The sequence below is a fragment of the Meriones unguiculatus genome, chromosome 11 (genome assembly GCF_030254825.1).
Source record: "Meriones unguiculatus strain TT.TT164.6M chromosome 11, Bangor_MerUng_6.1, whole genome shotgun sequence".
Classification (NCBI taxonomy): domain Eukaryota; kingdom Metazoa; phylum Chordata; class Mammalia; order Rodentia; family Muridae; genus Meriones; species Meriones unguiculatus.
Genome location: NC_083359.1, coordinates 37,518,887 through 37,663,065, shown reverse-complemented (window position 1 = coordinate 37,663,065; position 144,179 = coordinate 37,518,887). Strand labels below are relative to the sequence as shown.

The window sequence follows — 144,179 nt, the reverse complement described above, 5'->3', positions numbered from 1 at the left end:
CAGCTCTTTCCTGGGAAGCTGAGCCCCAACCCGGGTTGGCTTCCTCACTGAAGGGTCAATTCCTCAGTGAATGGTCCTCCCTGGAGAGAGCCGCCACCACTCAGTCCGCAGCAGGTGGCCACTCCCACCTCACAATTAGCCACTTCACCTTTCCCGGCTCAGCTCAGAGCGGCTGGGGGCTTGCCTGGAACCCTGGGGTGAAATTGGTCCCGTAGGTTAAATCAAATGCCCCCCACACACCCCGCCTCTCCAGCCAAAATCCTAAATTGGTTTGTTATCATCCCAGAACAACGGTCTCCTTTGTGCTTCTCTCCGTCAGACTCCAGTAATCGATATTTTAGTGATGGTCGATGCTTGTAATAACTCCCCTCCCCAGGCTCCCCACCCCATCCTTACTAGCCCGTTCAGAGATGGGTGCGGAAGAATAGTGATTCAAATCCCAGACCCTCCCCAACCCTGCCCCTGGACCCACCACAACAGACCCCGGATATCTGAGCGCCTCTAGCTACGATATTTTTTTTTTTTTTTTTTTTTTTTTTTTTTTTTTTTTTTTTTTTTGGCCAACGAGGAGCAATCTCCTGCAGGGGCAGGAGACTATTCCAAATGTGCCGCGGCCCCTTTAAAAAAGAGCCGAGCAGGATTTTTCCCCCCTATCCCGATGTCTATATTAGGTGGCGCAGAACTGCCCGTCGCTCCTGTCATCGAGGCCCCTGGCCCAATGGCAGGCTGAATCCCCCCTCCTGCTCCGGCCTGCTCCGCCTCTTCTGCCCCTGGCGCCCCGCGCTACCTGCCGCCGCGCCACATCCCGGGCAGAGAGGCGGGTGCGCGGGGCGAGCGGCGGGCACCATGCGGGGAGGCCGTCCCCGGGGGTGGGCAGCGCCACTCTCTGCCGCCCACCTGGCGCTGTGAGCCCGGCGCCGCCACCATGTTCCCCAGCCCCGCGCTCACGCCCACGCCCTTCTCGGTCAAAGACATCCTGAACCTGGAGCAGCAGCGCAGCCTGGCCGCGGGGGACCTGTCGGCGCGCCTCGAGGCCACCCTGGCGCCCGCCTCCTGCATGCTGGCCGCCTTCAAGCCCGAGGCCTACTCCGGGCCCGAGGCGGCAGCGCCCGGCCTGGCAGAGCTGCGCGCGGAGCTGGGCCCCGCGCCTTCGCCCCCCAAGTGCGCCCCTGCCTTCCCAGCCGCCCCCGCCTTTTACCCGCGCGCCTATGGCGACCCCGACCCGGCCAAGGACCCTCGAGCGGATAAGAAAGGTAAGGAGAACCCCAAGCCCTTCCCCTCCGGAGTCGCTGCTCTCAGACCCAAACCCGTGGGCCCGGGAAACCCAGGCCTGGCACGAGTCCTCTGGGCTGAAGGCTGGGCTCGGGCAGTTTGGAGTGGAAGACTCCAGGTTGTCCGGTATCTTCCCGCTCCGCAGCCAATCGGAAGGGTAGAGGAAACGCCGTATTTAGAGGATCAGAAGAAAAGACAGAGAAACTTTTTTTTAAGAAGAGTTGTTTTCGGCCTACAGAGCCCCGATGGTTTGGGGCCTTGCTCTTGGATCTGTTGCTAAGCGAATCTAGCAATCCTCCGTGGAACAAATCTTGCTGTCGGAGAGTTAAAAACCTCTTTTGGGTTTAGGGATATTTTGAGACACTGAACATTGCTAAACAGAAACTTAGCCGGCGGGTCCAGGGCCCCCGCAGCCCACTCCGACTCTCTGGGCCTTGCCTCCTTTGTGTCAGATAGAGGCATCTGAGGATACGGCTGTGTTTTTGAAGTAATGCTGTGGACCCCATTGCTGGGACTGGCTTCGCTGTTGTTTTTTTTATTTCCAGGACATATTCCAGGCAGGGCCAGGCAGAAATTCTCTTGTGGGGAAAGTTGGAAAAAAAGCTGAGCGAATGAAGCGGCTGGGGAGTGAAGGGAAGGATTGCGAAGGTGGCCCTTAACCAGACATCTGGGGAAGGGAAGGGCTCCCGGCCTGCTCGGCAGAGGGGGACGCCCTGGGAAGACCCAGGCCCAGCTCCGGACCCCGGCAGAGCCGGAGGGGTCCCATGGCTCCCGCGAGCCGGGAAAGCGTTCCTGAATTTCTCTGGGAGTAGAGGGGGGTCCGGGAGCATCGGAGAAGGGCTAGAATCGATTGCTACCGACTGGAATCATGCAGGGCCGGGGTAGAGGCCTCCGGCTTCCCAGCGAGATTGGGAAGCCGAGGGGTCGTACAGACACCAGCGCTGCCTGGGGACCTCCAAACCCGCGCCTTTGGGCCTCCCAGCGCTTCAATTGCGCCACTGAAGACCAGCGGAGCACCCGAGGGTCAGACCAGAGTATCCCGGACGGGATTCACCCGTCGTCCCCCGCCGCCAGCATCCTTATGATTGGATTTTCTTTGCCAACAGAAAAGGCTAGTTCACAGGCCGCTAGGAGAACCCGAACTACCCGGGGAAGGGGGTGGGGGCGAGATTCCTCTCGTTCTGTCCCTGGACACAGATGTCCGCTGCACCTAGGCTTTCCCCAGGTGTGCCACCGAGCCCCTGTCGGGCCTTGCGACCTCAGCAACGAGCCCAAGCCAAGCTGGGCATCCCAGCCCGGGACGGGACAGGCTGGCTCCCTCCCCAGCCTCCCACGAGGACCCACCTCCCGAGCCGCTCTAACCATCTCTCTGCCTCTCCCCCAACCCAGAGCTGTGCGCGCTGCAGAAGGCAGCGGAGCCGGAGCAGGCCGAGGCGGCGGGCGGCGGCGGCGCGGAGCGGGCCCGGGCCCGGCGGCGGCGGAAGCCCCGGGTGCTGTTCTCGCAGGCCCAGGTGTACGAGCTGGAGCGGCGCTTCAAGCAGCAGCGCTACCTGTCGGCGCCCGAGCGCGACCAGCTGGCCAGCGCGCTCAAGCTCACGTCCACGCAGGTCAAGATCTGGTTCCAGAACCGGCGCTACAAGTGCAAGCGGCAACGGCAGGACCAGAGCCTGGAGCTGCTGGGGCCCCCGCCGCCCCCGCCGCCGCCGCCCGCCGCGCGCAGGATCGCCGTGCCCGTGCTGGTGCGCGACGGCAAGCCCTGCCTCGGGGACTCGGCGGCGGCCTACGCGCCCGCGGCCTACGGCGTGGGCCTGGGCGCCTACGGGTACAACGCCTACCCCTACCCCGGCTACGGCGGCCCCGCCTACGGCTGCGCCGCCGCCTACCCCGCCGCCGCCCCCCACGGCGCGCAGCCCGCGGCCCCCCCCCGCCGGCGGCGGCGGCTTCGTGAACTTCGGCGGCGGGGGCGGGGGCGGCGGCGTCGGGGGGGACTTGAACCCCGCCGCCGCCGCCGCAGCCGCCGCCGCCGCCGCCGCCGTGCAGAGCCCCGGGATGCCTCAGGGCAGTCCGGGCGTGTCCGCGCTGCACGGCATCCGGGCCTGGTAGGGAGACGGGGGCTCCCCCACCCCCCCACCCCATCCGGGGCGCCCCGGACTGACCCCCCTTTCAAGGAGCGGGGCGATGGCTCCGGGGACGGGAGGACCCCGCTGGGACCCCCCACCCCCACCCCATCCGGGGCGCCCCGGACCGACTCCCCCCTTTCAAGGAGCGGGGCGATGGCTCCGGGGACCGGGAGGACTCCCGCCGGGGCCTGTCCCCTCGGGTGTCGCACGCGCATGCCCGCGGGGACCTCCTCCCCTCCGTCCCGGCCCAGACAGTGCCCCCCGGTGGCACGGGCACCCCCGAGGACTCCACGCTGGGTCCCCCGAGGCCGGACACGCGGACCTGAGACCCCGGAGCCTGGGCCGGGTGCCCGGGCCCCGGCCGCCTCGCCGCCTCCCCGCCCCCACCCCACCCCCGTATTTATGTTTTTACCTGTCGCTGTAAGAGCCGAGGAGCAGCTTCCCATTAAAGTGAGTGCGCCGCCGCCGCCCGCGTGCTTCTTTCCGGACAGAGCGCGGAGGCGCCCAACCTCGGCCCAACCTGCCCCACGGTCGGTCCCTGGGCGTCAAGGGGAGAGCAGCATCCGGAATCGCCCTAACGCCGTAGCCCGTTTTAGGGATGACGAAGCTAGGGAGCTCTGTCCAGCTCCCCGTGGAAGCCCCAGGGGTCCTTGGCCAGCCTCCAGGGCTGCCCGTCGAGGCTGGGCCCAGAGGCCGAACCTAAGCCCTCAGGCCGGTGGGAGATGGCTCTCCCGTCTGTCGCTTGCGGGGAGCTGTGTGAGTCCGGAGGAGTCTGCACTCCTTCCGCTGAGCCCTGCTGGTTTGTTAGGGACGAGAGAACGGGTTTGGTGAAATGGAGTTAAAACTGACAGCTGTAGGGCGTGCCCACCGTGTGCCTCGGCTTTTTGTACCCAGGCCTCAGACTCCAGCTCCTCTACCCAGTACTCAGGGCCCGATAAACAAGGTCAGCTTCAAGATCTCAAGGGCTTTGTCCACTTGCTGCTCTGGAGCAGCGGCTCGGTGGATGCCAGGCACCTGGATTCGCGGCCACTCTCTTGCTTGTGGAGTTCAGGACCCGAGCCCGCCCTGCGCTGAGCCCATAGTGAGGCTGCATTAGGAGCCGCCGCTTTGCCGCAGTGGAAACCAAGCAGTTCGCCGAGGTCACCTCCTAACCCCCTAGTGGAGGGGGTGACTGTGGGTGCTGCCTCTTAGGGTCCTAGAGGGTGTGGAAAGGGTACAGATGCAGTGGCATGCGAACAGTTGCCCACGCCAGGGTTCTGGGCTGGGCTGTGTGAAGAAAGAGAAAGGTTCTTAGAGTGTGGCCGCTCCCCCCCTCCCCCATGCAGGCCAGCACTGCCCAGGGAAGCTAGGTGGATGTATTCAGCTCAGCCGCTGGCATTCCTTCTCCTGGGTCTAAACTAATCCAACCTGCAGCCCCACCACCACCACCACCACTTCGTGAATTTGTGAATTCAGCCAACACAAAACTGTAAACTTGCTTAACCCATGATTGTTTTTCTGTGTTTCCCGTAACTCCTCAGTGAGGTAATCAGGTGTGAGCTTTGCAGATGACCAGGTCTGGTCACGATGTCAAAAGGCTGGAAACCCATGCCAGTGCCCAAACACCGCGCGGTTTATTTTTCAGGTTCTTTGGTGCTGGGTGCAAGGCCGTGTCGTTCCTTCTCTCAGAGGGATGCTCTGAGCTTCGCACCGGCTCGGTAGGGAAGAACTCTGCCACTTATCAGCCCAAGTGCCCAACACACAGACTAAGTTCACAGCCCGGGAGATCACCCACGTTCTCATTTTTGCAAAGATTAAGTGTTGCCTCTCGGGCTGGCCGCTGCTTTGGTCTCTTGTGTGCAGAACAAGTTTTCGCTTTTGTTTTTCCCAATTCGAATTATACATCACCCCTGCTTTCCTCACTCCCCTCAGTGCCAGGGATGGTACCCAGAGCCTTGCACATACTAGGCAAGCCCTGTGCTGATGACCTGCTCCCCCCACCCCCGGCCTCAGTGGGATTTTCCGTGATGTTTTCTTCTTTGCAGCTCCTCTCTCTTAGGGATGCCTTGTTTGTGTTTGTTTGCTTCCTTATTTGTTGAGACAGGCTTTCTTTGTGTGATCCTGGCTGTCCTGGAACTTGCTCTGTGAATCCGGCTGACCTCCAACTCAGAAAGAGATCCACCTGCTTCTGCCTCCCTAGTGCTGGGATTGAAGGCATGTACCATCAGCCACCATGGCCAGGCCTTTTCTTTTCCATCAGGAAGCTCGAGAGAGCTGTAGCTGTCTAAAACGAATAAATAAAAGAGAAACTGCAATTGGCCCAAGGCCCTGAGGGGGTTAGTACAGTGGGTTGGTTCCCTAGGCTCACAAGCCCAGTGAATCCCAGACCCCGGGAGCAGGCTTGTTACTGTCAGGGGCCAGCCAATCACAGCTTTCGGAGCCCCGTGGAGCAGCCTGCCAGGATTTCCAGCCCTAGAGTCAAGGCGCTCCTGGGTAGCCCTCGCTTGATGTTAGTTGGTGTTAGTTGTTTTGTTTTCAATTGTTCTGTAAAGTACGTGTGCAGGATAAGAAAATTTAACCAGGATGGAAAACTTGGGAAGCAGAAAAGCCCGCCAAGAGGCAGAGCTGGGGAGGTGGGGGTCTGACATTGGTCCTGTGCCAGCTGTGACTCGCTGGAGAACACAGGGAGTTAGTTTCATTTATTTCAAACAAACAAACAAACAAACAAAACCACTACAACAGGCCATGCAGCTTACAAATATTCCGAGAAAAATAGTGGGAGGAGTTGGTTGTGAAGCCAGGCCACTGCTTCTGGCCCTGCTGCACCAGTCCCAAGGTTTTATCAGACTGGAACACGTCATTTCTTAAGTAGAATAATCCAGCTTCTCTATTCTCGTTATGGCTGCTTCCTGTGTCGTTCCCCTGTGATGTTGTTTGAGTGCAGCCATGCAAATGTCTTCACACACCTTAAGTTCCCGGGCTGCAGCTCAGGTCCTGGGCCTCGAGAGACTGACCGTTCTAAAGCCAACCCCGGGTTGTGTGTCTAAATACCCGTATTTAGTCATAGGGGTCTTCCGGACCCAGACCTGAGAACAGCCCACGTGAACACGCCCTGCCCTGGTTTCCAAAACACTTCCTTCCCAAACTTGCTCCACCTCCAGCCGGGTCTCCGCCGGAGACAGTAGGCCCCACCGTCCTGTAGGTTCCTGGGAGAAAGGAGCCTGTGACCTGGTGTCACTTCAGAGAGGTGAGCAGTGAACTGACTGTTCCGTGTGACAAACTCATCTTGTCCCCTGCCCCCCAAGAAGCAGGAGCTTGCCCAAGGTCACACAGCCAGAGCTTGGTTCCAAATCCAGGCAACTCGGCTCCAGGCTCTCCCTCCCCACCGCACCCCAGGCCCTGGCACCATTCCGCGTGCTGCTCAGGGCCGGCAAAGAGCAGACACCCCAGAAGGTCTTTCAGTCAGTTAAGCAGCACAGTGATGAGATTAGCTCCCGTCGTGGGAGATTTCCTCGTAGACACAAGTCGCATCTCAGCGGGTAGGCGTGGCACTCAGGCTCCTGGATTGCCGGATTGGCAGTCCAACCTTCTTGCCCCGTTCTGCTGCTTTTCAGGGGAGAGTTTGCCCCCAGAATATTGTGAGCAGTGAAGAGGCCTCACAAGGTGGTAACCCAGACCAGCACAGTGCCCCCCCCCCCCCCATCAGAGGGCTCCCTGTCTCACATCTTCTGGCACAGGCTGGGGACCGGGTGCAGTGATGGTGCTAATTGCTGGCCTGAATATCACTTTCAAGGAGGAAATTGACACCCAGCCAAGCTAAAGGTTCTCACACTGCCCAGGAGTCCCTGCCTGCTCAGCGTCACAGTTGACCCCAAAGCCCAAGCTGAGACTTTAGCAGTCAGTGACCAGGTGCCCTGACAGTGGGCTCCAGCTCTTGACATTGGAGAAATTTGGAATCAGATTTCTAGATCCTGCTCCTCGGTGGCTCTGTATTCATTGAGACCCAGTGCAGAGACACAGCCTAGCAGCCCTTGAGACCCTAGGGAGTAGGGAGGGAGAGAGAGGAAGAGAGAGAGAAAGGGAGGGAGAGAGAGGAAGAGAGGGAGGGAGGGAGGGAGGGAGGGAGGGAGAGGCAGTGGGAGGGAGAGGGAGAGAGAGGAAGAGGGAAGGAAGGAGGAAGAGAGGTAGGGAGGAGGGAGAGGGAAGGAGGGAGGGAGGGAGAGAGAGAGGAAAAAGAGAGAGAAGACAGAGGAAGGGAGAGGAAGTGGAAGGGAGGGAGGAAGAGAAAGGGAGGGAGGGAGAGAGAGAGAGAGGAAGAGGGAGGGAAGAGAGGAGAGAGAGGGAGGAGAGGGAGGGAGGGAAGGAGGGAGGGAGAAGAAAAGAGAGGGAGAGAGAGAGAGAGAGAGAGAGAGAGAGAGAGAGAGAGAAGAAGGGACTTACTTGACCCAGAAGACAAAGCCATCCCTGTGGTGGCTGCGCTGCCCTGCCCACCTCCGGCTAGAGCTGCATCAGAGACATTTTCTTTGCTCAGATTCCAAACTGCACCTTGGCAGCCTGCAGGAAGCCAAGGAGGGAGACCCAGCCTGTGGGGACTCGCCAGCTCAGGGTGATAAGGTATCATTGTACAGCAGAAAAGTAAGTCTTTAAAACGTCTTGTGTCTTGACCTGTTCCTACATTCAGGAAGTAGCTGGCACCAGCCCTCTGCTTTCTGGCCCCTTCATCCAGCCTCCAGCTAGTCCCCGCTGAACCCCAGGTTGGTGAGAGCCAGATCTGGTGCAGGTTGGCTCTGCCGCTTTCTATACCGAGAGTGTGGCTAAGGGCGCTCTCATCGCCAGGAAGCCCTGCACAACCTCACTTAGGAGACATGGCTCCCTGGTGACTTTAGTGTAGACCCTCCCTTGCATTTAAAAGAAGAAGTTTGGGGCTGGAGGGATGGTTCAGTGGTTAGGGTCCCAGCACCGGCGTGGTGGTCACAGCCATCTGTAACTTGAGCTCCAGTGGATGGTGCCCTCTTCTGGCCTCCTCAGGCACTACATGCGCTGCGTGCAGGCGGTGCGCACACCTATGTATGTAAAATAAAAATAAAATCGGAATTCACCAGACATGACAAGTGTCACCTTATTTGTCTTACTGGTGACTACGTGACCCCTTCCCACCGTCCAGGTTCCTAGCTGACTAGTACAGACACCTACACGACTTGAGGTTTGTCATATATGAATGCTTGCTGCTCTGTGATGCCCCGAGTGGCTCATGAGTCCCCTGTAATCCCGAAGTGCTCATGATGCCAGCATGCTGTCTGAAACCAGAGAGGGGCCTACACTGGTGGGTCAGCAGAGTGCTGGCTGCTCTTGAAGAAGACCTGGGTTTGGTTCCCCCACCCACACGGAGGCTCACAACCACCTGTCACTCCAGTTCCAGTGGATCTGATGCCTCCTCCAAAAGCAAAGCATTCCTGAGGTACACAGACACACATGCAGGAAAAATACCTGGGCAAATAAAATAAAAGCAGAGGCCGGGTGGTGGTGGTGCATGCCTTTAATCCCAGCAGGTGGCTCTTCATGAGTTCGAGGGCCAGCCTGGTCTACAGAGCTAGTTCCAGGGCAGCCAGGGCTACATGAGAAACCCTGTCTCAAAAATTTAAAGATGAGGGCAGACGTGGTGGTGCACACCTTTAATTCCAACACCAGGGAGGACTCATGGATCTCTGTGAGTTCGAGGCTAGCCTGGTCTACAAAGAGTCCAGGATAGCCAAGGCTACACACAGAGAAACCCCGACTTGAAAAAAAAAAATCAAGCAGTCAGTCGATAGATGCAAAGAATATATTTTAAAATTTTACGGAAATTCAGAGGAAGCATAAAGGCCTAAGAATAGCCAAGATATTCATAATAAGCGAGGTGGAGAGATCTTTCCCTGTCAGACAAGGAAGCACTTAACACCACAGGGTGATGCCAGGCAGACATGCCAGTGAAATGGAAGAGGGCCCAGACCAGAGCCACGTAGGACCTGAGGCAGGTGTTTTCTGAAGGTCAGCGGGGAAAGCATGGACTTCCTATAAATGATCCTCACATCCACGAACCAACCAGGCCAGCTCCACCAACCCCCTGAGGACAGGCCCTTCAGGATCATGTGGCCATAAGTCTCCATAAGTCACAAACCAAATGGCATCAAGTCCCTCCCTCACACCACTTACAAACCACGCCAGTTGGTTAAATAAACCTGTGCAAAATAAGCCTCCCCAGGATTTAGGGACAGTGTTGGAAAATGTTCATAGGCCCTAGAGAAGGAAGAGAGAACAAGACTGGGAGGGAAAGGCTGATGACAGCCTTTAAACCTGCACTCCCTGAAACACCCCCACAGAGTGGGAGACAAGACCATCTGGAGGGGAAGAAGAGCTTGGCCATTTATATACGTACACACACACACACACACACACACACATATGTATATTTCAGAATACACAGTAAAATCCTATAACTCTTTGTTGCCATTGCATTGTAGTCATTGGCTTCCTTGATGTTAGCCCCCATGACCTTAGCACATTTCTGCCTCAGGGTTTTTGTACTAGCTGTTTCTTTACCAGAAACGCCCTTCCCTAGGTAGCTACCTGATGATGTCTCCTATTTTCAAATCTCTGCTCCAATGTTACCTTATCAGAAAGTCCATCCTTTTATTTATTTTGTGATGCAGCTGGGGGAAGCCTCCCCAGAACCTGTGCCTTGCGGCTTGGGCTTTCAGTCTCTAAAAGCATTAGCCAAATAAACCTATATTCTTTATAAATTGACCGACTATGGATTTTTTTGTTTGTTAGTTTTGAGACAAGCTCTCACTATGTAGCCATGACAAGCCTGGAACTTTTTATGTAGATCAGGTTGGCCTTGAACTCTCCTATCTGCCTGCCTCTGCCTCTTGAGGGCTAGGATTAAAGACTTGTGCTATTACACCTGGCCCAACCTGTGGTATTTCTTCACACTAACAAACAATGGACAAACATAAGGCACAGTGCTAAGGCTGAGAATTTGACATATTTCATGAGGAAAGTAAGACTGGACAGTCACAGCGGCAGCTTCCGTGAAAGCGAAATGCTCAGTAAGGCTCCGAGGATAAGGACATCAAAATATGCAGGACCACCTGTGGCCCAATGCCCGCCCTGTGCCACAATGTCGTCATTAAGATTGAAGCCGGAGGAGTCTCATCTTGCTGATCTGAAACCACGTCCCTGAGTGGCGGTGTTCAGAGACAGGGCAGGGCCACCTGGGGAATGAGGGCTTTCAGCCTGACAGTCACCCTCCAGGAAATCAGCACACTGGCCACGCAGGAATCATCTTCAAAGCCAGGGAATCGAGTTTAAGCACACGTGGAGAAGGGCTGACGGAGCCCCCAGCCAGATGGCTGGACTGCCCATTCTCTTGTGGGACAAGGGGCCCCATCCCACGCAGCTGTCCAAGCTGTGGGCTGAAACAAGACCTGGAATTTATCTTCTGCCCTTTCATCCACAGCCTCTGGGACCTGCGGTCTGGAGTCAAGTGCAGGTTGAGCCGCTGGGACTGTGGCAGGTGAGGCCTTGCGAGCAATTACCCTCTGTGCCCTGCTGCTGGCTCCTCTAGGCTCCTAATTGTTTTAGCAGAGGCACTGCTGTCTTCCCCAAGCTGTGCTAGTCTGGAGCATCGGTCTCTCCAAAGGACTAAAGTGAAGCATTTTCAAAGGCAAGGCCCCAGCTGACTGTGGCCCGAACTCTATATTAACAAGTCCCTGACACATCACTAGGGAGCCAAGAAAATGGACACAAGCAGGGCAACAACGAGGACCCGTAAAGAAAGAATCGGTACGACACCACCACAGCACACACGCAAATAGACTGGCTGCACCACAAATAAAGGCTTTGCATGTCAAAGGGCACCACGAACAGAACAGAAGTCTGCCCGGGATGGGAAGAAGTGTCTGCAGGCGGCAAGCCTGTTGTAGTCCTTAATCCAGAACGTAGGGCAGCCAGCCTGCTGCGATCAGTGGCAACAAGAAACAAACGCCATGATTTTTAAAATGGGTAAGTGGGTGGAATAGACACCTTCCCGAAAGAAGGCCCTCAGATGCTGACCTGTGCGTGGGACGCCGTTCAGCATCGTCAGTCAGGGGATACAGGGAGAGCCAGAACTAGGTGCCCCCTCCCTCCTGCAGGTTGCAGGGAAATGGGGCATTCCTGATGGAGGGACCATAGCACGGCGCAGCTTCTAGGCCAGACAGCAAGCTTCAGACAAATCCACTCGCGGGTAAAAGACCCCACACACACACAAAAAAGGAAGAAGGAACCAGAGCAGATGTTACAGATGTGGGGAGATCTGCGCTCACAGCAGCAATATTCACACCAAACACCGGAAAGCTGCGAAAGTCCGCCAGAACTCACGACGGACACCTGGGCACCCATGGAGCAGACACACCACATGCCACACACATCCTGGAACTCACTGCACGAACCCTGTGCACCGTCGATGCTCGCCCCGTGCTCCACGCACACAGTGGACACTCACCAGGTACTCTGCACGCCACGGACTGTTGTCCTGGGTAAATAAAAAAGGAAGTTGACGCAGGCTAAACCATGGGCAAATCTTTTTTTTAATTATTTATTTTTATCTTATGCGCATTGGTAGTTCCCCTGCATGTGTCTGTGTGAAGGAGTGGGCAGTTGTGAACTGCCATGTGGGTGCTGGGGATTGAACCTGGCTCCTCTGGAAGAACAGCCAGCACTCTTAACCCCTGAGCCATCCCTTCAGCCACCAAGGGCAAATCCTGAAGGTCTTTTGCTTGTTGAAATAAGGCTGATGACCTAGTGTGCTTGTAGCTCGTGCCTGACCCCAGTACTTGGTAGGTAGATGCAGGAGGAGCCAGTTTTCAGTGCCAACCTTGGGACAGAGGGCCATCTCAAGGCCGTGTGTATCACTGCATTCCAGGGAATCATCGAAGGAGGAGGCAGGAGGGCACCAACCAGCCCCTATTTCCTGCTGGTGGAGGGTTTGAGGCGGGGGCCGATATGTGAGGGGCCAAAGTGGATCCTGTGGCCGTAGGGAAGGGATGCAGTCTGTTTGGTGTGTCACATGAATTTGCACGAAACTTGCAGAGGGCGTGACCACAGGAGTGAGAGGGTGGCCTGAGAACAGGCCAGGCACAGATGTGTTAATCGCCTACCCGAATGTCGCCCATTTCTGGGTCTGTATCACCCAGTAATGGCTCTAACACCTGGCCTTAAACTAGGCAGCTGGGGCAGCCTCCTGGGTATGAAAGAGTTGTGGTTTTTTTTGTTTGTTTTTTGTTTTTTGTTGTTGTTGTTGTTGTTGTTGTTTTTAAGTAGGGAGGTGTAGGTCAGCTGGGGACCCTGCTTGTGCACTCCCTGGCTGGAGAGGAGTGACTGTCTCCGGGAGGCAGGGCCCCTCCATCCTCCTCCACAAGCCTGTTGAAGAAGCAACCTCAGCAACTTGCAAAAACATAAGCAAATGCAATCCAACAAGAGCTGGACCCAACTCCACGTGGCTGCCATCTGCACCCCGGCCTGTACCCTGGTTCACTGTAGCCTTGTTGTCACCTCTGTCACAGTCCATTCCTGGAATCCCATCAGCTGGGACACCAGCCCCACCTCTCCCCTCTAATCCATTCTCCACACTATTTCGAAAGGAGTCTCCTGTGATGGTCTCATTCAAAGTGTCATGGCTTCAGGTCTCTCCAGCCGAGGCTGTGCCTGGGCATGCGGCTCACCTGGGTTTTCATGTAACACTGTGCGCGGTCTGATGGAAATACAGGAAGCAGGCTCATTGCTGACACCCCGATGCTTAGCTCAGGAAGGCGGGCTCTGCCAGCCAAACTGGCCCCTCTTCTCCGTCTTGTTTCTCATGGTCTAGTGTGCCAGGGACACACTGAGAACTTAGGACACCTGGCCGAGGAGAGTGATCTTGTTCCCACGTGACGTGAACTAGAGAAGCTGAGCAGCAGTCTGACTGGGAGCATCGGCACTCTAGTTTGTCACCATTGACACCAGCCCCTATCGCTTCCTTCCTCAGGTAGCATGGATCCTAAATATTCTGAAGCACAGCATGGTGGGACCTTCAAGAGGTGACCCCTAGTAGGAAGCTTCCTGCCACCAGGGTCTCTCTTCCTCTTAATCATTTCCCAGCAGATTGGCTGCCATGGGCCGCTGACAGGACTTGACACCCTGCCTTACCCATGGCAACAAGGTTGAAAACCACAGCCTGAAGCTACACACTGTGGGCTAAAATGATCTCTGGGTCACCTCAGGTGTTAGGTACAGTCACAGAAAACTGACTGACACAGTTTCTAAGAACCAGCTGCTGCTTCTGTGGTCCAGCTGAGAACAAAAGGTTTCTTATGGCCGAATCTGGGGAAATAAAAGGCAAGGCATGGGGTCCGTGGAAAGAATCCATTTTCTGGTGAGAGCAAAACACCAAATAGGCCTTCTTTATCCACATGGGTGTCTTTGAGCCCAGGCCTTGGAACGTGCAGCCTTCCATCAGGGTAAGGCACAGTCCTCGGCTATATGACACAGAGCAGAATCTTGAGGTTTCCGCAGCAAGTTTGTTCCTTCCTGTTACTGTTTTATTTCGTGGTGCTGGGAATCAAACCCAAGGCCACTCACCCAGAAAGAGCTCTACCTCCAAGCTACATCCTCAGCCCCGATGTTTGCCCCAACTCTTGGCCTGATGGGAATCAAGCTCTTCAGCTCTTATTCTGAGATTCATCGTCAATGTGCAGCAGTGGATTTCACGGTCTGAGATGGCTCCCCCACCACCACACTCCAGGCAGTGAGATGGGGAAAAGCAGGATGGGGTGCTCTTGTTCCTTTAAGAACAGGACCCAGAATTCTCATGTGTGTGCTGCTATCTTGAAAGTTCCCACTACACTGTAACTAGATAGCTACCAAAAAGACACCTGCCTCCAAATATCAAGTTCAGCCAGGTTCTTGGCCTATACTCTTCCCTTGGTTGGTTACTTTTAAAAGCTTTATTTGCTCAGGGTTTTTGGAGGCTGAAAGTCTAAAGAGCATCGGTGAGCTAGCTCTGGTGAGGGGACCTCCATCCTGGGTATGTCACGTCAGGTGGGAGTTGCAAGGGGTGCTGTGACCCGCTGTCCTGTAGCTGTGACGTGGCTCCTGCACAGAAGAACTCACAGCAACTGTGCCCCTCTGCACAGCATCGACATCTCCAGCCGCTGGGCCATCTTGCCACCCTCCCCGGCTTCCAGGGACATACAACACTTCCCCCATCATGGGAACAGGGATGTCAATGGAGGGTTAGCCAGCCTGCGGCAGCAGAGGCACAAGCAGCGGGTGCACGCCCAGGCAGCCACCTCTTTGTGCTGGAGGCATGCCGATCTCCGTGTTCCAGTCTTAGGGTGTGTGCTGCTGAACTGAGCCCTCAAACTTGCACTTCCACCTTTCCTGTGAAAGGGGCGGGGGAACTGTCAGTTCCGGGAGACAGTGTCCCTGGATTGGCCAACCCATCCAGTCCCCAGAGGGCTTATGAAAATCACAGAACTCATTTCCCTCTTGCTGCTGTGTGCCGCTGAGATTTCATAGGATACTTTGTTACATGGCATTGTCTGTTGCAAACCAATGACAAAAAGAATTATTAATAAGCAAGCATGACATGACAGGGCCAATACCACAATAGCAATTAGAGGTGTGAGATTATGAACCAGGCTGTGTCCCCTTAGAATCCAGGTTTCTAGACTCTACCATCCTCTTCTCCTCTCCCCTCCTGGTCTCCGTGCTGCATGAATGAGAAGGTCCCAGACAACAGTCTTCCCATTGGTGCTCAAGCACACACTAAGGACACCCGTCCTCATGCCTTGTCCACCTCCACTGGTTAGAGAATAGTCCCACTCTCAAATCCCAGGCAGCCCATAAGAGGCGTCAGTTCTCAAAGGCTGTTTTCAACCCTGATCAACCCTGAACACCATGATCATCTCCAGTTCCATCCTTTCCATGACATAATTTAATTCCTTGTTGCTTGAAACTCTGTTGTTTTTAGTGTTTGTTTTTGGGTGAGAAGGGATTGAACCTAGGGCTTCAGGGATGTCGCCCAAAGAGGAAGTCCTGGGGCAGGAGGCCCAGGCTAATCGTCATTAGAGCAAGAACTCTTGGTGTGACAGATGGGAACCTGATTTCTTGGGGGAAGCTGAGTGTGGGATGCAAGAGGTAGTCTTTCAAAAGAGAGCCATGGTGTGCTGGAAAATCACTGGCTTTGCCATCCGCTGATGGGTTCTGAGCCTGATGCTTCACAAGAACCCTTCAGCAACTTCTTCCACGTCTGAGCCTTTGTTTCCTGGAATATGAGCTAAAGCTAGCAAACCCCACCAGGCCCTGTTGCGAGAGAAGGTTAGCCACGAATATAGATTCCCTTCCCTGGCATCCCACGAGCTCAGCTAATGAAGGAAACTGGACCCCGGGCAAGTCCCACCCAAGCCATCCAAGCCAGGATTCCTTGGAGACATCCCTGGCAGGTGGAACCCAGTGCAGGAAGCTAGAGTGATCGCTGCCCAAGCCAGGCAGCCCTCAGCCCTGCTTCCCAGATGTGTGATCTTGCTCAAGGCCCTTTACCAGTGAGCATCCCTCTTCCGAAGGGCTGCTAGGAGACACTGAGGCCCAGAAGCATGTCCACGGTGGCTGTTCTAGGACTAGAAAACCACCAAATGGGTCGGAATTGCCGAGTCTGACGAGAATGATGAGGTCATAGGCTCCGCTGCTGCTTGCCAGCAGTTGGCCAGCGTGTGTCATTTCTTACAGTGAGATCTGCCCAGCATGCTGCCCACTCCCCTGTCGCTGGCTCGAGATACCTCGGGTTTATTTAACACACCAGAAGTGAAAGGTGTAATGGGCAAGGGGTGGGCTGGAAAAGTGGGTGGCGGCCCCAGGCCTGTCATATGTGAGCGCCACATGCTAGAAGGAGGCTGGGGCCGCATGTGGCTTTCATGTTCTATATTTACCACTACTGGTCCATCTGATCCCTGTCCAGCGCCTGCCTGGCTCCCGGGGCACTGTTATCGTTGGGCTGGGCGCCTTATCTCCAAGCAAGGCTCAGGCGGCACTCTGCTTTCAGGTTGGAACCTCCACAAATCAGACTTCAAATGCCTTCTACGTGACAGCCTATGCCCTGGTCCCTCTCACGCTGGTCTCTGCCCCTCCACAGTGGCTCAGAGGGGCCTTCCCGAGAAAGCTCCCCCACTCAAGCCACTCCCAAGCCATTCTTTGGCCCTCTGAACTTTCCTCTGAAAGTGGCCAAATACTGTCAAAAGGGGGCTACCGCTGTCCGTGATGAGCTGTCCTAGGACTATTCTGGAAGCTCAGACCTCTTCTAGAGGCCCTTGCAGACCCCTCCAAAGCTAACAGGTATTCTCTGGGTCCTCTGCCCAGCACCTCACTGTCTGTCTCCCTCCCTGAACTCTGCTCAGATGGAAGCTGAGTCCTGCCCAAGGCTAACTCCTCAGAGACCCCAGAACTGAAGCACAAGGTTCACTTTGAAGCCTGTAGAACTTTGAAGACTTCAGGAGCAGGGGACAGAGGAGATCTTGGAAGAATCCATTAAAAGGATCCAAGCTCACTCACCCCTAGGGAGAAGACAGAAGCAATAAGAAAGCCACGCTTCTGCTAGCAAGGATCTTGGCTCCCCACACATGGCTGTGGGTCCAGAAGAATGGGCCAGAGAACAAAGGTCCAGGAACAAAATGGGCTGTGACCCTTTCCTCAGCCACTCATTTTTAGTCAAAATGGATTCATGGGGGGGCGGGGGGAGGAGGCTGTGGATGAGGCCCAGTTGGTCGTGTGCCTGCCTGATATGCATGAAGCCCTGGGTTCAATCCCAACTACCCAGCAAAATTGGGTGTGATTGTACACATCTATAATAGCAGCACCCAGGAATAGAGGCAGGAGGATCAGAAAGTCAACTACACAGAGAAATTCGAAGCTAGCCTGGGCTATATGAATCCCTATCTTATCTATCTATCTATCTATCTATCTATCTATCTATCTATCTATCTATGAGTGATCTTTCTGCATGTACACCTGCATGCCAGGAGAGGGCATCAGATCCCATTATAGATGGTTGTGAGCCACCATGTGGATGCTGGGAATTAAACTCAGGACCTCTGGAAAAGTAGGCAGTGCTCTTAACCTCTGAGCCATCTCTCCAGCCCATGAGTCCCTATCTTAAAAAAAAAAGAAAAAAGAAAAAAAAAGCTATGAGTGGAGGGCCCACACTGGCTCTGCTGGGCTCATATCTGGGGTTCTAGGAGTTCCAATACATAACTCCACCATCCCTCTTCCCTCCACAGCCTGAGTTCACATCTTGCCTTAGCCAAGCCTAATGTTGGGGGGGGAATGAATTATCCATGTCAAATTCCTAGAGCCAGTGAATGTGGGCTTCTCTTGAAAATGGTCTTTGTACAGGTGGTTAAGAACACCGAGACGAAGTCTCCTGCCCTCCCCTGGGGACTTTAAAGCCATTGTCGAGTATCCTTGTGAAAGAGGGAGCTGTGAGGCAGGAGATACTCAAGAGAGACTGTGTGAAGATAGAGATTGTAAGGTAGCCACATGCAACTAGAAGGGGAAAGCAGGACCCTCCCTCACAGCCTTTGGTGGTCGCACGGCCCTGTACACGTCCTTCTGGCTTCTGCCTCCAGAGCTGGGAGAATACGCACTTGGCCACCTTGTCCCCATTTGTCACTGGAACCTAGTAAACTAACCCACTGGGCAAGCCAGCCCACCTTCTACAGAGTGAACTTGGGACACCCCATTCACGGTGCCACCATAAGTTTGAGCCAGCATAAGAGAGTTCATGCCCCGCCCAGCCTTGCACAGGACAGGGGCTCGGGAAAGCCTGGCCCTTTCTGTTGGAAGCAAGGCCTCTTCTGTAATGGATTTCTAAATGGGGTCCTGAAACATGAAGATATAACCCTTAAGGGTACCTGTGGGGTACTATTGAAGGCCTTTGAGATCTGGACAAGAACGATTTTGGAGGCAAATGACACTTATCTGAATGTGGCCTGTGCCCTGAGCAGCCAGGGAGGAAGCAAACAGCAGCATCCAGCTGAGAAATTTATTTATAGTCACCTGAAGTTATCCTGAAAGACTCCTAATGACACGCTGCTCTGCCCATCGATCCGTGTCTGGCTCAGCCAGCATCAGAAAACCTTGCAGAAGATGGGAATTGATACAGAGACCCATAAGCGGTCAGAGGGTGAGACTTCGGGCACTCTGTCCTAAATAGGATGTCTCCATCAAACTCCTCCCCTCCCGGCCTCAGAGATCCAGGAAGAAGAGGAGGAAGAAAGAGGTAACAGCCAGAGGCGATGACAGTACCAAGGAAACAGTGCTCTCCAGACACGGCAGGGTGGATTCACATATGAACGCACAGAGACCGTGGCAGCAGCAGGCACAAAGCCCACAGAGACTCCAGCCAGATGGGATCCCAGAACTTAGAGGAGGAAGGGGACGGTTTCCTATCCCCAATCAAGAAGCTTTATGCAAGCTTTATTGATATCTGCTGGCAGAAAAAAAAAATCAGTTTTTCCAATGGCGTCTCACTGGGTATATTAACCACATCTCAGGGCAGGCCCTGTGCCCACTAAATGAACCCATTGGGATTTTGCAGACCATTTTGCTTTGTTTGGGCTTTTTTTTTTTTTTTTTTTTTTTTTTTTTGGTCTTACGGGTCTTTTGTTTGTTTACTCATATTTTCATTTTTGTGGTTTTGTGTGTGTTTGCTATTTGTTTTAAAGAGAGAGAAAACAAAGTTGGGTAGGTAGAGAGACGGGAAGGATCTGGGAGAACTGGGGGAGGGGAAAATATACAGTATATAGTATATATACAAAGTATATAGTAGAAAAACTTTGAATAAAAGGTTTTTTTTAAAGATTTTAAAATTGTAATTGTGTATATAGGAGGGGGAGCAGGTGTGTGCACATGAGTGCAGACGCCCCCAGAGGACAGAGATACCGGATCCCCTTGGAGCTGGGGTTATAGTGGTTGTGACAGATGCGGGTGCTGGGAATTAAAGTCAGGTCCTCTACAAGCGCTCTAGTTTGTTTTCTGATAAACACTACGGGCAAGAACAACTTAGTGAACGAAAGAGTTTATCATCCCCGAGGCAGGGGCTCATGGCAGGGACATCGAGGCAGAAACCGGAGCAGAGACCGGGAGGAAGGGGCTTACCGGCTTGCTCTTGGTAGCTCACTCAGCTGCCTTTCTTCTATAATGCAGGACCACCCGTCAACAGTGAGCGGAGCCCTCCAGTCCTTAGTCAAGAAAATGTCTCTTGACGTGTCCGCAGGCCAATCTAGTGGGAACAACCCCTCAGCTGAGGTTTTCTCTTATGTGGCTCTAGCTTGTGTTGAGTTGACAAAAAACTAAAGCTGTATAAGCAGTAAGCGCTCTTAACCCCTGGGCAATACACACACACACACACACACACACACACACACACACACACACAGCCTTTAACTGGCCCTCCCACTGCCAAGTAGTGTGGGCTAGCAGAAGACACCCAGAGACCTGCCCACCCAGTGGCCTGCCCTCCACAGGCAACACCACTACGGGCAAGTATGCGGTAGAGAGGTGGGGGAGAGAGAGAGAGAGAGAGAGAGAGAGAGAGAGAGAGAGAGAGAGAGAGAGAAGCAAAATGGTTTGTGCACTATGAGGAGAGGCAGAACTGGAGACTCGAGGGTGGTAAGGAACAGTCTGATGTGAGTGGTTGGCACTGCCACCTGTGGCCAAGGTGATGTCCGGGGCCAGGCTGCCTCTGAGGGCCATGTCTGGGTCCCACGGCCTTTGCAGCAACAGGGAGCTGTTTCGATGTTCATGGCCCGTGTTCCCACCGAAGGCCACGTGGACATCCCTGCTCTAGGATGCTGGAGCCATATGGACGTCCAAGGGCTGCCTAGAGCCGGCCCTGTCCCTCACCGGCTGTGGTACTAGGGAGAGCTGGCCCTGGTGGCACAGGCACAGGAGAACTGGTGGGCTGTTCTCAGCTTCCACCCAGGCCCAGAGCCAGGGTTTTGCGTTGGCCCACCCCAACCTGTACCCCATCTACAAACTGCTGGAGCTTGTTAAGGGGCCAGACCTGCAGGTCCAAAGCGGCAGGATCCCCACGACACCGGGCAACAGGATATCCTAGAGGAGACCTGTGAGCATCCAGCATTGACAGAGCAGCGGAAGCCGGGGGCCTCAGAACAGACCAACGACTCAGTGCAGTGAACATTTGCAAGTAAAGGGCAAAAGGCTGTACTATGTGTGTGACATACCGTGACACACCACAGCTTCCATGGTGACTTGGGTTTTGTTTTTGTTTTGTTTTTTTTTTTTTTTGGGGGGGGTTGTTTTTTAAAATGAAAAAAGTTTTAAATTTCTTATTTTTTTAATTTTAATTTTTTTGTTTTATTGGGGGTTTCTTGCAGTTTCAGAGGGTTCATTCATAATCGTCATGGCAGGAATTAGACAGGCATGGTGCTGGAGCTGAGAGCTTTACCTCTACAGGCAGCAGGGAGAGAGAGACAGACAGAGACAGACAGATAACAAGGCCACAACAACTAATCCTTCCGAAATATTTCCACACCCTGGTGGCTAAGCATTCAACTATATGAGCCTGTTGGGGCCATTCTCAGTCAGAGTACCACAGTTCCCCACAACCTTTGGGTCAGACCACATACAGCAGGGTGCTTACGTGGGGTTGTATCACCTCGTGCATCTCAGCCGTCTTCCTTTGTGTAAGTACACTCTGTGACATTTGCAAAAGGATGAATGTCAGACTGTACCTTGCAAAGTGACACATGACTCCAGGTGTAATTCAGCACCAAAAGGCAATTGAGGGCTGGGTGGTGGTGGAGGAGCACACAACCTTTGATCCCAGCACTCAGGCGGCAGAGGCAGGAGGATCTCTGAGTTTGAGGCCAGCCTGGTCTACAGATGGAGTTCTAGGACATACAGAGCCACAAGGTGAAACCCTGTCTCAAAAAAAAAAAAAAAAAAAAAAAAAAGCAAATGAGGCCAGGTGTGGCCGCACACACCTGCCATCCCAGCTAATGGGAGGCTGAGGCTTACCTGAGCAACAGAGGGAGCTCACGGTCACTCTGGGCACCTTAGTGAGACCCTTTCTCACAAATAAAAAGTCAAAGGAGGGCTGGGGTAGTGCAGTAGCATAGTGCTTTCTTAACAAGCGCAAGTCTGCGGGTTCAATCCTCAGCACCAGAACTAACCAACCAACAAACAGAAACCAACAAAAGGATGTTATCCCGTGCCAGCATCACACAGGCGATCCGCCATGCTGCTCCTCTGCAGTCAGGTCCTCGCTGCTGTCTCCTGCCAGGTACCAGTCTGCTCTCCACGTCAGGGGCTATGTCTGGGGAGAAGTGTCATGGCTGATGCTTTTCAGGTGTTGAGCATCTTTCTGATGCTCTCCGGATCCTCTTTACTCTGCTGAGCTGTACTCTGCGCGTACCCCAGAGCGTGTTTGGTCACCAGCTCACTGGGGCAGGCTGTCACGACTTCTATAAACATTCATGCAGAGGAGTTGGTGTGGAAATACCTTTTCAATTTGGGAGGGCAAATACCCAAGGGGAAGTTGAATCTTGAGCATCTCAGTTACCCAGCATTCACTCAGCTCTTTAAATTGGGCCACATCCCCACATGAGGTCACTGAAAATGGGATCATGAAAAACTTGACAACAATAAAAAGGTTTCTGAATGCTAAATGAACAAAAGTCGATTCAAAGTCAAATGCGTCACCAAATCTGGGCTGTTTCTGGCAGCCCACACCCCTAAAGCACCTCGGGACTCTGCCCTCTTTCTGAGCACACAACATATGTGCTCTGCATTGTACCGTGTGGGCATCCCGTGAAATGCCAACAAACGCTGCTTGAACCACCCCAGCTCAGACTCAGAACCACTGTATGCTGCAAGCCACAATGTATTTACTGTACAAACAAAGTTTTCTGCCGTTGCAGAACCAGTAAGGTGTAACTGGGGGGAAACGAAGACTTTCGGGGTCTTTCCGCACCACTCCTCAACACACCAGCCCCGAACTAGCCTGTCTTTGGTTGGCTTGTTTGCTTGATCTTAAAAATAGCTGTTTGCATTACTGATGAATTTGATTTTTTTTTAAGTAATTCCCATGAGCAGCAGTTAAGAGTATGTGATGCTCTTGCAGAAGACCCCGAGTTTGATTGACAGCACCCATATCTGTCAGATCACAACGGCCAAACCTCCAACTCCAGGGAGTCGACCCCGTTTTCTGGCTTCTGCAGGCACCTGTGTACAAGTGACTCATGTAGACTCACACAGATGCACACGCACAAACGCAAATACACATACGTTAAAAAAAAAAAAAGTAAATCTTAAAAGTCATTCATTGAATTTTGCCTTGGCGTTAGAATTTCCAGTAAGTTCCGGAATGGCCCTAAACATACATCTGCCAATGGTAACCGTATTTATGCAAAACGGCATTCTCAGAAGTGACAGTTATAAAACAAAAACATTGATCAGTTCTGAAAATTGAAACTATTCTACACCCTGTGGCATCAAATGTCTAATTTTTACGTAGAACTAAACAAACATGTTCATGTCAGCTATGGCTTCTCGCCCTTCTCGCTCTCCTCAGTCCTGGGAAATACTAGGTTTCACCTTAAATAAGCCCATGCTTCAAGCCTGGGAGACACTCTTGAGACTTTTGCAGCAAGACGTCCAAGGTCAGATTGGGGTAATATGAAAAAGGAGCCCAAAGAGAAGGCGATTTGGTAAGTAGTTCTCCATGTAGGGGGTGACAGCACATTGGATCTCAGAGTACTCAGTGTGGCCTGGAGGTTCTGGTTCTTGCCTCCTTGGGTCTTTCACTAGCGTGTACCTTACTCAGCTGGAAGAGAGCTCCAACTCTCAAATCCTAGCAGAAAAGATAAAGCCGAGATGGGGTGGGCAGGAGAGAGTCCTAAGGTCAGGACCCTGAGCTAGGCCTGGTCCCACTGCTGCCCAAGCTCCCACAGCTTTCCCTTCAACCCGGGGCCACTCCAGAAGGTTCTAGTCCAGTTAGATTTAGTGCAGAAAAAAAAAATGTCGACATTGTCTATCATGTACTGGCTGTGCATGGGACGGACTAGTCAGCTCTCTTGCATTAGTAGGATTATGAAGTGTTGGTCCCTTTTGTTCACATCCATATTCCTGGGTTTCGTCAACTAAACGTGCATCCAAGACTGTTCCGGAAGGAGTGTGTGAAGATGGCACAGCAGTTAAGAGCGCCAGCTACTCTGGCAGTGGAGATGGGTTCCCAGCACCCACAGGGTATCCGACAACCACCTATAACTCCAGTTTGAAGGGACCTGCTGCCCTCTTCTGGCCTCCTTGGGCGCTGCATGCATGTAATGCCCATCATACATGCAGGCAAAACACTCATACACATACATTTTTTGAAGTTCAGGAAAAAAATACTATCTACCATCCCAACACAAGATACCACGCCCAACGTTGGACATCACCCAGAGATTATTTGTGGAGGCCATGCCGAGCAGCTCCTCAGCAAATGCCACACTACTGTATTTAAAGGCCTTTGCACTGTGGATGTTGCTATGTGAACAGGGACTGGGCCCAGCACAGTGGCTCACACCTGTAATCCCAGCATTTAGGAGATGGAGACAGGAGATTCTGAGTTCAAGGTAGCCTGGGCTACATAGAAAGTTCTAGCCTAGCCCAGGAAAGACCCTGTTTCAAAAAAGGAAAAAGAAAACAAAAACAAAAACAAAAAAACAATAAATGAAAAGGTGGCTGGTAGTGTAGCCAAATGATAGGGGACCCTGCCTAGCATGAACAAACAAGGCCCTGGGATCAAAGGCATGCGCCAGCACTCCTGGCATATGGGTAGTTTTTTGAGAGAGTGCCACAGTTCACGCTCCCCCAGCAACATGTAAGAAATCTCTGCCAGCGTTTGGTTATTGTTTGCTTGCTTATTTCCCCCTTTTTAAATTTAAATTTTATGCAGTTGGATGCTCGTGTCTGTATGCAATGTGCCTGTCCCTTAGAACCAGAGTTACAGATGGCTGTAAGCTGCCACACGGGTGCTGGAACACAATTGTGGGTCTTCCGGCAGAGCAGCCAGTGCTTTTACCCGGGGTCATCTACCTCTCCAGCTCTCATTTGGCTAAAAATGTTGAGTGCCTTAAAGAATCTTTATTGGCCATCTGTGATTTTTTTTTTTTTTTTTTTTTGAGAACCGTCCATACTGGCTAGATGATTTGGGGGTTTTCTGATGCTTAATTTTCACAGTTCTTTATATATCTACATATTTGCTCCTTGTGTGAAGTGAAATTGACAAAGGCTTTCTGTGGTTCTGTAAGCTCTCTCTTCACTCCAGTAACTGTTTCCTTTGCTGCAAAAAAGGCTTTTGATTCCATGGCCTCTTGCCTGCCAATTCCAGGAGTTGGTTCTGGTGCTGCCAGACCCCTCCGGAAGACTCTTGCCTGTACCTTAAAAATGTTTTCTCCCAGCAGGTTTGTCATTTGAACTCTTTCATTAAAGGCGTTGGTCCATTTGTAATTGTGTGTGTGTGTGTGTGTGTGTGTGCAGAGTGTGAAATATGGACTCAGTTTCCAGTGCTTTGCTATTTGGAGATATCTTTTGTGTTTCCACATAAACTTTAGGGTTTTTGTTTCCAGATCTGTGCAAATTTTCCCCTGGAATTCTAATGGGGCTGAATCTGGAGACCACTTGCAGCAATACAGAAATTTTCATAATTTTCTGCCAGCCCGCAGCTACTCATTCATCTTGACTGCTACTCACCATTTCTAAGTGGCACAAAGATGTCCCTTTGGACTCACCAGGTCTTGGGAGACCATAGGGCACTTTCTATCCTTTAATGTATTTGTTTGGTGTAAGTCAGCCGGGCTGTTGGTCCTGAAAAGCAAGTGTGACTGCCCTCTTCTGCCTTTAGGACTCAGCAGTGTCCCCCAGCTGCACACCCACCGAGAGCAGGATGGATGGGAGGAGCCACTCAGGAGCTTGGCACACCTACTTGCCAACCCATCTCAGGGTAGAGGTAGAGGTGGCCAGATGTGATGGCTCTTCCTGGTTGTCAACTTGACTACATCTGGGATGAACTAAAACCCCAAATTGGGGCACACCTGTTAGGGATTTTTGCTTAATTTGAAGTGTAAAGATCCACTCTGAATCCAGATCTCTGAGGTGGGAAGACCTGTCTCTAATCTGGGCCATGCCTTCTGCTGGAAGGTCATAGAGGTTTTTGCTTGCTCTTGCCTTGTTAGCAAGTTTGTTCCTTCACTAGCATTAGAGCCTACTTCAGGATTCTGAAGACCAGCTGAGGCATCTAGCCTTGACCAGCTAGGGCATCAAGCCTTGTGGACTAACAACCTCTGGATTCTTGGACTTTCAATTCATAGACAGTCATCGTTGGATTAGTAGGACCACAGTTGGTAAATCATTCTAATACATCCTCTTTCTTCCTTTCTCTCTCTCTTTATATACATCTATCCTTTTTCCCTGTGTATATGTGTATATATACACATACACGTTTATACACATACATATATAAACACACATATGCATATATAATATTCATCATAACACTATATATAATATCTAATAGAATAGAATATATATCTTCTATAAGTCTTTCCTCTAGAGAATCCTAATACACCAGGGAAACATCTTTTATAGGTGCCAGGAGCCTTCGTTTGAGATTATGAGGCTTTGGTTGGGAGCATTCTTCTGGTTTTTTGGGGGGAAGTTATATCAATAAAGCCTCCAATGAAAGCTGACTGACCATTAGCCCACATTTCAGTCCCTATTAAATTGCTAGTCTGTGGATTCACTTTCTCTAGGGATTTCCTGGCAGCAAACAAGATCACAGTGGAAGGAGAAGAGAAAGGTTGGAGATTCAGAATGAAAAGAGAACTTCACATACAGCAGTTATGAATTTTACCCATTCCCCTCCAGCAGAATGAGGATAACCAGCGTATGGTTGGCTGCTTGGCATAGGCCCTTTCACTCAAAAAGGTCTACCCTATTCTAGGTGTATCAGTCAGGAACTTTGAGGAACAGAACTATTAGGTCGAATATATGTTCTTAGAGGCCCTTTGGATTCCACAATATAGGCTGTGTAGTCCCACAATGGCTGTCTGTACCCTGGAGAGGCTGAGAGTCTGGAAGTTGCTGAGTTCACAAGGCTGAGCGCCTCAGAAGGACCAACACGGTGCTGAAGCCAGGAGGATTCCTAGAGAGCCCCTGGTCTCCAGTCTGTGTTGGAGGCTGAAGAAACTGGGTTCTGATGTCAATGAAGGAATTTGGCAGCAATAGCAGCAGCAGCAGCAGCAGCAGCAGCAGCAACAGGACAGATGCTCTTACCAGCAAGGAGGTGAGTGGCTGGGCAAAAGAGCACAGCATTCCTCTCAGATGCCTTTATATCTGAGTGACTCCCACAAGGTTATATGCTACAGTGTGTCCCCACCTCAGTAACTCCTTCCCCAAGAACTCCCCTCGCAGGCTCACCCAGAGACATCTTAGTTGATACCAGGTCCAGTTGAGTGGAAAGCCAAGATTACACCTTACACCTGGTTAGGATTCCTCTCCAACCCCAGCATCTTGCTCTTTATCTAAGCACATCTCACTCAGAATGAGAAAGGGGAACGAAGCCCCTTGCTTTCACTTGGTGGTAACCATAAGAGTTTCTGCACACACAACTTGTGTGTGGCTGACCTATGCGGCTGTTGTACTGTGACCCTCCCAGGACCTCTGGGGCACTGGTACTGTCTAGAGGTGCCCGAGTCACAGCCAAGGAAACCACAGCACAGAGGGTGGTGCCTTAGCCATGGGGCACAGGCCAGGGAGAGTACAATTAGGACTCAAGTCTCCCTGACCATGCCACCATGGCCCACTTAAAGAGCCAGGGGCGTGAGCATCATGCCCTGTGCTGTGGGTCCCTAGGCATCTTGTGTAGCCTGAGCCCACCGTTGGAGGCTGCAAGGACAATGAGGTGACAACCCCCCCTTCAGCCCCAGGCTGCAGCCCTTCATCCCTGACAGCACCCGTCAGACCGTCTATCTCTTAGATAGCTACGGCTATTTTTATTCTGTCCTTGCTCAAGCGCAGCTTGGGCAAAGCTGTGAGCAGAGGCCCAGGGAAGACCACCATTGTCCCAGGGAAGACCAGTGTTAACCCAGGAAGAAAAAGTAATTATTGCTGGTTTAAAAAAAAAAAAAAAGTCTTTAAGCCAGGTACAGTGGCACACACCTTCAGTCCCAGCACTTAGGAGGCAGAGGCAGGCGGATCACTACGTTCGAGGCCAGCCTGGCCGACAGAGTGAGTTCCAGAGTGAGTTCTCTGTGTAGCCAGGGCTACACAGAGAAACCATGTCTTGAAAAAGACCGCTAAAAATCCTTTAAAAATCTTTATTCCTTTAAAGCGCCTTTAAGTTGAATCCCACTGCAGAATCTACCACTGGGCCTTAGAGGTCACCAGCACCCAACAACACAATAGATCCCAAATGGCTGGTTCGGTAAGAATAAAGCAGTCTTGCTTCCTAGTGTGGTACAAGGCTTCAGGAAGATAGGGTGGGTGAAGGGAGAAGGGACAGCGGTGAAGGAGAATGCAACTGTCCTCCAACACTCCCACTGTCCAGCAATTAAATTAGAACAGAGTGACAGGAGGAAAACTGTACCTACTTACGTACGTGCACAGGAAAGGCCTGCGGAACAAGATGGTGAACGTTTCTCCAGCCTCTGAGCTACTTGAGGAGGAGGTTGGAGGGGGAGGCAGGGAATGGACAGTGACTTTTGGTTGTTTTACGAAGATAATGCCACGCTCAGGGAGTCAGGTGTCTGCAGCAGCCCTCTGCCAGAGACATGGACTGATGTAGTTTTCCTTTATGAAGCTTTCAGGGTCTCCTGAGCCGGTGTCTTTCAGCACTGACAGCTCAATATATGCCAGAACAGTCAATCTTTCATTTTTTTAAGAGTGCCAGGCATGGTAGCGCATGCTTTAATCCCAGCACTTGGGAGACAGAGGCAGGCAGACCTCTGAGTTCGAGGCCAGCCTGGTCTACAGTATGAGTTCCAGGTACATAGAGAGACCTCATGTGAAAACAAACAATGTTTTGAAAAAGGGCTTCTCTAATGTGTCTGAGGATCTGGCCTGTGTGTATATTAAGTGCCTGTTGACGATGGAAGTCAGAAGCTTCGGACCCTTGGAGTCATGGAGAGCTGTGAGGTGTCATGTGGGTGCTGGGAACTGAAGCCAGGTCTTCTGCAAGAGCAACAACTGAGTCCTCTCTCCAGTCCCCACAAAGTCTAGCTTGAGCTGTTCTCACAGACTCATATTTCGGGATGACATACCCTTAGTCTTAACCGGATCTAGGAAGAAGTGTGTTAGGGAAGACAGAGCCTGGGGAAGGGCTAGGTATGGAGCAGAGGAGCACACAGGGGTGGGGGTGGCTGTGGTCCTAAGCTCCCGAGGAGGCTGTGCTGTCTGGGACTGTTGGCACTCTGGAAAGATGACCAAAGCTGTGGCTGCATGGTCCTCGGCTCTGAGAGACTGCAGGGGAAAGCAGAGAGCGCAGGATCCAAGTGAACATTTAGGGTGTTGAGAAAATGAATAACAGAAAGAGAAAGAGGGTTGACAGAGAAGTGGGAGAAAACCAAGGTAGTGCCACCTGAGAGCTGGTTAGGCTTTCCCAGGGCCTGCGGGACTAACCCCTCTTCCATCAGTTGTCAAGCACGCAACCCTGCCTGGCAGGGAACTCCGCATGTGACCAGGCTGGTGGGCACTGCCTCCCGAGTGCTGGGATTTAAAGGTGTGTGCCCCCACACCCAGGCCATGACCAAGCTTTGTACCAAGCCCTCTCTCCTCCACCTAGACACGCCTTAGGTGGGTCCATGTTCCGGGCACACTCAGGGCCCTGCACACTCACGGTTCCTCCTTCCTAAGCAGTGTGAATGCTGGAAAAATACTTGTTACACTGCACCATCCAGGGGATAATGACAGACAAGTAAACTCTATACCACTTTTCTTTTTGAAATGTAAAGTTGGTGGAATCTGTAGACTGAGAAACCCAAGGATACAGAAAACCTACTGCATTTTCTGACATGATGAATGACATATTTCAAATGGACATCGTTTATCATCTGTTCGCCTCGCCCACACACTACAGCTCTGTGACACACGCTGGGCATACAGTAGGCGCTCAGCAAATGCCTCTTGAATGTTCCCTTGAAGAGGCTGCTCTGGATTTTTAACTCCACTACCACTGGCCAATCAAAATGTAGTATATGAGCTTGCCTTGTTGGATACTCAGATAGTAAGGGAACTTATGGACACCCAAAGCACACAGAGACTGCACATATTTTGTTGTCGTTTTTTTTTTTCACCCTTCCCTTTTAAACGTAGGCGGCACAGCATTTCAGTCACTGCTCCTACAGAGAATGGAGGAAGTGTGGACACTGCCCCCTCATGGCTGAGTGTGGAAGGCCGCTTTCTGTGCAGCTAACTAGGAAGAGATAGGCTGCGGATGGCTTCCTCGTGACTCGTATAAATAGGTCAAATCAGTCTGTATTTTTCAGGAGACAAGTAAAAGGATAAAGTGCCAAAGGGAGGATTTTTAGGGAGTGCGGAACCCATACATTTCCATATTGTGAGGATGTTGACAATTAGTGGAAGAGTAAAGAGAAATGTTAAGACAAGAAAATCCCTGCTTGATAGCATCCACCTGCTGTTCTCACAGCTGGAATCCGAGTGGGAATTCCCATCACTGCTTCGCTCAGCTCAGTGAGACTATTTGTGTGTGTAATCTCACCAAGTGCCTTTGGAGGCTAAGAATTGTTTAAGAATGTATGTGTTTGTGTGTGTGGGGGGGTAGTTCCTTTACAAACCATATAGAATGGAAAATTCCGGAACTGAACGGTTCATACATGGGCTTTTAGTTGCACAGCATCCTTAGTGGACACTCATGTTCTGTCCCACACTGCCCATGAGGGAACCATGGGTCTGCCCAGCATGTGTTCTCTGCCTACTCAGCCCGCCCGCTATACCCTTAGGAGTCCTCCCAGCCATCAGACTGGCTGTTCAGGGCTAGCGTGTAGGACTCTGTACCGCTGGATTGGTAGCTTCCGCCATGCACTGTGATGCACACACACACACACCTCTCCACTAGCATGGTATTGACTAAGTCAGTCTGATGCATACAGCCAATGCCACATACTTAGTCCCAAGATGACCTGCCCCTTCCCAGCGGAGGCTTTGATTCTTGCTATCTGCTGTTCACACCGGTCTCAACAGAACCGCTTTCCCTGGCAGCTTCTGAGGAGGGCCTTCTGCTGTTGCTGTGGGACCCCCCAGGGTTCAGGGTTCCCAGCATTTGAGAAGCTGGACCTAGGAATGGGGGAGCTACACCTGCTACTTCCTATTTCCCTTTCATACAAACCAGACCTATCTGGACCATCACTTGTAACCGGGCTTTTTGGCTACCTTATTGGGTTCCTGGATTTACCACCCTTCTCCACCCCAATCCCTTCCGATGTCCTAACTCTACGGAGGCGAGAAAGGTTAGAGTTTCGGAAAGGGGGCATAGACTTCTCTAGTCTACTTTCTGCTGTTTTGGCTACCAAGATCCTTGGGTCAAGTCCAATCTTCATCATCAGAATATCTCCAACCAGCAACCAGCAATCCAGCAATAGTAAAAGCAGCTGCAGGCGGAACTGGAGCCTGCCACAGGCCCTCTAGGGCATCCTACATTTATACCCTCTCAAGAGTCCCCAGAATTTCAAACATAAACTATCTGTAGCTGGTGAGAATCCCACCCCTCCTAGAGCATTCGGACAATCCGAAGCAACCCCATATTCCACACCTGGGATTCAAACAAAACAAAACAACAACCAAAAAAAAAATTCACACAGCATCACGGGGTTTTTAAAAAAAACCAAAATTCTCACTACAATCACTTTCACTGTGTGGATGGGGAAACTGACAGCAACATAAGGTAAACTGCTTGAGGCCACTTGGTTTGAACATTCCCAGTTCAAGGCCTGTGCTCTTCCACTCATTCTCTGCCTTCCGGGCTCTCCAGGGCTATGAGCAATGCAGACAAAACCCCAAGGACAAGACCAGCTGACAGGACGGGGGACATGGCACCTGCAGGGCTGGCCCAGCTAGGAGCCTGTACCTGGGGCTTCAGCAGAACTGGGCACAGCTGGGTGTCAGTGGTACCGGCTTCTCGCTGTCACACTTAGTCTGAACTAGAGAAAAGGGGGTGAGTCCTCAGTCACTGCAGTGGCTTGGGGGAGGAAGACCTGTCTCGGCACTTTGAACACCGTGGGCTGCACTGGTGGCGGCTATCTGTACTTCCCCTTGCTGACACCTCCCTACTGCTGGGGGGAGCGTGTGAGCGTCACAGCTGAGTATGTAATATCTGGCAGTGTCTGGGGATCAGCCTGTGGCAGCTGTGCCACCATTGTTGTCTTTTATTTATTTGTGTGTGTGCAGACACAACACAAACCACAGCTGCCACGCGACTTCCTGGAACTGGTTTCCCCCGACTTGTGGGCCTGCAGGTGAAACTCAGGTCATCAGATGTATCGGCAAGTGCCTCTACCAGCTGAGCCATCTCACCCTCAATAAATTAAAAGAGCAACGTATGGGTGAGTGCTTGCCTGCATGTATGTATACTATGTGCCTGTTCCTACACACAGCATCAGATGCCCTGGAACTGGAGTTAGAGGTGGTTGTGAGCTGCCGTGTGGGTGCTGGGGACTGAACCCCAGGCCTTCTGGAAGAACAGCAAGTGCTCTTACGCATTGAGCCTCACTAACTCCTTGTTGAATAATCTACCTTCGTGTCCTAGGAATCAACACGATGAGGCATGCAACACTCCCAGAGATCTCTTATAAAATTCAGCATTTCTCACTCCATGTAATAAGTGAGATTTATTCAGGGAACAGCCACGAGCTGCCGTCACCCCCCCTCCACCAGATCTAGGACTTATGCCTGGGGACATGGAGAGAGGAGGTGCATCAGGTCCCAGGGTTGAAGTGCTCCGTGCGGCAGCCACAGTGCTACCACTCTGTCCTGGAGGTTTCATTTCCTCTTTTCCACACGGCCTTTCCAAGCAGACTCTTGCAGGAAGCTGGGCTGCTGTGTTCCCCTCCACTGGGTTCACTGAGCCCCTGAGGGAGAGGGGAGGCCCAGTCTGGTAGCCTGGCCAGTCCTGGAGAGCCGCCGGTCCTGAGGCAGGAGTGCAGAGGGCCCCAGCTGGCAGCTCTCATTTACAAAAATGGAAAGAGGCGCTTTTTCACAATATAGAGGACCGTAGCAAGGAACAGGGCCAGGGCAAGGAAGATGAGAAGTTTGTCCGTTAGTTCTCGGCGGTTATATTTTGTGATAAGCTTCCGGCCCAGCTGGATGGTCCCTGACATTGACTTAAACTCTTCGTTTGCATCCAGGAGAGTCCGTGAGGAGCTGACTGCAAGAGAAGAGGAGCCTGGTTCAGAATGCACCACCCGGACACCATGGCTGCCAACAAGGCCAGCGCCAGAGCTGGGGGTTGGGTGTGGGAGGTGAGATTTATTTTTATTATTGTTAATTATGTGCGTATCTGGGTGGATATACACATGTGAGTGCAGATGTCTGTAGAGCTATAAGCAGTTGAAAGCTGCCTGACTTGGGTGCTAAATACTGAACTTGGGTCCTCTTGAGGAACAGTTCCTGCTTTTAACCACTGAGCCATCTCTCTAGCGCTTTATTATCAGCTTTTAGCTACTTTCCTGGATGATGTGTGGGACAGAGGATGAACTGAGGGTAGAAATGAAACAAGGTGGCTGTGAGTGACAGCCATGAGAACATGGCGGTAGGTTCAAGAATTTACCAAACCTCACTGTCTACCTTGGTTGATATGAAGTCTTGTGGAGAGAAAACTCTTCTTCTGTTCCCTACACTGAAGGGCCCTAAAGGGGTAAATTCTCTACAAAGGACAAATTCTCCATGGTGAGAAGGCACTTGACAAGAATGCCATGGTCTCAAACAGCCTCCTCTGTGGCCACCAGCTGCTACATTTAAAAGGAACTCAGTAATGGTCTTACCAGTGGCCCTAATTCCCAAACCTGCCTAGACCATGAGCCCATGCTGCAAACCAGACTCCCAGACCCCCTGCGAGCACTGCCGACACCATCTCCAGAGAGGCTGGCCGGCTCCACTCTCCTGTGAGCCTAGCAATGCTTCCTTCAGGAGGCACTGATGGCGCACGGCGTGTCTAGCACAGCTGCACAACTGACAGCAGAGGAGGAACAGCACACCTCCCTGGGAAGGACCAAGCTGTCTCAGGAAGCTACAGCTGGGAAGAGCCGGAGAAGTGCACAGAGAGGCAAGGGCGTGCGTTCTAGAGCAGTGTCCTCCTCCTTACCTAGAGTCTGCATAGCCTCTTCGCTCTGTTGCACCTGCTGTGACATCATCCTGCTGATCCCCATGAGGCTCTCTGTGATGTTGCTGGATGTCTGGGCCAAACTCTCTTTGGTAGTTTTCCTGCAAGTTCAGAGGAAGCAGCAAAAGTAACAAAAGCCTAGCTGGCAAAAAGCACCATTTTAAACTTATTGCATTAGTACTTCTTCTGTTTGTGCTTTGAGATGGAGGTCTCCAAATGTAGCTCAGCCTGGCCTAGAAGGCACAATGTCCTCGCCTCGGCCACCCCCAAGTGCTGGATGACAGGTGTGCGGTAACACAGCCAGCTAGCACACATTTCTTTCTCTCTCTCTCTCTTTCTTTCTTTCTTTTTTCCCCGAGAAACAGTTTCTCTGTGTAACCCTGGCTGTCCTGACGTCCTGGAACTCACTCTATAGATCAGGCTGGCCCCGAACTCAGAGATCTGCCTGCCTCTGCCTCCTGAGCGCTGGGATTAAAGGCGTGTACCACCAGCACCCTGTTCACACCTTTCTAAAACGTTGGCCAGTATGGCTAAGGATGTACGCTAGGCTCAAGAATGTAGGCCAGGAGGAATGGAAGCCAGGCTGTGGCTGTCTGTAAAGCAGCGTGTACTACATATGGAGAGACTCAGAAATGTTTGTTCACTCCCAGAAAACTCCTTCTTCAAAGGAACCAGACAGAGCTGGCCTAGAGGCATTTCATACACTACTGAAAAGGCAGAAACGCAAACACACCAACAGGGCCGGTTAATACCATAAATACTACACATGCGTCGTTAAATGAAAGTCTTTTAAAAATAATCAGGGAGGACTGGGATAGGAAGGCTGGAAAGGCTCAATGGTACAGCATGTGCCCCTCATGCATGAAGCCCTAGGTTCAAAACCCTACTCCTACATAAAACATACAAAAACCCGACAACCAAATGAAAACAAAACAAAACAAAAGCCGAGTTTAGTCAGGGCGGGGAATGTAACCTGGCTGGTAGAGTGCTTGCCTAGTGTACACAGAGCCCTTGGCGGGATCTCCAGAACTGCAGAAACTTGGTGTGGTGGTTCACACCTGTAAGAGCACACAGGTGTGAGACCACCCTGGGACGTGTGAGACCCAGTCTCAAAAAAAAAAAAAAAAAAAACTCATTCAATAACATAAAGTACAAACGTTTCGAAAATAAAGGCCGCCACATAGTACTTCGATGCTGTGTTATCAGAGCCCAGAGGATAAAAAGATGGTACCTTTGCCTCAAGGAGTCTCCTCTCTGCAGAAGTTCTGCTTTCTCCAGGTTGTCAATGGCAATTTTGCAGGTAAGGTTGGCTTTCCGCCATGAGGTCTGGTTGCTAGAGGAAGACAAGTCACACATGAGGTCCTGGCAGCTCCACCAGGCTGTGTGGTCAAACGAGTTCACCCCCTGGGTGAGACCCAGGGTTCACCTCACCTCCCACCACTCCCTCTTCTCTGTAGCCCTGGTCACTGCGTTAGCACAGATCCTAGCATCCGTCCTCTGAATCTCTGAAAGATGTCTCCAGAACATTCCGTCACTATTGCTCTCCTGCTAGCAGCTGGGAGAGCAGAGCCATGGCACTCTGCTAGACATAGACCCACAGCGGCTTTAATGTCTGGGTGTTGCTCCTGAGGACATGACTCAGCATTCCTCCTCCGCTGGAACCACCATTTCTCCCATAGGGGCAGTTGGAGGGATTAGAGCCACACAAACCCAAATCCCTCAATCTTCCTCTGCGGCTTGCTGATTTTTGTCTATTTGGCACCATCCTAAGCACTGCACAGATCCCAGGGCCCTGACTGGCCTGTTCCCATTTTCACCCACTCCTTTGCAGGTGATGCTCAAATGCAAGTACTGCTTGAGGCTGCGATCCGTTCTTCACTGACAAAGATGCTAACTACATCCCTCTAACAATCAAACCATGCTCTGGAGCGGTCACACAGCCAGCTGAACTCAACCAGGCCAAGCCCTGGACAGAACTGAGCACTTAACCATTAGATTGGCTTTCTTTAAAAAAAAAAAAAAAACAAATTATGTGTGTGTATGACTGGGGTGGGCGATGCATGCCACAGTGTGTGTGTGTGTAGATCAGAGGACAATTTTGCGGAGTCAATGTTCTCCTTCCATCCTTTTTTTTTTTTTTTTTTTTTTGAGACAGGGATCTCTGTTTAGTCCTGGCACTCACTGTGTAGACCAGCCTGGCCTTGAATCCACAGAGATCCTCCTGTCTCCACCTCCCGAGAGCTGCGACTAAAGGCAATCTTCAGATGGGCCTCCAGATGCCAGCACAGCACCTGCCAGCCCATGCCACACCTGCCATTTCAGACAATCGTTTACATCTGCAAACTCCTCGCAAAGCTGACCGAGTGCCTGTCTTCAAGGAACTCACGTTTATTAGGGAGAAAAGTAAGCAATTACTATACAGTATGACAAACCCGGTAACCCGGCAAACATACCTGCTGCTCCAACATTTCCTACTTTCTTTCCTCAAACTTTCAATGCCACACCAGACACAGCCATGCTTTGTTTTACAACCACATTAAGCTGACAGTGTTTCATTTAACTTACTACCTTGCACAGACACACACACACACCACACACACACACTCCTAATGGGTTCATCTTATGATGAGAACCCTTGGTGGCATAAAAAGCCATTCTAATGAGCCAGGAACACTTACACCATTCACTCCCATGTCTTTGGCAGTCTCTCCTGAAACCTGAGTGGTATGAACACAGCTGCTGTTAATGAGACTGTGGCTGGAGAATAATGACACCACAAATAGCTGTGACAAAGGAAAACCTATGGGATTTCTGACACGGTAGTGACCACAGAGATTGCCTTTAATACTAGGGGCCTAGGTATGTTTGCAATAACAGGACCCTTTTGGGTTATGGTACAAAAGTCAAACCTGAAAGGAGAAACAGTAATTCATATTGCCAGACATTGTTAAAAGAGTTATATTCCCTGAATTAGAGATTAAGAAATGGTATATACGACTTTATAATCAAAGATCAGCACACAGTTACCATGTCACTGAAATCTCAATTCTAACATAAACTTATTTGCATTTCTATGTGTCATTTATTCAGATAAAGCCATACTGAAAGCTAAATTTTGGTCTATCTTGAGGAGGCTTACTTTCAGTGAGCTTTTCTCATACCAATTATTCTTGAATAAAATTCACCCTGTATTATAAAAGTAGTAATTGTTAAAGTTTAGTTTTTATTATTTCATCTCTGTGTGTGTGCGTGTGTGTGTTGTCTGTGTATGTAAGCACGTAAGTGCAAGTGCCTGTGGAAGTGAGGGCCATCAGAGCCCCTGGAGCTGGAGTTACAGCTCCAGGTAGCCGTAAGCCAACGTGGGTGCTAGGATCTGAACTCAGATCCTCTGGAAGAGCAGTACACATTGAAACCACTGAGCCATCTCTCCAGCCCCCAAAAGTAAGCACATTTTTGTTTTCAAATACATAAAATGTGGGTGTGGGGTGTAGCTCCGTCGATACAGTGCTTGCCTAGCATGCACAAAGTCCTGGCTTTCATCCCAGCACCACAGCAGCATGGCGCAGCACAGGCCTGTACCCCAGCACCTGGGAAGCAGAAACAGGAGGTTCAGAAATTCAAGGTCATCTTCAGCTACACATTGAGTTTGAATACAAGAGACCCTGTCCGAAAAAATAAGCCAACAACAGAACCCAGGTCATGGAGAGGGCTCAAAGCGAAGAGGTGCTTGTGTACAGGCCTGATGAGCTGTTTCACCCCGGGTCTCACAAAGTGGCACACAGACAAATCTCTCACACCTACAACATTTTAAAATGCTCAAATATGTACAGTACAGTATAAGGGCGGTTATACAGACACATAAACAACGCGAGCATTGTAAGCACACACAGCTCCAACTGTCTGTGCGGACTCTCCTTATCCCACTTCTCTCCTCCATTTGAGACTCACTGACCTAGAGAACTTTCAGCCTGTGTGTGTTAACAACACCACTATATCGCCATTAGGCCAGGCTTATTAGGGAAACACATGTACAAGCCTCATGGCCAGCAAGGGACCAGCAGAGGTGGCAGCAGGCTGCCCTGCCTACCTGAGCATCTGTTTTTTGTGGTTCTCCACTTCCTGAAGTAGAAGCTGCTTGTCGGATTCCTTGTCTTGCTCCCTTGCTGATTGCTCAAGCTCCTTGGAGAGGAAAACAGTTTTTAGCCAGCATGAAAAACCAAGAGTACTTCTGTTTTTAGCAGAGACACAAAAGCAACTGAAGCATCCTTTATCACAGACACTTGGGAGTGACAGAGCATGTCCAAAATAATCAGGTATCCTTCTAAAACTACAGGCAAGTTTGCAAGAGAGAGAAGCAAATCCCAGCAGCCCAAAGGTGAGCAGGGACACGGGTGCTGGAGTGGTCAGCTCTAGAATGGCTGCCCTAGCTAGAGCTGGGATTGCTACTTGTACAACCTTGAGCCTGCTGAAATAAAGAAAAAAGCTCACAAAACAAGAGCCTGCTGATCCCAACTCAATGCCAGGAAGATACCACACTATTATGTGTTTCCAAATGTTGCCCATTTCTGTAACTACTCCAATCTATTTTGATTTTGAGGGGGATGCAGAGGATGTGCTATGGGCTTTGGCTAGAGGGATGATTTGTCTTTCCTGAGTGGTTTGAGAACTAAATGGAAGAGAAATTAACATAAGCAGTGTCCCCAGACTTGTGATAATCCTGGAGACTGAGAGATGTGCCCTGGCCAGGCTGCAGAGGCTGCAGGAGAGGTGTGCAGAAGGTGGGTGTTCATGATCCAAAACACCAAGGAGAGAGTCTACTGTGAGCAAAAGACAGAAGACATGACCAACAGCATCCGGCCGAGATAACAGACCCGTCACACACACTGTAAAGATGCCACAACACCTCAGGTCTCAAGTCCTATTTTCACAAGTTCCACTTTCAAGCAAACCATAGAGCTCAAAACAAACATCAACACATTAACTAATAAGATAATAATTTACTTATTCCAAAACAAATTTACATATGCTGGTTTGTAACAAGCATGTGTATCTATGTATCATTTCAACAGCTTGGAAATTATTTCCAGGTTTATGCCTCACAAGTATTGCTAGAGCAGAAAATAGAACAACTGACTGTGAATTGGAAAAAAAAAATGTATAACTGAGTATGGTGGCACAGGTCTGTAATCCCAGCACTTGAGGAAGGCAGATCTCTGTGAGTTTGAGGCCAGCCTGGTCTACATAGTGAGTTGAGGACAGCCAGAACTACGTAGTGAGACCCTGTCTCAAGAAAAAAAAAAAAAAAAAAGGAAAAAAGTGCAAATTTCACCAGTTATTTGACATAATTTTCTGGTTTAGAACACCCACAAAGCTGTCACTGCACAAATAACCTTGTAGTCTGTTTTTTTTTTTTTTTTTGCTACATTGATCTCTTTTGCCTGGCAGTGGGTCACTGAGATGGACAGGAAAAATGGAGATAGGACAAAGGAAGGAAAAATGTACAATTTTCTTAGAAAAGGCTGCTTGGAAGTTGTCACAGAGAACCCAATATCTCTGGAGAAATGAAAGGTGTTCTGTTGCTCTCAAATTCCAGCTGAAGAGACACAGATGCAAAGACAGATATTTACACAGAGCTATGCCCAAAATCAGCTAGATAGGGAACAGCATAATTCTCATTTCCACACAGCCGTGTCCATATCAACTCCATAGGGAACAGCATAGCTGTGAACACGAGGCCGCTTCTCTTCTGTGAGCACACGACCTTGTTGAAATACACAACATTCGATTAAGTGCTTTCGGTATTTCCAGGTATAGATAGAATATTCAAATGCTAAGGAAAGGTAGATGAGAGCTGGGATACCATTCAATGGCCTATCACCTTGCTAGATGCCAGCAACATATGTATGTTCACAGACAGACTGTAATGGGGTCCAGAGCGTGATAAATAGGTAAATGTATTGGTGAGGCTATTTACTCAAAACCAGGGGAGGACATAAACACCGGGTAAACATGCAAATACTTATTCAACAGTGGTAGTTAGAGCTGGGAGAGTTTTGAAGAAAACAAATTAGCTCTAAGAATAAAAACATAGAAGCAGCCCAAATGAATGCTCGTTGGTAAAGAAACAGCAGGAGAAAACTACAACTTTACAACTGTATAAAAAGGCCGGTGGCTGTTCAAGTGGAGGTCTTCCTGACACAGGTAGGCTGTGGCATGGCCACTCCCAGAAGGAGAAGCATCAGCAGAACAACTCTGGGAAGATGTGGACGCAACAAATCAGAGCAGTTACTTATTTGGAGGAGGAGATGCAGAGAACAAATAAAGAACATCACCAAGTCACAGAACCAAGACCAACATCTGTGGACACACAAGAAAATAGAACACAGAGGAAGCAAGGTTTTTGCAAGTTTGGAAGGAAGAAGCAGTGCTGGAGACGGAGATCACTGATAAATGGTGACAGTGATTTGAAACTGCCCTGGGAAATCCCTTAGGAGGGTAACACACAAGAAGCTGTCCAACCCGCCGACTCTCCCAGCAGCTTCGGAAGAGACTGTCTTCCTCTGCTAGGCAACCGAAGAGCTGAAGGACCGTTTGGGGACAATGTTATTGACCACATGTGGTGAATCCAGGTGGCTCTGGAAACGCCACCTTCCCCTCCGGTTATGGGCAGATTCACAGCACCCATTCCTGCCGGCGCAGCAGTGGAGCTGGCTCTGCCAGTCACATGGCTCCTTCTCACTCTCGGGTTTTGAGACAGCTCGTGCACCGTAGTGAAGTCAGGTGGGATAATGAGCGCACGATGGAAGCTCTGGCTCCAGAAACTGTGAGGAGGCTAACGCGCAAAATGATAGCATGGGAAACACCCAGGACATGCTGGCAATGGACTCAGCAGAGAACGAGTGCATAGCTTCCAAACTTTGTTAGTCCAGTCACCCTCACTGTCACGACGGTTCCTGCTCTCTCCAGGTGGCATGTGGGGTGGCACCTGGTCAACTCTCATGCAAAGGCTATTCTAGGCCAGAGCTCCCACCCCTGCCCCGCACCCTCCGCTAACAGTGGTTCTTTCTGTAGCCTCACTTACCTGTATCCTGTGCCTTAACTGTTGAAACTTTTCTTTCACCTTAGTATTCAGTTGAGTGAGCTCGCTTAAGGGTCCGGAACAATCTCGAATATCCTGGAAGGCGATGGAAAAGTGAAAGGCTGAGTTAGGCCACAGCTAAGATTGGCCTGGCTCCACCTAGTCCCGCTCAATGCTGTTCTCTTCTGTACAAGAGCAAAACCATCATTTTCAGTCTTCTCATCCCTCTTACAGCTGAGAAGAATACGTGAAAGCAGGCTGGAATGTAGTTCAGTGGTAAGCACACTTGCACAGCATGCTTGGATTTCCTGGGATCCATCACCAGCAAAATACACACACACACACAGTCTGTCTGTCTGTCTCTCTCTCTTACACACACACACACACACACACACACCTTGTATGTATTATATGTAGCCAGACAAATGAATAGTTAGCTAGGAAAGACTCAACCTTGACTTAAAAGTTTAACAAAATGCTTTCCGGGCACTGTGAAAGGCTTATGCAGCTTCCATGTTCAACCAAAAAAGGCAACTGAAAGACACTGTTAACTTCAGCTCCTTCTCTAAAATCCAGACACCTAAGCCCCTGGTAACATGGAACAAAATTAACTTAGTCTGATCTTGCAAACCATGTGCTGCAAGTCATAATTTTAAAGGTGGACTGAGAACTTGCTTCTGGAGAGAAAGTCAGAATTCCCAGAGCCAAGCTTTAGAGTGGGCTCTAAAGTTAGCCTGTGTATATTCAAGTCCTGATTACAGCAATTTATTAGTGCAATTCTTGAAAACCGTAAGTCCTCTGTGTCTCCGTTGTTTCATCTTACCTACCTCAAGGTCATATCTCTCTGCAAAAAAAAAAAAAAAAAAAAAAAAAAAAACCAACCACTCAGCAGAGTAGCTGGAACACCACAAGAATACAATGTAAAGGGTTATGCTTACTCATCAGTAACCACAAGAATCCAAAGTACATAGGTCACAAAGGAGACCTAGGTAAATGAAGTATAATGATAACATAAACAGGATGATAATAGGAAAACATGTAGTTTCCTACTGGATATAGTCCTTTTTTTGAGGGGGAGTCACTCTATGTAGTATAGGCTGGCCTCAAATTCATGATCCTCCCGCCTCTACTTCCCGAGTGGTAGAGCCACCACACTAGCAACTTCATGTATGTATATGTATATTTATGTGTGCTCTGAGGTCTGAAACCAGAGCCTTGCACACGGCTAAACTTTAACTCTGCCCTGAGCTACATTTATCCCCAGACCCTGGTGATTTCACTTACATAAACCCAATCTTACTTATTTGTCTAGAACTGGTCCAGGCATGTTCCATTTCGGGAGTGACATTCACGTCAAGTTTCTTCACTCACGCTCTAGCTTACTCACGAAATCACACTTCCTCGCAGACTAGGATAAACTACTACTGTATTGTGTGCATTTGGTTTATTAGAGAACACTACTTCACACACCCCCCTTTTACAGGGACTCTCGTACCCCGGAAATCACTACCTATTTATGCAGCACTGGGGTGCTTGGCAAGCACTCACCAGCAGAGCCACACTCTGTTTTCTTACTGGCTGTCACAGCTTGTATTCTGAGCCGTTTGGGTTCTTTTTGCCAAACTGGAGCCATTCCCTGCTCTTGCCTGTGTTAGCTTTCTTGTACTACTGTCTCCTACTTACACCTTCTTCCAGACAAGCTTCCCACTTCCCCGGCTGTTAAACCGGGTAGAGAAACTCTAAAAACGCTTTTCCTAAGCTGGCTTTCCCCACCCAGGTCCTAGTATTGGCACTGCCTGCCTTCTGAACCAGGACTTGGCACAGTATTTGATTTCTTCATTCAAAAAATTACAACCCACGGTCCAGGTTACGTTAGCTTCGGCCAGGGACTCCCATGCCAGGTGGCCTCCGGGCCCCTAACATTGAAAAGTAGGTGTGGGAGGCAATAGGGGAGGAGCAAGGAGGGACCACCTCCGAGACTGCGGGTGGGCGGGTAGCCCGGGACCTCTACAGTGTGGCCAAGGGACTGAGGCGGTGTAAGGACACCCCAGAGGCGGGTGAACCAACACGCAAAAGAAAAGCGCTGAAGGTCAGTGATCCCGGGGAACCAACCGTATGGTGCCCGAGGAGCCGACCTGGAGCGGGGTAGTGGGCCTGGGAAGCTGCGCCAGGCGCGAAGGTTCTGGAGAACTCCAAGGCGGCCAACGAGAGCCCGGCAGGAGCCTGAGATGTGTACCTGGATAAGCGCCTTCACCTCCAGGTCGAATTTGACAATCTCCTGGTTACAGATCCGGACGTGGACATCCTGGGGAGCCGCCATGTTGGAGACGCGGCTACGGAAAGCGGCTGCGGCCAAGCTTGAGCACATTCGCCTGCCGCCTGCCCACCTTCTCCGACTGTTTCGTCGCCGCCGGACACCCGGCGCGGAGCAAACCAGGTTGCCAGCCCAGACCTGGACGTTTCCTTGACACGTAGAACATGCACAGCCTCTCCCGTCTGCTTCTACTAAACGGAAAAGTGAAAAGTGATTATGAAGAACAGTTGGGGGGAGGGGGGCGGATAGTGACAGGGAATACAGCTCACTGGAGGATGAGTTTGCCGGCCACCAGGCCTTGGGTTTTGTTCCCTATACTAGGGAAACAACGAAAAACTCCGCTGAACAGTGGTCACTTTCTATTATTCAGGGACCAGCTATTCTGGTGACTTTTTTTCATAGGAAAAAAAAAAGTACCAAAACGTTGCAATTTTTTTCTTTAAACTTTAAAACAAAATTTCTACATTAAGTATGAATTAGAGTAAGACACAAAATGTGTAATTTGTAGACTTCAAAGCTGGTCACGGGGGTACTTCCATCAAGACAACCATGATCTGGGGCTTTCTCATATACAGAACTTACATTTCCTTACACATTTCTAGGGCTCTGGTTCTGCTTTGTGTAGAACTGGATTACAAGTATCTCACAGCAGCGGTTCTGGTTTTGTCATATAGTTTTGATAGAAACAGTGTCAGTGCAAACCGCAAGGAAGGGTGGTGCTTTTTAAGATTATTTCTTGAGAGGTCCTCTAGCCTTGGGTGTAGGGTTCCCTCTTTTAAAAACGTTTTTCTCACCCTGCACACACAGCCCCTTCGGTGGTGTAGTACCAGCCAGTCTCCACAGCACCAACTTCCTAAGAGGTGCTCCATTCCTCACTGCAAGTGACCAAGGCCTGGATTCCAGGCTTGTGGCTGTCAAGCCCACTCTAGCTTCCTCCAGGCTAGATCATCAGCGGCATCACTCCTAAGGCTGCCTGAGGAATGAGGTAGTACATAAAACTCCTTAAGCGTTGTTGACAACGAGGTATTAAACTCAATGCCTGCTAGTTGCTCTTCACAGATGACTAAGCAACACTGGGAACACCACGGTATGTGCAGGCATTTTCTACTAAGTGCTTCACTTGGCTTGTTCCGCTACAGGAAGTGGAAAGTGGAAAGGGCAGAACAAATAGACTAGGTGAAAGGACATATGTATTTTATCTTTGCTTTTCTGAGGCAGCGTCTCATGTAGCCCACGGCTGCTTTCCAACTGAACTACATAGCCAAGGATGACCTAGAACACTTGATCGTCTTGCCTCAGTCTCCCAACTGCTGGAATTACAGCCATTGATTGCCATAGCTGCCTGACATGTATTTTAACTTCACACAGGCTTTCATATTTCTTTCCTATCTGGGTGTGGTGGTGCATACCTTCATCGAAGCGCTCAGGAGGTGGAGGCAGGTGGATCCCTGTGAGTTGCAGACTAGCCAGGACTATAGTGTGAGGCCGTCCCAAAAGAACCAAAGTAGAAAAAAATTCTCTTCATACAGCTCATATCAGTTTACCCCGCAGCAGCAAAACTGTAGAAATGCCCACTTCCTTTAGCCCCACCAGCATGGTGTGCTGACAATGGGATTCTTATCATTTAGTCTCTTTCTCAAAAAATGCCTTTATTTTGCATCTCTCATGATGAGACTGAGAAATGTTTCAAAGCTATCACATTTACTTTGCTCATTTTTCTACTGGGCCATCAATCTACTCTGTATTAGTTTCCAGGAGCTCTTTCTGTACAAGTATTTACATGGGTTGCAAACTTTCTTTGTAGCATTTTGATTTTGCCGATGGTGCTTTTTTACTTTCAAGATCATTTAAATATTCATGGTTTCACATAACATTGATGGATCTTTATTTATGACTCTTAGACTTGGGTCTATGGTAAAAAGTCCTTCCCATTCCCAAGGATTTAAGATGGTCCACCTCCTCTTCTAGTAGTTATGCTTTTTTAAAACACTTGTATCTTTACCCATTTTGAAATATACACAGCTTGTAGTGTGAGATGCAGGACCAACGTGATATTTTCTGAGTTACTCAGTGGCTCCAACACTTTAGAAAACTCTGCCCTCTTTACATTGGTTCTAGCTGCCACATTGACTATGCTGTTATATAGTTGAATCTTTCAAACTCATTAATCTACGTGCCTGTCCCTTCATGCACTAAATGGCAGTTGGCATGCAGTCTTCTAGATGATAGGATTTATCCTCTCCTAACCACAACATCTTTCCACTATTGTTTTTTCCTCACAACTTCAGGACACTCATGGTTTATTGTGTTAAGATGGCATCACATTTTTAATGTGACTCTGCACCAGTAACAACTCCTAAGTTGACAAGTCCTGATCTGGAGTCTAGCGTGTATTTTCATTCACTCATTCACTCAGTTTTCTTTCAATTTTGTACATTTTCTGTTTTTTATTCCAAGCACTATTTTAAGATTAAAAGCATTTAAAGAACTAGATTGACATTCAAATTACTATAATGTTCAGAGTAAAGCTCCCCATTTAGGACACTGGTAAAACCCCGAAGTCAGCAGGAGGCAGATTGTCCTACCTTTGGACCCTCAGCTACCATCCTTCTTGGGGAAATTCCTATGCCACCAGCAGTCTGCAGTAGCAAGAGCAAGAAGCTCCCCAGGTCTCTATTTCCCGAGACACTTTGTTCCAAGAGGACAGCCCAATATTACACCCTAAACTAGAAGCTATCTGGAAGGCGCAGCTGCACAGCCAGCACATCCCATCTTGGAAGTCCCTTCTGCCCTATTTCGCTCCTTTCATTCAGTAGCTGTCTTTACTACATTGACTAGGCTTTAGATCCTTTTGACTTTCAGATTCTGAACGCGTTGCTTTCCTCTTCATGAAGAGTCTTCCAGATATTGCTCGTGATTTGGCCTGGTACATCTGAGATAAGCACGAATTGTCCTCAGAGTGCCTCAAGTATCCTGGAGTGTGAACTGAACCGAGTATCATCATTGGCTGGATGTAGCCTGAGTGTTGTCGTCAGAAGTGCTGACAGACTCTTCTGTAGAAGGCACAAGGCCTCCAGCTCCCTAGGCCTGATAGTACAGGAACGCTCTTATAAGACAACTAGCAAAGCTTGAGGACCACCCCCGTATGTAAGGACAGCTACTATGTTCCAATTCTAAACCTTTTAGCTGAATTATGACAGCACTTAAAATTTTTTCTTTCAAATCTTCATTGCACTACAGCTTATGAATTCATTAGTTAGCTAGGTGTGGTGGCACATGCCTTTAATCCCAGTACTTGGGAGGGAGGAGCAGTCATACCTTTGTGAGTTTGAGGCCAGCTTGGCCTGGTCTACAAAGTTAGTGCCAGGACAAACAGGGCTGTTACACAGAGAAACCCTGTCTTGGGATGGGGGTGGGGATGGGGGGGGAATAAAAAAGTAATTCACCAGTTGATGTGTTTCACTGATGCTATCTAGAAGACTGCACTGATCCAGCTCATCTAGCTGCTAAGAATTCCCAACACTGCGAGAAGGGCCCTTGTAATTTAGTCCTCAAAGGTAAGTCCTGCAGGAAAATCAGCCACAAGAGAGCACAACTACTTTAATTTCTTTTTTAATGACCTCAGTATCATTCAGAGGGGGAGAGAGAGAAAAAAGAGAGAGAGAGAGAAAAAAAAGGGTGAAGGTGACATCTTATGTGCCAGTGGTCAGCTTCGGCTGTCATCCCTCAGGTGCTGTCCTGTTTTGGGACAGGTTTTCAAGTTTCCAAGTAGGTTATGCTGGCCTGTGTCACCGAGTGTCCATGCCATACCTTGCTGTTCACCTGAGTGTGGGGGATGGAACTAAGGTCCTCAAGCTTGCCTGGCACTCTGACAAACGAGCTATCTCCTCAGCCCTCATTGTCTTCTTTAACATCACCACAGGATGTCATACCTTGAGCTTTTCTTGTGTTTTCTGCTCACATGTTGCTCCCTTCGGTGGACTGACTTTGTGGAGATCTCTTCAATCCCTCTGAAACCCAGCACTTACGCAAACATCCTGGCAGAGTAGGTTCTCAGCAAATGCTTGTGGCTGAAGAACATATACTCCTAAGCCGCCTTCACCCAGGCAGGTCCCTCTGGCTTAGGAACACAGCTCCCCTAGCCTGAAGACTGTTTTGCTACTTTGTTTTTCTAAAAGAAATCCCTTGTCCCAATTTTCAAAGGACAAATTAAGTAGTAAACACTGCTTACAAAGAAAGTTTCTTACAAAACTGTTTCTATCAAATAATTCTATGGTATAACCAAACCTCACTTAAGTATTAAAATCCCAGCTTCCAGTGTCAGTATACCTTAGCTCTCTGGACACGCCCCAAAGAGAGGAAGCACATTGGCTCCCACTGCGGTGTGTGGCTGGAACTGTCTCTGAACAGTTCATCTTGAGGAATGGATGACTGCTGTGTTGCAGGCAACAAAACAGAGAAGAGACAAAATGGAATCAAACCATCAAAACCTTTTCATATTTTTTATTTTAAATTACAAAGGGTGCTGCATACACTGATGATTCTGTGTCTGACTACAAGTGCGGACAGGTTAGAGGGTGACAGAAAACAAAGCAACCTGTGCATGGCCTTCTCCTGAAAGGAAAACTGCACAACTATTAACCAACATTGAGTCATTTTTTAAACAGCTCATGCGTGAACAACATACAATATTCTTTCTAGACAAGAGACAAGACTGAATCCAATAAAGTGTCACAGCTCCAGCTGGGGGCAGAGAATAAACAAAACTACTGGAGTCTTTATGATCATATCACAGACAAGCTCCTAAGTGCAACTACTCAAAGAGGCTGCCAAACCGTAGGAGCAAACGCTTTGTATTCTTGCCCTTCCATGTTGGCAGCTCCGGAGTCCTTGTGAACCACAAATGCTATGCTATAGGACAGACTTTAGGACAAGAAGACAATAGTAGGCAGTGGAGTACAGTGTCGTAAAACATGTGGTGGAAAGGCAGATACAGTACACATACAGTTTTATTTAGTTCTGAAAAAAAAAAAAAAAAAACAAAAACAGAACAAAGGGCAAGACACAGAATCAGTCCCACTCCCGCACCCGGAACTGAGTCAACTGCACCAGGCGTTTACACTGTTAGGAAAGAGGCAAGCCCAGTTCACACTTGGCACGCTGAAACAAACCTGGGTGCTCTTCACTAGCCACCAAGTCTCCAACTCCTAAATACTATTTGGAAGTAGCTGTGAGGTTCTGTTACCTTGTTACCACCTCCAAAAGTCTCTTCAAAACTAAATGGCAATTTGGCATAGTGCAGTTCCTAGGTGTAATGTCTATTTCAGTTAGTTTACTAAGCACGGAGACTATGCTTCAACACATAATCCCACCTGCCTATGGAAGTGTGTAACTCTCAGTAGTACATTTTCATCACATTCCCCCAACATGCTTATTCCTTAAAACGAAACCACCATCCTTACAGCTGACACTGTTACATCCCACTGTGTTTGAAATATTAAAAAAAAAAAAAAAAAAAAAAACGAACCATGGAGTCATTTTCTCATAATGCCCTTATTAAGATGACAAAGATGACGAAAAGAATCCACAAGTATTACGGCACTGTGTGAGACTCATTTGTCATGATCCAGGGAAGAACAAGACTGCAGTTCTGTGCAAAGTTGTGCAAGTGGTCGCAGTTCCATGGGAAATGGTATTCCACAAAAGACTCCACTAGAAACATAGTTGAGACCTTTTCAATTAACACTGAAATTCAATGCGTTCTCAAAATTCAAGTTTCAAGATTGGAGAGATGCTAACATTCCGTCACATAATTAACTAGAAAGTAGTTGAACAGAACTTTAGGAAGACTATGTAAAGAAAGGGAACATAGTTTTGTTAATTCTTGCTGAAGGCAACTTGAATTCATTTCTTAGGAAGTTAACCAAATCTTAGCAGCTAAAGTATTGTTTAAGTGTATGGAATAAAGAAAAGCACATCCATTCTTGACATGTTGGTGAATAAACTAACAGCTTTATTAATGAAGGCAAACATCAGATAATTGTATGAATAGTATATATAAAAGAGAAATTCATACCAATAGCATTGTATTTCAAAAGTACTGTACTTCAGTTTCTTTTTTTAAAGAGACTTGTCATCTGTTGTAAAAAACAAACAAAATGGGTACTCTTCTCCTAAAAAGTTCTGGAAAACAAACAGTCACTTTCAAGCACATGAAGTGAACACACCTGTCTGTAGATGCAGACTCTTGCTAAGAAGCAAATGAAGCCAAGCATCAGAGAGACACAGGACAACCTCATAAAAGCCAGAGAGAAGGGATGTAGCAAGATTACTCAAAGATCATTCAAAACTGGTCTCTCATACAAGTATAAAATAACTACAAAGAGAGGGAACTATGGAACCATGCCCATCTGAAGTCCTCCATGATGCTTCTGGAATAGTTCTGATTCTCTTACAAAAAGGACAAAGTTAAGGTCTGGGAAGTGGGAAGGAATGAAGGTATTTCATTTAAGTGTACAAGTAAGGCACAAGATCAAGCCACAGCCAAATCTCTCATGAAGGACATGGAAAGGACAAGAACCCATACATGGTACAGCACAGCAAGCAACCTCACTGACTGAAAGACTCACACACAACCTTAACAGGAGCAGCCAGCAGCATGCTCTCATGTGGGCACAGACTAAGGAATCCAGTGTATCTGAAACCAGGAAGCAGAAGGTTCATTGTTACTTTTTTACTGTAGTAGTACTAGAGTCAGTTTATGGTTGCTTTTGGAACAGTGGGTTTGTCTGAGGAGAATTCACAATGCCTTCACTTACAGGAAGGTTCTGGACTTCATGAGCTATCTGTATACCATGTATGAACACAGAAAACCTTTAGACAGCTCTCACTCTAATGATTTCCACCCAAAAATACATGCACGATTTTGAAAACGGAACATGTACAACTGCTGGGTTTTTTACATACTCATGAGAACTGTCTGTGATACACTAGGTGTAGGTATTTTAAAGACAATAGAGGAAGCAGATCATTACTGGCATTAAAAGTACAACCATTTCTAGACGGTTTTAAATGCCACAGAGTCCCCTGGTTAAAATGTAAAGCTGCACAGCTTGCCTATGTCATCTTAAACAGCAAGAGGATTTAACTTGCACTCTACATTTTACTGCCAGGTTTTTATTTAGATCAAGTATCGCTGCAGCGTTCTGACCAGCCCAGGTTTAGCAGCAAATGGCAGGAATCATATAAAATGCAATTTTATAACAAAGTGCTTTTCTAAGATATACATACATATATAAATAGGTACAAAATAAAGTGTCAACATTAAAAAGCTCAACTATTTTAAAGGCTTTCAACTATTTAACTTAAGTAGTACATATAAAACACTGAAATGCACGAGTATGGAATCTACTAAACAGATTCAAAGTCTTTTGAAATGCAAGACCAAAAATCAAATTCTGGTTTGCAGACAAGAAAAGGATATCAAAAAACCAGAATTCCTAACAGGGCAGCTAGAAAGGGGCAATTTTATAAACTTCACCAACTGAATTGCTATCATGAAGCGATGTTCACTTGACTGCAAAACTGCCAAATTCTGGAACACTTAAAATTTACCAGATACACATGGTCACGACTTCATATACTTCCATTTGTGAACCTATGCTTTGTTTTTTCCCACCTAAAAAGTAAAAACTTGAATTCTACTAACTATGAAATGTGAGCGCATTATCTGCTAGGGTGAACACACTAACATGTGGAACACTTCCACCAAACACATAGGAACCTTGTTACAGTCCAGCTAACCTGTCAAGACAATTCTTGGTTTCTTATGTTTCATGATGTCAAAGAGGAAAGTAAGACACATTTTTGGATTGTTACTGTGTTCTAGAATTGAAACTTCTTGTGCTATAGCTTACAAATAGGTTGGGGGAGAGGAGAAAAAAAGGAAAAGAAACTACTGTGCAGATCAAGGACAACTATTTTTCTATCAATGGGTAATGGAGAAATAGCAACTATGTCAGAAATTTCAGGTTTTCTTCTAGATATGTTTGTTTTTACTTTTTAAGCCACCAGTTTTCATAGTTCCAAAACACAAGATCTGAGATAAAACCGTCAAGAAAGACAGGATGGATGGACCTGTGGGGAAGGTTTATAATGCTGCCTTGACATAAGGAATTTCTTTATCAAGAGGTAAAGCTTGAGCACAGTTAAAAACTGACTAATAAAGCCGTTTATGTGAGCAAAGAAGAGCACCTAAAAACTAAACGTGTTCATATTTCTCAATTCTAGAAACTACAGAAGGTAAGTCACATGTAAGTTTGAAGAAAATACCTGTACAAAAATATAAAAATTTATAAATTTGTTTTAAGCTTGTGTTGATCTTTGAAAATATTACATGCACAATAATACATCAATTGGAAAAGTGGCAACTAAAGTATTAGATATTTTTAGCTTTTTTTCTTTCTTTACATATATATACATAATACAATAAAAATAATCTGTATTTTGGTTGTTTGGTGGAAATATACTACAATAAGCTAAATAAACTTTAATTTTCAAAGTCAAAAACTATTTTATCAATAGCTTACTAATATGAAATATATTAAAATTTCCTACAATAAGTGCAGAAATAAAAGATACCTAAATGGCCACCAACTTATCTACTATGGAAGCAAACTAGAGGAACAGCAAAATAACATTTTTATGTATGGATGCTCCTTCTGTAGATAATTGGACCCAAACAGAAATAAAATTCACAGTTGAGTAAGATCCCTAACCCTGACCTTTTAATTTTTACTCTTTTTTTCATACATTCATACAGTATCATGTAAGCTGTGCAAAACTTTACTTAGACTGGCAGTCTGCCATACCAGTTGCATTTGTCTTTGGTAGAAAAAATAAAACAATCGCAATAATGTGCAAGTATTTTCTTCCGGTCAAGTACCGAAATAGGAGTTTTCTAGAGCCATCTTTTTTTGTTTGTTTTTTGTTTTGTTTTTTATACAATACACAGACTCTGTGGCATATATCTACAGTTCAACATAGTCCTATATACATTCAAAAAATTTGAAAAAGAGTTGGAACAAAAAGACATTTAAACCCCATAATTTTCTCATCTATATATCTTGTTTTTCCTCATTAGGGTTTTCATCATACAAAATATTACCAGTTTTAGAGTTTCCCCAAAATACAAGGCACAAAGAATATGCTTTTTTCTTACTTGCACAGACAATTATATATATATATATGTATTTATATATATCATATTGAGCTCTGAAAATAAACATCTAACCATGGTACACACATCAGTGCTTGGTGCACCATATACAAGTGAGATTAATGGCTGTGAAAAATTAGAACAAAAAGCAGTCATTCTAAAAAACAATCTAAATGGACTTTGAAAAAAAATGCTTCCTCGGTATTTTTTGTGTGGTTCAGAGCATAAACCCGCCTTAATACTTAACATTATACTAATATATTCACTCCTCCAAAATGTTTTGCTTCAACAGATGTTTACAATCTGTACTTCACATTTATTTAACACTTGAACTTCATTCTAATGCCAGCAGCAGGGTCACTGGTTTATGCTCTGAAAATGCAATAATCAAGTATTTTGGATCATGCTTTACTTATGCTACAAGGTCTTAAAACAACGTAACCTAATTATAAATGTTTACATAATGCTAATTGACATGCAAAACAATGAAAATTTACAATGGATAACATGACAAAAACAGACATTGCTGACCAGTGGTCCAATGAGGCTGATTACACTTTTGACGCTGGTATCCTCAGTCCTACAAGGCCTCCAGTGGGGTTGCCTTCAGCAGTCTTCCCTAACACTTGGTTAACAAATTCTGAGGTTTGCCCAGCAACTGGGAGACCTGAAGAGAATAAAAGACACACTGTAAGACACAAATATGGAGAAGGCATAAACGAAAGGGAAGAAGTCTGAAAGACTTTGGCCCCCAAACGAGATCCACTACTTGCTCCTGCAGCCCAGAAAACAATCCTGTGGCAGACTCCATCTACTACAAGTCTTCACTGCCCAGGAGACCCACACCAAGAGTCATGAAGCATTTTAAGGTGGTAGACTGACAAGCAGCAATACCCAAAGGGACCTGAGGCCCACTGGCAGGCTGTTTCCTAAGCCTGTCAGTTTGCTTCCTGTGTCCTTCAACCGTCTGGACCTCACTGTATTCTGTGGTGGATATACACATGCAACTACAACTGCAAGCACGAAAGATATGCCTAATAATTTTTTTCAAATTACTGCATACAATGTTTCATTTTAAATAAAAATTAGTGAATAAGAAAAGAATAGAAGATGGAAAGAAATTAAGAACAGCACGAATATTCTGACTTCCTCATCCCCTTCATCTTAGATGGCCATGAAAGTAGTTAGTGTTAGTCCTTAAACAGCACAAGTATAAGAATGTCACAGGTAAAGAATGTTGCTTTTTTAAAAGTACTAATGAAAATGAAACTAGACAGGGTGGCACATGCTGGTAAACTCAGGACTCAAGTGATTACAGCAAGGAGATCATGAGTTTGAGGCTAGCCCGTGCTACATAGTGAGACCTTGTCTGAGGGTGAAATGGGAGGAATGGAAACACAAGGAAAAGAAAAAGGAATGGAACTATGAAAACATTAATTTAATCACTGATTATAAGACTTATAACAAACCATAAAGATATCAATCCCACCTTAACTCTTCAGTCACGGGCAGGATGACCACTAAGAGCAAACTAACACCACACTCCTGACTGATGGAACAGGAGAGATATACAATTAATTCTTGATGGAAACCTTAACTCTATCTTGGGCTCAAACAGTGAATCACTTGATGCACAAACAGGAGGATCAGAGTTAGGACACAGCCATGGGTTTGGTGTTTGTATATCCCAGAGCTGTGGAGATGGAGACAGGAGGATCCCTAGGGCTTGCTGGCCATCCAGCTTAGCCTGAAACCTGTCTCAAAAAACATGGTAGATAGCTCCTGAGGAAAGATATGAGACTGACCTCTGACCTCCACACAGGCCCCCAAAACAAATGAATGTATGCGCACACAGACATACACTCACTCTCTCTGTCTCTCTGTCTCTCTCTCTCTCACACACAGATACAAATTTCATTTCACCTTAAATGAAGAAACAGATAAATCCATGTTGGGGCACTTAGAGAACCAATTACTTAAAATGTTCAATTAAAAAGAGAAAAGGCTGAGAAATAATGGAGACAAACAGGACCCTGGCATGCATGCACGAATGCATGCTGTAAAAGGCATAACTCAACAGTCAGGGGGTGGTGTAAACTTGGGCTCCATGTTGGAGTGCTCATGTATCTGGATAGAAGGCTGGTCCTGTGGCTAAGAAGACACACTTACTGGATGTAGTGCACACATTTAATCCCAGCACTTATGAGTCAGAGGCCAGCCTGATCTACATAGCAAGTTCCAGGACAGCAAGGCAAACATAAAGTGCCCCTGTTTCAATAAAAAACAAAACAAAAAACTAAAGAAGGCAAAACAATTCTTGTTTTAATGCATGCTGAAATAAGAAGAATCAAGACACTTGCAAGTTAGCTCCAAATATTCCCACAAATACACATGTACACAGGAGAAGAAATAAAACAAATAAGAGTAAAACTATCAGCCATTGGTGGAATGAGGTCAAGGAGATACAGACATATACTGTGCTGTTTCTTTCTATTTTTCCACTGTAAGATTCAAATCTTAAATGCATAATGAAGATATAGTAGTATTAACTCCTATTCAAACATTTAGCATCTCAAAGCAAAAACAAAATAGGAGATGAAACTCAAAACACATTCTGAGAGCCTGAGTTCTATTAAGAATATATGGACCTATACGCAAAGAGGAGGACAAAATAAAAACGAAAGGTGGCCTGATTAAGAACACCAGTCAACAATATATACATGGGAACCTTGACAGAGAACAGAAAAAAATCTTTTCAGATGCCCACAAAATATATAAAATTGTAGTATGTTTGGCAATTAAAATTTCAACAAATAATAATACTAGTAATAAACCGGAAGATCTCATAAAGCCAAAGTACTTTCTATATTTTGGGGAATTTTGTTTTTCTTTTGCAACAGGGTCTTGTGCAGCACAGGCTGCCCTAAACTCTCAGTGTAGCTAAGGATGGCCTTGAACCTCTCATCATCTTGCCTCCACTCTGCCTCTACGATGAAGCTTCCAGGAGGTCAACACCATGCTAGGATAGGATTCTGTGATGATAACAGCTGTAAGTAAGCAATGTTCCTGCAAGCAACCCCTAACTCATGTTCTCTAAATCAATTAAACGTATTGGTTCAGCAAGATGGACTTGTGAGAAATCACTGCTTTGTTCTATTGTTGGTGTTCATCTAACATGAATAGATGTTAGTTTATTTCTCTCCAGGAAAAAATGTATTAACAATCTGTAACTAATGCATCCAAGAAATAAAGGTATCTCACACACACACACACACACACACACACACACACACACACACACAGAGCCAGAGAGAGAAATAGAGAGACAGAGACAGAGAGAGAGAAAAGAAAGAACAAAAGGAAGGAAGCAAGCAAGCAAATAAAATGGAACTCCTACCATGAGCAGAGAAGAAACAAACCTTTGTGCAGTTTTACTGAATTTAAGGTTCTGGAAGAAGAAGAATTCTCTAGGACTATATAAATGATCAATCTGACTCAGAAGAGAATACAATGTATAGCTTTCCATAAAAGAGTTTCCAGAAGAAAATCTCTCTCACACACACATTAGCCAAAGAGCTGCTCCAAGTGCTCTAGCAAACCATTAATACAAAGAAACCCCAAAACATTTAACCTCATATAGACTCTGGGACACAGCTGTGAGTCAATTCTCTCTCTCTCTCTCTCTCTCTCTCTCTCTCTCTCTCTCTCTCTCCATTCCATGTATCTATTTATCTTTATTTTTTAGGATGAATGTTTCTTTGTATTGGCCAGATGGTCATAATTGTTACATCTAGACCTGTGCTAGCAAATCTGTGGTAGCAGAGATTTATTTTCATGCACATAAAACAAGTAGACAGGCATGGTCACACCTAAAACCTAAGCCCTCCATGGCTACAAAGCAAGATCTTCTCTCTGAAGAACAAAATAAAACAAACTCCACAAAAATTCTGCCCCTGGAAAGCTGAGCTCAGTGGCGCTTGTGTCTACAGTTTCAGCTATGTGGAAGGCTGAGAAAAGAGGATCACTTTGGCTCAGGAGACCTGAAGCCAACTCTTTTCTCACTATGAGACGAGGTATCCCTATGAAGTGCTAGATATCTCAAAATTGGAATTTTCCTGCCTCAGCCTCCCAAGTGTTCAAAGTAAAGGTATGAAGCACCACACTTGGTAGAAACCCTGTTTCTAAAAGTAACCAGCCCATGGAACATGAACAAGTAAGAAGGAATCTCCGTGAGATCTGGACTTTTCTGCATCCCTAACATTCAAGGCGGCGTGAACAAGCTACACAGATCTGTTAAGACCCACTGGTGTCAACATTAACAGAGTCTGTGTGAGACAAAATAACCAGTGGACTTCAGAAGGGAAAGTCTAGAGTAGTTAAACAGGCAATTCCCTGGAAAGCAGAGGAGGTCAGCAAAGTCTGTACATGAAACCATAGAGATTTTGTTCAATCGGGCAGTAAGTATAAGGTGAGTGTGAGGAACTTCGGAAAGATGCAAAGCCCAGTCAGAACTTTGCCAAGGCAAGAGCTGGTAGTAGTGAGAATCACTCGTACTAGAAGGCCTGAAAATGAAACTGACAATAAAGGTAGGAAATGTATGAAAGAACAAGATGGACCAGATAAATCAGAACAAAAAAACTGCAGGAAGCAAGCTGCCATTAACTGAAGAGGGAGAACTCCATGAAGCTAGAAAAGCTAATGTGAACCTAGTCAAATGGATAATGAAAAGGTGTTTTAGGTACATAATGAAATTTTATCCACTTGTAAAGAAAACTGAAATAATGGTAACCACAGAAAAATGAATGGATTTGCTAAGCATTATGTTAAACAAGGTGACTCAGAAAGACAAAGTCTCATGATCTCATGTCAATCCTAGCTTTATGTCTATCTGTATGTAAGTGTAAGTGTGGGTAGTGTGGGTATAGGCTATGAAACTAAGAGGAGAAAAGAGGGGTTCAAAATGTGGGGGAGGACAATAGAACACAAATGACATGAAAACAGAAAAGTGGTCATGAGTAGTGAATAGAAGGGGAATGGGAAAGAAGATAGGAGAATCAACAAGAATAAATTTGTTGAAAAATGCCCATTTATATTATATATATGCATATATAAACAAAATAATATAGTTTGTGCTAATTAATTTTTAAATAAAAAAATTTTCAGAAAAAATAGAGCCAACAATGTCAAGATTAAAATCCATTGTCTCAGGATGGGCACCAAGATTAGTGTAATAGCAGCTGGAAAGATGGTTCAGCAGTTAAGAGCACTGGTTGCTCCTTTGGAGGACCCAGATTTAGGTCCCAACACCACAAGGCATTTCACAACCATCTATAACTCCAGTTCTAAAGGGCCCAGGGCTGTCTGACCCCTGAGGGTACCAGGTCCACACATGGTATACAAACATACATACAGGCAAAACACTCATATACATAAAATAAACAAAATTTTTAAAAGATTACCATATAAAAGAGAACAATGACAGAGAAAAAGACTGGAACACCACCTCTATCACCACTCTCCTAAGGGTTACCTGTGATGACAAAACATGTGGGGGAAAAAACGCATGACATACAAATGTGGTACACAGTGGACACTACATAAATGACCTATAACAGGCCACTGTCCTTCTGTCCTCAAACGTGCCTTTCTTCTTAAAAAACTAGTCTTTTCTTCTTAAATCTCTGTTCAGGGACCTCAAAACCTAGCAAAATCAGCAGGTGCCCTCTGGACTCCAATACTAATCTAAAATACCCCGTAATAGTTGTTTTAAGAAAGAAGAAAATAAAATCACACCTACAATAAAAGCATGCCTAAAGACTATATCATGAATGCCCTAACCCACCGTTATGCCAAAACAAACTAAACCATATTAAAGAAAATATCCACAAAGCATGCAAGAGGACAGGTAAGATGGCTCAGTGTATGAAGGTATCTGCCATCAAGCGTGACAGCCTGAGTCACCTATGGAACCAGATTGTGCAAGTTGTCCTCTGACTCCCACACTCATGTCGTGGCATAAAATACAACCACGCACACAGAGACACGTAACTATAAAAATAAAAAGCAAAAAATACATGAAGAAGGGAGGCTAAAACAGAAAGGATTACCTAGGTTTGAGGTCAGCCTGGACTTTGTAGAAAGACCTCAAAAAAAATGGAAGAGAGCTGGTAAGATGGTTCAAGGGCTAAAGACACTTGCTGCCAAGCCTGACAACCTGAGTTTGACCCCCAAAACCCACAAGATAGAAAAGAACCACTCTTCCAAGTTGTCCTCTGACCTGGTAAACACAGAACACATAAAATAAAAGAAAAACTTCTTAAGCTGATAGATAGATATAGATAGACAGACAGACAGACAGACAGACAGAAGCAACAAGGAAAGAGAAGCCTACGGCTCAATGGTAGTATTTTCTCCTTCTCCTCCTCTTCTTTTCCTTCTTCTTCCTTTCACATACTACATCCAGTGGTAGTATTCTGGCCCGGCATATCTGAGACCCTGACTTCTATGCCCAGAGTATGCATGCATCTATGTACGTACTCACACACACACCACATGACACTGAGAAAGTGAAAATGAAAAAAAAAAAAGGGGAGGGGGATAAAGAAGGTTAAAGAAATAACAAAGAGCAGACATAAGCAAGGGAGATCTGACCTACAAGTGATAAGGTGTCCCCAGAAGCAGAGCAAAGTCAAATAACACAGACCTCAAAGTGCCCACTGAGAGAAACAAAGGAGAGCATGACCTATCTAGGCAAAAGTAACAAACAGCCTACCAAGAAAACACCAATACAGGTATCAGCTCTTTAAGAGAAGCACTTTATGCCAGAAGGAAAAATACCTTCAAGATAGTTAAGGAAAAAAACATGTGTTAAACACTTTGTAAGAGGTCAAACTACCTAATGTAATAGAACATATACTAATTGATATACAAAAGCCTTTAAATTATAAACCAATAGAGTAAAAAGTAATTTTATCTTATATTATTAAGTTCTCCTTCAAACTAATACATGAAAACTGAGGTGATTTTAATGAAAAAGAATACTGGAAGTCCTTTAAAGAATACATGAAGTCGTCCATCTAAGGTCAAGCAAACTGCATTACTGCTTCCTGTGTGCAATTACACAGGTACTGGGTGATTCTCTAGAAAAGTACTGGTATTTAGGACCTGCTTTTCATCTGAGATTGTTTTTGACTGTACTCAACATCTGGCCTTTTTGGAACATGAAAATCTGGGACAGCAATATGCTGTCCAGCCCTCAGGAAGTGTGACCTAACAGATGACTTTCTCTTAGTGGAGCTGAACTCCTGGCCTTGCAGCATCTCAAATTTATGTACTTCCAGAAGCCAACACCCAGCTCTCCGATCCTGCCTCTCTGATCTTCTCTACCGTGTACACTCTGGTTAGGGATTAGGAGCCAGATATGGAAGTTTGTTAGAACCTTGTGAAAATACTGAGGGAAATAAATCCCTACCAAGAGTTGGGAATGGATGGGGTGGGACTGGAGAGGGAAGAGCCCTGGGAGCATGAGTTTCCTTAAAATGAAAGAACTCCTCTTTGGCTCTGGCACCATACAGCAGCTTATTGCTATCTAACAATGTTCTCCTTACCAAGTGTGTCTTTAATGAGGATTTCAAGCTTCTGCCCCATGCTGGGTCCTCTCTCCTCTCTTGGATTCTGAACTCGGTTTACAATGTCTTGCTTGATGGAGTTGATTACAAATAATAAATTGTCTATAAGACAGAACAAAAACACTTAGAATATCTCACTAACATGGGAGAATTTACTTGTAATAAAACCATATTCAATTAAAAATGGAAGGGCTGCAAACATGGTTCAGTGGTAGAACACTCACTTCACTGGCAGACACAAAGCCTTTGGTTGCATTTCTAACCATGAAAAAAAAAAAAAGAAGAAAGAAAACAACAAAATAACTCAGAATATGAGGAATGTAAAAAACATGGATTCTGACAGATATGACGGTGCATACCTTTAACCCAGCCCTCAAGAAACAGAAGCAGGAGGATCTCTGCAGTTTGTGGCCAGCCTGATATACATAGTAAGTTATGCAGAGTTGAGATACTTAACAACAACAACAACAACAAAAAAAAAAAAAAAGAAAGAAAAAAAAGACTCCTGGATTCTACCATAATTCAAAAGATCTGAACTCTCTCCTTCTACTGTGGGATCTGAGAACTGAACCTTATTCACAAGGCTCGATCAGCAAGTACTTTCACCTGCTGAAGCTATCTTACTGGCAGCCATTAGGCATTTTCTTTTCACATGGATTTCTACAAATCTACACTATGTACACAGTTCAGGAGAAGGAAAATACTCAAGTCAGTCGACCACACTAGTTAACCTAGAAACACAATCACAAGAAAGAGCTGACCACGGTTTAGCTCTTGAGGATAATAGTGACACAGATCCAGACAGTCACTCTTATACAGAAGAATGAACTGACTGTGGGGCATGAGGCTTTCTGAATAAATAAATGTAATACAGGAGAGCCAAGCTGGGCTTGGTGCACCCCTTTAATCCCAGCATTCAGGAGGCAAAGGCAGGGGGAGCTGAGTTCAAGGCCAGGACAGCTGGGGCTATGCTGTCTCAAATCGTCTCTCACCACAAAAGGAAAAACAACAACTACTACTACAGAGGAGAGCTACACAATATGCAGAATATGCAAACCAAGGGGAAAGCAAAGAAAGAAAGACTAAGGTTTACCGTATTCAGTGTTGAGGCCCCACAATTTCACTTTATTAGCTTCATACTGGGCTTTCTTCTTTAGCCTACAAGCTCTGTGAAAGGAAGAGCTATTATTAGTTCATTTTTCCTTTTAAGAGAATTCAGAAGGTATTTCCTTAAATAAAAATAATTTAAAAAGAATATGCTTCCTTTTGCCACTATCAGATATTTTTCTCTTTGAAAGTTTTCCTTCCTGTGTGTATGTTAGAGAGTGAGAGTGTACATGAATCTATGTGCTAGAGAGCAATAGAGTATATGTGAATTTGTGTGTATCAAGGCATATGCTACATGTATGTGTGTAGATCAGAAGATAGGTTTTAGAAGTTGGTTCTCTCCTTCTACCAAGGGATCTGAGAACTGAACCTGGTTGATGAGGCTCGATCAGCAAGTACTTTTACCTGCTGAAGCCATCTTACTGGCAGCCACTAGGCATTTTCTTTCCTTTTTCACAATTTACTTTTAGCCAGGCAGTGGTGGTGCACACCTGTAATCCCAGCACTTGGGAGGCAGAGGCAGGCAGATCTCTGTGAGTTTGAGGCCAGCCTGGTCTACAGAGTGAGTTCCAGGACAGCTAGGCTACACAGAGAAAGTCTGTCTCAAAAAAAAAAGGCTATTTTTATTTACTTGCGTGTTGGTGTGAGTATATGCTATATGTATGCAGGTGTCATTGGATCCTCATAGAGCGGGAGTTATGGGCATTTAGAGTACCATGTGGATCTGGGAACAGGACATGGATCCCCTGGAAGATTAAGTGTTCTTAACTTCTGAGCCATTTCTTCTGCCCTGAAATGTTTCTAACAGTAACCCAGTCAGTTGTTTACTGATGTTTATCAAAGAACTGAATTATAAACCACTCACCCAAATCAACATTTAAAACTTAAGTACACACTTAAAAACTAAAGCTGTTAATACAGACACTTATTAAAGTGACTTAAAAAAAGTAAGCAAACAGCAACAGACAAGGCTCCAATTGTTGTAGAGGATGTCAAGCAAGCAGAGTTCTGTCCTGGTGGGTATAAAACAGTCCTCAGAACTAATCTGGAAGATTGTTTTGTTTGTTTGTTTGTTTGTTTGTTGTTTCTCTCCCTCTCCCGCCCTCTCCACCCCCCACCCTCGTCTCTTTCTCTGTCTCTCTCTTGACAGGGTTTCTCTGTATAGCCCTGGCTGTCTTAGAATTGCTTTGTAGGGGCTGGAGAGATGGCTCAGAGGTTAAGGGCAGCGGTTGTTCTTCCAGAGGTCCTGTGTTCAATCCCTGGCAACCACATGGTGACTCACAACCACCTACAATGCGATCTGGTGCTCTCTTCTGGCCTGCAGGGAGAACACTGTATACATAATAAATAAAATATTAAAAAAAAAAAAAGAATTGCTTTATAGACCAGGCTGGTCTCAAACTTACAGCAATCCACCTGCCTCTGCCCCCCGAGTGCTGGGATTAAAGGTGTGCACCACCATCACCAAGCTTTATTAACTTCTTAAGGTGATGAAAATGTTAATATATCTTGACCATGTTAGTGGGTATGTAACTGGATATGTTTCTTAAACTCATAATAGCATACTTAAATCAATTTTATTGTTAACTATAATTCAGTCAACCTGACTTACCAGAAAAAGCAAACATAAATTTTAAAACTTTTCAGTTATACCATAATACAATGAATGCATTTATTATGTTTGCCTCACCCTCAAAACTTTTTCCAAAAAGCATAAATGACATCTTTCACTTTAAAACAAGAGTAACTACAAAAACCAACTTACTACAGTAGTTATTTAATAAATGGTTTCTGAAGGTCACCTCTTCTACAAAATCTCAAGGTGTAATCTTACCTCCTAGAGACTATTCACATGGGTGAACACCATTAGAATTTACCTGGAAGCCAGCTTATTTTTTTCTTTCCTTGACCTTGGCCGGGCTGTTAAGGGAAGCTCACTGACTGGAGTCAGATCACTGATCACCTTATTCAACTTCCGTAGTTCATTACCAATCTGGAGTAGTTTTTTAGGATTTGGAGTCAGGTCTTCCACATCAGTTCTCCGTGACTTCTTAACCGTATATTTCCCTACAGGTCATTTGAAGGGAGTTTAGGTTAGGTTATTTTAGTGAACAAGACATGTAATTTATTTAGCTACAACCAGCAGCCACTTTTCATTTTAGATCTCCTAGTACATTTCAGGAGACACAGAATGTCCTAATCTAGAAGGGGTAGCCTCTCTTGTCTCTGTCTCTCTGATCCTATGGCTAGAGAAATCAATGTATCCTAGGGATATAGCTCAGTATTCGACAGAATAACTGGCTAGCATACACGAAGCCCTGGATTCAGTCTCGGGCTGATTCCACTGTCTCAGCACTGTCTCGGTACTGCTTTCCTCTGGTTCTGAACCCCAATGGAATAGTACTAACTGTGCATAGTAGGACTAAGTATCTTACATCTCAGCAGGAAACACAAGTTCAACTGTACACAAAAATCAAGGAGAGTTTACCTAAAACAAGTTGTGAGTCTGGGAATAAGTAAGTGATCAGACAAACTAGGATTGCCTTGTTTTTAAAAGCTTTTCTTCTGCTCCCTCCCTTCCACCTCTCCTAATTGTCCCAACCCAATAACCTCAGGGATTCAACCATACTACATAAGCACTGACCACTGAACCACCCCCAGCTGCAGCCCATTCCTCTCAACTACTACAGTACACCCAATGACTTTCCTAAGACTCATCACAAGCTACAAGGAATTATTGACTGGACTTTACCTTTTCATTTCTCAAAAAGAGTCTGAATGTAAAAAACAAACAAAAAACAAAAACAAAACACTGGGAGATAGAGTACAGACCTGGGAATAGGAAAACAAGGCCCGAGTAACAGATATACTAGGGGCCAGTTCTTGTCTTCCAAAATGCTCAGCAAGTGAAGTCTGTGGCATGAGTACGTACGTTTACTGAGCTCATTCACACCTTCCCTCTGCCTTTTTGGCAGAGTACTTGATGCTAATATGAAATTCTACTTAACCACAGCTTTCCAGATTCACAGCTCCATTCTTGATCTACCTAAACAACAAGCTTCACCTGATTCCCATAAACTCCTCTTTCAACTCTTTTTCTACAACTATGTTTCCTTTTTTTCCCTCTCCTTTTCTCCCCACCAGCTTTGAAAGTCAATCTCCCCCATCCAATTAGGTCTGGGATGGATGAAAACAGAAGACAGTGATGAGGAAGGGCATCTGCCTTCTCTACAGTGTGTTGCTTCTTTCCTGACAGGTCAAGAACCAACAATCTATTAGCCATGTCTTGGAGTAAGTGGAGAAAGAAGGGACCAGAAACAATGGTTCTCTACACTGATGGCACATGTGTAAGAAGGAGCAGTTGTGACGGAAGAGCTCTCCTCAATGCCCTCTCCAGTTGGCTGTGAAGGGCTGAAAACCCAGGCACACGAAGCATCATGGTTCATTATCTGTTTACAGTGACACAGACAGGTGTGGTAGCATATGCCATATACCTTACAGTCCTCGAATCTGGAAGAATGAGGCCGAGGTATTCAAAGTTTAAGGCCACTCTGGGCTACACAGAGAGGTAGAGGCCAGTCTAGGCTATATATCAAGACCCTGTCTCAAAGATTCAAAATGAAAAAAAAAAAAATTCTCTATCCCCTAAAGAAGAGAAAAGGCTACTAAATACTTTCTGAAGCACTCTTACCATGATGTAAGCCATTTTTCTGGTACATATTACTTGGCAAGGTGTCTCGATTCCACTCAGATGGCCTCAGAATCCTCTCTTGCTGTGATGGTGTCAGTTGCTCACTGTACTCCCAGAAGTACCTTCTTTTCCCTCTCTTCCGAGAAGATACGGAAGTCATCTCCTTTAAGTCCTCTACAGAGTCATTTTCATAGCCTTAAAAAACATGGTCACACAACTCTCAACTCCATATATTCAATAAGTCTCTCAGAATAACAACAACAAATTCTTCTATTTGTAACTTGAGACATTTTCTTCCATCTGAAATATCACTATCATGTCAAAAATAATAAATCAGGCTTTTAAAGTCCAGAATATAAATCCCAAACTCATAATATCCAGAAATAAACAAACATAACTACACAGCTATGTGGCATAGTTTTCTCTTTGGTTTTTGGAAATTAGCATGACTTATTAAAGTATTTTCACATGATTAAGAAAACAATTAAATACAATCACAGGAATCAAAGTGCCATTACACTAAGACACTAATAAAAATGGCGTCAGGCATAATAGAAATATAACTTTGCTGATGTCTAGCTTTTTACAAATCAAGTATGCTGGATGTCTCTATAATCTGTTCAGATGATGAAAAGCCTAAAAGAGATGCTACTGCTGGTGATACACTGAGAAATATTCACATATATGTGTGTAATCTGAATTTTTTGAAAGTTTAATGATGCTATGAACTATAGAGAAAAGTACCCCAGTTTACCAGGTTGGTTTGGGATTAGACAGAATTGGCCTAGGAGTGTTCAAGTCACATTTATTCCCTGTGTACAAGAATAATGCACTGTATTACGAAAGTAAGGCCTTATCTACACGGGGGTGGTTACAGAAACTAAGAGTCTGTAAATAAAAAGGTTATAATGGAATGGTACTTTGATACCACACTGTTGTTTCTAAGTGTTTTCCTTTTAGTATTTATATGTCTACTACACTGCTCACAAAGCTGTGCACACTTCTACAGTGTGCCTAGTTTTATAAGCAGCAGCCATTTTTCTCCTACCTTTTATTCTACCCCTTTTAAAAATTATAAAAAGACAGTTCCTAAGCAAATACATGTACAGGTCCATTCTAGGTCTTCCTTTAAGTGGACTTTGTACTTTCTATAGCACTGAAGGGTTTAGTTTCCTTACTAACGAAAGGTTCCAGAAGATACTTAATTCTGAGCTCCTGGAACTATTGAACAAAATCAGTATAGGAAGACTAGTAACCTAAAATGTCTTCAGAAAATGATCATTATAGATCAACTCTACAAGGCAGCGGGACCAGGAGGGTGCATGGCAAGTAAAATGACCACATTTTCTTTCTGAAACATGACTCTAGAACTATCCCCACAAAGTCATAACACCTGCTCATTGGGGAGAAAGCTCTGAATGTTAGAAATTTACCAAGTTTTTTTCTGAGTCACAATTAGCAAAGTGCGAATCTACTTACATAAAATCTAGAAAAGGAAGAAGGAAAGAGACACTGTGGCTCTTAGGCTTCGGGTAGAGTAAGGGTCTGATCATTAAGGAACATAGAGAAATTTGGGGATGAGTGGAGAATTTTCTGTATCTTGACTATAGCAGCTGTCACATGAATGACTAAATGCATCTGTCCAAACTCATACAAGGGTACACCACAAGTGGAGTCAAGTTTTGCTATGTGACAGTTATACCTCAATAAACAAAAGTTAAAAAAGAAGTCTGGATTGTAACTCAGTGGTTGGGGCACTTGCTTGGAATGTATGAGTATTAAGAAAGAGAAATTCAAAGAGCAGAATCATGTCTGAGCAATGGTGCAGACAAACTCTGTGCTTCATTCCTAACATTTATAATACATTCCTGAGTGGCTCACAATGTAGAGAAGTGAAGTCAGGTTTCATCCTTTTCCTATCCCTCAAACAATGCACACATTAACAGATAATCAGGTACATGCTGTTGTATATGCTGAATGTGTTTCACTTCACTCTGACCAAAATATGTCACAACCAATGCAGAATACATTTCTTCAAAAGCAATGTGGAACGCATTTTTTTTTTTAAATGGTGCATGGACAAGTGAGATGGTTCAGCAAGTGAAGCACTTGCTGCCAAATTTAACAACCAGAGTTTGATCCCAGGAACCACATGGTGGACAGGAAGACCTGACTCCTACAAGTTCTCTTACTTCCACATATGTACTATGGAACCTCCACATACACAACAAAGAAACAAATAGATAAATGAAAATTTTAAATCTTTTTTAAAGAATTTATTTATTTATGTATTTATTTAATGTATATGAGTGCTCCATCTGCATGTACACTTGCATTCCAGCAGAGGGCATTAGATCACATTATAGATGGCTGTGAGCCACCATGTGGTTGCTGGGAATTGAACTCAGCATCTCTGGAAGAGCAGCCAGTGCTCTTAACATCTGAGCCATTTCTCCAGCTTCCTTAAAATCTGTTTTAAATGGTGTAGTGTATATATTTTATTTCAGATAAAGGATTTTACCTTGTTCTGGTTATCAACCCACCTTTGGAAAAGAGACAAGGGTCACATTATGCCGCCAGCCGAGGCATTCTTAATTGGTACTTGCTCCATAGAAGCTGAGCAAAGAATGACTGGCTCAAAGAGATTCCACATCTCCACACAGCCAGGCAGATAACCACAACAATCTTCTTTCTACCAGCACCCATAACCAGTGTTTTACACATTTAATTCTACTCCAGCCCAAAGCACAGTGACAGATTTTATTCCACTTCCTTAAGCAATTCCCTTTCCTCCGTATTTTAATGTTTCCTTAGCCAGCATCTACCTTTGACAGTCTACACGTGGAAGACACTTTCATTCACTCAATACTCAGGCAAGTCATCTGATGTTTCTAAGAGCCTGCAAGGAAGACATTGCCTCAGCTGCATGAGCTAACATGGTAAGGGCCTGGCTTGGTCAGCAGAACTGACCTGACTCAAGGAGCCTAGGTCTGAGTCCAAATCTCCCTTTCGTACCTAACCGGTCAAGTGGTCGAAAGTCTTGCTCATTTTGTGCTAAATTCAGAGTCACAAGATTGCTTATTTCTTCATCCCTCCCAAACTACGTATTAGATTTACACATGTGTCCAATCTTTCCCCAAGGAGTATTTAGTTGCTGCCGGCTTTCTGATCCAACCTTTTCTAGTAATACGTCCCATAAACTTAACCCCACCCCACTCCTAATTCACAGAATGTCTCCAGCCATATGCTTTTCAATATAAAGGCCATGGCGATCAAATAAAATGCAGAAAAATTTTATGTTTGCATCATTGGTCTAACATCCAGGACCATACCATTTATTCTTCTCACAAAATATGACATTTTTTTCTGTAACAGAAGTCTCACCACCACCATCCAAAATGAATCTGTGGCCAAGTTAAAACCATTATCCTGCATCCCTGGCTGGCTAAGCTCCATAGCATATATATAAAAAAAATTGTATATACACACACACACACAGAAAAACTCTGAAAAAGCCCAGTGTAGTGGTGTACAACTTTAATCCCAGTACTCAGGAAGCAGGGGCAGGCAGAGTTCTGTGACTTTGAGGATAGCCTGATCTACATAGTGAGTTCCAGGACTTAGGGCTACAGAGAGACCCTGTCTCAAAAATTAAAAATAAAAAGTGAGACTTTGAGAGGAGTTGGGAGACTGCTCCATGGTAGAGCTAGCTATATAGCATACCATGTGAAAGGCTCAAAGTTCCATCCCCAGCACTGCAATGGTTGGGAAGGGTGACTAAGAAATCCTAACAGTAAATAAATCTGTTCAACTCTAAATTCTATTAAGTCAAGGACTATATTAATCTCTATAAAACTAATACCTAATATACACAATGTCTAACATAAAACAGATACTAAAACATGTTTTGATAAATGATTTGATTACCTTCTCCACCCCTTCTCTTTTGTTTGATATAATGCCATAGCGACCTAACGTACTCACTCAAGGAGTGCGTTATGATTAAAAGGAAGTTAAGCTAGGAGTGGTAGTAGTGTACACTTTATCCTGGTACTTGGAAAATGAGAGAATCAAGAGTTCAAAGACACCCATAGTTATATACCAAATCTAGGCCAGTCTGGACTATAATAGATCTCATGTCTCAAAAACAAAACAATGACAGCAAAAGGAAATAAAAATGTAATATTTACAAAATTCAAACTACTCATCTCTGGTTTGTGTAGACTACAGGTAAAGTCAACTGTGACAAATTAGTGAGAATTAAAATAGACTCACTTTTAAGGGAGTTCTTATTCTTGAGCCATGAAATTTTACAACCCCAAACAGTCTACAGAATAGGCTTGATTAGCACTTGGCAGCTGGTCTACAAGAGGGACTGAAACTCTATTTTGCACCTCTCCTGGAACTTGCTGGAACTTTGCAGGCTCATCAACTGCATAGCATTTGCCAGGAACCAGTATCTCGGGAGCCAGGCATCACAGAAGGGCCTTTGTAAACTAATCACCCAACCCCACTAGTACTCTGACAGGAGAATAACTAGCCTTTTTTTTTTTTTTTTTACTGAGTTAAAAAAATGTCTTCCTATTTCTCATCCACAATTTACTTTTGCACCCCTCAAATTGCTGATTTAAATTTTTCAAAAAAAATAATAATTTGCACCAGAAGTTTTTTAAAGCCCAAGTAAGTTCTACAAAATTATATGAATTATATGAATTTTATGGTTCAAGTATGTCATTCATTAACACCGAGAGAACTGCACAAGCAAAACTAACCAAAAGATTCATTTCAAGTCAACTGAAAGTGAAATGAACTTAAATGCCATATTCATCCAGACATTTAGCAGCATTATTACTTAAGAGCTAAGAAGAGAATGTGACTCTACTAAATACCAGCTAATACATAAAGCCACAGCCTAACTGCTTAAGAAAAGCAACCTTCCAACCAAGGCTTATGTTATGGAAAGGAAAGAGGATGTGACCAGATAAACTACAAAACTTATATTCTCTGTATGAATCAAAATGGAAATGGTGGTATGGGTATCACATGGGTGTTTGAGTCCACCCATGTGATCACAAAAAAAACCTTAAAAATGCAAATAATGGCCATGCCAATATGGTCTGTTAGAATCTCCGTGAAATAAACTGGGAAAAGCCAGAAGCCAACTATCTGAAACAGTGGATAGTGACTGCAAATCTGTAGTCTAATAGTAAGGAAAAGTGAAACATAAAAAGCAGAAGAAGTCTTTTCTGATCTGCCAACTAGGGTGGTAGTGGTGTCAAGACACAGCCTTCTGTAAAGACCCTATAGAGCATGCCATCACACTCATGCTGAATCCTTGGACACTATGGAAACAATAAAGGCCACAGTCCAGGATAAGAAAGACTTCTTCCTGATCAGCAGAGGCTTATCTTGGCTGGTAAGCAACTCCAAGAGTGATGTGCTTTGTCTGACAAAACATTCAAAGTACTCCACCTTCATTTTGTGTTGAGACTTTGTGGTAGTGGTGCTAAGGGAAGGAAGAAGTCACATACTACTCAACAAAAATAACCATACGAAAAAAAAGTTTAAGTTAGCTATACTGAAATACAAAATCAAAAACATCAACAACAAAAAAGTTTGCCAACCCAAAAGGCTTGGTGAACCATCCTCTTGTAAAATGCAAGACAAGTATAACTGGACTGTATGTTGAAACCTGGTGAGCAGACTAACACATGGGGAAAAGTCTGCATTGGGACCACAAAGTACTCAACAATGGAGAAACATGTCTGGAGATAGTGTTGGCAAAGGAAAACAGACCTACGTTTTAAAAAGCCTTGGATACTAGAAGAACCATGCCAAAGACAGACCAGTGACCTATAACCTATCTGAGAAGAACTCAGCTTTTAACAGACATCTAGGAGAGCAGGGAGGACCACTGAGAGTTGAGGCTGCAACCAGCAATCAGGGGAGACTGCATTTAGATATTATACCCGACCAAGCTCTTCCCTTTACATTTAAGGCTTCTTTCTGCAACACCCAGTGCCAATTTAGCTAAGTCAGTCTGTCCTTCTGTTCTCCTCTTATTCCTATTCCTCCAATCCCCTTTGTTTTTCTTTTCCCCAAGCCTATATTCTTCGCCTGTTCATTTTCCAATTGACAGGTTTTCACAAAGAATATAGGCTAGCCTGATTTGCACAGTCTCCTTATCTCAAGCTCCTAGAGCCTGGAAATCGTTTACACTAGTCTAACTGCATTTCTTTACATCCTTCTTTTCATTCTCCTTTATGCAAACTGCCTCACTGTGTCAATTTCTTTCTTTACTTTTCCTTCTTCTATTTTTTCTGTATCAACCCAATACTAAGCACTAACTCTTCTTTTATTTCTACTCACCTATCAGTAACTAACATCTTAGTCTATTATGCTATCACTGTTCCTTTATTTCCTAAAATAACCAGAGCTTATTTATTTAGCTTGTTATTTAACTATTACTGTAAAATCACAGTGGGCCTATATGTTGCATGAATCTTTTTTTTTTTTCTGCAGACAGTATTTTATTTTCAGAGTCCTGAGGATTTAACTAGTGTACCAAACACCAGTACAGCAGAGCAAAATGGCATCTCAATCCTGTTATAACCTAGTCTCTCTTAAATGTTTTAAATACTTCTACTAGAAGAAATAAGTGATTCAAAAAGAAAAGAAAATCAAACAACCTAAACCCAGATGCATAAATCTCTATGCAAAAATATGAAAACAAATAAAAAAGATAACATGACCCTTCCAAATTTTACCAATCCCACAGTAATGTCTTCCAATGACAATGAAATAGATGAAATCCCAAAGAATTCCAGAGAACAATTATTGGTATGTTTAAAGAAAGAAAAAAAAACATAAACAAATTCTAAGAGAACACAAGCAGCTAAGTAAAAAAGAAGTCAACACAGGATAAGAGTGCTGGTCTTTGAAATGATAAAAACAGGCTAAAGAAATTTGTGACCACCAAACCCGGTCTACAAAAGATACCTGAAGGAATGCTCTGACCTAAAGAGAAAGATAAATCCCATGAAGGGATCTGCCTGTCTTATAAGGACACATATATGTTTTCTCTCATTTGGGGTTCTTAGATTTTACACAGATACATAAGTCATAAATGATACGCAAGCAGAACTGACACTACGGAAATAAGGGGAACTAAACAGGAAGGGGAAGAGTAGAGATAAGGAAGAGTAGTAGGGCAGTGGTTTTTGACTTCCTAATGCTGTGACTCTTTAATACAGCTCCTCATGTTGTGTTGATCTCCAACCATTAAATTATTCTGTTACTTTGTAACTGTAAGTTTGCTAGTTATGAACTGTAATGTAAGTATGCGATATACAGGATAGTGGATATGCCCCAAAGGGGTCATAACCCATAGGTTGAGAACTGCTGTACTAGGGTATTAAGGGAATGTATTCAATATATATTCTTTTGTGTGTGTGTGTGTGTGAGAGAGAGAGAGAGAGAGACAGACAGACAGACAGACAGATGCAGAGAGAGAGAGAGAGAGAGAGAGAGAGAATGAACGAATGAGAATATCAAATAACTACAAACAAAGATTGGGAATATACCACCGTGGTAGACTACTTCCCTAGCATTTGCCAGTCCCTAGGTTTGTCCCAGCACCTCAAAACTACATGCAGACAGCCAGAAATTGAGTAAATTGTAAAAACAAATTGAGTAAATCCTTACCTATCAACACTCAATGAAAATACAAAGTAAAGCTAAGTGTGGAAGGGAAATGTCTCTAATCCAGAACTTGGGAGGAGAAGGGAGGAGGATACAAGTTCAATGTCAGCCTAATGTACATAGCAAATTTCAGGCAACAAACAAACAAACAACAAAACAAAACAAAAACAAAAACAAAACAAAAAAACCACTGACGTGAAAATGAGATGGGAAGGTGGAAGGTGGTCCATGACACTGTGGATGCTAGACCTGGAACAGACTTTAAGAAACAAGCTATCACTAAACACAAAGAAGAGCTGTGCATACTGAGAAAAGGAGTTAATTCATTAAGAAAATATAAAACCTATAAATATACCCACATCAAAATATCTAAATATACAAAGCAAATAGTAACATTACTGACAAGAAAATGTGTAATTCAGTGGTAAGAGGCTTAACTACTACCCACCTTCGATAACGGATATATTAGAAAGACTTAGGATACAGTAGGCTTGGACAACATTAGAGACAATGAGGACATACATAGAAGCTTTCCTTCCATAGCAGTGAACTACACATTCAGTTAGAGAATAAACAGCATTTTGCAGGGTAGGTTGTTCAATTAGGCTTCAAAACTAAACTAGTCTCACAAACTTATGAAGGATGAAAAGATTATCTTTTTTTTTTATTTCTGACTATATTCACTCAAAAAATTGACACAACAACAACAAAAATTTTAGGAATTTTATTGCCAGGCATGGCTATTCTTGTTTGTAATCCCAGCATTCAATTTGTTATGGCAGGAGGATTGCCATGAATTTAAGAAAAACCTGTGCTACAAAGCAAGCCTCAGGCAAGTCAGGATAATACAGTAAGACCTTGGAGAAAGAGAGAAAGCAGAAGAGAAGAGGAGAAAGCAGGAGACGAGCGAGAAAGAGTACTACGGAACAACAGCAAAGCCGAACTGAAGTTTTTCCTTTTCTTTTTACACAAGTGTAGAGACTTGCACATTTAAAATATAAAAGTTGTTTGGTTTAGGAAGAGTTTGAGTATAGAGTACCTTAAGTTTAATGTGGAGGAAAACAACAGAAGGGAGGGAAAGGGATGGAGGTATACAGAGAAGGAAAAAGAGGAGGCAATAGAAAGAGTAAGGGCGGAAGCAGCAGGAAAAAGTAAGAAGGAGATAGAGGCAGAATGGAGAAAGCCATAGAGCCACCTAAAAGAACAAAGCTGACAGAAGAAAACCCACGAGGAAGCTTCTTGATACCGAGCTGGTAGATGAAAATCTTGGGGTAAGGTAAAACTCCATAAATGTAGGTGATGCAAGCAGAATCAGATGAATGGGGTTTTTAATCAAACTAAAAAGTATGTCAAAAACAAAACCAATCAAAACAGTGAAGAGACAGCCTATAGAATGGAAGAAATGTGTGCTAACAGTATATCTAATGTCGAGTTAATATCCAAAACAAACAAACAAAAAAAAAAAGATAAGCCATCTTAGAAACAGAATAAAGAAGCTAAACAGGCATTTCTCAAAAGATGTCTAAATGACCAGCAAGTATACAAAAACAGTCTCAATACCAGTAATCATCAACAAAAACAAAATCAGAGACACTATTCACACTAGTCATAATGACTCATCAGAAGTTGGACAGCAACTGTTGTCAAGGAGATGAGGAAGAGAGCACTCTTGTTTAATTGCCGGTGAAAATGTAAACTGGTATAGTCATTATAGAAAGCAGAATGGAAGTTCCTTAAAAAATTGAAAATAACCTGGCATGGCAGCATAAACCTGCAACCACAGTGCTCAAGAGGTTGTGCTTCAAGAGGACTCCAAGTTAGAGACTAGCCCGGGTTACATACTCCAGTGCCAGCATAAAGAAGATAGCCAGTCCCTCGCTCAAAAAAGGCAGGCCAGGGATTGGGGATGTGGCTCAGTAATACAGGACTTGTCTAGCTGGGCAATGACCAGGGTTTGATGCCCAGTACAGAAAAACAACACAGAAACAAATGGCTATAGGTACAGCTCAGTGGCAGAATAGTTGCCTAGTACAGAATACACAAGGCCCTGAGTTAGAGCACCAGCATCTAAAATAACTAAATAAATATAAAAATTCCAAATGATCCAGCAATCCTACCACCCTGAAAAAGGCCTGAAGAATAACCCTGTAGTCTCTTTCAGAAGACCTGAGTTTGACTCTCAGTATCCATGTCAGATGGCTCCTAACTGCTAGTAACTCCAACTCCGAGGAATCTGAAAGCACCTGAACTCAGGTGAACATACACACACAGCAGACACACACATAATTTTTTTAAATTAAGATTTATCTATTTTATGTACATAAGTATTTTGCCTCCATATGTGTATGCATACCACATGTGTGGCTGGTGCTCAAAGTCAGAAGATGGCATTGGATCTTCTGAACTGGGGTTACATATGATTGATGAGACACAGCTTGGGTGCTGGAGACTAAATCTACGTCTTCTGCAAGAGCAACAAAAGTGCTCCTAACGCCCAAGCCATCTCTCCAGTCGTTTACATAGTTTAAAATAATAAAAATAAATATTTTTTGGTTTTAAAAAGCCAGTTGTGTACCTTTAATCAGAAGACACCCAGAAGACAGAGGCATGTAGATCTCTTGTGCAGTGGAGGCCAGGCTGGTCTGCAAAGCAAGTTCAGAACAGCCAGGGCTACTAATAAGACAATGTCTCAAAAAAATTAATAACGATAAATAGAAAACATTCTCCTCAAAGTTCCCTGAAATCCTACATTCACAATATTCCCTAATATCTGACGTGAATGTACGGATACAAAAATGTAAATAAATACAATATAAGGCTTACATTTATGACAAGATGAACTGACTTGTTATGACAAGTAAAATAGAACAGGCACAGAAAAACTGCAAAGTTTCCACTGGTGGAATCTGAAGTCTAACATATAGAAGCAGAGAACATGGTTGTCAGGTGCTGAAGACATGTGGACATATGAGCTGTTGGTCAAAGAGCAAATTTCCATTTTGCAGAGTAAGTTCTAGGAATGTAATATACAGATAGCATAGGGAATGTAGTTAACACTCAAAAAAGAAAACATAATTATGTCAAGTAATAGATATGTTAATTAGCATGTGATAACAATGTAATAAATATATCAAAATATCATGCTGTGTATCTTACAATGTATCTCAATGAAGTCACACAAATTCAAGAAAAAGCAAAACCACAATCAGTACGGCATGAACAGCAGCCACTGCTTGCCTTGGTGACACTGAGATTTACTGATCCTGGAACACACCTGTTTGTAAGCACCACTGGAGAAGGAACTTCCTTCCCCACACTCCATCCCCCTTAGTTACTCATCTTCTCTGTATTTACACTCCATCCCCCTTAGTTACTCATCTTCTCTGTATTTACACTCCCCTTAGCATTTGACCCCAGTTCTTTACAAGAATCTCACGCCTGGGTCTATCTGCCAGACTTGAAGAGCCACACCTGAATAGCAGAAGGAGCTACAGAAACTACCCCTACTACACCCAGCCAAATTTCCCTTAAACATCTCAATGCGGATTTTATCAATGTACTATGAGAAACATGGTCCTGGAAAAGTGAAAAGACAATTCTATTTAGATTATCTGGGATTCTAAAGTAAACCAAAAGAAAAAAGGTAAAAACCCTTTTCCTCCACATTAAACTTGAAGTCCTTTTTACTTAATTAAAAACTGCCCAAACCAAACAACTGTGGTATCAAATGTATATATCTGAATTTAAAAAATTATCTAAAAGGAGAAAATTTTTGGTGAATAAAGAGTGCTTTGGAAGGATGTGGCTTTATGTGAGGCTGGGGTTAACACAACACTGCATCAGTCACACCCACCCACAGGGGCTTGCGCACAAACATACATGCACAGAAACATACACACCCACACATATATACATACATACACATACACACAAGCACACACAGTGCTGCACTGTAATATAATTACTGTCCAAAGTTTCAACACAATGTCAACATTTAGAGTCCCTGAAATGCGAGAAATCATTTTAAACAAAAGAGCTCTTTGATAACTTACAAAACTTCATTTTAAATTGTTCTTTTTTTTTAAACAGCCGATTTCTTTTCTTTTAGATTTATTTATTTATTATTTATACAAGCCAGAAGAAGGCACCAGCTCATTATAGATGGTAGTGAGCCACCATGTGGTTGCTGGGAATTGAACTCAGGTCCTTTGGAAGAACAACCAGTGCTCTTAACCCCTGAGCCATCTCTCCAGCCCTTTAAATTGGTTTTATGCAGAATTATTAGTATCAAGACTAATTTTGAAACAAGTAACTTTTGCGTAAGTTTGAAAATCTTGACTTCTTTGTGCATTTTTAACTGTTTGCCAATTGGCCATAATATTTTTTTAAATAGTGTCAGCCAAAAGTGGCTACAGTCCAAACATGTAAATGCTGAAAGGAACCAGCTCCCCAGCTCCCCAGAAAGTCTGTTTCTTTTTCTCTTTCATTTGTGTGTACTGTACACAAAATGAAGCATCTTCCTACATGCCCTTTGAACTATAGTATGAACTTTCTCTTACTTTTTTTTTTTTTTTTCTATTTGGTGGTTTTTAGAGACAAGGTCTCGCCATATAGTCCTGACTGACTTGCACCAACTATGTAGACCAGGCTGACCTCAAACTTGTGATCTTCCTGCTTCTGCCTTCAAGTGTTGGGATTATAGGCATGCACCACACCTGGCATAGCATATATTTTCTTTTTTTTTTTTTTTAATAATTTATATTTATTTTATGTACATTGGTGTTTTGACTGCATGTATGTCTATGTGAGACACAGGCACAGATCTGAAACAGGGGTTACAGACAGTTGTGAGTTACCATGTGGGTGCTGGAGATTGAACCAGGATCCTCTGGAAGAATAGTGCTCTTAACTGCTAAGCCATCTCTCCAGCCCAGCATATATTTTCTTAATAAAATACAGCAGACACAAAGAAAAGACTTGCCTTAAAACTGTTCACTGAGACTTTTGTTAGTATGAGTGTTATGAGCTGACATCACTTGGTTCACTATTCTTATACACCCATCTTAGCCACAGTAGAGGGGCACATGCAAAAGAGGGAATGTATTTTAAACCAACATACTCTTGGCATCTTTACTTATGGGCTCAAGAGGGTGGCAAAGGGCCACTTAACAAAAACAATTACGAATAAGCCCTCAAAGAACCAAGATACAAACTATGACATAAGCACAAATGATCAGAAGCACAAATAATGGCTTTAGAACCATGTGGATAGAAAAAGCTACTCTTGATCCAAATAAAGACATTAAGTTATTTAATCCCCAAACTAAAGTAAAGCCAAACAAAGGCTTCCTATTTCAAAAAGTGAATAGAAAGGTCAATTTAGTAAGCTCTGAGAGTTATACCTGGTTCAGAGAATGTGTCGCTAATATCATCATCTCTGTCATCCTCATAATCCTCTTCCTCCTCTTCCTCCTCTTCATTTTCAGAAAGCTCATGCTCACTGCCAAACCCTTCATCATGGTCCTCATCATCAAAATCGTCTTCATCATCCTCATCGTCTTCAGGACTGCATTTGGTTGGCTGTTCTCTCATGTTGTCAGAGACAAAGAGAGAGTAATTGTGCTCTTCTTTTTTCTGGGATGAATCTGAAACAGAAATGCTGGCAGAAAGACTGCCACTCTCTGCTGTGGCAACCAACCCAGGACTATCCTGGGGCAGAGGACTAAGTAATAGTTCCTGGGTTTCTTTGAAAGGCAACGCAGGAGTGCCATGACCCTGATGAGGCTCCATCCCCCTTCTCTCCTGTCTCTTTGCCACAGCTCCACAGTAGCAGGTGTTCTCCTTTGCTGCATCTGCGTGTGCCTGGCTCAGCAAGGGCCGGCCCTGTTGCACAGGGCTGATCTTGACCTTTGCTTTTTTTACATAGTCTTTACATTCAACATGAAAATTCACCTTTTCATTGTGATACATGTTGGTCTTCACCATGATCTGTGTGCTTGAAGTAGGTTTGCTTGCTTTTTGGACACAGTCGGACAAGGGGACCTCAGCCTGAAGTGTCTTTGAAGAACACACAGGGGCAGCTGCTCTACTTGTGATCTTTTTACTAGGGAATGAAGGGGGCAAGGGATTTTGTTTGACACTGAAGAGTGAATCAGGATAATAAAGGGAATCAGAAACAGACTGTGAGTCCTCACTATTAAGCTGGGCCAAGGTTGGCGTTTTACTTATGACCTCTTCGTCTTGGTAAGGGCTAGAAAAGTCATCAAGACCCAGGTAATCCACTTCTTTTGTCCCCCAGATGTCACAGCTGGTTAGTTTGGTGTACTTAGTTAAGTCTTCACAGTATGTATCCCACTGTTCCCAGTTTGACGTTAAAGCATCCTCATTATCCAGGACATCTGTGAAAGACTCCAGATTTTCAATGTCTTTGCAGTCTTCCAAAGAAAGGAAGTTGTCTCTAGGATTCTGTTGATAGTTCATCTCTCTATCCTAAGGAAGGTTTAAAACGGGAAATCACATACCATGCTTTAGGAAGAAAATATTCACCTCCATCCATACCTGCAAATATTAAAATACTCTACCTCTGGTCTGTTTTAAGATAAAAGCTACTGATATGATACTTTCCCCTTATATCTATACATCTTCATTACAAGGGCAAGAAAAAGTGGGAAAGTACATTCTTTGAGAGGCTAAAGTATGGGCCCAAACATCAAAGCCTCTAGGTGTTCTTTAGAAATTAACTTTAAGTAAGAAGTAAATATAAGACTTCATCACAGAATACTTCAACTAAAGGAGGAAATTAAATATGGAGGCAAAAAGCCTGGAGAGTTCTGAAAGTTAACTGTAAAATTGTTAGACCTCATATAAGACCTAGATAACAATTCTTGGCATGGAAAGTCAGGTTTTCCTCATGCACTGCCAAGATGTGACTTTGCAATGTAGTGAAAGGCCTGGAGTGGTGGCACATGCTTTTAATCCACTCAGAAGGCAGAAGCTGGATGATCACTGTGGGTCTGAGGCCAATCTAGGCTACATAGCAAGTTCCAGGCTAGCCAAAGGTACATGGTAAAACCCTGTCTCAAAGAAAAAATAAATAAAATATAGTTACAGTCTACAGCCATGGAAAATGAGGTTGAGCCCTAATACACTAACACAAAATGCTAACCATCACCTATTTTTATTTTTATAAAAAGCAAACTCCAGCTAAAAAGAAGGCTCAGTGGGTAAAGGCTTAATGCCAAGCCTGACCACCTCAGTCCAACCCTTTGGATCTATATAATTCAAGGAGAGAACCATTCCCAGTTGTGCTACCACCTAAGCACATACACTGTGAAATGCGTGCAGACACACACACATACAGACTAAAGAAATGTGTTGGGGGGCAAGCTAAAGCATACAGGTATATCTCTGTCCAAACTAACAAGCACATTCAAATGTTTGCATATTCATCTCTATCTGCTGGCAGTAGTTACCTTTTGGGGAATACTTAAAAGAGTAGAGGCTCAGAAAGAAAATGGATTTCCAGTTTTCCATTTTACTTTGTTCCACTGAATTTTTAGTTTGTGTTTTTTATTTTCTGTTGGACTGTGTATGTGTCTCTGTATATGTGTAGGTGGCTTCATTTAAGTAGTTTATATGTCATATCCTTTTATTAGTTATAGAATTCAATGATTTTTAATGAATTCACAGATTTATTCACTCAACTTCACAAGTCTTCACCATCTGTGTTGTTTAAATTACATGTAATTAAAATTATATTGGGGTTGCCAAAATGGTTCAGCAATTAAGAGCTCTTAGTGTTCTTCTAATGAACTCAAGCTAGGTTCTCACTCACAACCAGTTTTAACTCCCAGCCCCAAAGAGAGCTGACACCTCTGGCCTCCTTGGGCACCATTACTCATGTGCACAGTTAAAATATGTGTCGTCCCTCACCCCCCTGCTGCCACCCTTTGGGTTAGGCATGGTGGCACGAACCTTTAATCCAAGCTCTTATGAGGCAGAAGTAGGCGGGTATCTGTGAGGTTTGAGGCCAGCCTAGTCTACATGGAAGTTCCAGGCCAGCCAAGGCTACAAGATGAGATCCTGCCTTAAAAAAAGGGTGGTGGTGGTGGTGCAGAGATGGCTGCAATTTGAGCACTTGCTGCTCTTGCAGAGGCCCTTGGTTCCATTCCTAGAACCCACATGGTAGCTCACAACTTTCCAGTTCCATGGATCACACATCCTCTTTTGGCATCTATGGGTACTGCATACACATATTGCATGGATACATGCAGGCAAAATACCCACACACACAAAAGAAATTTTTTTTTCCTTTGGGAATTTTGAGTCTACCTCAGAAACAGGTCAATACACTATGACTCTGCTTGGAGTTGCTAATTTGTCTTAACATCTCTATCATACATCTTATGCACACGTATCATTCATTCTTTAATTTGTGAGCAAAAAAGCCCTTTAGCAGTTCATGCACACACAGCTTATACTCCTCGTGAACAACTGATCTTGGACAATCTCTTCATATACCACTTTTATTAATTTGGGTTTCTTTCTAAAATTACCAGACTTAGTCACAAGAATCAAACCTGGCCCCTAGTCACATCCTTTTTCTTTTCTTAAAACGAGGTCAGTGTAGTCCCTACAATTCTCCTTCCTCAGCCTCTCCTCTTAGGTAATGGTTTTACCTGTGTGAGCTTCCACATGTCAATTATTTTCTTTTTTCAGGCATTTATAAATAAAAACTCTTATGAAACAAAACCCAAGGAAACGTTGCTTACCAGCTCATACATGAAATCTGGATCAGAACTGTTGGCTAAGAGATCTGTGCTCATCAGAGTCTGTTCTGAAAAGGTGTGGCTTCGAAAGGCATCCCCAAAAGGTGGGTCCATTCCGCTTACGCTGGGCTACAACAAAACCATTTCACTTTAGGAGGTTAAAGACAGCTTCAAGTCCAACTTATCACACATAAGTCCACCCTTATCCTAGTACACAATTTACTTTAGGAAATAATTCTGGCTCTTCTGTATAGCGCACCAAGAGCTTTCCTAGCACTTAACATGGACCTCTACAAGGAAAAAAAAGCCAAGATGTACAGAAAAAAATGAAACAGTAAATTTTAACAACTTCTAAAAATTGAAGTTTGGTCATTAGAGACTGCATTCAACATTGTTTTTTTTTAAGCTATATGAATATTTCTTAAAATTCTTCTCTAATAAGACTCTGTTCTAATTCCCCTAGATGCACCCCCTGTTTTCTGAGGACTGCAGCAGTATTAAGTCAGATCTAAATTATATTCCTGAGTCTAGTGTCTTACTTCTCCAAACAAAGATCATCTGGGTATCTTTTTATAACTGGGGGAGGGGCGGAATTCATGTGGAGGGCAGAGGACAACTTGCTGAAGTCAGTTCTTTCTTTTCATCATGTGGGTATGGGAGACTGAACTCAAGCCAATGGTGAGCATGGCAAGAGTCTTTACCTATTGAGCCATCTTGCCAGCACAATTTAGGTATTTTCAATCCAACCAACAGGAATACCACAATAGCCTCCTAAGACATGGCTAGAAATGTGGGCTTGCTCTCCTGTTTTCCTCTGTCTCCCTTTCAATTTTGTCACCTATCCAAACCACTTCGGTTATACCGCCTGGTTCACATAAAAGTCACACTCTGAAATCTAACTGCAAAAACTAAAAACATTTTTCTTACTATCCCACACTTAACTGCAAAGAAGAGTTTTATGAGGCATTAGTCATCCATCCACTTACTTTCTACTTACATGCTTCCTTCCTACCCTGACCTGTATTCTTAGTGTTCTCATGGCACTCCCATATCAGGTGTTTTGTGTTTTATTTTCTCCAGACCTTCCAAAACTTTAGGGTTTTTCTTCCTAGAACAGTTTAGCCTAAGAAATCAAGTTTTAGAGCCCTAATTCAAGTAGTCAATAGCAAACCATACTTTGTTTAGACACAAACTCTAAAAAAATTTGTAGTCCTTTGGGCACAGAGCTTGGGATAGAAGTGGTTTCTGTTCCTTCCACTGTCAGTTTCCAAGTCCTCTTTAGCCTCTGCTACAAAATCACCAAACGATCCTAACCATTTTTTGATCCCTGTGCCCAAGGGATCATCTTGTATAGTTTCACCTAGAAGTCTCTAACTTCTCATTATTTCTAGATTTCTTTCCAGAACTCAAACTGGGTGTGGGAATAAAATTAACCATAAAAAGAGAAAGGAGAAAGTTTGGATAAGAAGAATGGGGACAAATAAACTTCTGGTTTTTATTTCAGTGACTGACTCAAACCCAAATAGACCAATTAAAAGACATTGTCTCAGCCTGGTGTGATACTGTATGCCTATGAGTCCAGCATTTTCAGGGCTGTATCAGGAAGATTATGAAGTTGAAGCCAGATTCACCTACCCAGCAAGACCAGGTGAAGAGAAAGAAAGAACTACACACACACACACACACACACACACACACACACACAGCTGGGGGGGGGGTGAAGGAGAGAGGGGAAGAGAGAATATGAATTAGCACTCTTGGATATGTTTATAAAACATATAAATGTGCTTCCATGTGTGAGACAAAATCACTTCTCAACTGTTGTAAATGAAGAGTTGGGAAGCAAAATATTAAAATGTCAAAAATAGGATTTGGGTGGCAGATTAAATTTCCGAATAATTCATTTTGTCATCATAAAGCCAGCAGATTTAGTGACTAACCTACTTACTCACCATGCTCCTTGCGTCAAGCTCACTGAAATCCTCAAGGCTACATCAAATGAGGAAACCAAAAAGCACATATTCATATCTAGATGAAGGCAGAAATAAGCTGTGTTTGAAGCTAGTGTGCCAAGCTGTGTTAAGATGCAGAAGGCTCCCTGAAGCAACACCGTGTCCTTCCTATCACCAGAGTCACACTGCACACTTTCCCACATGGGGTTTACCTGAGGCATTTCCAAGCCCAGATCCTGCGAGTCCAATTCCAAACTTCTTCTTTTTCTTGTTTGTGAATTCCTTTCCAGCTTTACTTTTAATTCCAATATCAAAGATGATTTTCACAATAAATAGCAGGCTTTCCAAGAATACCTTCAGTTCAATTGCTTGGGTCACCACTTTTTTAAAAAAATAATTTTGCGGTTCTGTCAAATAACAGAAAGTAACTTCACTGAGCTCCATTGAAAACACGTTGACCTTTCAAAAGAACATTAATAAAGAATACTGTGTTTTAAGTAAGTCTTACAGTTGAATTTTCAAGAATTTAGTCATGTTGTAATATCAACTATTCTGAAATAGACCCTTTAACATTGTTTATTTCTGAAATGACATTGGTCAATAATCATTTTTCAGCTAAAAACAATGGCATGCACCTGTAATCTCACAACTCTATAGAGATGAGACAGGAAGATCACAAGGTTGGGCTATCCTGAGCTACAGAGCAAGTTTTAGGCCAGCCCAAGCTACTCAGAAAGACTCTGTATCAAATAAGTAAGCAAGAAAAGAAATAAATTGGTAAGTGTTTTTAAAATACTTCACTATATTCTCATCTTAGCTATGATTTGAAAGATATATTAATCTTAAAGTCAGGCTTTCATTCCGTTTATCATTTTTGTAAAGAAACTAATCTTAACATTTTACTGTATAATCATGACTTCAAAAGTGATCTACAGGTTATATCTCTGGTAGTGCTAAACTGTCATGAATAAATGGCAAGAGATTTTAACATATCCTCTACATTAAATACATCTGTAACTTCATCAACATCATCCTTCGATTTCTATACACATACTAAAAGGTATCCTTTAAAAATTACTGTTTTAGACTACCAGTGCCCTCATGCAGTATACTCTAAACTATTACCTCCAAAGAAAGAAAAAGTCACTCCATTTTAAATGGTATGCATATGGTAAATGGGACAAGAACTACCCTGCTCAGTATGTCTAAGGTTGGAGTTAAGCTGACTGTAATCACCTGGCATGAAGTCTTGAAGAGGTGGAGTCTTGTTTTCTTTGCTTATGAAGACCTTAATGGAGAAGAACTGAAAAGCTACATCCACCTTCATCCTCTCCAAAAAGTGATTCTTGAATAATCCTAGACCATCAACATCGACCTGGATGCATTAGAAATGCAGAATCACAGGCCCTAACCTCACCACTAGAACATACACTGAAGGAGTGGTGTTCAGCAGTGTACTTCTGGTCTCCCTAGGGGCTAAGAACCAGTGTCCTGGTCTTGCTCTCATTCAGTCCAGGTACAATGTCACATCTTTAAAAAGAAAACAAGGCATCACTCCTTGAATTCAACTGCTTTCTGAAGTTCTCACATTCAACAGATTAGGGTATAAGAGTGGTACACCGTTCCAATTTCAAAGTTGATTGCTTGAACAAATGAGAGTGGAGAAGGGATTCAAATTGTTCTTCTTATGAACTAATGAACTGACAGCCATTTGTATTTCCTGGATGTCTACTGGCCCTTCCATTGTTGGCTCTTAGTCCTACATATACCGGTCCAGCTGATAAAAGACTGGCAGAGTAGGCACAGAAACAGAGTCAACAATGCCTTTCAGTCCACTGCAACAAGCTAAAGCAGAGGTTCTCAAATTTCGATGCCTTTGGCCTATCTCCAAAAATGTTTACATTACAATACATAACAGAGCTGGACGGTGGTGGCACACACCTTCAATCCCAGCACTAGGGAGGCAGAGGCAGGTGGATCTTTGTGAGTTCCAGACCAGCCTGGTCTACAGAATTCCAGGACAGCCAGAGCTGTTACAAAAACCTCAAACCAACCAACCAAAAACAAAACTATTCATAACCGTTGCAAAATTACAGTTAGAAAGTAGCAACAAAAATAATTATATGGTGGGGGTCACCAACATGAGGAACTGATTAAATGGTCACAGCATTAGGAAGGATAAGAACCACTGGTCTAAGGAGATAAAAGATTATGCACACACCTGACAGACAAGCTTTTTTTCAGGTAAAAATGATTGAGGTCCTACAGTTATGCAGCCTAGTCCTACTCTCCCCTGATTCCTGTGAGAAGAAAGTCACATCATCTTTTCTAGACCTATTACTTAGTTCCAAGAAGGCAACTCCTTCACACCATGCACTCCTTCATACACTCAATCAAATGGACTAGTAAAATCCTGGTAGTCCACATAACCAGAATATGGGACTATTACTTTCTAAAACCTAAAATTTAACATTATGAGTACCAGGGTTTGTGGCAAGAAATGAGGTCCCAGTCAACACATACTTACTGGTGTCTACTAATGATACTACCCTAAGAGCCTGATCTAGCAAAGAAGCCAGAAAAGGGAAGGCTTGGTTAATCACAGTTTTCACTTGCACATTACACAGCACTGGATAACAACAGTTTTAGGCCTCATTTTTTTTTTTTCATCTCTAAAAGGAAAAAGAAAAAAGGAAACAAAAAAAAACATCTAATTGGTGTGATGTCATGTCTGTATTGCCAGTTACCCAGAAAACCTGAAGCAGAGGGTGGTGAATTCAAGCCAGCCTGGGAGGCATACATAGCAAAACTCAGAGAGAGAGGGAGAGGTAGGAAAAAAAGGCAATGGAATACATGGCATGAAAGCAGAAGGGGGCACTATTTAGAGGCAGAAACAGGGTAGAACACTGGGAAAAATAGATAGGAACAAAGTTACACATATGTACAAAAGTGGTTTAATGATGCCCATTACTTTGCAAGCTAACTTTAAAGACAAAGTAAAGGGCTGACTAGATACTTCAGTGGGCAAAGGCACCTGATTCTGAAGCCTGAGATCCAACCCCAGAACCCACATAAAGGTTGAAGGAAAGAACTGACTACACAAAGTTGTTCTCCAACATCCACATGTACATTCTACCATGAATATAAATATACACACACTTGCACAGTAATAATTAAAAAAAATTAAAAGGACATGGTGCACACAGTTTTAATACCAACTCTTAGGAGACAGATTCTTTAAGTTCAAAGCCAGCAGGTCTACATAGTGAGTTCCAGGCCTGCCAAGGCTACACAGCAAGACCTTGTCTTTAAATAAAATAATGTCTTATTTTCTTAGATCTGTAATGTAGTTATTCTTCCTTAATTGTGTAACAAGAGTGAAAGATAAAGGTATCTATTCTATAGCAATTACCACCACACAGCATCTCCCATAATGAGACACTGCTCTAAACTGTATCCTCTAATGAGCAGTATATACAAAAGGGACATTAGTACCTGTCCAGTCTTTTAAAACCCCGGGTACTTAGCAGAATAACACTAAGGAGGAAGGTCTAACAACTTGCATTCAGGGAACCTTTAACTTCATTGGCCTCAAAAATATTCAAAGTTTTGGCATCAAAATACACCAAAAGCAAGTGTTGTAATTTCCCAAAATGTGACTAAAAATACTTGTTACAGGTCTAGTTATTCAACCAAAGGACTGTTACAGTTGGGGAAACACTGAACAGACACACCTACTGCCATCACTGCTGGATTCCTCAGAACTTTAAGGAGTTGCTATACACTGTAAATCTCAATAGTTGAACACAGTATGTGCCACTTCCTGAAGTTATTAATGAAATCTTCCTCCCTGCCTCAAAAACTGCTTTTTCCAGATAAAAGACAAACAAGAGGTTAAAGTTTCCCAGTCACTCTTTCTTTTGCTTACAGCACTAGCTCACCAGTTCTCAAGGCAGCTGTTGTGTTTATCAGGGAAGAGAAAACTGAACCATCAGAATATTTGCCAATAGTTTCTGTACCCGGACTTAAAAAAAAAATATTCAGCAACATTTTCTAGGTATCAAAATTCTGCACTAGGGAGCCAGCTCTCTGAGGTATGGAGGTGGGGTCAGTAATGTTGAGCAGCAACAATACACAAAAAAAGATAGTTCCAATCTCTTTCAAAGCCCTGTCAAGTCCTGCTCTCAGGTTTTTGGTTCTCTGAGTATATGCTAAGGCTTGCTATGTATGTCAGAGAAGGCAACAGCTAAAGCAAGACAGGACACACAGTCATAGGATAGCTTACCAAAGCTTATCCCTAGCACTGTGTAAACCATTCATCATAAATGACTTCAAAAGCAAAATCCAAGAGTTAACTGGTAAGCCCCTGAAAGTTTGGCTTACTCCCTGTCACCTAGTCACATCAAGAAATAGAGAAGCCTCTTTATAGACTAATTGAACCATGGTGGCTCATGCCAATAATCCCCAGCACTTGGGGACTGAGGCAGAGGGATAGTTGCTCAAATTCCAGGCTAATCTGGGCTACATAGTAAGTCAGTCTCAGTCAGTCTGTGAGTCTGTCTCTGTGTCTCTGTCTCTCTCTCTCAACATAAAAAGAAAAGGAAGCCAGGCATGGTGACACATGCCTTTAATCCTAGCACTTGGGAGGCAGAAGCAGGTGGGTCTCTGTGAGTTTGTGGCTAGCTGGTCTACAAAGTGAGTTCCAGGACAGCCAAGGCTGTTACAGAGAGAAACCCTGTCTTAAAAACAAACAAAACAATGGGGGGATACAAAGTGAATAAAGTGCAATTAAAAAAAAAAAAGAAACCTGTAAACAAAATAAAACAAAACAAAAAGTCTAAGGAAAAGAATACATACACAAAAACCCTCTTTATAAATGAAATATCTTATGAATAAGTAAGCATATACTACCAGTGACAGAATTCCTTTTTATTACAGTGGTTTACGCCACGGACTCATTTTAGTAACTTGAAAATAGCTCCTCACACTAAGTAGTAAAACTACTTCCTGAGTCACTCAACATCATCAGAGCAATGTTTAAAAATTCTGACACACCCAATAGGATAGCTATTATCTAAAAAATGGAAAATAACAAGTGTTGAAGAGGACAGGAATAATCAGAACCCTCATGAACTGCTTGCTGGTAGAGATGTAGAATAATACAGATGGTAAGGGAGAATCTGGTAGTTTCTCAAAAAGTCAACGAATTATCACATAATCCAGCAGTAAACATACAAACAAATGTGTACTCCCACATTCATAGAAGCAGTAAATGAAATAGCCAAGAGGTAAAAACAACGAAATAGCCATCCATGTACAGACAACAGAATATTGTTTTACTGTAAGGATGAATGCAATTTTAACAGATGCTACAGTAAACCATAAAAACATTACACTAAAGGAACTAAGTCTGATATAAAAGGACAATAGTATGATTCCACTTACATCAAGTGCCTAGAAGAGAGAAAATTCAGAACAGGGATTATGAGGGGCTGGGAATTGTGATTTAATGGACAAAGTTTCTGTTTAAGATGGTTAAATGTTCTGTAAACAGTAGTGATGGCTACACAACACTGAAACGTACACACTTTAAATGGTAAACTGATACCAGGAATTCTGGCTCGTGCCTGTAATCTCAGTATTCATGAGGCTGAGGCAGAAGAATTGCCACAAATTTGAGGTGAGTCTTGACAACACAGCAAGTAACAGACCATCCACGATAACGCAGTGGTAACACATAACAAACAAATGTAAAATACAATGTATATTTTACATTCTAAGCTACTGTTTTTTTAATTAAAAATTTACTGTAAAGAACTTGCAAATAAAAACTACCACACAGCAAGATTAAACAGACCTGAAGTCTATCTGTCTCAATGAACTTCTTAGAGTAGCCATGTTGAAGCTGTGAGGTTCACTTTCGATTTATACTTTTACAACCTATTATGTTTTTATGTGCTTATTCATGACACAAAAGAAAACCCATGAATTAAAACTAGAAAAACCATTATCTTTATATCTTTTTCCATAACTCATGTGTCCGTTACTTGAATTCCATCCTTTCTCATCACCTCATCACGAATTTTCCCTTCCTGATCTCCTACATGTTATATTATACCCATATGTACATTATGTGTATATGCACATACACACATTATAGGCCAAGAACTACAAGAGGGGATACATGGATTCCTCCTTTCTGAGATTGTGTTGCCCTGATTACTACTATACATAAAATTCCATTTTATATATGTACCAATTTTCATTATCCATTTACCTGTTAAGGGACAACTAGGTTGAATCCAATTTCTTGCCATAGTGAATATAGAAACTTGCTATAGTGAAAAAAGCAATACGCACGGGGGGGGGGGGGGGGAGAGGAGTGTGTGAAAATTCCTAAGTATTTTAGGCAAGAAACACCAATGCATTATATATTATTCTATAATTCACAGACCACTGTTTATTTTGATCTGTCCTAGTCTTGACTAATCTGTACTCAAGTTTTGTTTTTTTTTTTTTTTTCACATGATTACAGGCTTCGTTATCTACTGTCTTTTAACTATAAAGACCATCCATTCTAAAATATGAAGATGGACACTGAACACCTTGGCTCACATCTGCTATACCAGCATTCAGTAAGAAGAGGTGGGAAGATATCTGCAAGTTATGACACCAGCCTGGTCTATACCTAGCAAGTTCCAGAACAGCCAGGGTATGTATTGATCCCAATTCATGAAAACAAACAAAAACTGGTAGAACTGTCGAAATAACTAACTAAGTAATAGATTTCTCTAGGAGCTTAAAGGTAGTGAATAAAAGAATGAAGGATAGGAAATATGTGATGGAAGGGAAGACAGGAGAAGCTAGTAAGGCAGAATGCTAAACTACTGATTTTGTTCCGTAGAAAGGTTACATAATGGGTGAGCCCCAGAAGACTTCCCTTGTTTGGCAACAAAGGCAGTATACCAGTCATCTAAGACCTCAACAAATCAAGACCCATCTGCCACAAATGGTCCACTCTGCTACATTTCATTCATTCTCTTCAACAATTCTTTTCCCTCGAAAACTACTCTGTTCAAAATAATCCTTCTAACATTAAGCCACTGCTTCCTAATACAACACAGCGAAGAAGTCACAAGACCTTCATACCATTGAGGAAGCAAAGACTTCTGTAAGGATGCATTGGGGGAAGGTCAGGGTCTAGAGCCCCACACAACGAAGTCCTGCCCTGTGTAAGAACTTCACTACACTTTACACTTCAATAGCATCCTTTAGACTCAAGAATTTACAGACATGTAAATTCCAAAACAGAAAATTACAATTTTTGCTAAGAATTATTAGCATATGACCCTCATTATTTTTCAAGTTCTACTATTGCTAAATCTTTTTTTAAAAGACCTATTTATTATGTATACAGTGCTCTGCCTGAATGAACACCCACACACCAGAAGAGGACAACAGATGTCACTATAGATGATTATGAGCCACCATGGTTGCTGGGAATTGAACTCAGGACCTTTGGAAAAACAGCCAGTGCTCTTAACCTCTGTGCCATCTCTCCAGCCCCCTACTGCTAGATCTTAAAAAGACAGACAAGGCAAGATGAGACTAAGAAGACAGATATAGTATTGAGCCACTGTGGTCCTTCTGCACTCCTACCCTATAAACTCCTTTATTGTATAGTCAATTCAAATATTCTATTAACCTCACAGAATTTTAAAAATATAAGGGCCAAACTAGATTTGTGACCAAAAATATAAACAAAAAGAATAAAAGCCACATTTTGCTGAAAATCCTGAAGAACTAAATCTCAAAAGTGTTTTCTTTTGAGCCAGGAGAGATGGCTCAGTGGTGAAGAGCACTTGTTAGCCAGGTGGTGGTGGCACAGGCCTTTAATTCCAGCACTTTGGAGGCAGAGGCAGGCGGATCTCTTCTCAGTTCAGGACCAGCCTACCTACAGAGCAAGTTCAGGACAGGGCTACACAGAGAAACCCTGTCTTAAAAACCAAAAACACAAACAAAAAGGCACTTGTTATTGCAGAGCACCTCAAGTGACACATAACCATCTGTAACCCCAGTAGTTACAGGGGATCCAAAGCCCTCATCTGACATCTGTGAGCACCAGGCACATACATACACATAGGCAAAACACTCATACACATAATAAAATCTTTTTTAAAAAGTGATCTTTTCCCTTGAACTTGAAGACACCAGACTGTTCACACTTTTGTTGTTCAATTCCTTTGTAAGGTTAGGCAAAAATGCCCTTTTAATCCTTAACCAGTAGGGAAGACACTGACACACTTTTCTGGAGATGGAAGGGCTACTTATTTCTGAAAACTAATGACTAGAAGACATTAGGGGCATTCTGAAGCTTGAGTTTTTACATTTAAATGGTTCCGTATCACAAGGGTGGGGAATTTTCTTAACAGAAGCAGAGAATGGCTTTCCAACCCAGGTACCCTTAATGATTGCTATAGACAAAATATTCTGCTTGTGTGTGTAATGCAGTTTACAGATTTAAAGTACATGATAGAATCTGGTGAAGTAACAGGAGTCACTGTTTTGATAAAATTATACTGGTCAAAGTTCACCACTGTCCCATGTCATCCGTTTTACACTAACTAAAACTAAACAAACAAAACAAAACACTTCAGCAAGAGATTTGCCTAAGATTAACTAAACGATACCTATGAACAAACCTACAACCACAGACTCTCTACTCTCAATCCCCCATTGTCCCAAATTCTCTTCAGCTTCCACGTATGCATACATGTGCCTACCATCTTCAGCTTGGGTATCTCTGTGCTAATATCCCACCACCTCACAGACACTATGCCAGCAACTCCAACAATTCGTTCCTATTATAAAACAAAGCCACCTCTCTTTCTCTACAGGTATGGAGGACTGATCTCAGTTTCCACTCTTCCCTAACCACTTTACTAAATTATACTGCTGATTTTAATAAATAAATATTCACTAACCAAACAAATACACCCACCTAACTTTAACTTTTACCTGAATCATTCTAACACCTGCCTATACAATTTTCCTCTCTCTAGATCTTAGGTTTCACTTCCTTTTTTTTTTTTTTTTTTTTTTTTTTTTTACTTTTATCTTTCTTCTTTCCTTTCTATCTGTCTATCTATCTATCTGGTTATTTTGAGACAAGGTTTTATTGTGTAACCCTGGCTGGCCTGGAACTGGAACTCACTATGTAGAATAGACCAGGCTGGCCAACTCACAAAGATCTTCCTGTCTCTGCTTCTCTCTGCCTCTCTGGGATTAAAGGTGTATGCCACACCCAGCTTATTTCCCTAAAGAAACTCCAGCTGGCCTTGAATTCAATCATTCTACCTGTTCCAGCTGAAAGCTAGATTACAAGTATATTCGAACACACTGGGCATGAGGCCCCATTTTGAAATTAATCTCCCTTGCCTGCCAGATCTTACTTAGCACTGCACTGCTAAAGTCTACTGTAATGTCTAAAATATTCAAGATAACAAGTGAAACAATCTTCCTAACCCTATCACCCACTTTAAATAAACATGAGTATTCGCCTGATCTCACAAGTTTCCCTGGCATCCTTAAGGTACTTACAATCCAACTTCACTTCCCCTAAGGATCTCCAACAGTAAGACTTTGGCTTCTGTAATTCTGCTCACGTTTTCCCTCTTGCTTTCACTGACAGTGATGTCTGTTGGACTAACCATCATAGTCCTTTGTCTATTTCACTATAGTGCCAAAAGCAAGGCCTTTTGTGGGATAAAAATTGGACAGCTTGGCTGACAATGAATGAAAAATCTCCAAAGACCACAGCTCCTTGGGGACAGTGAGTCAGAGGTAAAGCACTCTGACTTTCATACTCAATGATGTAATTAAAAAGAAGTCTGACATTCAATACTTACTTATTGAGTACTCTGTATATGTGCCAAAGTATCTTATAACAGCTTCCTAATTTGTCTTTAAAACAACAATATCAGAGAGTAAAAATATTAAAAGTTCAACTCTTGATTTTTTTTTTTAATTCCCAAAAAACTCGGTATGAGCTTGAGTTGATTTTTAGAGACCTGCAATAATTCTTCTCTACGGAGGAGAGACGGCAAAGGAATAGGATTAAAAAAGTAAAAAACCAACAACCTGGGCTTTGAACTGATATACATGTCATTTATTCAGACTGTTTAAAATAATTCATCTCCTTTAACAGACAGTTTTCTCAATTGTTCTACAAGAATCGACAAAACACAGGAAGAGAAACAGTATGACTAAGAGCAGCAGCTTAAAAACCATCACTGGTGCCAGGTGCAAGCGCTCCAACTATGCACCAAGACAAGAAAACCCCTGAAGGTACCCTCACAACTCTCGTAGCCCTGTTCTCAGGGCGATGGGCTGCTCTGCAGAACTTACTGTTCCCTCTTCTTTGGATTTCACACTCTAATGATAACACAAGCTGTATCATAAGCATGGCACTAAGGCAACAAGGTTTGTAACAGGTTACAGACACAGGCCTAGAGGAACTAAGGAATGGAGTTTGCTGTCACCTCTTTTCAACTTAAAGACAAAAGCTGAGTGTTGTTTTAACTTAGTGTCCAGAGAGACTTCCATGAGAAGGAGTCTAGATTAAATAATCTGCTTAAGATGGGACATAGTGGCCTAAACTTGCAATTCCAGCACTAGGGAGAGGCGGAGGCAGCGGCAGTGGCGGAGGAGGTTGAGGAGGGGGCAGCAGCAGCAGCCACTTACACAACCACTAAGTTTCAGTCTGGGCTACATTAAGACTTTATCTCAAAACCTATCTCCGGGCACTAAAGAGATGGCTTAACATAAGTTTGGGGCTCTTTAAGAGGACTGGGGTTTGGTTCCCAGCACCCACTTTGAGTGGCTCACAACTGCTTAAAACTTCAGCTCCAGGGGATCCGACACCTCTTTTGGCCTCCATAAAAACCCACATGCATGTGGCATACAAAGATACACACACATAAAAACAAACCTTCAGGGAAAAAAACTGGAGCTGGTGAGATGGTTCAGCGGTCACAAGTGCTGCTCTTACAGAGAGCTAGAGTTTAGTTCCCAAAAGCCTTTTCAGAAACCTTACAACCACTTCTAATTTCATCTCCACAAGACCCTATGCCCTCTCTGGACTCAGTAGGCACATGGCACACACATGATACACAGACATGTACACACACATGCATGTGTGCACAGACACACATTTTTTTTTAAATCCTAAAACAATAAAATCCAGACATAGTGGCTCAAGCCTATGTCCCAATGCTCAGGAGGCTGAAGCAACTGCTCAAGGTTGAAGATTAGCCTTACACAGTAAGCTCTGGGCCAGCTTGGGCTACAGAGTGATCCTTGTCTCAAAAAAAAAAAAAAAAAAAAAAAAAAACAAACAAAAGCTCAAACAAAGACAACCCTAACAACTCCCACCCACAAAATATTTTCTCTTTTTAAGTCAGGGTCTCTCTATGTGGCCTTTGCTGTCCTGGACTTGCTATGTAGAACAGGCTAGCCTACTCTTTTCCATTTTTATAGTTTATTTTGTTGTTGTTGTTTCTGATTTTTTTTTTTTTTTTTTTTTTTTTTTTTTTTTTTTTGAGACATAGCCTAACTATCGCATAGCTCCAGTCTGGTCTCAAACCAACGAATCTTCTGGTTCAGCCTCTAGAATGTTGTGATTACATGCTAGTACCACCATGCTAGGAAAGGGTTCTATTTCTTAATTAAATATAGAAAACACCATTCCAGACATCTAACCGCCTTTTTATGTAAGAACTAGTAAGAACTACTTCTTACTTTGCAGGATATTGAGATTCTGTGACTAAATTGTATAGCCAGAACACAAAATAGACAATCAATAAATGAAAGCAATTTCTCAGATCCCTTCTTTGGTATTTAATCAAGTCCCTGGAATTCTTTTGTTACAAAGGTATAAACCCAAACTGAGTTCAGAATCAAATTCCAAACTTATTACAAAAACTCAGCTGCCTGGAATTAAAGTGAGGGATATGGTGGCATAAGCCTACAATTCCACCTTCTACCGCAGTGGTTCTCAACCTGTGGGCTGCAACCCTTCTGGAGATTGACTGACCCTTTCACAGTCAGATATTATCAGATATCCTGAATACCAAATATTATTTACATTACAATTCATAATAGTAGAAAAATTGTAAAGTACAAATGAAAACAATTTTATGGGAGCCAGGCACAATGGTGCCTGTAATTCCAGCACCCAGTACTCGGCAGGCAGATCACTGTGAGTTTGAGGCCAGCCCGGTCTACAAAGTGAGTCTAGGACAGCCAAGGATACACACAGAGAAACCCTGTAAAAAAAAAAAAAAGAAAGAAAAAAGAAATATATATATATATATAAAATTGGGGTCACCACAACACAAGGAACTATATTAAAGGGTTGCAGCATTAGGAAGGTTGAGAACCACTGTTCTAGGAAATGGGTACAGGAGAATTGCAATTTCAAGATATAGCTCATGCACTTAAACAAGATCTCTCTTAAAAAAGGGGGCTTGAGGTATATGGTAGAGCACTTGCTAGTATGTAAGGAAACACCAGGAGCAATTTCCATTTCCCAAAAATACAATACATTCATTTACTCAGGCCTTTCAAGGTTATTTAACACTCTTGTCTCAGTTGTGAATTATGCTGGCTTAATCAGCATAATCTTGGAATTCACAAACAGTTCACAAACCTGCCAGCTAGTCATCTCTGTAATACAAAGAAACTAGCAGATAGATTACAAGGGGAAAGAGCATCTTCAGAGATCATTGCTCTTATTTTTATAGTTACACTGCCTTCACCACAAATTCTGGGCAACTCACATCTATCATTCTTAAAACAGTTTCTAAGAAATGGAAAGTTTCATCTATGACATACTTATCTCAAAAAGGGTTCAAATATACCAAACAAGTGAAACAGACTATTCCAACTGTCATAAAACAGTACTGAAAAGAATCAGCAGTTATCCGAGAAGAAAAAGCATACAACAAGAACCTGGTCCTACCCATCCTTCAGGCAGGTACTCTACAACCAGAAGAATAAAATGTCTTTTTAGTAATTTGTTAGTTTTAAACTTGGAGATCTGGGATAGCTCAGCATGTAAAGGCCCCTACCACCAAACCTGAGCACCTAAGTTCAATCCCTAGAACCCACATGTTGCCCCTTCACCTCCAGACATGTGCCCTGATGAGCTCATGCATACATAAAAAATAAAATATAAACTTGGAGGGTTGAACAGTAAGCAATTTTTTACCCTCAGCTCTTTAAGAGGGCGGGGGGGGGGGGAGTTTCACCCTAACTAATGCATCTTAAAAAAGAAAATGTATTTCAAAGCAAAAGACTGGGTTGTGGATGCAGCTCAGAGGGATGCAGCTCCGCTGGCAAACTAAGTGCATGGACCACATACACAAAGCCCTGGGTTCTATCCCTAGGCAAATAGACCAGACACAGCAGTACACGCCTACAATCCCAGCATTAAGGAATACAAGCAGGAGGAGTTGAAGATCAGCCTCAACTACAAAGTGAGTTCAACGATCCCCTAAAATACATGAGACCCTGTCTGGACAGTAAATAAAACTGAAGGCAGAAGTCAATGTTTTAAAGCACAAGTCTCAAAAATGGATCATAGCCAGAAATCAACACCCACAGAATGTTTCTGCTTAGCTCCACACAAGATTTGCTTGGTTGAGGGAAGGTGTTTTTTGTTTTTTTTTTTTTTTTAACATTTTAAAATTTAAACTACCAGCACTTAATGTAGAAATTTTCAAGTTTTCATATTCATATTATTACTCTCTTGCTGGTAACAAAAAAAAAATCAGACCCACAACACTGGGTTCATACTCCTAAGAAGAAGACCACTGAACCCCAATGAGACTACTTCCTCCAAACTGTGCATCTTAGCTTGCTCCACTCTCTACCCAGACTATTTACACACAGGCATCTAAGCTGAAAGACGCTCCAAACTACGGATCTCAAAAAAGCAGATTTATGAAAGTAGTAAACTCCAGAAATTTTCTCTCAATAGTCCTGCAGGGATGCCAAGTAAAAGTTAGTTAATATTATAAGTTATTTAAAAAACTAGCAAAAAATGTTTTCACCCACCACTGACAACAGCCTAAAACCTGGATCAACTCAACTCCCACCAGCTGGTGAGCAAAGAATCACTGTGGAGCAGCCACAGGACGGACGACTGACAAGGACCAAACTGGCACATAGGACATCCCAAGAGAATTAGAGGTCAGACTCAAATGACAATGTAGTGTATGACTTCATATATGAAATTCCATTGCTGACCACATCAAGGCAAAGCAATTTTATGCCTGGGGCCAGTGGTGAGGAAGGAGGGCTAACCACAAAGTAGGCAATGTGAAGTTCTTAACAGTGACAGGGATATTACAGATTTTGTCACAGCAGTGACTAGATGGTAGGGGGTTTTTATTTTGTTTTTCTGTTTAACCTTGGCTGTCCAAGGCCCAATTTGTACACCAGGCTGGCCCTGAACTCAGAGATCTGCCTTCCTCTGCCTCCTAGAGGCATATGCCACTGCACCCTGCTGATGGTACTATTTATAAAATTTCAAAATTCTGTGAACATTTTTTTCCTTCTTCCACTTTTTCTTAGCATGGGCAGTGCTGAGTCTGAATGAAGTTTCATTAATGTGACATTCTTTAATAATGCTGATTTTAAAGAGGTATCTATCTGAGCAAGGAAGCACATGCCTGTAACCTCAGCACACAAGAGATTCAGGTAGGTGGACTGCCACAAGTTCAAGGCCAGCTTAGGCTATAGTGTGTTTCAGACCAACCTGGGCTACATTATGAGACCCTGTTTCAAAAAGCAAAATAAGGTGAGTATGGTGACACTCCCTTAATCCCATACTCAGGAGACAGGTGGATTTCTCAGAGTTCTCAGCCAGCCTGTCTACACAGTGAGCTCCAGGAAAGCTCAGGAGATGAGGGCACTTACCACTAAGCTTGGTGATTTGAGTTTAATTATGCAGGACCCAAATGATGGAAAGAGAGAATGGACTCCTGTGAGTTTCCTTCACATGCACTCTATCACAGATGTGCACACACGGGTACACATTCATAAATAAATGCAAAAAAAAATAAATAAATTTAGAAAGGAAAGTGTAAAAATAAGTACAACAGAAAATTAAAATATTAATTAACAGGGAAGCAGAGGCATGCAGATCTCTATGAATTTGAGGCCAGTCTGGTGTACAAAAGTGAGTCCAGGACAGCTAAGGCCACACAGAGAATCTGTCTCCAAAAGATAAAAATAATTAATTAAAACTTAAAAAGCAAACTGAGGGGAAGGGTGAATGAAAATCACAGGCCACCTAGGCACCTTTAAACCAGGAAAAAAGCAAAAAGGCGGGGTGGGTCAGACACTAGCCAGAGACTAAAAGAAAAAATTAAAAACTAGAGCAGAAATTAAACGTGATGAAAAAACCATAAAATCCTAGCACCTGAGAGGCTGAAGTAGGACAAATGGCACAAGTTGGTAGACCATCTGGGCTACCAGGTAAGCCACTGTCTCAAAAAAAAAAAAAAAAAAAAAAAAAAAAAAAAGTCACATAAACACACAGACCTCCAAAAGACAGCACTGTGAAAAGAGAACTAATCAAAGTTAGAGCATGCAGGGGGAGTGAGGAGACAGAGAGACCAGGAACCTAACCATGCAGCAGTCAGTCTTTTCTCCTACTCTACAGACAACTAATTTCCAAGAGTATGGGCAGAAACCTACTAAAACTCAGCTTGAAGACCTCCTGTAAAAGGTTGGGTGATGGTGACACAGGTTTTTAATCCCAGCATTTGAGAGGCAGAAGAAGGCAGATCTCTGAGTTCAAGGTTAGCCTGGTCTATAGAGGGAGTTACAGGACAGCCAGGGCTATACAGAGAAATCCTGTCTCTAACAGGAAAAACAAAAACAAAAAAACCTGTAAAAAAAAAAACAAAACCAACCAACAAACAAAAAAACCTGTAAAAGTTAGGCTCAGTGATACTGAGTGCAGTGATGAACGCCTGTAATCCCAGAACTGTGGGAGGTGGAGGCAGAGGCAGGTAGATCTCATTAGTTTGAGGCCAGCCTGGTCTACATACATTACAAACACATGCACACAGAAAACAGTAACATTGTAAAAGTCTACCTGACATTAAACTTTTTTATTACATTTCTTTGTGTGAATGCACAAGTAAGTCAGAGGAAATCTTGTAGGAGTCTGTCCTTTTTCCACCAGCAGACTGAACTCAACAGTATCAAGCTTGGTGGTAAGTACCTGTACTCACTGAGCCATCTCCTCAGCTCCCCATTATTTGACTTTACACAACACTGATACAATGCTAGAAGCCTTGCATGTATTCTGAGTCTTTGTTAAAAAGATGTATTTATTATTTTTCTGTGTACAATTGTTTTTTTGCCTGGATGTATAAACATGCTCCAAATGCAAGAAGTGCCTGCTGCAGCCACAAAGGGTATAGGATCTCCTGGAACAGGAGTTGCAGCTAGTTATGAGCTGCCATTTGGGTGCTAGACACTACACAGGGGTCCTCTGCAAGCACAGCCAGTGCTCTTAGCCACTGAGCCATCTCTCCAGCCTTCTACACTGAATCTTACACACAGACACCCACCCTTTCTCTAACTCCTCTCCACAACCATAAGGACATCTTTTTAAATTAAACTCGAGTAGGTACATAAACATACCAAAAACCTCAAATGGTTAAGATCGGCAAGCTCTGCCTAAAGTGGTGGAGCACACCTAGCACTGGGAGGCAGTTAAAGCTCTGAGTTCAAGGCCAGCTTGGTCTACCAAGTGAGTTCCAAGGCAGCCAGGGCTACACAGAGAAACCCTATCTGGAAAAACTAAAAGACCAGCAAGTTTAGCCAAGCACTGTGACATTAGCCTTTATGCCTAGCATTCAAGAGGCAGAGCAGATGAATCTTTGCCAGTTCAAGCCCAGGCACCATTACATAGTTAGACCTTATCTTAAGAAAGAAAGGATATTTATGTGAAAAACAACTGTTACAAAAGATATCAAAGCACTGTTGGTGTTGAAAGGACAAAATAATTAAACATGGTATCTCATGCCTGTAATCATAGCACCTGAGAGGTGGAAGCAAGACTATTGGGGGTTCAAGGCCAGTTTCTGCTATCTAGAGTATAAGCCTAGCCTGAGATGGTCTCCAAAAGACAGATGGGAAGAAAGAATTGGATAATTGGAATTAATCACAGAAGCTTAGAGAACTGCTTACAGAGTGACTTCAGATACAGATTTTGGGGGTAAGGTCATTAACTTGGTAAAAAGCAGAAAAGACATGGCTACAGATAAAATAGAACAGTCCTACAGGCATGAAGCAACGAGGAAATCCTCTGCAACTCTTCTAGTCTACTCTGCCTCACAAGTATGACTCTAACTAACCAGCAAGAATCACTAGCCCTGGCAAGGTGGCCCAGTGAATAAAGGCACCTGCCACCAAAACTAACAAGCTCAGTTTAATCCTGAGGATGCACACAGTAAGAGGAGAGGGACAACTTTCTGGAAGTGGGTGTCTGAGCTCCATGTGCATGCTCTAGTGTGTATGTGACTGTACACACAAACAAATCCAACAAAAACTGTTTGAAAAAGAATTTGTGTTCCCCGCCCCGCAAGAAGGGGCCGTGTTTTGTAAAAGAACAATTATTACAAACCAGATGTGGCATGATAGCATACACGCTATCATGTTGCCCCAGTATTTTCGGGGCAGAGGCAAAGGCAGGCAGATTTCTGTGAGTTCGAGGTCAGCCTGATCTACACAGTTTGTTCCTGGAAAGCCAGGGCTATTTAAAGACCCTGTCTCAAGCCTACCCCAACCCCCAAAAAACACAATTATCACAAACCAGTAAGATACAAGGCTCTTGTGAGAATGGTAGTGAACACCTATAATCCGATATTGGGAAGGGAGAAGTGGGAGGATCAGGAATTCAAGGTCATACACCTTCTGGTCACAGACTGAGTTTGAGGTCAGCCTGGCCAACAGGAGATCCTATCTCAAAAACAACAACAACAACAAAACAAGTTGCAGCCCGATTCAAAGCCAGCCTAGAATACAAACCAAGATGCAAGTCTTAAGAGGAGGAGGGAACACCTGTAAATAGGACTATATCAATAGTTACTTTAAACAGTTTTAAAACACCTACATGGGTGTAAAAATTCTAAAATAGGATCATGCTCTATGTTCTTAGAGTGAAACTTTTTCAAGGCAGGAGATACATACACTGGGCCATTGATCCAATACTATCTCAAGTATATATTTACATCCTCTGCATTTCCCTACCACCTGAGCACTTCAAACTCAGACAATGTCTTCAGAGGTTCACAACAGCCATGGGCTACCAGTAGGCACAGCTTGCTCTTGTTTTACTGGAATATAGCCCAAGTACATTCTCTATTCTATCTTCATATTAGTCATCACATTGCAAACTGCAGAGCTGAACAGTCATTATAGAGATTATTAAATATTTACTATTTAATTCTATGCAGTAAAAAGTTCAACTAACCCTGTCCTTGGAGAGTTAGAACCAACAACTGGGCATCGTGGCATATCAATGACAACAATAATGAAGGAGACTGGAGCAGGAAGATCATGGAATTCAGAGCTAATCTGGGCAACAGCAAGAACTACATCTCACAGAAACAAACAATAAGGTGTGCCAAATTTATGACCAGCCAATTTGTTCCCTTGAAATGAGGCACTAGCGAATGTTCTAAAAGTCAGCGTGATCTTCCCAAAACAGCCAGGTACAAACCTAACTGGAAATAGGCCTATGCAAATAATTTTAAAATCCTAACATCAATCCTGACTAAAAATTAAGCTTTAAAAGCTAACAATGAATTCAGTTTACTATGGTAAGCACAACTACACTGCCAAGTGCGGTGCTGGCATACACCTTTAATCCCTGCGCTTGGAAGGAAGAGGCAGGCAGATCTGTTAGTTCAAGGCCGGCCTTGAACCTGACGAGCTCCAAGACAGTGAGGGCTACCTAACAGAGATGGTGTCTCAAAAGACAGAAATAAAAACCATTACACTAACACAATCAAGTACTCCCACTGTCCCTTGTATTCAGTCACCAACACCACATCCAGAAACCTTTATCAGTTATCTTTTTACTTTAGCGCTCACACCAACCAAATGGGTTATTTTCTTCACTAAAGTTTGTTTTAGTTTGTTATGCAATGCACAGAATAACAAGGTAAATGCAGAGCTCAAAATTGCTTCTTTTTCCAGAGCTGGGCACAGTCAAGTACCAGCATGTAGTTCCAGCATGGAAGAAATGCTTGAGGCCAAGGAATTCAGAACCAACTAGACTATAAAGTGAAACCCAGTCTCAAAATAATAACAATAGTTTTTTAAAACCTCAAAGACTACTAATCTCCTTGCTTACACTTTTTAAACTACTAAGAATACTAAGCATGTAAAAGAATTTTGGCCAAAAATAAGTTCTGGTACATATATTTACCAGAAATTATAACATAAGCAATGAAAAGTGACTTTTCAAACAATACAACAATGAAAAATGCTTTAATAAGTATTCTAGGTATCAGTGAAATAACTTTTGCTTTAGTTATACCCTCTTATAACTGTTATGCAGTATGACAGATTGGGACTTAGCAATACAATACTTAGGGACAAAATATAGGGCTAATATTTTATTTACTATAAAAATTTTATGTAGCTGGGTGGCGGTAGCCCACACCTTTGACCACAGCACTTAGGAGGCAGAGGCAGGCAGATCTATGATTTCAGCCTGGTCTACATCAGGACATCCAGGACTGCATAGAGAAAAGAAATAAATAAACTTAAATTTAAAAATATACCAAATGACCTAGGGTTATACATTCACTGCATTAAGAAAATGGAGGCTCAATCACATAAAACTAATACCAAAGGTAATAATAATTTATTTACTGTATGTTAAGATTCTTCGGCTCGTTCTTGAAAAGGCCCCTTGGGTGATATTTATGATATATTCCAACTCCTAAGTGCTTAAGCAATATGAGTCACAGGTTATAAGCTCATGTTAACAGAAGCTTAAATAAACATGTAAAAGCTAAATGGTGCCAAAATAACCACAACACAAATAAGTGATTTTCTAATTACACATCCACATCATTTCCCCCTTTGATGTATCTCTCAGCTGTTTAGACTAGATAACACTGAAAATATTCTAGAGTGCAACCAAATGGCAACCATTTTACCACAGATCACAAGAATTAAAAAAAAAAAAAATCCTATTTTCTGTTTAAAAAAAAAAAAAGGCAGACCTTGATCTCTCACCTGCTGATACTAGAAAGAAAAACAGAAAAATCCTACAAGATCCCTCAGACCTAAATACTTTTCTCATGAAGCTGATGTATGTCAACTTCCAATTTATGAGCGCGAGAGGCAAATTAAGACTAAAAGCACAAGGGCTTGATCTTTGAAAGGCATCCACGTTAAAAAAAAAAAAAAAAAAAGAAAAAAAGAAATTAAGAAAGAAAGAAACTCCGCCCAGCCCTAACTTTGCCTGCTTTTCCAGTCCCGGTTTTCTCTTTGCAAAACCCAGAAAAGCAGAAGTTACTCTGACTACCTCTACCCGAGGCCTGATACAGAAACACAGCGCTAGTTTGGCGAAATACCTCCTTAAGGCAGTCTTTAGACTCAAGCCTGCTCAGAAACGGCAGAACCGTCTGCTCTCTTGGGTTAAAGGAGGCGGTTACAGGGTTTGGTGGCAGGACTTGTCAAGCAGCAAAGGGCCGAGGCAAGAGGGGGAGGCCAGAGACTAAGCTCCATCTGGTCCCAGGAACCGCCCCCTGGGAGGCTAGACTGCCCTCGGTACCTCCCGGCAGTCTCCACTCGGGAGCGGCAGAGCCGGGTCCGGCTCCTCCGGGCGGCTTCCGGGGCTGCGGAGCGGACACCCCGCCCGCCCCCGGCCCGGCTCCCGCCCTTTGCCCCGTCTCCGCCCCGCTCGGTGACCCCCCCCCCGTCCCCTCCCATCTAATATGGCCGCCCCACCCGCCCCACCCCCGGCACACTCTAACTTACTGGGGGCCCGGGGCACCGCCTCCCTGCGCCCATTGGCGCCACGGCCCCCGCTCGCCTCCTCCATTGGCCGACATCGGCCGCCACTCGGCCAGCGAGGGCTCCGCCTCCGGGCCTCTCAAGCTGCTCAGAGAGGACATATAAACAAATCCCGAGAGGGAGGCCCCCGGCGCCCGCCGCCGCCGGGGAGGGGCCGGAGGGGATCAGCGGCCCCACGACGCCCCTGCCCGGAGTCCTGGCGGCCCGCGCCTCCGCCCCCGGCCCTGCGAGCGCCAGCCGCGCCGGCTCCCCTCACACGCCCCTCTCCTCCCTTCTCTCCCGGCCCCTCCCACCCGCTCGCAGCTCTGACAGGCCGGTCGCCGGCAGCCGCGGCCCCCCGCTCCCGGGAGCGCCGAGGGACGGGCCCGAGCGGGGCCGCCCGTCCGCGCGCGCCCGCCCTTTATGTAACCGTCGGCGGCGGGGGGCGGCCCGGCCCGGCTCGCCCCCGCGGCCCCCGCTCCGCGCGCCCTCGGCCCGGCGGCCCCCGCCCCGCTCGGCCGGAGCTGGGAGCCCGCGCCCCACGCCCGCGGCCCGCCGCCGCCGCCGCACCCCGCCCGCCGGTGCGTCCGCTCGGCGCTCACCTGAGGCTGAGGGCGGTTCAGGCGCTGGGTCCGGCCGCGCTCCGGCGGACGCGGCCCCTCTCCATGCTGCCTCGGGTTTGTTTTGTTTATGTCCTTCCTGACGGGTTCCCGGAAATCGCGTGACTCGCCCCCCTCACGTGGGCCGCGGCGAGGAGGAGGGAGGCGGGGGCCCGCCGCCCCAGGCCAATCGCGAGGCGCCCTCAAGTCCGGCCAATCAGGGGCTCGGCCCGGCCGGCACCCTGTCACGTGACAGCAGAGGGGCGGGTTGCCGGGGAAAACCAGGAAGAGAGGGCGGAGCGGGGACTCGGAGGCTGAGCGTGGGCGTGGGCCGCCGGGGCTGGCGAGCGGCAAGCTCGTGTTCCTGTTTGACGTTCTTTTCAGAGGCTTCCATATTCGGCCTGTGTGCTCAGAACTAAGATGAGGTCCGAGGAGTCCGAATGCCCACTTGACAGTTTAACTGAGCCACGGGGGACCAAAGGAATATTAATGAGTAGGGGGCTGCATTGACATTCTGTTTGGTAAATGACATTCCTGTACCCGCATAGAATTGGCCTCCAGTTGTTTGTTCATTCATCAACTAACATTTATTGAGTCTGGCTCCCCAGACCCTGGATCAGCTGTGTGCACCTTTGAGATAGGACCCATATTTAGCTGAACAAACTGCTACTTGATGCTGTAAACAAGCCAGCCTAACCCGAGATCCTGTGATTGGTTTATGCCTCTTAATCCTGTTGACGGTTTCTTCGATGTGTGGTATGTGGCAGGTTCATTATCTCAAACAGTTCTCCCAACAGACACATGCAATAAAAGAACCATTTTTCAAAAGGAAAAAAAAAAAAAACTTAGAGGAATTATTGTTCAAGGAAATAACCTACCTAATTATCACAGCCTGTGTTCCCAGAATTCTCTTTATACTCAGGATCCGCCTGTCTTAGTCTTCTGGGTGCAGGGTTACAGGTGTGCACCCGCGCGCACATATGAACACAGAAAACATTTTCTTAAGCATAGGAAAAGAAGATTAACGGACAGAAACATCATCAGATTCCCTCCGAATATCCGTTTTTCCTTGGGAGTACCTGCTGCTGAAAATGTGGCTTCGCAGCGAGGTGGGCTGTGGAGTGGTTGACCACTGTGATCCCAGCATTTGGGAGGTGGAGAAGGGTTCGAAATTTGTTCTTAGCTACACCGAGTTGCATGACAGGTCTTCATAAGACCAGGTATTAAACCACTCTTAGCCCCCACCTCAAAATAAGAAAAGCTCCCTCCATGGGCATAGATCCAGGCAAGTGGTAGAGTAATGGTTCTCAACCTTCCTAGTACTGTGACCCTTTAATGATCCTCAGGGTGGTGGCTCCCAACCATAAAATTATTTTTATTGCTACTTCATAACGACTTTTGCTGCTGTTATGAATTGTAATGTAAATAATCAATGATTTCTGATGGTCTTAGGTGACCCTTCTGACAACCCACAGGTTGAGGACCATTGTAGCAGTGTCCCAATCACGGACTGGGACGGGGTGTTTTGACACACATTTGTGCCTCCAGCACTGGGGAACCTGAAGTATGTGGATCTCCATTCCAGGCAAGCCTGAGCTACATTGTGATTTGCTCCCTTATACAGAAGCAAACAACCATAGACTTGGGAATGAAAAAGTTTGCCTAGATCATCATCCTGAAGAAGGCTGGGTGAGACTAGCAGTGTCACTCAGCCTCTGCCCTCCATGCCAGGCATATAACAGGTCACTATGCTACTGGCTTAGTGATAACCCGGATGGTATCCTTGCTACACCACATTCGAAACAGTACGATTATCTACGCTTGATGAGGCTAAACTCCTCCCTCTGTAAAAATGGGATTGGTGTGAGAACTGGGTGGAATCATTTGCGCAGGGCTGGTTAGTGGGTAAAGCAGCTGTCCCACAAACACGAGGGCCTGAGTTTAAATCCCCAGAACCTACTGGGGTTCAAAAAGCTGGCTATGTACCAGGAATAACTTTAATCCCACCACTCCTGAAGGAAGATGCGAGCCTTAGCCAGGAGAATCTCCAGAAACCTAAAGGCCAGCCAGACAGGCACACAGTGAGGATGAGACCCTATCTCAAATGGGATGGAAAGCAAGGATGGACACCCAAGGCTGGACACTGGAATACATGTACATGCTTACATTCGTACACATGAGCTTAAGTATGCACACACACTCATATAATATAAAATAAAAATATTGTTTAAAAATAAGTCATCAAAAGCACTTAGCAGGGTGCCCAGCGTAGTTAGCACACAATAACAGTAGTATTAGACTATTCCATGTGCATCATTTGGAAGACCAGCTATAGACTAAATAGCAAGTAAGGACAACTCTAGACAACTTTCCAATTTAACAGCCACTAGACCAAGCTAACCTCAAACTAGTGGCAATCCTCCTGCCTCTGCCTCCTCCTGAGTACATGTATTACAAGTGCGAACCACCATGTTAGGCTAAAAAAAAACCTTTTTTGGACCCTAGGCCCCAGATTAAAAGGTAACTGTAGATACACAGTAGGAAAGTAAAACAGTAAATCTCTCCCCTGGAATGCCAACCACGTGTAGGACCCCAGTACCCGATGATGTGGTGAGTATTTACTACATGGGAACTAAACAGTCTGACGATAGGTCTAACTTTTCCCTCTAGATGGAATTGGAAACTGAAAATACAACAGAAGAATTGGCTTGAGAAGTTGGCTCCAGGTTCCCTGGACTTGTGCGGTTCATGCTTTAAAATTCCAGAGTTTACCCTTGCTTATCCTCTCCCAGTTGTGTATTTGGAAGCTTGCCAGTAGATGGCTAGCCTTCTGTTACTACACTGCCTTTCAGACTTAGGCATTTGCACATCTACCAGGCAACATGTTCATATCCTCTCACAAGGCTCTGCCATTGGTGGGCACCTGCTGGTCAGTTACACCTTTTTGTTTTCTGTTACCTAGGAAGGGGCAGAGTTTTGGCCAGTGGAGACTTTCCATCAAGGTTTGTTACTCACTATATCCTGCTCTGAACGGAACAAAACCACGGGATCCTAACTGATCCGTGTTTCTTTGTGCTGTATGCAGCCAGATTCTACCACAAACTTGGCCGAAAGACTCTGGGATAGTGTTGGCCTGAGGGATAGGTTTTTATTCTAGCCACAAAGCGGGGAGCAGCTGACAGTACACTTCCAAAAGTGTGTAAAAATGCGCCTCAGAAAAATATATGTAGCAGACCAGCCTGAATCAGAAAAACAAGATTTTACACAAAGGTGAGACAAGGGGCACAAACAAAATAAGAGATACGTTGGATGCCACTAAATTCTTCCAAGTAATTTATTTTTCAGCAGGTAGCATCTGTGGTATAATATTCAAAAGCTCGAAAAGAATCAGGCATGGCAGCTCATGCCCCTATTCCAGTAGGTCAGTCCGGCCTACACAGTGAATAGTACCTTGCCTAAAAACAAGGACAAAAATGTATTTGGTATCTATTAGGTTGCTTGGCTCTATGGAGACTCATAGGTATTCTCTGCATATGTGGACATCTCCCTCACTTTACACCTTAATGTGCAGGAGGCTGAAGCAAGTGAGTTGCTTGACTCCAGGGCTTTAGAGCCAGCCTGGGTAACACAGAGTATTTCTCTCTCCCTCTCTCTCTCTCAAAAAAAAAAAAAAAAAAATGCAGGCAATGGTGGTACACACCTTTAATCCCAACACTCAGGAACCAGAGGCGGGCAGATATGTGAGTTCCAGGCCAGCCTGTTCTACACAGTGAATTCTAGGCTAGTCAGGGCTACACAGTGAGATATTGCCTAACAAACAAACAAATAAACAAACAAGCAAACTATGGCCAAGACCCTAATTTGAGCTATGAGATCCAAGGCAACCAGGGTTTCAAATTGTTCCCCATAAGAAATTTGGACAAAGCAGATCCTTCTTTATGATCCTGTGTGCTCTAACCGGAGAATTAAAGTAGTGCCCCGCCATGCAAGGTAGTGCTGGCAAGTGCAGCTGAAAAGTCAGATGACATGAAAAACAGAGAATTTATTTTTATAAAAAAAAAGTTGCCAAAAGCCTCACATTTTACTATTATTGTATGTTTGTTTGGAGACAGGGACTTATGTGGCTTAGGCTGGCCTTACACTCGTCATCCTCCTGCCTCTGCACCCCAGGGGCTAGGATTACAAATGGGCACCACCACACTCAGCCCTGCATTGGCTTATGACCTAAAGATGACACGGTATGGAGATTCCTCATTAGCAGACTGAGCTCTGTTTGCTGACTCTGCACACATCTTTTTAAGCGTCAACCCTCTGGGACTAAGTGTTTCTCTCTGGATAACACTAGACTATGGGATATAGTCAGACATCACAGCTTCAAAAGTGAGAATAATTAACTCAAAGCTGGAAGATCTCCAGGAAAAGCTGTGCTGCTCTGACACTGGGCACTGATTTCTCCCACCCGCCCCACCCCCACCCTGAGAAGATGACAGTATTGCTGAGTAGTCTAAAAGAGACCCATTGATGCTGGTAATTGGATCTCATCCCCCATTCATCTCATCTAGAAAGTATTCTTTGGGGGAGGCATTGCCCCACTGTGAGCTCTCAATGGGACAGTGTCCTTACATGATAGCTGAGTCTCCGTTTCTTATTTCTCCCTGAAAATACCAAGTTTAGCTCCAAATACCCCATTATTTATCTATCCTGCTTCCCCAGCCTACCCCACATTCAGCACCAGGCCTGCCATAGCAGAGGGCAGACTTGTGGATCTAATGAACAGACTAAGAACCAAACCCCAGCCCACCTTCCAAGGTTCAAGACCCCGTTCTCCTGCATGCAGTCCACTTTTACCCTCGCCCCTCTCCTTCTCCTCCTCCTCCTTCTAAGCACAGCATGTACTTCTGCCTCGGATTATTCATGCCATATATGCTGGTGTTATTTCTTAGTTAATCAAATGGGCATACGCTCTAGCACGCTACCGAGCTAAACATCCAAGCCTATTTTTAGTGACAACACAGGGAAAGGAGAAAAATGGACATTTGTTGGCAAAGAACTGAATGTATACACATGGGATGATGCCCTTGCCCTGAAGGACCTTGGAACCTAGTGAGGAAAAATGACAGCATTCATGGAAAGGGATCCTCATGCTGATGGAAGAGCAGGGCACAGACTCAGTGCCCCTTTCCGTTAGGTTACTTGGGCAAATTATCAACCCATCTCATATGTCACTCTTCTTCTCATGGGCCTTACACGTTGATCTGACAGACCAAACGGGGGGCTTTTGTGCATAAGGGGCTCCCCATCTCTGCCTCTCAGGGAGGGCTGTGGCTAGAAACTTCTTAGAAGAGAGGCAGTTAGAAAGGAAAAATGTCTCCTGGCAGAGAGGCGGCAGCAGGCAGCTGAGACTGTTGTCTTATCTTCCGATGCAGCTTTCTTGTCAAAATTGTTTCATCTCTTTTGCTGACTGAACACTCCTGGGACAATGAATTGGGTTTTTAATTTTGTTTTATCAGGGCTGGGCTGAGCATACACTGTTCGGATCAGTGGCCCTCCGTGATAGCAAACCGGGAGCCCAGGGATGGAGAACAATCTATCGTTTGTTGTAGAAACACTCCCTACACACAGGTATAATAAGACATTCTGCTGGCGAGGCTGGAGTGGGAGGATAAAAGCCAAAAGCGGAGGGACAGATGATAAGAAGCAGGAACCCAGACCCACGGGCATAATAGCTTGTTGAACTAGGAGAGGAGACTTGTTCCAAAAAAAACCCAAACTGGTATAATACTGCAAAGCTAGCTTCTCAAGGGCAGGAAGTAAACAATTCAGAAAGGTTTCTAAGGGAAAGAATACAAAGCTAAGAGAGGGTAGGGTGGAGCCGAGATCCTCTGCAACCAAAAGTTTCATTTAACGCAAATTTACAAGGTCTCAACTTTCCCTGAGGTATGGGAAAACTCAGGCTGTGCTCATCAGCTTGCTTTTTAGGTTTTAGTTTTCATTTTGTTTCCACAAAGCCTCGGCTTACAAACGAGTAATGAATGGGTCTGACATTCCACCACTACAGCAGTGGTCACTGACAGGATTACCAGACCCAGGAACAGTTGTGGATTTTGTCAAGAGAGAACATGTTAAGAGGAAGGGCGATGTTCCCATCTCAGCGCTCAGGCTACTGGGTAACTCTCTAGGTCCCAGCAGAGTAGCTTGCCCTTGGAAACATTTCCCTGCTGCACTGGCTAGTACTGCACCGAAGAGCGCCCCCCTTAGGTCAGGAAGATTCTGCCATGGAGCTGACCAGCCAGCGCTCATTAGTTAGCAACTAGCACCTGTCTGACAGAGGACGCCACCTCCGTGAGAGCAAAGTCATGATGGAGTCAATGCAGGAATTGGAGCAAAGTATAGAGTGGCTACCTCTCCTCTTAATAAAGGAAATAAGGACAGGGTTTAGGCACCTGGAGACACCCTGGGAGAAGGCAGGATCTTGGTAACTGAGAAGTTGGTAATATTAGGAAGGACGCAAAGTGCTATGCTGCTATTTGTCCTGCTCCAACCCAGTTAAAGTCTGGCAACATACACAACCAGCCTTGCCCAGGGCAAGCACTGCCTAAATGTTAGCTATTAATATCGTAATTATTATTTTGAGTTACAAAAGCTTGAACCCCACCCCAGGGCTCTACTGTGCTAGGAAAGTCCCCCCAGCTCCTTTTTATTCTTAGTTTGGAACAGGATCTCACTAAATTGCACAAGCAGGCCTCAAACATGTGTTCTTCCGGCCTCAGCACTTCTGAGAAGCTGGGAGAAAGGCAAGTACCACTATGATTGGCTGTTATTACTAATAAGGATAGTTCTGAACATTTCGAGGGACCTAAAGAAGGCCATAGACACAGGAATTTGTGGATCCCAGTTAGGAACCATGGAGCTCAGAGACAGGCACCCTTGCGTACAACACCAGCCATATAATCTTCAGAGTCAAATAAAAAATTAAAAGGCAAGGACTCTTACTCAAAAGTGACCGAGACTGAGACTGTCCTGGTGACGCACACCTGCAACCTCAGGGTATGAGGAATGCTGGGGTAGGGGAGGACAAATTCAAGGACAGGTGGAGGTGGGTGATTAGGGATACAGCTCAGTGCCTAAGCAGCTGCCTTACACAAATACACGCACAAAGCTTTGTGCCCTGTCCTAAGCACTGTAAAAACAAAAAGAGAAAAAAGTATCAGCTTTCAACACAGGGAAGAACACTGAAAAGTCTTTATAACTGTAGACCACTGTGACATTGCTTTGTGTAACTCAATTCCCAAAGATCAGAATTTACTAAATTCAAAGTCATTTCCCATGGGATTCTTTTTTCCCCACACTAACTTTTAAGTAAATGAGCATCGCTCAGGACCTCCTGCATGCAAGATTGTGGGGATCAAACACTTGAATAGGCCAGAGTGATGGCTTACTCCCAGAATCCAGGCAGGAGCATTTCTAAGTGTTCAAGTCCAGATTCATCTACTCCACCAGTTCTAAGCCAGCCAGGGCTACCTTGTCTCAAAAGAACCAAACTAAAGCTGGGTTGTGGTGGTGCACACATTTAATCTCAGCACTGGAAAGCAGAAGCAGGTAGATCTTTGTGAGTTTGAGGCCAGCCTGGTCTACAAAATAAGTTCTAGGTTAGCCAGGGCAGTTATGCAGAGAAACCCTGTCTCAGAAAACAAACGAACAAACAAACAAACAAAAAGCCAAAAAACCAAAACAAAATGACAAGTGTGTTGACAGAGATAAGCAAGAATTGCTGTGAGAACCCAGTGGGGCCAAAAACCTCCAGGTGAGAACCTGGATTCTACAGAGCTAAGCTGAGAGGAAGGTGTTCCTGCAGAGGGAAGACTAGCTTAGAACACAGGACCCTCTTTCCTCAGTCTCTTTGAGCAGCAGGGATTACAGGCCTGGGCCACTGTGCTCAACCCCAGTAGGCTTCCAAAAGGAGGCACTGCAAATGTTTAGCTATAGGGGATCTGTCTGAACAAGGGAGCTGTAAGCACCACCTGCAACTCCAGTCCCCAGGGGATCTGACGCTGTCTTCTAGCCACAGAGGGCACTGCACACACATGGTGCCCAGAAATACATGCAGGTAAAATATCCACACACATTAAAAAGAAAAAGTTTTAAAAAGATAAGGGTATGTGTGTGTGCGTGTGTGTGTGTCTATACCACATGTATGAAAGTTCCTGAAAGGCCAAAAGAGGGTTTTGGATCTCCTGAGCGGGGGTTATGAGCAATTGTGAACTGACACTGGAGTCCTCTGGAAGAACAGAAACTCTTTCAAGCTCTAAACCATCTCTCTAGTTCCCCACACAAGCCTTTTAATATACTACACTTTTGCTGAAGAATGTGCTGAAAAAGTAAGAAGTAAATTGAAATCATTTACAGATACACTGGCTTCAATGAAAATGGCGCTGGTAGGCTTGTTTGAATACTTGGTTCCGAAGTTGGGAGAACTATTTGGGAAGGATCAGAGGTGTGCCCTTGTTGCAGGAGGTGTGTCATGGGTGGGCTTTGAGGTTTCGTGAGCTTCTCACCACCCCAGTGAGCTGCTTCCTGTTTGTGGATCAGATGCAAGCTCTTAGCTGCTGCTCTGGCTCCTTGCCTGCCTGCCTGCCTGCCTGCCTGCCAACATGCTTGCTGTAAGCATGATGGACTCTTATCCCTCTGAAACTGTAAGCCCCAAATATACCCTTCCTTCCGTATGTTGCCTTGGTCATGGTGTCCTATGACAGAAATAGTAAATTCAGTACTACAGAGGATGTTAGTTCTCTTGTTTGTCTTTCCAGTTCCTTCTAGGGATACAGCTTTAAACAGAACTGATGTTAGTGAAATGTGGTGGTGGGAAGGACAGCTTCTATTTACCTATCTTCACACTCATCTGTGATAAATGCGCATCACTGTACCTTTTTTCCCCCCAAGGTTTTTCCAGTAGACCAGACAGAGATCTGCTTGCCTCTGCCTCCTGAGTGCTAGGATTAAAGGCGTGGGCCACCTCTGCCTGGCCTTCTTGATAAGCCTTTTGACAGCAATGCTGTTTCCAGCTGTCTATGATAAATATCCTTTATGTAGTATTTTCTGTTGTTTTCTCTTTAAAATTACTGATTTTCTACAACTTCATTCACTTAAGTAGAAAGCTTTAGAAGCACGCAGCATGGAAAATAACACATACTTGTCGTTTAAGTCTCCATTTACACTGTAAATACATCTGTTCTCCAACCAGAGCTGTGTGTTAGAGTCACTTAAAAATGTCTAGATTTAACGAAGCATGGACTTTAAAATTGTACTTGTTTTAGCGTATATGGATACTTGCCAACATGTACATATGTGCATCGTATGCATGCCTGGCACCTGCAGAGTGAGAAAAGGACATTGGAGCCCTTGGAACTGGAGTTACAGATAGTCGGGAGACACCAGGCGGGTGCTCGGAACCAAACTTGGGTGCTGTGTGGAGCAGCAAATGCTCTTAACTACAGAGCTGTTTCTCCAGCCCAAGCCCCAACTCTTTACGTTTTGAAAGATGAAATCCAATGAATTTTCAGTGTCTCAGCAATAACTTCAAGTGATTTCAGAAGCTAGGTGAGGCAGCCATGCCTATAACCTGGCACTCAAGGTACTGAGATAGGAGCACTCTGTCAAGATGGAGGTCAACCTGGGCTACACAGTGAGTTCAAAGCCAGGCTGAGGTTACATAGTAGGACCTATCTCAAGGGGCGGGGGAGGTTAATTTCTAAATTCTAAATTTGCTTTGCCATGGCCAAAATGTCTTCCTTTGCTAAAAACCAGGAAGATGTACAAAGGAGTTATGTTTAAAGCAACATTAAAAAGAACATATTGCCAGATGGCGGTGACACATGCCTGTAATCCCAGCACTTGGGAGGCAGAGGCAAGCAGATATCTAAGTTTTAGATAGCCTGGTTTACAAAGTGAGTTCCAGAACAGCCAGTGCTACACAGACAACAAGTAAACAAAACATTACACACACACAAATAAGTTATCAAGTTGGCCAGCAACAAAGCTGCAAAAAAAAAAAAAAAAAAAAAAAAAAGGCTGTAGTTCAGAAGCAAACACTTGCTGAGCATGTGCAAGGCCCTGGGGTTCATCTATAGCAACTGGCAAGCTTTTCTAAACTATGCCAGAACTATCACCTCCCTGGGGTGATGTGTAGTAGAATTTATAGGTAGGAAGGGTTAAGTCCAACCACTTATGTTCCGACCTCAGTGCGCAGACCCAGTACAAGTGCCTTTTATTGATTTTCCTGGAACCCTTTAACTCATATGACCTCTTGGAAGGGAAATCTAGGGAGGAAAACAACAACAACAACAACAAAACAGTCAGCTGCTCCTCTGCGTACTATTATAATAAAAAAGTACTGCCAGCATGCCCTCAGGATTTGGTTATTTATCAGGCAAATGTCCAGTGTGTATTATTATAATTTACAAATCAGCCTCACCACTAGGACCTCATTTGGTAATAGCTTTGCATAATAGAAAAGGGAGGCAAAAGTTGGGTGTGTTGGCTCACACCTGTAATCCCACCTCTTAGGACACTGAGATACTGAGTTCCAAGTTAGCTTGACCCTCTCAAAACAAAAAGTGTGAGGTGAGCAGAGGGTATCCATGGCATACTACACAGCCAGGCAAAGTTAAAATTTCTTAAATGGGGACTGGAGAGATGGCTCAGAGGTTAAGAACACTGGCTGTTCTTCCAAAGGTCCCAGCAACCACATGGTGGCTATTAGCCATCTATAGTGATACTTAATGGCCTCTTCCAGTATGTAGGCACACATGCAGGCAGAACACTGTATAAATAATAAATAAATAAAACATTAAAAAAAATAAAATAAAATGTCTTAAATGAAGACGCCAGAGCTCAAGAATAAACTGGCTTCCTGAGCAAAGAGAACTTACCGGGCTTCCCCTCTGTCTGAATCTATTTATTATCCCTTCATTTCAAAGCCACTAACATGGCAGAGTGATGGCACAAGGACAGCACCTGCCTATCAGAGGCTTGCAAGCAATCTTTCTGGCAAATCTTCCATCTCCAGTATGGCCAAGAGGAATTCTTTTCTTGTCCAAGTACTGCACTCTCCTGCTTCACATGGGTGCCATGGGGCCTCATCAGGTGAAAGTCACAAGAGGGCTGAGACAAAGCTGTAGGCCCAAGCTCCAGACCAAGACAGTCACTACTCCAGAACCCTCAACACCTGGCTGGCGGAGCACAGCCCTGGAACCGTCCACATGAACATTTGTCACTCACACTGTTGTCAGCAGAAGCAACATGACTATTCTCACCACTGACTGCAGGAAGCAACCCCACCAAACTGAAAACAAGATCACAAGCAAACAGCAGTGTAATCCAGGCCACTTCCTGATGAGTAATTTGATTAGAGCAAGGGAGAAGCATAAAAGTGGATCAGGAAAGACAATACACAAACACAGATCAGCCAGTGTTGTGAGCTCCTTCAACTATGCTCCCATCAAGCCACCCTCATCGATGAGAAGCACCCCGAAAGCTGCCCTCCACCATCACTGTAAGGTGTGCCACAGCTAACGGTCTCCTCTACCCGAGCAAGTTTAGCTGCCCTGACAGGGTCACAAGTGATGCATCTGGAAAAACCCTGCCCTGAAGCCACAGAAGGTGACTCAGTGGAGGCTAGCCCTGGCAACACAAGAAGACCCGGTCTTTTGCAGCAAACAATTAGTCAGACACTTCAGTCTGCTGGAAAGGGGATACACAGGGGTAACTAGATGGTTCCAGGTAGATTATCAGTGATAGTAGGGAGCAAGGCTTCTCAGGGAATCTGTGGGGTTGGTTAGAGCCACGACACTTCTGACTGCTTGGAGCTGGAAGACTGCTGAGCCCTGTGTACCTGCTGTCGCTGTCGCTTTCATAGATGACAAATAATCATTAAAGGTCACACAAGTTGCTCTGGAGGGAGACAACCTGGTGATCTGTCACAGTAGATTCCTTCCTTAACCAGACATTCAGAACAGGCTACTGGCCAGTCTGAGTGAGTTAGGGTGGCCAGGGTCAAGGTGCTTTTGGGTGGAAATTTTAAAGCATAAATCCTGGGGCTAGAGACTGCTCAGGAGTTAAGAGCACTTGCTGCTCTTGTGAGAGGACCCTGGTTTCGTTCCCTGCACCAACATGGCTCCTCATAACTATCTGTAATTCCTGTTCCAGCGGATCACATGACCTCTTCTGGCCTCTGTGACACTATGCATACACATGATATACAAACAAACATGAAGACAAATCGCTCATATGCATTACCATGACAACTTCAAAGTCAAATCTTAATATTTTAAAGACTCCATGAAATTAACCAAAGAGGTTCTTTGAGGGCCACTAAGAGGACTCAGTGGGTAAAGGCGCTGGCTGCTAAGCCTGACAGCCTGAGTTTAATCCCCATCCTGACACTGTGGAAAGAAAGAGAACGCCAGCTTTTGCAAGTGACCTCCCCATGCATACCCAAGCATATACTTCCATCCCCCAAATAAATAAATGTAGTGAAAATATTTTATTTACGGTTTTTGTTTTGTTTTGAGACAGAGTTTCTCCATGTATTCCTGACTGTCCTGGACTCGTTTTGTAGACCAGGCTGGCTTCAAACTCACAGCAAACTTAGGGCTTTGCACATGCCAAACCAGCTACCCTGAGCTGCAATACCCAGCTAAAATTTTACAAAAACCTTTAAATTCAAATAAAAGTAAAGGACTGGAAATCTATCTCAGGGGTAGAGCATGCACCTACCATGTGTGAGGCCCTAGGTTCAATCCCTAGTTTACAGGAGCGTGTGGAAAGCAGGCTAGAGTTAAAGCTGAAATAAAGAAACAAAAGCAGAGGAAAGCTGGTGGGAGAGGCAGGAAGTGAGCCTAGGCATAGTGAGTCCAAGTCCAGCCTGAAAACTTAGACTCAGTGTCATCATAAGAGAAAGAGAGAGCAGGAGAGAGACACTTTAGCTTGAAACTCTATTTGGTCCTAAGAGCAGAAGCAACGAGTCCAGACAGTCCAAGACGACTAGAAAAGCGCAAACTGCAAAACAGGAAATAGCTCTTGGCTAGCTGTCAGAGAACTGTGAACTGCTGAAAATTCAATCTATTTCAATTCTGAGTTTCTTAAACCTCACAGTGTATGTGCAAAGCCCTGGTTCATCCAGCACCACAAAACAAAACTAACACAGCCTCTAACTTAGCAAATTCTTTAGATGTCTGCTACTTAAAAATCCCCCAGCCCAAGCCTTTAATCAGCCTAGATCTCTTTTGTCCTGTTTCTGAAAATGTGACAGTCCTACCCAAGCCATATTTACTGTCTTGTCCCTGTGGCTGGACATTGCCCTCAACTGGTCTCGCCGTGTTGCCTGGGCCGGCCGCCAAGTCCTGAGCTCAAGTGGCCCTCTTATCTCAGCCGAAGAAGCAGGGACTAAGCAGTATGTACCTGCCTTTCACCAAAGGTCAAGCATGACGTCATGTTCCAGCTGCATACAAACCACCTCTCCCCAAACAGCCTGTAAGCTCGTGAGCATGCAGGGACCCTGTTTCCAGTATCATCGCCTCCTCCAATTCCTTGCCTGCGGTAGGCACTCAAACGATTACCGAATGATCAAGAAAAGTACTTACCAGTCTCTTCAGGTGCCTCAAACTACAGGGCCCGGATTATACATCCAACCTAAGGTTAGACAACAACCTCATGTTTAAAAGGCATTATCTAGAGACAGAGGAGCTTAGAAAATCGAGCTTTTTAAACACCGCAGCCAGATTTCCATAGAAAGAAGAAAAATAATTTATTCCCAAAGATGTAGAAGTAAGAAATTCATCCTGAAAGTAGAGCTTGGTGCACATTGGCTGGGTAGGGCTTCTCTTGAGCAGGCACTCCTGGCTGTCCCGGTGGGTCTGGTTTGTCTTGTAGCGATTTTTAAACACGATGCTGACTCTCAGGTTGTGCGCTGGCAAGAGCCATATTCAAAGCCACGGGCTCCACGACAAGAGTGACAGGTTTCTCAGAGCAGCACCTCCTCTCTCAGCGGAGTGTAGACGTCTCACAGAGTCGGCTAAGTAGGCACATCATTCATTGAAGTGTAAAAAAGGTGAAGGAAAAAATACTGTATGCAGAGGAAGGTCCTCAGTGTAAGGCAGGTAATGCCCGAAGAAGGCAATCTAAGGAGGTGGTCTGGGCAGAGGCGACTTTGCATCTAGAAGGCATTCTCTCGTTGACCTGCAAAACAAAACATTTCTAGTAACTTAAGGCTCTCTAACATCTAGGTCCTTCAGCCTTCCTCAAAAGAGCAGAAAGGAGTCTGGAGAGGTGGCTCAGCAGTTAGGAGCATTGGCTGATCTTGTAGAGGACTTGGATTCAATTCCCAGCATGCATGCACAGGGCAGTTTACAGCCATCTGTTAACTCTAGCCCTAAGGGGGACCTGATGCCCTCTTCTGGCCATCCAGGGCACTGAGCACATGTGGCGCCCACACACAAAATTTAAGAAATGGAGCGGGCCGATGGTACGGAGACAAGAGCTAAAAGAAGCCAGGGCTATGGCATACATGAAGCAAAACACCCTTATGCATAACATTTAAAAATGGAAGAGAGTAGAGGAGAGCTAGAGCAGAAGGAAGGAAAGCAGCCAGGTCTGCAACCCCAGCTACTCCAGACACAAAGGAAGAATCGTAAGACCAGCCTCAGCATTAGGACAAACAAAAACTGAGCCAGGGGGTAGTGACGCAGCCCTTTAATCCCAGTCCTCAGAAAGCAGAGGCAGGCAAATCTCTGTGAGTTAGAGGCTAGCCTGGTCTACAGAGCTAGTTCCAGGCTAGCCATGGCTACATAGTGAGACACTGTCTCAACAACAAAAATAGAAAGGTGGATTACAGATATAGTTAGTATAAAAAAAATTCGTCAAAGCCAGGCATGACCCACGAAGTCCCAGCACCCAGGAGGCTAAGGTGGAGGACGGTGAATGTGAGGCCAGTCAGGGCAACATAGCGAGACTGTCTTATCCTCCTTGCCCTAACAGTTAGCCAGGTCAATACTTTAGAAGACATAATAAGTGCTCAATTAAAACTCGGAAGGACAACAGGCTTGCTCATCACACAGGTTTGGGCAGGTTCTAGAGGAAGTCCCATTACCAAGGATATCACTATCATATAAGCACACAGATAGCAATGTGACTTACCAAAAGCAGGAAACACGAAGCCTACTAACACAAGAAGCTGGAATCAAGTGAGTTCCTGTGCTTTCCACTTCCCCTTCAGGGCAGACAGCTGGTTGCCAATCCAGGCTCCCTCCGTTCTGTCTCCTGACTAGCAAGCTCTGTCTTATCCGCAGGACACTAGGCTGCCTTTCAGGCTGTTCCTCATTCTGACTACCCCAAGTACAGGTGAAAATGACAACACCCCCAAGTTAGGATGGCAAACCTTTAACATGCTGGCCTGCTCAGTGGGGGCAGGATGTCCTTAAAGTAGGAATCTCAGGCTTGACAATGGCTCAGTGGCTGAGAGTGCTTGCTCTGGGCTAGAGAGCTGGCTCGGCCATTAAGGACTGGGCTCATAACCAAAAGGACAATGCTGCTCTTCCAGCGCTTAGTTTGGTTCCCGGTAATGCCACCAGAGGTTCACAACTACCTTCTGGAGTCCCAGTAATCCTACTGCAGGATACTGTAAACAATATGCATTCAACTCAAGATTTAGAAGCAGATCTGGGACTGTGGCTCCCTGACAGTGTGGCAGAGGGCACACTCAGCATGCCCTGGATCCTGAGTTCAATCCTCAGCACCGACAAGAGAAGTGGAGTGACTCAGGGATCACTTCTACAGAGCAGTAGGAGGACTGCCACTGCCAGAGCAGATCGTTCTTGTGGTCTCCAGTCCCCTCCTGGCCCTGGCTGGGGCTGGCAAACAGCCACTCTGTAGAAACTGTCTTAGGCGGATGATACCATTAGCCTGACAAAGCAGCTGTTTCTGTGGGAATCTTCCATGAGAGTATACTGACAGACTTCCTTACCCTTTGGACTTTTTAAAGCTTTATTTTCTTTCCAATTATGTGTATATATGTATATGGGGAGGGGGAGATATGTGCACGTGTGAATGTAAGTCTCTGCAGAGTCCAGATGAGAGCCTTGGATCTCCTGGAACTCAAGTTGCAGGAGGTTGGGCCCTCTGTAAAAGAGTATGCACACTTAACCCCTGGACCATCTCTCCAGCCCACTCTTTTGCCTTTTCTTATAAGGAATCAGAAAGGGGAAAAATGACCTTCACTTTTTAATAAACACAAACAACTGAAATCTACTCCCCCCCCCCAACACAGGGTTTCTTTGTGTATCCTTGTGCTTTATAAACCAGGCTAGCCTCGACTCACAGATATCTACCTGCTTCTGCCTCCGAGTGCTGGGATTACTGGTATGCCACCATGGGAGCTACTTTTTATTCAGCCCCAAACCGTGATGGCTCAGTTAAGTGTGCTTCAAAGCGGGGTTCTGTGGCTGGATGAGTAAGAAGCATGGAATCCTCTCCATGATGTGTAAATAACTAGCTGTGGATGGAGCTGGAACAATCAATCCAGAATTCACAGTGTTGTTTTGTAAGACAAAGGAATCACTCAGGTAACCAACAGACAAACCTGAAAATGGTGATGGGAGGGGAACTGAGAATAAACTAATTTAAAAATACCTAGGCAAGCTAGACAGTGGTACCACGAGCCTTTAATCCTAGCACTCAAGTGAATCTCTATGAGTTCCAGACCAGTCTGGTCTACAGACTGAATTCCAGGACAGCCAGGACTACACAAAGAAGCCCAGTCTAGAATACTCCCCCTCCCTGGCCGGAAAAAAACCAACCAACCAAACTACAAAACAAAAAAAACCAACAACAGGCCAGAATGAAGAAACCCATTCAAGAAAGGGTATATGAATGAATGTGTCTCTGTCTGTCTGATTCTTGTTTCCAAATCTTTATTTTACATAAAATTTCAAATTAATCTTTATTATAATATATAAAGGTAGTTTTATTCAACGATATGACTAGGCTAGTTGAAGGTGCAGACATTTAACCATTCAAGGCAACGTACCAAGAGTCATTAAAATTTAGGAAGCTAAATGCATCTAGAATTGAAAGAACTCACTTAGAAACAGCAGCTAGGAAACAAGCACAGGATTTGCAGGCTGAGTCCTGAAGCCTCCGAAGCACTAAGAGATGGTGAGAGCTGAGGGAAAGCTAGGACCATGTCCAATGAAGTGTGCTCTCCCGTCTAAGTGACGTGAACACAGTAGAGCAGCGGGAGGCAGAAGTACGAAACTGAGGCTAAGAACAGGACAAGAGCAGGCTTGGAAGCTTCCGGTGAGGAGCAAAGGCTCGGGAAGACAGGAGGAGGGGCTCCCGGGCACACTGGGCAGGCCTTGAGGGCCACGTGGAGGGCTACTCATAACCTGCACATTAAATGCTCCCTTTCTTCACTTTCCCGGTTCTGTGACTCAGGGATCTTTGATGACCCTGTCAAAAGCTGTGCGTGAACATCTTATATTTCATCTCAAGGGGTACACTGCTAGTAAAACTAGGTAGTACACGCTTGTAATCCCAGCACTCAGAGAGTCAGAGGCAGGTGGATCTGTGAGTTCGAGGCCAGCCTGGTCTACAAAGTGAGTCCAGGACAGCCAAAGCTACATAGAGAAACCCTATCTCGAAAAACCCAAAAAACTCAAACCAACCAACCAAACAAACAAACAAAACACTAGATTCTTCATGTTAAAGCAACAACAAAAGCTGAGCCCACCATGGTCCAGAACTGCTCAAAACTTCTAGGCAGACAGCAATCTTTCTCAAGAAGGGCACGGAGGCTGGCGACATGGCTTCCGTAGTTCTTAGGAACACTGGCTGCTTTCACAGAGGACCTGAATCCAGCTCCCAGCACCACATGGCAGCTCACAACACCAGCTCCAAGGGATCTGATGCCCTCTTCTGCCTTCCTCATGAATGTGATGCACAGACATACATGTAGGCAAACATTCATACACAGTAAATATGTAAATATATACATATTAAAGCAGGCTGAGAATATGACTCAGTTCTGTTCTGAACTCTTGACAGTAACTTCCCTTTAATAAAGTAACAGAGAGAAATTATTCGAATAATAGTGTCCTGGCACTCAGCCAATGAACAGATCTTCGCTGCCCACCACTGTTTACCACCTGGTCTCAGGATCAAATAAAGTTGCAGTGGTGGGGTCAGCTTCCTCTTGTTTTGTGCTGTCTGAGTCAAAGTCTTAGTGTGTAGCCCAGGCTGTCAGGAACTGGCTTTGAACTTATCATCCCCCTGCCTCTAAAATCAGTGCTGGAATTATGGGTATGCACCACCATTCCCAACCTTCAAAAGGTGCTTGTCTCCTCCCAAAAGCACTCTAAGACATTAATTTTAAATATTTTAGCCTCTTCTTCCAGTTGCTACAAGGCTAAGCATACTCACTTTCTAATCTGTGTCAGAGGTCTGTGTGCTAGCCTAATTCCATAATCCACACTCAGAGACATGCACACACAGATCAGGGATCAACTTTCAGGAGCTGGTTTTCTCTTTCAGCAGATCGGTCCCCAGGATGGAACTCAGGTCTTCAGGATTGGCAGCAAGTACTCACTCTGCCATCTCTCTAGCCCTGCCTTACATTTAAAAAGGCAGGACAATCACAGAACCTAAAAGAAACTATGGATAAACCCCTAAGACACACAAAAGGAGAATGGTTGGTTCTAATCATGCCCTTGTTTGTTAGACCTTATTTTCAAACTACTGTTCTTCGGCTGTTTTAAAAATGGCCATGAAGTTCTGAGGAAAAAGCCACAGCAAACACTCTCTCTGACTGGCTGGCAATGTTCCCATGTAAGGGCAAGGGCAGTCACCTCAGCACCTGGGCACTGTGCAGCACGTCTTCATCCTCAAGGCCAGTGGTACTTCAGATACCAGATGGTCTCATTTTTCAGCTGCGGTCCAAAGAGAGGATTGAGCTGGGCCAGAATTGCAATCAGCCAACTAAAATTCATGGGGAGAAACAAGTGCAAAAAGTGTGAAATTGGCTAAAACACAACCATTTTCATACACAATGGAAAAACCATGTTATTTCAACTTCAGCGTATTCCATTCTGACCAAGCCTTCACTACCTGCTGTGCTCCTGGGACACAGCTGACCAGAGAGCATTTCCCAGGGTGCACTGTGCCTTCATGGGAGATGATCCACAGAGCAGGGAGGTTCCATCACAGCTGAGTCTCTCTCTGCCTTTTCACCATGACTTCATGACCATGCCACTTAACTGAGCTATGCCAAATTCACATCTTTCCCACCAAGTGTGTCTCCCTCCTCACAGTTTGTCACCACCACAACTTCCAGACAAAACAGGTTTTGTCATCTCCAGTGTGCAGACAGTAAGGCAGTATTTTAGGGGTACAGTTAAGATCTGATTTCAGCACACGAGGTTCCTAATCACCATCACGATAAAACATGTCAAAACATTTTGTGGGCCCTACCACACAGAACCAAGTGGGCATTTACTTCTGCATCTAAGTCACAGCGTGTGCCTCTGTGTTACGCACAAATTACAAGCAGCTCTTTTTATCTAAGAAACTAAAGCAGCAGTTAGCCTTAAATTTTTCTTATGCCTTTGCAAAGCAGCAGTTAGCCTTAAATTTTTCTTATGCCTTTGCAAAGTTCTACATAAATCATTTTATATCCAATAAGGTAATTCATGGCCCAGTGAAATTTGAGAACCAGAGTAAGGACAAAAGCAAGGATTAAAAAGAAAGGAAGCTTGCAGGTGTCTGGCTATTCAACCATTCTGTTTTACTTACTGAACAAATATTTAATGAGCAATTTCTAGGTCCCAGGTCCTAGCAGGGAAGAGGACATGTCAGTCCTCCTCAGGGATCTTACGTAACTGCTATAAAGAGAAGAAAAGCAGGGGTAGGGAGTGGAAATGGGGCAAAAAGGGTGGCCAGGGAAGAAGGGATTATCTGAAGCGACTAGAACGATGCCGAAGCCATTATGTCTTTAGCAGACTGTCTCTATGGAAGGTAGGAGTGGGGGTAATGTGGGGGTGCAGAGTACTGACACTCCGGCCCTAGAACAATGACTTTCAGTAGCACAAGCCCATGTTACCCATCTCTTCTTGCATGTAGTCTAGGGAGTTGCTTTCTGAGGAAAAGGAGACAAGATGACTGTAGTGGTCTCTTTTTAAACTCCCCTCCAGGAAAGAGACCAGCCAAACCCAACTGGACCACTATCAGGTTGGTCTCTTCTTCCTTTGGCTGTCATTTTTGGAATCCTTCCAATGGTTAAGGCCAGAAAGACAATTCTGATCACCAATGGAGACTGCCAGGGAAGACCACAGCACAGCCTCAGGTCCTGGTCCCCACAGATACTAGGTATGCATCTCTTCTCAGCCCACAAAAGGTCATTTTGTGATGAGAAATGTGATACAAGAGGAAACCAGGCCAAAACTGATACCTCAAGCTGACTCACTTTACAAACAAAGAGTTAATTCAGATGAGATTCTCTGACGGCCCTTAGAACTAGTTTCTTAACATAAACACAACACCAAGTAAGGCTTTACATACACGGGCGCACACACACACACAAACACACACACACATCACACCGACAACACAGGCAGACATTGCACTGCAGAAAAGCTCTGTAGCCAGAAAGTCATGGAAAATTCCACCCCAGCCCAGGGTTTCCCCGAGCCCAGCAGGAGATGCAAGCTGCCCGCAGGAACAGTTCTGTGTTTCATAAGAGGCTGTGCTAACTGGCAACACTTAGAAACTTCAAATTAAAAAGATACATCAGAGCCCACACTGTCCCCAGCACCTTTCCTCACCATGAGTGTGTGGTGAGCAATAAAAACATTATCTCGGGCCTGGACAAATGGACCAGTGGTTAAGGGCAAATGGTGCTCCTCCAGCAGACCTGAGCCTGCTTCGCAGCATCCACACCCGGCAGCTCACCATTGTCTGTCACTTCAAATCCACATATGACGTCCTCTTATGGCCTCTGCAGTAACACAGACAGACACAGACAGACACATCTCCCAGCACCTCAGAGGTGTAAAGTGGGATGTTCTCAACCTCAGATGCATATACTAGACATCCCGGAGCTTTTCGGAAAATCCTTGGGGCAGGACAGAAAGAGAAAAAGTACCATGGGAAAGGAAAGGCTGAAATCTCTCACTAAAAGTACAACTGACAAAATTTGCTGTGGAGACTGCTTACATAGAGACAATATTCCTTTTTTTGCAGAGGTATTTCAAATAAGAACATTAAAATAGGAATGAACTATGCTGAAGGCCAAAGCATATTAGACCTCTGCCTTTAATCTTATTCCTTTCTTAGCTGTAATCTGTGACTTCCTGTGGCTCTCACCAACAAGATTATGAGGTTTGTTTGTAGTTAAACAAATGTCTTAACTTCCCTGTGCCTGAAGCCACTTTTACCCTTGTGACCTAAGCTTAAGGACCCATCTATGGTCTCATTTACTACAAGAATCCTTTGAAAATGGCACCCAAGAAACTAGCAATATCACATGTATAGCTATTGTTAAGACACAATCATGAGACAAGGTCTCACTCATGTAGCTCAGGCTGCCCTTAAACTCCTTTATGTAGCCAAGGACGGCCACACCTATCCAGGTGCTGGGACCACACGTTGTCCACTAGACACTGTTGCTCTCCAGAAACCCTCACACCCATGAGCTGGGTATGTACTGTCCCCTGCCCCTCTATCTTTCAATGCCCATGCTTAGATCTATGTTAAAGCCTGCTTCTCGATAAACACCAACTTTTCTTCATATTGACTCATCCTAAAATTCTTTACAAGAGCCTGGCTGGAGAACTCTTCAGGCACTTGCAGGAGGCTTGCCTATCTCTCTGTTGTCACCACGCTGTACTTACACAGTTAAGGAGCCTGAGGCAGAGAAAGGGGAAGTGACTTACGGATGCTCACAGTTCTAAGTAGGCAGAAGCAAGCAGCAGAAAATAGCCCAGCTAATACAGTTGCTGACGGCTGGCCACTGAGGTGCTATGAATGAAGATGTGAGTTAAGCTAGGTCTAAATTGTTTGTGAATTAGAGAAGTGAGAAGCCAGCCTTTGGTGCCTGGCCATGGTGAACAAGCATCAGAAGCAAGAACGAATGAGGACCAGTCTCTGGAACGGTCAGTCTCTGGAAGCTTCCAGAGTTTAACACATGCTCCATGTCCTGCATTCTTTGGAGATTGTATCTCATTACGTTTTCCAGACTAGTTTCAAAGTCTTAGGCTCAATGGATCTTCCTGAGTAAAAACTAAGTCACCATCATCATCCATTCAATTTATAGCCATAGAATAATTAGTTTGTTTTGTTTTTTCAAGCAGTTTAGACAGAGCCCAGGACTTTGTGCATGGTAAGCAAGCGCTCAAATACGAAGCCACACCCAACCCCCCCACACACACACACACAATATTTTCAATGTTTCAAATCAAGAGAGAAGAAAAGAACTTCAACCCCCACCCCAACCTCAATATATACCCCAAAACAAAAACCTGTTAGGAAAAAATGACTGGAGAAACAGTGCAGGCTATTTCATTTGAAATTTTAGAGGAATTTTCCCTCCCTTAACCAGCTGCATGAACTCAGTGCCTGCCCATCTGACTACCCACAGACTTCAAATTTGCCTTTGAAGCTGATAAACACAAGAAGCACTGGAAGGAAGAGAAGCCCGCTGAGCTGATGGAGGCGAGTGGAGGAAGGGCCTGAGCGCTGGCGGATTCTGCTTGTTGTGTAACCAGAAGGAACGAACTGTACCCTTCCACTTGCCCAAACTGTTCCACATGGCTCCACAGCCCAAAGGCCTAACAGCCATCAACTGTGAGGCGCCTGAGAGACGGCAGTGGCACAGCGGCAGCTAGGGGGACTGCAGGACTGGGGTGGACCCCGGGCAAATGCATGCTCTTTTTTGGGGGGTTGAGGGTGAGTAGGGCCTACAGATACTAGGCAAGTACTCTATCACTGAGGTACATTCCCAGACTCTTCTCACTATTATTATTCTTTTTTTATTTTGAGATAAGGTCTTGGCAAATTGTCCAGGCTATTCGTGAACTCACTGTAGCTCAACTGTCTAAGGATGCCCCACCTATTCTACAACCACTCTCAGGGGCCCCCACCACTTCGGGCGGGCTCTGAAGTTGCCAAGATGCAGGCTGAAGGGCCTGAGCCACCGAAGATGGCAAAGGAGTCAGGCCGGTGGCCCCCAGCATGGTTGGAAGAACTCCCCAAGCACAGAGTACACTGCTCTGCACAGAAGCTGTACGCAGCTCTCAATCCTGCTTAGTGCTTTTGTTCCATGTGCAGAAGGAAAAACAGGGAGCATGGGTGTGGCCTAGTTCCTGGTGAGGCACAGGTGGGCCCTTCTCAACTTCCGTGTTGAAATAAGGAAATCCAGCCAGGGATGGCCCCTCCACCCACTGTCCTCCTAGCCCTTACAATGACAGGAGTGACCTCTGCCGGTAGGGACATTTTTTTATGTGGCAGCAGAAACATATGCAAGTGTCTTGCCCTAGCTCCTGTCATGACATCAAACCCTCTCTACAATCAAATGACACAAACAGTGTAAAAGACAAGGCATCTACATTGGAGCTACTAGGAAACAGGGAGGTTTGGTACTAGACAAAGTTAGATTTTTAGCCTGAGTATACGAAATGCTGGTCGAATGACTCTAGGCAAGTGACCTTACAACCCAAGCTTGTTTCCATTTGTAAAATGGAGCCAAAATACTTGCTGCAGGGCGCTAGGAAATAAGGCAATAACAGGGGCTCTTGCAGTGGCTGGCAAGCAGAAGTTCAAAACATCCTACTCTCCTTGCTTTTCTTTATCTGTGAGACAGCGAAAAAAATGTACCCAAGCCACAGAAGGAGACACAAGAGATTCATTAAGAGTTTTTCAGAGTATGTGGCACTGCTCCATTATCACTGCTACAGATGCTCCCATAGACCAACTCATGCTAGACAGCAGGCTCAAAGCATGTTCCCGAGCGGCCCTGAAGTACCTGGCTGACCTCTGAAAAGGAACAGGCCTGCTTCTCAGAGACCTGAACGAGTATCTGCCTGAGTTGTGAACTCCCTGCCCTCCAACACATGGCAAGGATACACTGTGGAGCTCCTGTACGGACCCTTAAAATGAGCTGGACGTTTTGCTTTCTCAGAGGAGAGATCTGAGGAGACATTGTAGACACAGGCTGGAGGCCACTGGGTGGGCGTGAGAACACTGCAAGACGCTCTGCTGGGCTCTCTGATCTGGAAGTCCCTGGCCCTGCAGTAACTTTTCTGCAGCTTTTACAACATGGAACCAGAGCCCTTGTGGAGTATGTGCTCCAGAGACTGGCACAGGGGTGCCATGCTCCAGGGGCCGGCACAGGAGCACCCTGTCCTCCTGCCTGCCCCAGAGCATCCGCTGTCCCGAAGCTCTAAACCAACTCAGGCCTGGCGCAATCAATGAGGCTGCTCCCTCAGGCTGAGCCATTCCTTCCCCAGCAACTTCTGAATCCTGGCTACGATTTTTCCTTCTTGGCTATTCTCCCTCCTTCAAAGCTGTTTCCCCCACAGCTTCTTGCATGCTAGACAGCTAGACAAATGCTCTACCACTCAGGTACAACTCTATAACTACTACAAGGTGAACAGGAGGCATAAAGATGGCTCTGGAGCCAGCTGTGATGGCACATGCCTGTAAACCCAGCACTGGGGGATGGCTCTGGAGGTAAAGGTGCTTGCTGCCAAGCTTGACAGCCTGAGTTTGATACCCCCCCCAAAGAAAACAACCCCTATAAGTTGTCCTCTGACCCCCACACTAAATAAATAAATGTGGAAAAAAACTGAAGAGTGAAAGGAATTACACAGAAGGAGATGCTGCTGCTAGCTTTCAAGATGGAGGGCCGAATGGAATGTGCATGGCCTGTAGGGCGGGGCGGTGGCTAACTAACAGCCAGTGAGGAAATAGGGACTTCAGTCTTATTACCACAAAGAAGTAAATTCTGGCACAGCCGAGGGCCTGGCAGGAAACCCCAAGCTCCAGATGAGAAGATGCAAACATGTTTTCTATTAACTGGCTGCCAACCTTACCACTGTGGCCCCTTTGCTACCACAGGAATATGCCCTAATTTTGCCAATTTTAAACTTGAAATATCTGCCTTTTCTTCCCCCAGGACTTCTAGACGACTCATTTTCTAAACTAGGCCTTTCAAACTAAAGTTCCTAATGAGCTCTTTGTGTGTGCTAGGGATTGAAAACAGGGCCTCACAATACCATTGGGGCACAATCCTGGCCTCAACAATCCCCTTCTCTGCCATATTATAATGGAAAAGATTCTAGTATATACCTTCATAGCTCAGACAACGACAACATGCTGGGCCAGGCACTGTGGTCTCTTGTCCCCTATGCATAAACCTCATAAATGTGCTTATGAGAGAAATTAAGCAACTCTCAGACGGAAAATTAAATGATGGCAACTGCCCAGGGAGGGGAGTGAAGAGGCTGCAGGTGCTCTCCACAGCTGTGGGGTGGGCACCAAACCACATGGGCCTGGGCTTTCACCAGCCGGTCTCATCGGGCTGAGAAACACTGGACAAAGCCCAGAGCCCACCCAGAGAAGAGTCTGAGAAAGAGCACTCAAGAAAGCAGGAGCCCTAAAGCCTTTTATTTTGAATCATGAGTTAATCAGAGGGACTGGTGAAATGGCTGAGGCTGGAGTCGCTTGCTGCCAAGCCTGATAACGTGAGTTTGATTTCCATGATTCACGAGGTGGAAGAAAAGAACTGACCCCTAAGGATTGCCTTCTGAGCTCCATACACCCACCCCATCCCAAATGAATAAATTAAACATGTGTTAAGAAAAGGTATGTGTGTGTGTCTGTGTGTATGTGTTTGTATTACTGATAGTTTAGCTGTTAAAAGCACTTGCTTCTATTCCAGAGGATACAAATTCAGTATTCAGTTCCCAGCAACAGACTGGGTGGCTTACAACCTCCTGACACTCCTGCTCCAGGGGATCTAATGCCCTCTTCTGGCCTCCACAGAAGAGGATACATAAACACACACAAATTTTGTAAAAAATTTAACTAAAAAAGTGTGGTTAATATGGTCTTAAAGACATTTTAAAAAGAAGACAGGGACTGGACAGATAGCTCAGAGGTTAAAAGCACTGGTTGCTGTTCCTGAGGTCCTGAGTTCAATTCCCAGCAACCACATGGTGGCTTACAACCATCTAAAATGAGATCTAGCACCCTCTTTTGGCATGCAGGTGTACACGAAGACACAGCATTATATAACTAATAAATAAATAAATCTAAAACTAAAATAAATTTTAAGAAAAGACAAGCCCAGACTGTGATAGTATGTGCCTTTAATCCCCAGCACATAGGTGGCAGAGGCAGGCGGATCTTTGAGTTCGAGGCCAGCATGGTCTAACAGAGTACGTTCCAGGACAGCCAAGACTAAACAGAGAAACCCTGTCTTGAAAAACCAAAAACAAACAAAAAAGCCTAAAGTTTACATGTTAATAATTATATTAATTCAAGATATTTACAAGATAAAGATTGTTGGGAATATAGAGCCACCTGCCTGCAGTCCTAATACTTGGGAGACTATGTAATCAGACTTGTCTTAACAAACCAAAACTAAATTACACTACAAGAAAAAAAGCCCTCAGCATTGACTAGGTACAGACTGACTTCCATGCCAGCCAAGGATACATAGTGAGACCCTATTTCTAAAAGAAAAGGAAAAGAAAGGGAAAACAACAGACGAGACAGTCAGGAAAGAAATTCATAGCAAAACTATTTTGAATAAAAAAGTCAAAAAGCCAGCTGGGAGCGGTGGCACACGTCTGTTACCCCAGCACTCTAGGAGGCAGAGGCAGGTGGATCTCTCTGAGTTCAAGGCCAGCCTGCTCTACAAAGGGAGTCCAAGATAGCCAAGGCTACACAGAGAAACCCTGCCTCGAAGGAAAAAAAAAAAAAAAGAAAGAAAGAAAAATTTCAAAAAACAAAACAAAACAAAACAACAAACATATTTCACAAAGCAAAGCAAGGAAGTCCTCAAAGATTGGTAAAGCATACAGTAATGGCGCATGCCTGTAATCCTAGCAGTCAGAAAGCAGAGACAGGAGGGTCAGGAGTTCACGGCCAAGCTAGGCTACCTACTGAGACTCTCTCTCAAGAAAACAGAAGCAGCAATGAACTGGTACAAATGCTGAGAATGTAGTTGACCCATGGAATGGGCAAGGCTCTGGATTCAATCTTTAGCACTAAACAAGAAAAGAACAATGAAACCTGGGGAGCAGCAGTGACTGCGTATCTTCACTGGAAAAACACAGCCAGTCCTGACCTTTTTAGTGCCAGAAGCATAGGGGAGCAGTAGTGGTTAAGTGCCCACACCTGACCCTGCCCAGCACTGTGGGAAGTCTGGAGGTCCAGGTCCTGCCCAACAGCTCTACAGAAAATAAGTTCAATAGGTTCCCCCACTTTTGCTTACCCCCGTTTTGTCAGACATTCAAACCTCTCAGGTTCATCCAGCATGATCCAAACCCCACTCCCTTGGGGCTGGGAGTGAGCTCAGCGAGGAGGGTGGAGGGCGAGCTTAGGCCCCAGCATGGACTCTAGCGCTGCAGAAACAAAACCATCCCCAAGCCTCAGCTTGCTCAAGTCTCCACTAACTCACCTCCTCACCCCTCTCTTCTAAATCCTCACCCAGTGGTCTCTGAGGCTCTCTGTTGAATTTCCTGCCCTCAGTCACATCTCCTGGTATTTTCCACTGCTTCCAGGTGATGCTGGCTCCTCCCCCATTCCTCCAAGCTCTCTCAAGCAGACAACTGACAACTCTTGGGGAATGAGGTCAGAGACATCTTTGCTTCCCCTGCGCTACCTTCAGACAGTTGTACAAAGGGACTTCTCTAGGGAGAATGCGGCTGGTTCTCCACTTTCGGACCCTTTGGCTTTTCCAGTTTGCTGCAGAGGCTGCTCTACCTGGCACTTCTTAGCCACCTTGCATCTGAACAGTAATCCCACCTCACTTATGGGGGTCCTGTCCAAAGACATTAAGTTGAGCCTGGATCACAGATAACCAACCTTACCCACACAGCTCCCTGTGCGCATACACCTATGAGAACACTGAAGTCATAAGCCAGGTACAGAAATTGATCGGCAAGACAGAACACACAACAGTGAAGGCTATGTGGTCTCTCTTGAGGCAATCCATACAGTACTAAATCTTTTTGGACTGTGGTTGATTTTGAGTGACTGGAAGTAAGGTAAGTGAAGCCCCAGGAAAGAGAAAAGACTAAGCCAGGAGGTGGTGGTGCACGCCTTTAATCCTAGCACTTGGGAGGCAGAGACAGGTGGATCTCTGTGAGTTCAAGGCCAGCCTGGTCTACAGAGTGAGCTACAGGACAGCCAAAGCTATCAGGGAAACCCTGCCCCAAAAAATCGAGAGAGAGAGAGAGAAGAGAGAGAGAGAGAGAGAGAGAGAGAGAGAAAGAGAGAGAAGAGAGAGAGAGAGAAGAGAGAAAGAAGAGAGAGAGAGAAGACAGAGAAAAGAAAGGGAGAGAGGAGAGAGAGAGAGACTATGCCACACATCAACAACAATTCACTGCTCAGGTTTGGCTCTGTTCACCTCTCTCTATCCCTTCCTTAAGGTCAGGGTTTCTTAATACTGGCACCATTGACATTTTGGACCACAAACTTATTCACAGGAGCAAGGGAGAGGTGTTCTGGACAGAACACAGTGTTTACTTATCAATGCCCCTGGCTTTTACCCAAGAATGCCAAGGAGAGCGCCAACACGGCACCTCTCAAGAGCACATCTGCCAACTTATGTGCTTATGTGCTCATTATTCACACAAACTCTAAGCTCAATCCAACAATCCGGGGAGTGAATACAATAGGATACTATATAAAGGAATGAGCTCCGGAGCATGGTAACATACTGTGGTTATGTCTAAAGTGGTGGTCAGCTCAGAAACCCAGGACGAACCAGATTTGCCTCAAAATAATCTGAGATAGCAGAGAATGTGAAAGGGTGAAACAAGCTTGCCTGTAAATTGGTAATCTTTGAAGGTAGGAAAATTAGACAGAATACAGTAGGCTTAAAGAGTCAAAATCAGGCTGGGCATGAATTTTTAATCCCAGTGTTTGGGAGGAAGAGGCAAGTGAGTTTCTGTGACTTGATACTAGCCTGGTCTACACGGTAAATGCCAATCCAGACAGGGATTCAGGGAGACCCTGTCTCAAATAAGATAAGGTTTGTTGATGACTCGTGGCTTTGGTCTTTCCCCTTCAGCCACTGTAAGAATACTATTCCACTGGGTCCTTGTCAGTCTTCCACTAGAGAGACTAAGCCACCAGCTGAAAAAACCTCTTTTACTTACTAGCCAAAACAAGCAGAAAGGTGAAGAGAGTAAACTTCGGCCAATGCCACCATCAAGCACAGCCAGCCACCACGAGATCATTTAGCACCGTAGGACAGTTCGCAGAAACCTAAAGCCTTGGGAGTCCCTGAAGGGGTGTGCAGAAAGCCAAGACTTCATTCAAATCCTTAGTGCAGAGCCTCGGGATACCAGGCATTCATGGGTGCAGAAGCACAGACGGTCCTGGCCTTTCATCTCAGTTTGGATTGGAACTGCTGTTTCCTGCTCATGGCTGCATTAAACAATACTGCGGCCAACACCATTTTCACCCCCACCATCACATCAGCAAAACTTTAGGGAGCGAGAAAACTCTTGTGAGAAGAGAATGACTGCTTCTACACCCCGGATGGACAAAGTGGCTCACGCCTGCAACCCCACATTTGGAAGCGCCCTAGTTTCAGTTCTGTTACTCTGATAAAATACCCTGACAAAAGCAACTCAGAAAAGAAAGGGCTTGTTTTAGCTCAGGATACCAGGTCAGACTCCATTAGAGCAGGGAAGTCAAGAACTGAAAGCAGCTAGTGTTGGCCAGTCAGGGGCAGAGAGAATGAGTGCTGTGCGCTTCTGTGCTCGGCGCACTCTCTCCACTCACACAGGCCCAGAGAATGTGCGGCCCACATTCAGGCTGGGACTTCCCTCCTCACTCAGCCCTAGAAATTTCCCACCGGCGTGCCCATCAGCCAACTCAACCCAGACGATTCCTCACTGAGACTCTGTATCCAGGACCTTCTAGAGTATGTGTCAAGTTGACAAAGCAGAAGGGCTGAGGCAGGAGGATTGCTGTGAATGTGAGGACAGCCTGGGTTACCTAGAAAGCTCCAGTCTATCTAAGCTACGCTATGACATCTTGACAGGAAAAGAAAGCCAGCAAGGAAATCCCTACGGGGTAACTTTTCTGATATGTGCCCCATGCTTCAGTTGTTGAACAAAGAAGACATCACATCCCTTCAAGCACTTTGTTGATAGTTATTTGCTCTAAAAGTTGATTAAAACTCAGTTTTGTTTTCTTCCCTCTGCAACTTGGCTGGCTCTGTATTCTACAGGAAGGGGAGTGTAGAGTGTGTGCAGCTGTAGGAAACGCCTTTAAAATAGCTCAACACTGGTCTACCATGTCTATATTCATGATGAAGAACAACCTCCCAAGCGTGTGCTGAGGGGAAAAGCTCCTGTGTCAGCTTTTATTCAATAGTTTATACAATCCATTCAGACAGATGTGAACTATTATACAGCTTATAATGATTTAAAAAAAAAACAAAAACTAGCCTTACTTTACCTGATTATAATTCTAATTCCACTTCTGTTCATCAGAATAACAATGGTCTTAAGAAGGAATAAGAAGAGGCCTTTAATCCCAGCACTTGCAGGGCACAGGTAGGTAGATCTCTGAGTTCAAGCCAGCCTGGTCTACAGAGCAAGTTCCAGGACAGCCAGGACTACACAGAGAAACCTTGTCTCAAAAAACAAACAAACAAACAAAGCAAAACAAACCCCAGCAAGTGCTGTTCTCCTAGAGGACCCAGGTTTGAGTCCCAGCACCCGCACGGTGGCTTCAAGCCGTCTGTAGCCCAGTCCCAGCGTATGTGAAGCCTTTTTATGGCCTCTATGAGTACTGCACTCACCCAGTACACAGACACACATGCAGGCAAAGCACCTGTATGTGGAAAATAAATGCTAATAATAAAAAAATGTTTTTCATTAAAAAGACGTTCCACAGTCAAGTGAGCTACGTAAATGAAATGAGTAGACGTAAATGCTTCACAACAATAAAGTAGTATAATTGTAAGTCTCAGATAATTGTAAGCTTTCCACTAGCAGCAAATTACACTTCTAGTCCCGTCTGCCAGCTCTTACCTAACATACTGGGTACCCGAAAATGTAAAAATCCGGGCATATTCAATTTGAGGGCACTATTTGTAGATATATTAAACAAATATAAGTGCCAAAGACTCATAATGTGTCAATCAACATATTAAAAAAACCAAGGATAACTGCTTTTAAGAGCAACTATGCACAAGAGACAAGATACTTACAAGAGATAGCAGCAAACGGAAGAGGTCACCAACATGGTGATAATAACCCTAAAAGAGAAAGAAAACGCCATTATTAGACATCACAGAATAGGCAGGCCTCGCCACTGTCTGCCTGAATGAGTGCCGAGACAATGGACCTGTGCTTATCCAACCATCCAGCACTGCAGTGTGCCCCAGGGGTACTGAGGACAAGTGTAAGCACATAATCAACTTCCGTGCTTAAGGGAGCATGCTCATGCCACAGTTTGATTGGGAAACTGAGAAGCCTGTTCTGACAACTCATTTTGACAGAGCAACTGTATTTGACAGTGTTCCTGGCAATGAGTTAACACTGCTAAAGCTATGCTCACTAGCTGGACCTCCCCCATCTCCACTTCCTGATAAAAAGTTAAAGCTGGGTTTCCGACCGGCTGAATTTCAGCGTTTCTAAAGCAGAACTCATGTTCAGTGCATCCTTCACTGTGACTAACTTACAGGTACAGTCCTTCATTCCACAGGTCTCTCTTACAGAGAGGGGATCGGATGCCGCTGACCTCTGACTACCCACAAGCATGTGCGCAAGCACACATATAAACACACACATACAAATTTTTAAAAGAATAAAATAAATCTCTAAAAATATTAATTAAAAAACAGGCATCAGAACTCACTATCCTCTCTCCAAGCACTCCCCTTCTGAATCTTAGTTCCTGAGGCTAGGGTGTGGCTCGCTGGTAGAGCAAGCTCAGGGAAGCCTAGGGTCCAGTGCACACAGAGCACCTCTCATAAGCACTGTCTAGCAACCTCCCCTAACTGACTCTTAACTCTGTCTCCTGCTTGAGCTTCCTCTGCATGCCCACCCATGGTTTAGATTTGTCCTTTGAAGCATCTCCCTCTCTGGTGGAACTCTCTTTTTTTTCCCCCCTTCACTTGCTTACAACAAAATTTACTGGTTCGGTTTGGTTAACTTTTTTCAGGCAGATTCAAAACTTCCTTCAAGTCTTTTGTTCTCTCCATAACCATTCTGATTAATCTTTCAAAAATATCCAATTTCCCACAGGGGTAGTTGCCACACCGCCAGAATAAACAAGGCAGACGTCAGAATGCCTGCTTCTTTCTAGGCCTTTAGAAGCTCTGTGCGGGCCTTTCCCGTGGCTAACCTGCAGGTACATTCCTTCGTCCCACAGTACCTAGGGTGTATCGAGCTCTGGAGAAGTAATGAATTAAACTGATTGAAAATGTCTACCCTGGTGGCTGGAGAGATAGCTCGGGGGTTAAGAGCACTGGATGCCCTTTCAGAGGACACAGATTTGGTTCCTGGCACTCATATAGTAGCTGTCTGTCCCTCCAGTTCTAGGAGATCAAATGCCCTCTTCTGGCATCTCTGGGCACTACATATATGTGATGCACAAACATAGGTGCAGAAACGCCCATACACATATAATAAAAAATAAATAAAAATCCATCCTGCTCTTCCCCGAGAAGTGTACAGGCTGGGGAAGACGGGAGAGCAGATATTGCACAAGATGAATGACAGACAGACAATTAGCATTAGCACATTGAGGGATCAGCAGGCAAGAAAGACAGCCGTGCCTGGCTGTGATGATGTTAAAGAAGTGTGATAAGGCCCTGGCAAATGATGCAGTGTGACTGCAGACTTGAGTGAATGTTCCCAGCAGAGGGACAGTAAACTTAGGCCCGAGCTGAGAGGAGACTTGGATGTTTCAAGGGAGGAGGCCTACGTGACCGAAATAGACAAGCCAAGCCTAGCTTGGCAAGCAGGAGGGGAGGTCAAAGAGGTAGATCTCACAGCCTTTGCAAGGCCTCTACCCAAATCATTATCAGAAGGGATCGGAAGAAAACTGGTAAAGTCTGGCTTCCACTTGGTTGACATAGGCTGGGGAAAGAGAGACCAAGGGAAAAGATATACTAATCAGGATTGGGGGTGTATAAAGGTCCAGGGCTCGGTACAAGTGGAAAGGGCTTAGAGCCATGTGGGCAGCCACTGCTGGTCAGATTTGGGATGTGTTTTATCAGCTGGTCAGATTTCAGATGCGTTCTATTTTTTTTTTTTTATCTGAGCGTGGGGTAGGGGTGTGTGCCTGGCTGCAAATGCCTCGGAGGGGAGGGGGTTTGCATTGCCTGAAGCTGTGGGTGGTTGTGAACTGCCCAAATATGAGTACTGAGAACAGAACTCTGGTTCTCTGCCAGAGAGCAAAAGCTCATAACTGTGGAGCATCAGGATCTCTAAATGCATTTTAAAGACAAAGAAATGTGACACTTGTACAATAACCTGACCTGTGTAGTGAGGGCCTATGTAGTTGCCTGTAATCTAAGCCCTTCACCCAGCTGGCCCTCCACACCAGTAATCTTAGCACTTGGAGGGCCAAAGCAGGAGGATGGCAAGTGTGAAGTTAGCCTAGGATACATAAAGATGGACAGATAGACGGCCAGCCTCCCAACTCTTCTTTTCAACTCTTTACTCCTGAAAACAAGTGCCTTTACCATAACACTACACACACACACACACACACACACACACACACACACACACACACGTCCGAGTCTCAGTTCCCAGGTTTCTGTTCGTCTTCTCCTGTTTCTGAGCCTAGCTTAGAATCTCTTCTGTCTTCTCAGAAGTATCCCAGCAGAAACAGATGAGGAGCCTTTGTATTACACATTTAGTATCGGCTACCACAGGAAAGCACTCCCCTTAAAACAACTGCTCTGAAGCAGCTGCAGGAGTGGAGTCAATAAGCAGCAATTTATTTTCAAATGTCTTAGCAAAACTTTAAACACCTAAATACACATATTCACATGCACTCATAAAGCAAACACGTATAAATCTACTATAACTTATGGCCTTGGGGTATGATGTTTTAAAAAAGAATTATTTTAAGCTGGACAGTGGTGGCACATGCCTTCAGTCCTAGCATTCTGGAGGCAGAGGCAGGCAGACCTCTGAGTTTAAGGCCAGCCTGGTTTACAGAGTGAGTTTCAGGACAGCTACACAGAGAAAACCCATCTCAAAAAAAATAAAACAAAAAAGAATTCTTTTATTTTTAATTATGTGTGTGCATATGGGTGTGGGTGCCCACTGAGGCCAGAAGAGCAAGTTGGATTCTCTAGAGCCTGAGTTACAAGTAGCAGTTTTGAGCCGCCGCACATGGGTCCTGGGACTTGAACTCAGGTCTTCTGGAAGAGTACTAAATGGTCTTAACATGACATGGCATGCAGGGAGAGATCAGAGGACAATTTGTGGGGTGGTCAGACATGGCAGCGAGCACCTTTACCCACGGAGGCTACCAGCTAGCCCCTCATCTGTGACTTTCTACATTCTACATGCTCCAAATGTTTACAAAAACAAACAAACAAACAAACTGGAGCTGCCATATCCTAAAAGCTTGAAGCTTTTGGCAAATCTGTGAGTTCCCAAAAGGGAAAAGAGGGAGATCATGAAGGACAGGCATGGTCAGGACAGGTGACTGCAGGAACAGACTGGGCTCTGTCCTGCCGTGTCCCACAGAAGGAAAAATCTGAAGAGGAGCAAGGAAGGCGCTGGTGCCCTGCTACCCACACGTTCAGAAGGGCCCTTCCCCTCCAGCCACATTCTTGCTGTCTCATCAGGTCCTAATAACCTCCTAGCCACGCCATTTTCAAAACACTGTCTCTTAGGGGAAGGATTCAACATAGAAGTTCTGTGTTTCACTCTCTTCTTACACAGTCCCTTATTTCCTTAATGGAAATGTTTGAACCCCTCAAATCAAAAATGCTTTCCTCTACTAAATATTTAGTTTGGGTAGGTGGCTGGGGATATAGCTCAGTGGTAGAGAGGGCTTGTCTAAAAGGTGGGAGGCTCTGGGTTCACTCCTCAGCAATCCTCTTCCTGACCCCCCACCACACACAGAGAAAAAAAATCGTCAGAGTTCATTAAACAGGCTAGTTCTGCATCATTTCAATTTTTTTTTTTTATTTACAATCTTTTGGGGAGGGGAAGGTTAAGGGGAACTGGCATTAATTAACCCTAAAATGTCTGTTTCAGTTTTTTTAAAAAAAAGGAACATGGAAAAGCTAACTAAATCTTTCAAGGTCACAGTGTTCAATCACCTTGGAGCAGCATTTCCCAAAATGTAAGCTTGTAACTCCTAGGAGGTTCCACTTCAAGACCAGCTAAACCCTGCCAAGAGCAGAGAACATTAGGATTGCAGTGGAGGCTGCGAAAGAGCCAGATGCTATGTCACTGCAGATCAAACAGAACCTGACTCTAAGCAACAGGGCTTTCATTACCCTGAATGACTGGAGTGGTACCTGATGCCAAGGATGGGTAGAGGAGCTGTTTTAAGAAAGGAGAGGCCCACCTCACATTAATTAGAGCTTTTCTGGGGGTGAAGGCCAGAAAGAGACAGTGGTGGAAAGAAACAGGCTTGGTATAAACACACCAGAAGCATTTTGTTGTCTTTAACCCAGAGAGGAAAAAGATCTACATGAATTCAGTTAATACAGTTATATTTTAATAACTGAATTCTGATGACACATCAACTGTATAAACTGAAGATGATCCTGCAGAACTGTTAGCGAGAGGTGAGACTTGATGCTTACAAATGACTGAAATTGACCTATCATTTCCCTTTAAGAAGTGGAGAGGTGGTTCTCTGGTTAAGAGCTTTGGTTAAGAGTGCTTGCTCTTCGAGAAGACCTGGGTCCAAGTCCCAGCACCCATGTGGCAGCTCATAACCATCTGTAATTCCAATTCCAAGGGATCCAAAGCTCTCTGTGCCCTTACATACATGTAGCCAAACTCCTATACACATAAGATAAATAACAAATAAATCGTCAAAAGTGGTTTTTAGGCTAATAGAATATTTATTTTGAAAAGTCAGTATATTCCAGACTGCAATAGAAACCAATGTCACAGTAAAACTTCCTCTAATCAAAATGTCCCACTCAATATACATTGTCTCTACAAAGTGCTGTGGAGCTAAGCACGAGGAAGCCATGACTTAGTGAATAACCTAAAGCAAGAGACGTTTCTGACAAACTACGACTTCAGTACAAGCGTCACCTCCACATGATCTTGAGTTGAGAGGGGGAAAAAATGACTAAAATTCAAAAAAGGAACTAGAAAGAGGGTGTCCCAGGCTCCTCTGAAGTGGTCTGTTTTACACTGCAACACAAAAGTTTATTTCCTAACAGAGGATGCGGTATTTAGTAAAACCTTGGGGTGGGGAGATGTAAATCTATCCACTGCAAATACAAGCAAGGGCAGGGCCGCCCTGCAAGGTATGACGCAGAGGTTTCTAAACAGTCCCTTCGGCTCTGGGTGATTTAACCTCGCTTAGATCAGGCTCACCCCCTCCTGGGTTGGGCCCCTAGCCGCAAAGGCTGAGCTCAACACTATGCAGCAAGCTTGTCAGAGTCCGCAACTGCGACAGCATCGGGACGGAGAGGGCGATTTCTGTTCTCTTAGATCCCTCTCTCTCAAGTTTGGGCAAAAGCCTCCAGTACGCGAAAGACAGGACCAAAGCAGTGAGAGCGGCTCGGGAAGCACCCTAACTTCTCAGTCGATGTGCACGCCTCTGGTCTCTCAAAGACAAAAAGCATTCCCTAAAATTCACTTCCGGGAGGGGTTGCCAGAGGTGACCTCACGTTCCGGCCAGGGACACTGACAGGTTCCCAGGAGCGCGCGCGGTCCTCCCCTCTGTGGCCCACCCCGCCTCATCCTCCCGCCATGGTCCTCCACGGCGAGCCATCCCTCCGTGATCCTCCCGCCGCGGTCCTCCGCTCCCACCGCCTCCGGCCTGGCGCACTTACCCCCGGTTCGGACCCTTGGGGATAAACCAGGGCACGAGGAGGCCCACGAAGCCCCAGAACACGCTCATCACGATCAGAGGCACGGTAAGGCCGTGGTACGCCATGCCTGCTCCCCAGCACCCTAACCAGTCCGCCTCCCCACTCTCGTCCCACCCGGAAGTGTCAACAGCGGTTCACGTGACCGGCGCACGAAAGTTCCGCCCCTTGCGCTTAGCGTAACTCGTCCACCGAGCTCCGCCTCTTGGGCTAGAGCCCCGCCCTCACCTGGCCTGAGTCAAAGGTGCGGCTGCTTGGAGCTTGTCAGAGCTTGCCAGCCTCCAGGGGATTAGCAAAGTTTTCTGGCAAGAATTTAGGGCCATTTCGGTGATGTGTTATTTACAGTTTTACCTGTATTTTGCGCGCAGTCAGAAGGAGCAATAGTAGATTACTGTTCTAGAGTCCTGTGCCAGGCTCCTGACTGTAAGCTTTGCATTCTTCTGTAGTCCACGAACTCCTCAAAATCGCCATCCCCACTGCAAGTGAAGAACTTGATCGCAGTCACACTGCTAAGTGGGAAGGGCCAGGATTCAACTCCCGACTATAAGCTTTCAAGGCACAGCCTCTTGACTGTTGGTGCTAATAGTATGTCTTGTACGGGTCTGGGTTACATAAATTCGTCAGACGATCCTCTGAAAGGTCACGTCCAGGGGTGAGCAGAGACCTCCAAACAGGCCACAGCGCAGACTGATAGCCGCCTGTGGTCATAAGGCTTCAATAAGCGTAGGAATGACACAGAAATACCGGAGCTGTGCCTGTCAGCATCCTAGTAGGCTCCTCACACCCTGAACTTCCTTAGGCACAGAGGAGGGACACAATTCTCAGAGGCGTTCTTTTTTTCTTTTTTCATGGGAACGGGGTCCGGTTATGTGGAACGGTCTGGCCTCCAACTCCCTAGTGCTTGGATTGCAGACAATCCACCTTGTTGAGCTGAGGATGATTTTGAAGAAGCTCACAGACAGAGCAAGGTGGAAAGGAGCTCTGTCGCTGAGTTTCACTGAATCCAGTGTGATGGACTGTGGGCCATCTCTCCTCATTTCTTCAACAAGTAGAATGGATTCCGGGATTAATAGGAATCTTCAGCAGCTGTACCAGCTTTTAAAATGATTTGAAGACTTTAACTGTCCTGCACGCTTGGCAGTTAAAACTAGACGGCCTTAGAAACAAAACAAAACAAAACAAAAATGTATTCTTTCGGAATTCTGTACTAGGTATTTTGCTTCTTTGTTTAAGGGAGAAACATTTCTTTTGAATCATTTGGTATCCTTTGTGCTGATATTGCTTTCCTGCAGAACTCAGCTCAGAAGAAATGATAATGGTAAAGCCAAGCGCCACCAAGGCCTGTTTCCTACTGTTAGGACATGTGCGTGTCTGTGTAGGACCTTGTTCAAACTTTTCACAGTGTCCAGCCTGTGGCTGAGGGTAGCTATGAATGTGGTCCAACACAGAATCTTAAACCTTTTGGCGGGGGAGGGTGTGGGGTGTGTGACTCAATCGTGCGATTCTCGGGTGTGAACTTTGTAGATGACAATGTCACATCGGGATGTCATAAGGACGGATGTGCCTACAATTGCCCCTGGAGAACAGGCGCTGTTCAGCCACTTGTGGCTGGGGGTGTACTGGATGTAGAACATGCCCACTGAACCACGTTGCAGCTGAACTGAGTAAGCAAGACAGCCTGAGGTCAGCCAGAACTGAAGGAGAGAACTCAGCTCGTTCCAGCTTCCCTCCACACGGCACTTCTTGTTTCCTTAAGATCTGCTATGATACACGTAGCATACAATTTGTCCTGAGACTGCCTTAAAGAAATTGTTTACATTACTGTTCAAACAATCTCTAGGATTCACACCAGAGCCAGGGAGAGGCTCGTCCCTGTGAT

The 144,179-nt window shown here is 45.0% G+C and overlaps 4 protein-coding genes across 9 annotated transcripts; 1 reads left to right on the top strand and 3 right to left on the bottom strand.

Annotated features, from left to right (window-relative positions):
* The first annotated feature begins 593 nt into the window (after nt 1-593).
* Nucleotides 594-3,850, top strand: Nkx2-5 (NK2 homeobox 5). Its single transcript, XM_021635608.2, is given in 3 exon segments — nt 594-1,253; nt 2,662-3,160; nt 3,162-3,850. Coding segments are annotated over 3 exon segments (1,041 nt in total). The 5' UTR covers nt 594-925; the 3' UTR covers nt 3,376-3,850.
* A 28,463-nt stretch (nt 3,851-32,313) lies between these two features.
* Nucleotides 32,314-43,396, bottom strand: Bnip1 (BCL2 interacting protein 1). The gene is made up of 6 exons (XM_021635605.2): nt 43,137-43,396; nt 40,904-40,996; nt 37,910-38,001; nt 35,054-35,155; nt 33,805-33,923; nt 32,314-32,868 (listed from the first exon to the last, which is right to left on the bottom strand). Exons 1-6 carry the CDS (start codon nt 43,266-43,268, stop codon nt 32,672-32,674), a joined length of 735 nt encoding a protein of 244 aa, XP_021491280.1. The 5' UTR covers nt 43,269-43,396; the 3' UTR covers nt 32,314-32,671.
* Nucleotides 43,397-47,702: 4,306 nt separating this feature from the next.
* Nucleotides 47,703-118,754, bottom strand: Crebrf (CREB3 regulatory factor). 5 transcript variants are annotated; one of them, XM_060363885.1, is made up of 9 exons: nt 118,614-118,754; nt 83,491-83,685; nt 81,330-81,455; nt 77,961-79,047; nt 64,858-65,052; nt 63,044-63,233; nt 61,153-61,226; nt 60,039-60,161; nt 47,703-53,098 (listed from the first exon to the last, which is right to left on the bottom strand). In XM_060363885.1, exons 2-9 carry the CDS (start codon nt 83,497-83,499, stop codon nt 52,983-52,985), a joined length of 1,920 nt encoding a protein of 639 aa, XP_060219868.1. In that variant the 5' UTR covers nt 83,500-83,685; nt 118,614-118,754; the 3' UTR covers nt 47,703-52,982. The 5 variants fall into 5 exon arrangements, with proteins under 5 accessions (XP_060219868.1, XP_021491288.1, XP_021491287.1 ...); XM_021635613.2 differs by lacking the exon at nt 118,614-118,754 and adding an exon at nt 104,977-105,490 and having other exon boundaries at nt 83,491-83,737; XM_021635612.2 differs by lacking the exon at nt 118,614-118,754 and adding an exon at nt 104,977-105,490.
* On the bottom strand, nt 118,753-142,446 carry Atp6v0e1 (ATPase H+ transporting V0 subunit e1). Of its 2 annotated transcripts, none has more exons than XM_021635629.2 (4): nt 142,265-142,446; nt 136,475-136,522; nt 123,870-123,999; nt 118,753-119,208 (listed from the first exon to the last, which is right to left on the bottom strand). In XM_021635629.2, exons 1-3 carry the CDS (start codon nt 142,366-142,368, stop codon nt 123,906-123,908), a joined length of 246 nt encoding a protein of 81 aa, XP_021491304.1. In that variant the 5' UTR covers nt 142,369-142,446; the 3' UTR covers nt 118,753-119,208; nt 123,870-123,905. The 2 variants fall into 2 exon arrangements, with proteins under 2 accessions (XP_021491304.1, XP_021491305.1); XM_021635630.2 differs by having other exon boundaries at nt 123,878-123,999; nt 142,265-142,443.
* Between the last annotated feature and the right edge of the window lie 1,733 nt (nt 142,447-144,179).

Bases quoted from the DNA above. Each gene is read 5' to 3' on its own strand.
- Bnip1 (XM_021635605.2), bottom strand. From the start codon at position 43,268: ATGTGCTCAAGCTTGGCCGCAGCCGCTTTCCGTAGCCGCGTCTCCAAC. The intron at 33,924-35,053 runs GTACCATCTTTT...CTGAACTTGCAG, and splicing joins GGAGACTCCTTGAGGCAAAG to GAAAACTACCAAAGAGAGTT. The intron at 32,869-33,804 runs GTAAGGAGGAGG...CTTCTCTTGCAG, and splicing joins AGAGGCTATGCAGACTCTAG to TCAGCTCCTCACGGACTCTC.
- Crebrf (XM_060363885.1), bottom strand. The intron at 65,053-77,960 runs GTATAACTCTCA...ATGTTTTTTAAG, and splicing joins CGACACATTCTCTGAACCAG to GCTATGAAAATGACTCTGTA. The intron at 63,234-64,857 runs GTAAGAGTGCTT...AATGACCTGTAG, and splicing joins GAAAAATGGCTTACATCATG to GGAAATATACGGTTAAGAAG.
- Atp6v0e1 (XM_021635629.2), bottom strand. From the start codon at position 142,368: ATGGCGTACCACGGCCTTACCGTGCCTCTGATCGTGATGAGCGTGTTC. The intron at 136,523-142,264 runs GTAAGTGCGCCA...TTTCTCTTTTAG, and splicing joins CCCAAGGGTCCGAACCGGGG to GGTTATTATCACCATGTTGG. The intron at 124,000-136,474 runs GTAAGTATCTTG...CATGAATTTTAG, and splicing joins TCCGTTTGCTGCTATCTCTT to TTGGCTGATTGCAATTCTGG.